The sequence below is a fragment of the Vulpes lagopus genome, chromosome 3, assembly GCF_018345385.1.
Source record: "Vulpes lagopus strain Blue_001 chromosome 3, ASM1834538v1, whole genome shotgun sequence".
In the NCBI taxonomy this organism is placed as follows: Eukaryota; Metazoa; Chordata; class Mammalia; order Carnivora; family Canidae; genus Vulpes; species Vulpes lagopus.
This window is the reverse complement of record NC_054826.1, coordinates 54,051,854-54,196,032: the sequence shown is the minus strand read 5'-3', so window position 1 is coordinate 54,196,032 and position 144,179 is coordinate 54,051,854. Positions and strand designations below refer to the sequence as shown.

The 144,179-nt window shown below is 42.4% G+C and overlaps 1 protein-coding gene across 4 annotated transcripts; it reads right to left on the bottom strand.

Moving 5' to 3' along the window:
- Positions 1-36,430: 36,430 nt before the first annotated feature.
- Positions 36,431-116,731, bottom strand: WAPL (WAPL cohesin release factor). Of its 4 annotated transcripts, none has more exons than XM_041748597.1 (19): positions 116,613-116,731; positions 113,248-113,768; positions 89,401-90,444; positions 87,164-87,282; positions 61,817-61,912; positions 60,632-60,784; positions 60,250-60,386; positions 59,448-59,559; positions 58,624-58,851; positions 55,252-55,363; positions 54,789-54,886; positions 53,720-53,796; positions 50,825-51,000; positions 50,366-50,481; positions 49,828-49,992; positions 46,480-46,687; positions 44,141-44,229; positions 39,273-39,368; positions 36,431-38,787 (listed from the first exon to the last, which is right to left on the bottom strand). In XM_041748597.1, exons 2-19 carry the CDS (start codon positions 113,744-113,746, stop codon positions 38,722-38,724), a joined length of 3,591 nt encoding a protein of 1,196 aa, XP_041604531.1. In that variant the 5' UTR covers positions 113,747-113,768; positions 116,613-116,731; the 3' UTR covers positions 36,431-38,721. The 4 variants fall into 4 exon arrangements, with proteins under 4 accessions (XP_041604531.1, XP_041604532.1, XP_041604530.1 ...); XM_041748598.1 differs by having other exon boundaries at positions 87,164-87,264; positions 116,251-116,644; XM_041748596.1 differs by having other exon boundaries at positions 116,251-116,643.
- Positions 116,732-144,179: the final 27,448 nt, after the last annotated feature.

Genomic DNA, 144,179 nt, shown 5'->3' with positions numbered 1-144,179 from the left:
ATATCCTGCTACTTTTTTCTGGCCTACAAAATTTCTACTGAAAAATCAGCTGATAGCCTTATGGGATTTCCCCTTGTATGTAACTGGTTTCTTTTCTCTTGCTACTTTAAAATTTTTCTCTTTATCAGGAAGCCTGGGTGGCTCAGTGGTTGAGCATCTGCCTCTGGCTCAGGGTGTGATCCTGGGGTCCCAGGATCGAATCCCACATCACAGGTTACTTGCAGGGAGCCTGCCTCTCCCTTTGCCTGTGTCTCTGCCTTTCTATGTGTCTCTCATGAATAAATAAGTAAAACTTGTCAAAAAAATCTTTTTTCTCTCTTTATCACTGCTTTTTGCCATTTTACTTACCATGTGTCTTGGTGGACTTCCTTGGGTTGACTTTGTTGGGGACTCTCACTGCCTTCTGAATCTGGATATCTGTTTCCTTCCTCAGATCCAGGAAGTTTTTGGCTATTATTTCTGTCCCTTTTTTGTTTTTCTCTTTCTGGGATCCCTATAATGCAAATGTTACTATGTTTGATGGTGTCACTGAATTCCCTTAATATATTCTCTTCTTTTTTTTATTTATGATAGTCACAGAGAGAGAGAGAGGCAGAGACACAGGCAGAGGGAGAAGCAGGCTCCATGCACCGGGAGCCCAACGTGGGACTCGATCCCGGGTCTCCAGGATCGCGCCCTGGGCCAAAGGCAGGCGCTAAACCGCTGCGCCACCCAGGGATCCCTATTCTCATTTTTTATTATTTTTTCTTTCTCCTGTTCAGCTTGATTGCTTTCAGTTATTCTGCCCTCTTTAAATAAAAGCTCATAACTCAATTACTCTGACCTCCACATTACTGATTTGTTCTGCTTCCTCTAGTCTATTTACTTCCGCTAGCATATTTTTAATTTCAGTTATTGAGTTCTTCACCTCTGATTGATTCTTTTTTATGTTTTCAATTTCTTTTTTGAGAGTCTCACTGGGGGTTCTCAATTCTTTCTCAGGTTCAGTGATTATCTTTACGATCAATACTTTAAATTCTCTATCAGGCATATTATCTCTGTTTCATTTAGCTCTCTCAGTGTAGTTTTGTCCTGTTCTTTCATTTGAGACATATTCCTCTGTCTCCTCATTTTGTTTACCTGTCGTGTCTGTTTCCATATGTTGTGAAAGTCAGCTGCATGTCTTGCTCTTGAAAGTAGTGGCCCTTTTTTTTTTTTTTTAAAGTAGTGGCCTTTTTTTTTTTATTCATTTATTCATGAGAGACACACAGAGAGAGGCAGAGACATAGGCAGGAGGGAGAAGTGGGCTCCCTGCGGGGAGCCCGATGTGGGACTCTGAGATCACGCCCTGAGCTCAACCACTGAGCTACTCAGGTGTCCCAGTAGTGGCCTTATAGTGCCCCGCAATGTTGCCTGTTCACCAGAATCTGGCACTTCAGGGGCATCTCTCCTATGTTTTGTGTGCATCCTGCTGTTGTGATTAAGCTGTGTTTGCCCTCATCCAGCCATCTGCAATGACTCTCTTTACCTATTATAGGCAGGATTTGGTCCCTATGTTGTTAGTGGGCTGGTCAGGGGCCACTGTGGGCTTGAGTTGGGTCAAACCTGCCATTTGCCCAAGCTGCAACAGCACTGAGCTGCAGGATGCTCTCCCTGTGTTGTCCCCTGAGAAGCTTTCATTGGTGGATGGGGCCTGCGGTCAGAGTAGATATCTGGTTCTAGCCCATGGCTGAAGCCACAGTCTGACTGCTCTGTGTGATTATCTTCCTCTCTTCCTGGGCTAGGAGCAACTTGGAATGGTGCTGACCCCAGTAGGGACTGCTTGCACACTGGCACCACTTTGGAAAACTATAGAGGCCGGGTTGGAGGGGGCAAATCCATCTGAGAGCATGGGAGAGGAACACTCTGTTAGCAAGTTAGGTGGAGAACGTTCGAGCTGAGTTGGTTCTTACAGGTGTCCATGAATCTAAGCTAGAGGGCAGACGAGGGAAATGGCACCCACCAGCCTTTATGCCTGGAGAAGATTCCCAGGTTCTCTGCCCCTCCAGCACATGCTCTGAGATTAGTACACAAATCTCCCTTCTGTATACTACAGGCATTTCTCAAACCGATGCTTCGATGCTGTATCTCAGCAGAGCTGTTTGTTATGCTGTCCCTTTAAGGGCAGAGACTCCCATTTCCTATCACCCTCCAGCTCTCCCAGAGCAGAGCCTGCTGATTTTTAAGATTCATTTTATTTGAGAGCGAGCATGTGCACATGCCCACACCTGCATGAGTGGGGGGAGGGGGAGAGGGAGAGAATCTTCAAGCGGACTCTCTGCTGAGCAGGGAGCCTGACATGGGGCCCAGTCCCACGACCCATGAGACCACGACCTGAGCTGAAACCAAGAGTTGGACATTTAACTGAATGAGCCATCCAGGCCCCCTAAGCCTGCAGATTTTTAAAGTTCCAGGTGATAAGCCCTCTCTATCTGTAGCCATGGTATATATACACTAGTAGGTGGGGCTGGCCCCTTTGTCCCTAAGGCAGAAGTCACATTGGCGGGGTGCCCGTCCCAGCGAGGGCTCCCAACCAGGTGTGGCAAGGTGCTAGTTGCTTTGTGGGGACAGGAGTCCTGATTTAGGCTGTCTACCAGGTGTGGCCATGTGGGAGCCACTTTGGATGGACACCTGATGGGGTGGGCAGGTGGGGGGGCGTAGATTTGAAGCAGCACAGCAGGGCAGAGCAAGCGGTCCTAGCCAGGTGGCGTCAGAACCATCAGCCACCAGCGTCACGCCAGCTAGGCTGAAGGGGTGGCACCTTCCAGCACTTCCATTCTCAGAGACAGTTCCCACAGGTCCTTGCCCCTTCGGCACATGCCTTACAATCAGTTGGCAAATCTCCTTCACGTAGAGTCCAAGTGCTTTTCCAGCTGTGGCTCCGTGCTGAGTCTGGAGTGAGCCATATTGTCCCTCCGCAGTCTAGCGCTCCTGGAGCCAAGTCCCACCGGTTTTCATGCCAGACACTGTGGGGCTTGTCTTCCCAGTGCAGATGCCCGATAGCAGGAGCGCTCAATATGGACCTTAGAGCCCCCACGCCTCACAGAGGATCTCTGCCGTGGAATCTTAAGGGCTAACACACCAGGGATTTCGTTCCTCACCTCATCTCTGCCCCTCCTGGCCTCGATGTCGGGTTTTTTCCCCCTCTACCTTTGGCCATGGAAGAACTATTCTGCTAGTCTTCAGATGATTCTAGAATGAATTGCACTGTATGTAGTTGCAGCCTTGGTGCATCCATGGGAGGAGGTAAGCTCAGCGTCTTCCTCTTCTGCTATCTTCCCCTCTCTAGAAATAAGTTTTGAATTTCCAAATGTATGGGAATTTTTTACAACTTCATATTTTTAATTTTTAAAAAAATATTTATTTATTCATGAGAGAGACACAGAGAGAGGCAGAGACACAGGCAGAGGGAGAAGCAGGCTCCACGCAGGGAGCTGGACGTGGGACTCGATCCCGGGACGCCGGGGTCATGCCCTGGGCTGAAGGCAGATGCTCAACCACTGAGCCACCCAGGATTCCCTTGTGTTTTTAATTTTTATTGGCATTACATAATCTTCATGATCTCAGTCCTTTGGGATTTGTTGAGATTTGCTTGGTCAGGTCATATGTGATGAGTTTTTATGTTTCATGAGGGTTGTACATTATATTCCTATCCTGTAGTGATTGTCCTTAAACTTTAAACACGTGCAGGTAGCAAAGCCTGAAAGTCCACAGCATTTCTAGCTGCCCACACGATTCCACGGCTTGAGGAGAGCTTCAGCCTCAGCACCGCTCACTCTTCCCACGTGCTGTCTGGCTGGCATTCCCCTTCCCACTCGGCTCTGACTGTGCAAAACAACAATAAAAGGAGGAGTAATACAAGAACAGGGACTAATTGAGAAGGTATAGAAATGAAGTAGAACTAAAAATGCTGAACAAAGAAAACATGTGAGTAAGGAGTTATTTTTACGCCTTCTAAGTGAACCGCTATTTATTACTACTGTGGTTGGTGTTTTCGACAGTGACTCTGACCTCGATGGGCCAACGGGGCCGGGCGTTCGCTCATCGCTCATCCACCCCTTGCCTCCGCGTCCTGGCCTCCGCTCCCCCCCCTCCCCCCGGCCTCTCCGGCTCCTTCCCAGCAGGTGCCTTCGGCCTCGCAGTGGCAAACTCGGTCTTTCCTTGTCTAAAAATGTTCTTATTCTGTCCTCCTGAGTGATCTCTTTCTATTTTTCACCACTTTGTCCCTCCACAGCCTGTGGCGTTCCGGTTTCCTGACTCTCTCCTCAGTCGTGGCCAATCTGGTTCTCCCCCATCCCGCCATGGTGTCCTCCTTCCCGGGCTTTTCTGGGGGGCAGAGGAGAGTTTTAGAAATTCTTTTTCTATTGTTTATATTTTTCCATTTTCCTGTTGGCTTCTTGTATTATCTTAATCACTTGTGGTTTCCCGCAATCCTTGAGGTCAGATTTAGAGCAATGTAGTTTATGGTTTTATCAGATTATTCTATTTCTGAAAATTGGGGGGGGGGGGGGCGGATCTAATCCTCCCTCTTGACATTTCCTTAAAGGGGTTTCAATCAGAAAAAGGATATTGAACCTTCTCAAATGCGTGTCTAGGCCCCAGGGAGGCGAACAAGTAGTATTCTTCTTAAATATTTCCTTTATGTTCTTCCTGACACAGAGGCTTCACTTCTCACCCTAGCTGAAATAAAATGTCCCCCACCTCCTTCCTCTGTTTTATTTATATCCATGACACTTCCCAGACACTAGCCGTCCAAATCACAGGCTCTCTCCCTTGGGGCTGCTCTAACAAACCACCAGACTGGGTGGCATATAAACCAAAATAAATGTATTTCTCACAGTTCTGGAGGCTCAGAAATGCGAAATCAAGGTGCCTGCAGACTCGGAGTCTGGAAGGCCCGCCTTCTGTGCGCGGAGAGCCATCGTCCTGCTGGGCTCGCGGGGTGGGGGACAGGGGCACTCACCCCACTCGTGAGGACTCGCCCTCACCGCCTAATCACGCCCCAAAGGCCCCTCATTCTTCCGTCACCACCAGAGGTGTTAGGGCTCCAGCATGTGAATTGGGGGATATTCAGCCCGTGACACAGGCCCAGGAATTTTACCCCCACGAGGGGGGGGTGGGGGGCCTTTTCCTTACCCGGAGCCCAGACAATACACTTCCTCGGGGAGCAGAATGCTGTCTGGCCGACCCCATGTCAGGAGCACGGGGCACCCAGGCACCTGGCAGTGTGTGTCCCTCCGTCCCCAGGCCCTGTCCACCCTCCCATCACAAGGCAATGAAGCCTGGTCACCTGGCTCCGTAGACCGGTGCAGGAGCCCCCCCCGACAGCCGAGATACTGTATCGCACACTGCACCCTGGCTTTTCCCCTTGCTCTTCACTCAAGGGGCCTTTGCTCTTCTCTCATCTGAGCTTAGCCAGGCCGTCCCGTGTCTGCGTGTCTGTGGCGCAAGGGTGCCGGGACTGGGCGGCCCGGCCCAGGACCCTGGACGTCCCTCAGAACTGCTGTGCCCTTCCTAGCAGTGAGACCAGACCTAGGCCTTGAGCAGACGGCAGTCTGGTTTTTTACATAGTTTTTTTTTTTTTTTAATGCTTTCTGTACGTGAAAAGATAATCCTGGCTCTCCATTGTTCTCTTGTAAAGTATCCCCTTAAAAATAGAAGCATTCTCAGGGCGCCTGGGTGGCTCAGTGAGTTGAGCATCCAACTTGTGATTTCAGTTCAAATCATGATTTGGGGGTCGTGAGATGGAGCCCCGAACCAGGCTCAGGGCAGAGTCTGCTTATCCCTCTCCCTGTGCTCCTCCTCCAGCCTGTGCTTTCTGGCTCTCTGTCTCTCCCAAATAAAAAAAATGGACAAATTTTTTAAAAAAATATATAAGAATTGGGGATCCCTGGGTGGCGCAGAGGTTTGGCGCCTGCCTTTGGCCCAGGGTGCAATCCTAGAGACCCGGGATCGAGTCCCGCGTCAGGCTCCCAGTGCATGGAGTCTGCTTCTCCCTCTGCCAATGTCTCTGCCTCTCTCTCTCTCTCTCTCTCTCTCTCTCTCTCTGACAATCATAAATAAATAAATAAAAATTTATAGAGCACAGACCTTTGTATTATAATTTTTAAAAAGGCCCTTTTAAATAATTACAAAGAGTGTTTGCTTTCAGATGCCATGGATTACACTTTTATGGGCATGACTATAACCATTTTTGTAAAGAGTAAGAGTTGTATAAAATAATAAATACAATACTCAATTTCCTTTCATATTAGCATCATCAAATTCTAATCTCACCTTTTTACCCTTCAGATAGTTATGGAGGAGACTCTTGTGGTAGCTGTTTCATCTTTTTTGTTCCTTCATATTTTTCTCTTATAAGTTTATCTGATACTGTGATGTGTTCATGAAATATATTCAGTTATTATACTTTGCTGTAGTAGAACTATTCGTCATGGATATTTCTGCTGCCAATAACTAAATTGTTTGCAAAAAACTAGGTACTTAGTTTATTCTTACTGATCAGCTCTACTCTTTTGGACCAAAGCAACATGAGAGCAAATACTTTCACACCTGTTAGGATGGAGTTGCAACTGTCATACGTTTGGAATGTTATGATCCCAAGCAGTCTTTATATAATTTGAATTACATTGTATGTTAGGTTTTTGATAAAATTTGGCCAATTTTTACAGAAGAAATTATTTCTCTGATCATTTGGTCCTATCTATTTAGGAATATGTAAAACTGGATTTTTTTTTTAAGGTAATATGTGACCAAAGTTAATTTTCTTCCTAAGGCCTAAATAAAGAAAAAGCAGTTTCCCATAAAAAAAAAAAAAATTTAGTAACCAAATTGCTTTGATTTCGTATTAATGTAGTCTTACAGGGCTGTGCTTGCTGGGCATGCTTTTAAGGGCAAAAAATAAAAATATATAAGAATTGTAGGAAGATGGCAGTGGTAGTGGAAATATAGTTTTGTGCCTTCCAGAATTTGCACATAAACACAGAGCAGTAAGATTTTTTTTTTTAATTTGAGAGAGAGAAAGAGACAGGGACTCCTGGGGGGCTCACCGGTTGAGCATCTGCCTTTGGCTCAGGGCGTGACCCCGGGGCCCTGGTATCGAGTCCCACATCGGGCTCCCTGCAGGGAGCCTGCTTCTCCCTCTGCCTGTGTCTCTGCCTCTCTCTGTGTCTCTCATGAATAAATAAAATTTTTAAAAAATAGATCATGAGCAGGTGGGGAAGGGCAGAGGGAGATGCAGACCCCCGCCAGCAGGGACACCTGAGACCACGACCTGAGCCAATGGCACGTGCTCAACTGACCGAGCCACCCACGCACCTGAGTAGTGAAACATTAAAACCGAAACATGTGGACAGTCTTTATGGAACTAGGTGGTAAGGTGACCCTGTCACCACAAAATAGAGGTGGGTAGGCGACAGCCAGGACACCTGTCCTCCCCGTGAGGACTAGGGGAAGCAGCAGGATGCGTCACTGGGAGGGCCCTGTACATGCTCTGCGGGGAGCACAGGGAGCCCCCCCCCCCACGGCAGAGCCCCCTGGACACAGCATGGAAGCCGAGTGGGGACCTGCCACCGCCCCCGGGGGCTCGCCAGCCAGCCAGCAAGGGGAGGCAAGGGGCAGGGTCCGAAGGCCTGGGGATTGTCACCCTGCACCCTGCCCGGCCTGAGCCACCCTGGCAGTGGGCCTCACACGAGACAGCAAGTGGCCAGAGGGAGATGGAAACTAGGACGGGGACGACGGAGACGAGGACAGTGTCCCGCTTGAGGCTGGAACCGGAGTGAGGGGGAAGGCATGAGCCTCGGGCACAGCATTTACGGAGCATCAAACAACTCAGTAATCAAGGTAAGTGAGATTTTACTGCAATAGTTTTTTTTTAAATATTTTATTTTTAATAACACAGGGAGAAGCAGGCTCCCTGCAGGGACCCCGAAGCAGGACTCGATCCCGGGACCCCGGGGTCACGGCCTGAGCTGAAGGCAGACACTCAACCACGGAGCCCCCCAGGTGCCCCTGCAATAATGTTTTAAGAAGCAAATTTAATGCCAAAAATTCTTGATGAGCAAAATATCAAACTTTTACATGAGGAGAGAATCATTCACATCGTGTGCTGGGCCTGGTGGAAGCCTGAGAGCAAGGGGAAAATCAGTAGTACTGACCCTGCCTTTACCGTAGTGTTCTAGAAAAACATGCCCCCCCCCCCCCCCCCGCTGCCCTGCCCGAGGAAGGCACCAAAGAGCCAGCTTGAGAACCAAAATAACGGAAGCGACCCCGCGGTCAGGGCTGGTGGCGAGCAGGAAGTCTGTGCTGTTACTTGTGGGGTCCAGGTCGAACGAGGGGAGGGGAGATGATGGATGAACAGCCGTGCGTGCCGGGCATGGAGACGTGCCACAGACACACACGCAAAAAATGGGTGGAATTTAAATCGTGTGTGAAAAACGTCTTAACTGTTTCCGGGAGTCTAAGTAGTTCTGGTATTTTTTTTTCCTAAGATGTTGCAGTCTGTCTTGTCTTAGTCGAGGTATAAGTGGCCCCTAACCCACGCTAGTCTCCGGGGTGCAGCGTGATGCAAAATGATCGCGACAGGGCGTCCAGTGAACACCCGCTACCTCACAGTTGCCAGAATTCTTGTTATCCTGGGACAGGAACTTTTTTTATTGACATATACTGTTCTGCTAGATTCAGAAATGGGAACTTTGCATATCTACTCTCCTCATGTTTCAGAAACGCCTGACAATATCCGTAACTGTAGTCACTGTGCTGTGTACCGTGCGCCCCGGCTTACCGGTTTATGAATGGGAGTTGGTACTTTTAAAAAAAAAAAATCTTAAAAAAAAAAAAAAAGATCTTATTTATTTATTCATGAGAGACACAGAGAGGCAGAGCCACAGGCAGAGGGAGAAGCAGGCTCCACGCAGGGAGCCCGACGCGGGACTCGATCCCGGGACCCCGGGGTCACGGCCTGGGCCGAAGGCGGCGCTGAACCGCTGAGCCCCCCAGCTGCCCGGGAGTTTGTACTTTGCCCACCTTCACTCATTTTATCGACACCCCACCCTTCCCGCTTCTGGCACCACCAGCCTATGGCCTGTATCTGTGAGCTCGGTGTTCTGTTGTGTTTTATTTACTTGCCGCACACAAGCGAGCTGGTGCGGTGTTTGTCATTCTCCATCTCCCTTGTTCCACTCAGCAGAATGCCCTGAACTTCCACCTCCGTTATAGCGAATGGGAAGATTTCATTCTTTTTTTACAACTGAATAATACGCCATTGCGTGTTGGTATGTTGGGGTGTGTGTGTGTGTGTGTGTGTACACACACCATTTTTGTAAAGCCTTCATCCATCTGTGGACACTCAGTGGCCTCCATATCGTGGCTGTTGTAAATAATGCTGCAGTGGACATGGGGGTGTGGGGATCATTTTGACTTAGCGTTTTTGTTTTCTTCACAATGAATACCCAGAATTAGAATTGTTGGATCATCTAATGCCTCTATTTTTAATTTTTTGAGGAACCTCCGTACTGTTTTCCACTGTGGCTGCACCAATTTACATTCCCACTGACTGCACACAAGGGTCCTCTTTTCTCCACATCCCAACGCTTGTTATTTCTTGTCTGTTTGGTAACAGCCCTTCCAAACAGGTGCGAGGTGACATCTCATTGTGTCTCATTTGCATCTCCCTGATGATGAGTGATGCTGAGCATCTTTTTGTGTGTCCGCTGGCCATCTGTGTGCCTTTTTTGGGGGAAAATATCTATTCAGATCTTCTTCCCACTAGTTGAATGTTTTTCTTTTTGCTATTGAGTTGTTCGTATGGATTCTTTATGTATCACCGATATTAACCACTTATCATTTGCAAGTATTTTCTCCTATTTGTCAGGTTACCTCTTCATTTTGTTGACGGTTTCATTTGCCATTGCAGAAGCTTTTTAGTTTGATGTAGTCTGATTTTTTTTTTTTTTGCTTTTATTTACTTTGCTTTTGGAGTCAGACCCAAAAAAAATCTTCACCAAGGCCAATGTCATGGAGTGTATGGCCTATGTTTTCCTCTCAGAGCTTTATGGTTTCAGGTATTACATCCAATTTTTTCATCTATTTTGAGTTAATTTTTGTGAATAGTGCAAGCTGGTGATCCAGTTTCATTTTTTATGTGCGGCTCTTCAGTTTTCCCAGCACCATTTTATTAAAGAGACTGTCTTTCCCATTGTATGTTCTTGGCACCTGTGTTGTAAATTAAATGACTGTATATGCAGGGGTTTATTTCTGGGCTTTCTATTCTGTTCCACTGATGAAAGGGTCAGTTTTAATGCTGATACCATACTGTTTTGACTACTGCAGCTTTGTGATACAGTTTGAAATTGTGTCTCTTTCTTAAGATTGCTTTGGCTATTCAGGGTGTTTCGTATTCCCATAAAATGTTGAGATTATTCGTTCTATGGAAAAATTCCATTGGAGTTTTGATAGGGATTGTATTGAATCTGTAGATTTCTCTGGGTATAATGAACATTTAAAAAAGATTTTATTTACTCATGAGAGACACAGAGAGAGAGGCAGAGACACAGGCAGAGGGAGAAGCAGACTCCATGCAGGGAGCCCGACTCAGGACTCGATCCCAGGACCCCGGGGTCACGCCCTGGGCCCAAGGCAGATGCTCAACTGCCGAGTGACCCAGGCGTCCCTAAAATGAACATTTTAATAATATTCTTCCATGAAATATCTTTTCTCTTATTTGTGTCTTCTTTAATTTCTTTCATCATCAATGTCTTCTGTGATATTATTGATACTGTTATTCTAAACCCATGTGTGCATAAGATGAGATAAAAACAAATGACTAATTGCATATTCTAATGCAGTTATTCACTGTGTCCTTGAGAACCAGGTATCCCACTGTGGAAGAGAGGAAATCACATTTCACAAAAGAGGTTAAGTAAAAACCCTGCAGTCCTCAGCTGGAATTAGATGGAGCAGCCTAAACTCCCAGAGTATTTTGTCATACATGTCATTTCTAGCTTTTCCCACTGAAAAGACCTAGAAATGATCCACCCAGAAGTGAGGAAGATTTCTAACATCCCAGTCGTGGTCTTCACTATTATTTCTCCACTAAAAGAAATCAAGGCTTCTTGGAGAAATGACTGTTCCTAGCCTTGGGCAGAAAATACACAAGATGAGCTGGGAAAAAATCTTGCCAAACCAAATAGCAAGGAAATACTCAGCCCGTGAAGGTCGTGTCAGAAGGACTTAGAAGTTAACCTGAAGAGGCTCCAATTGGCCAGAGATGGGATATTTTGAACATCAGTAACAATAATAACTGGAATATACTGAAATTCATCAATTATATTTAAATCCTCAAGGTTCTCATGGTGTTTATATATTTGAGATAGCCTGAGCAAGGGGAGGGTTGAGGGAGAGAATCTTCAAGGGGACTCCCCTCCCATATGGGGCTCCATCTCCCCACCCACAAGGTCATGACCTGAGCCAAACCGAGAGTTGGAAGCTTAACAGATGGAGCCACGCAGGCACCCCCTCATGGTACTGTTAAAAACTAATTTATCATCTTTGGAGGATGAGACTGTGGCAATTGATTATCTTGAAAATGGGTAAATAAATGAAAAGAAACCTCTGTCCTGCCTCTCCTCTATGAACTGCTTCACTGGGTAACCAAGTAGCAGATGAAAGGAGGTGTCGTCCTTATAAAATCAATCCAGCTTCTAGATGAAAAGGAAATGATGTAATTAGAATTTGACTGTTTTTCACAACGAGTTAATGAATATAAGCATCGAACAGTTGAATATCCTCTCTGCTAGCATCTTAGAAAAAGAGAGACAAGCAGGCGCTTTGTGCCCCTGATGAAAGCACATCAACACCTAGAACATCATCAAAAAATCTTGATCCTGAGTCCCATGAAGCCTCTGGTTCCAGGGGTCAATCGACAGGAACTGTAGGGAACACAGGGCTGTGCTAAACCGCACGGGGAATGCAGTCTGCAAAATTTGGCCTGGAAAACTCTGCAGGGGGAATGGCTCACTGTCTCCCCGGGGATATGTTGTAAAGAAAAGAGATGCATAAGGAACCTGCAGGTTCAAAGGCCTGAAAGACATCTGAGCAAGACTAACCTGTAGCACCTAGAGAGGCACACGGGAATGAATTTTAGGAAGGTGGGGGGCACCTGGGGGGCTCAGCCTTTGAGCGTCTACCTTCAGCTCAAGCCGTGACACCCCGGAGTCCCGGGATCGAGTCCCACATGGGGCTCCCCACAGGGAGCCTACTTCTCCCTCTGCCTGTGTCTCTGCCTCTCTCTCTGTCTCTCATGAATAATAATAATAAATGGAGACCCTCTAAAGAAACTCAAGGAGAGTGACTACTATAGGTCAGGCCAGTGGGTACCTTCGGAGGAAGGGAGGTGATTGAGGCCAGGAGGGGGCCTAGGGTGGCGGCTCCGGAGAGGCTGGAGAAGTCCTATCGCCTGGCCCGGATGGGGACGGCGAGGTTGTTCATTTTATCACAACTTCTAGGCTTCACCTTGGTCTTGGTGTTGTTCCCTATATATTGGGGGTTGGAGGTCGGATCCACAGTGAGAGCCGGGAGCTGCGGGTAGGATGCGGGGTGAGGTAGGGGAAGGCCCTGCGGCTGCCTCCCCGCGGCTGGGACTGTGTTGGGCCTTGCCTCGCGCGGGGGACGCTGCAGACACCGTGGGCAGAAGGACCAGGCGGGAGGATGGCGGTGGGAGGATGGTGATGGGAGGACCGGGTGGGGGGACTGGGAGGGGGGACCGGGTAGGGGGATGGCGGCTAGAGGACCGAGTGGAAGGACCGGGTGGGAGGACGGCGGCGGGAGGATCGGGTGGGAAGACGGAGTGGGGGGATGGAGGCTGGAGGACTGGGCGGGAGGACCAGGTGGGAGGACGAGGGCGGGGGGACAGGAATCATTAAGATCAGACAGAGCAGGCAACTTTTTTTGTTTTTTTTTAGATTTTATTTATTTATCAGAGCACAGGCAGGATCACCGGGGGCGGGGTGGGGGGTGGGGCAGGAGGGGCAGAGGGAAAGGGAAAAGCAACCTTCCTGCTGAGCAGGACCCGGACCTGGCACTCAATCCCAAGACCCGAGATCACGACCTGATCCCAAGACAGATGCTTAACAGACTAAGCCCCCGGGCGCCCCCAGAGGAGGCAGCTCTTTGCATGTGTGTGGGGTCCCCGTATCTCCTCTCTGTGGCTCCACCCCATGTCCCACGGTTCCAGGTTTCTGCTCCCTGTGACTTCATCCTGCAACGATCCAGGGTTGCCGTGACCAATTCTGACTCCTCATCTCTGTGCTTTGGAAGCTCCCACGCTCCCTACTTTTGAACACGGGCTGGGGGCTTGACATTGGAATACCTGGCCGGCACTGAGCCACGGGTACATAGGGTCGTAGGTCTACTCTTGGCTGAGGTCACCCAGGGCTGCCCCTTCCTGAGCTTTGGCAAAGCAGATGAGGTCAGAAGTTGAACAGCGTGTCTCATAGAGATGACAGGGAGAGCCATCAAAGACAACAGCAGGGACAGTCCGTTCTTACTGGAAAACGTTGCTATATTTCACTGAAAAGGAAAGCATGTGGAGGACGATTTGATGATGTTCAACAGCAGGCCGTAGTTTAAAAAGAATCCACATCAGATGTTATTGTCATGAGAAAATGGTGAAATTCTTTTAAAGCTAGAAATACAGGGGCGCCTGGGTGGCTCAGTTGGTTAAGCATCTGCCTTCGGCTCAGGTCATGATCCCGGGGTCCTGGGATCGAGCCCCTGCTCAGTGGGGAGCCCACTTGTCCCTCTCCCTCTGTCTGCCACTCCCACTGCTTGTCCTCACTTGCTTGCTCTCTGTCAAATATTTTTTTTTAAAGAATATATCATATTCTTAGGAAAACTCAATATTTAAAGAGATCCATTTCCCCAGATTGACTGTAGAGCTAATGTTATTCTGAACAGAACCCCAGTAGGGTCTTTTAAGGGACCTTGACAAGCAGATTCTGAAATTTATCTGGAAATGCGGAGGCCTAAGAGAGTCAAGTGGCCCAGACATACGAAAGCGGCAAAGGAAGAATCTGCTTTACCAGGCATCAGTATCTATTATAAAGCTGCTGCTGACTAGAACGGTGGGTTGTGAGCAGGAGGAACAGTTAACGGCTAACGGGGCAGATTAAGAGCCCACAACGGCCTCCGAGGAGTGTGAACCCTTAGCATAGGACAGAAGGGGACACTGAACACTGCATAGTTCCCGTTACCGCTGCAACAAATCGCCACCCACTGAGCGGTTAAAGCAACACTGAGTCAGATGGTTCTGGAAGGCAGGGCTCTCCGTGTGTCCACAGGGCTGTGTTCCTTTTGGAGGCTCTCGGGCAGAATGTGGTCTTACGGCTTTTCTAGCTTCCAGAGGCTGCCCCCGCCCTTGGCCTGTGACCTCTTCCTTGTTCTCCAGAGCACAGCATTGTGCTAACTCCTCCCTCCTTGGCCGGCCCTCCTGGCTGCATGGGCCTCACCCACATAATCCAAGATCATCTCCCATCCTCGCCACCCCCTTTTTTTTTAAGATTTTATTTATTTATTCATGAGAGACACAGAGAGAGAGGCAGAGACACAGGCAGAGGGAGAAGCAGGCTCCCTGCAGGGAGCCTGACGTGGGACTCGATCCTGGGACCCCAGGACCATGCCCTGGGCCGAAGGCTGGCACTCAACCACTGAGCCACCCGGGGGTCCCAACTACCCGTAATTATACCTGCCAATTCCCTTCTGCAGTATCAGGTAACATGCTCGCAGGTCTCAAGGATTAGGAAGCGGACATCTCTGGGGACCCATTACTCAGCCGATCACAGAGACGGACAGAGCGAGGGCAGAAATGGAGCCGAGGTCGTCGGTTATTCGTACAGAAAAATGAAACTGATCTTCGTGACACAAAATCAATCCCAAAGAGATCACATCCTTAAATGTGAAAAAGGGGGCACCTGGCTGGCTCAGTTGGTCGTGCGAGATGGACTCTTAGTTTTGGCTCAAGTCATGATTTCATGGGTCATGGGATCAAGCCCCACGTGAGGCTGTGGACTTAGTAGGGAGTCTGTCCTTCCCCCTACATGGGCTGGCGTACTCTAAAATCTTTTTTTTTTTTTAATGTGGAAAGGAAAGCTTAATATTTTTAGAAGATAATATAGAAGAATGTCTATCAACTTAGGCCGAGAAGGATTTACAGGCATATTCCATCATATCCTGTGCCTTGCTTTATTGTGCTTTGCAGAAATTGTGTTTTTTAGAAATTAAAATTTTGTGGCAACCTTGCATCCAGCAAGTCTATTGGTGCAATTTTCCCAAGAGCATTTGCTCACTTTTGTGTCTGTGTCACGTTTTGGTAATTCTTACAATAGTTCAGATTTTTTCATTATTGTGATGATCTGTGATTGGTGATCTTTGATGTTACTGTAATTGTTTTGGGATGCCACAACCACGTCTATCTAAGGCCGTAAACTCAATTGACAGATGTTGTGTATCTTCTGACTGCTCCCCTTACTGACCACTCCCCGATCTGTCTCCCTCTCCCTCGGCTTCCCTATTCCTAGAGACCCAGCGATATTGAAATTAGGCCCGTTAATAACCCTACAATGGCCTCTAAGTGTCAAGGGAAAGAAAGAGTCGCGTGTCTCTTACTTTAAATCAAAAGCTGGAAATGACATAGCTTAGTGAGGAAGGCATGTCGAAAGCTAAGACAGGCCAAGGTTCAGCCTCTTGCACCAAACAGCCAGGTTGTAACTGCAAAGGCAAAGTCTGTGAAGGAAATTAAAAGTGCACTCCAGCGACATGTACATGATAAGAGAGTGAAACGGAGAAAGTTAGAGCGGTCAAACCAGCCACAACATTGGGCTGGAGAGATCAAACCAGCCACAACATTGGGCTGGAGAGATCAAACCAGCCACAACATTCCTTCATGGATTAGGCCAAGGAGAGGCCTTCGCTTTCTCCCGTTGCATGAAGGCTGGGAGAGGTGAGGAAGCTGCAGAGGCTGATTCTGAGGCATAAGGAAAGAGGCCACCTGCAGAACGTGCAAGTGCAGGTGAAGCACCCATAATCCGGAAGATCTAGCCAAGATAATAGACAAAGTAGCTACCCTCAGCAACAGATTTTCGATATGGAGAAAAGAGCCTTAAATTGGAAGAAGATCCCTTCTAGGACTTTCAGAGCTAGAGAGAAGTCCACGCTTGGCTTCAAAGGACAGGCCGGGTCCCTCTGTAGGTACTGGTGCAGCTGTTGCCTTTGAGCTGAAGGCAGCACTCATTGGCCACCTGCGGGCCCTCAGGCTCTAGAAGAATCCCATTACACCCACTCTGTGCCGTGTGAACAGAAGCACAAGCCTGGTGATGGCACATCTGTTTGCAACATGGTTTACTGAGTGTTTTAAGCCCATTGTTGAGACATGGGGCTCAGAAAAAAAGATTCCTTTCAAAATACTACTGCTCACTGACAAGGCGCCCGGTCACCCAAGAGCTCTGGCGATGTACAGTGAGGCTAATGTTTTCATGCCTGCTAACAGCACCAATTCTGCACCCTGGGGACAACGGAGCAACTTCAACTTTCAGGTCTTATTATTTAAGAAATACATTTCGTACGGCTGCAGCTGCCATGGGTAGTGATTCCTCTAAGGGCTTGGGGAGAAGTACATCGAAAACCTTCTGCAGAGGATTCGCCATTCTAGAAGCCATTAAAAATATTCACGATCCTTGGGAAGAGGCCAAAGTATCAACATTCACAAAACTTAGAAGTGGATTCCAACCCTCCTGGATGACTTTGAGGGAGCCGAGACTTCAGTGGAGGAAGTACCTGCAGATGAGCTGGAAACAGCCCGAGACCTAGAATGAGAAGCGGAGGCTGAAGGTGCAACTGAACGGCTCCAGCCTCATAGAGCACATGGTCTCTTGAGGGGGAATCCACTCCTCGGGAAGATGCTGTGAAGATCGTTGAAATTATGACAAAAAACTTAGAATATGACAGAAACTTATTTGACAAAGCAGTGGCAAGGTTTGAGGGAACTGACTCCAGTTCTGAAAGGAGCCCTACGGTGGGTAAAATACTGTCAAACAGCACCGCTTGCTGCACAGAAATTGTGAAAGAGCCAACTGGTGCAGCACCTTTCACTGTTGTCCTATTGTAAGAGATGCCCCAGCTGCCCCCGCCCTCAGCAGCCACCACCTGGGGACTCAGCAGCCATCAACATGGGGGTGGGACCCTCTACAAGCAAAAAGATTACGATTTGCTGAAAGCAAGTGTGAAGTATTTAATTCAGGTAGGCACATTTTTTAGACCCAACGCTGTCACACACAAAATAGACTACAGTATAGCATAAGCATATCTTTTATGTGCCCTGGGAACCCCAAACATTCATTTGACTCACTTTATTGTGGTGGTCTGGAACTGAACCCCCAATATATCCTAAACATGCCTGCATTAAATAATATTAAAAAGTCATAATCATGAAAGAAAAGATTAGCAAACACAACTACATTAAAATTAAGAACTTCTGTTTGTTGGAAGATACTATAAAGAAAGTGGAAGGTCCAGCCCCAAACTGGGAGGAGATATTCACCACGTACATAACCAACAAAGGAACAGTACTGAGGACAGGTAACTATAATGCCAGCAAGGAAAAGATAACCCAACAGAAATACAGACATGAGACCAGTGGTCCATAAACATGCTCCACCTCGTTAGTCATGAGGAAAATGGAGGTTCAGATGACGAGAGGGCAGGGCACTTGGTGGGCTCAGTTGGTAGAGCGTAGGACTCTTGATGGGGCCATGAGTTCAAGTCTCATGTTGGGTGTAGAGCTTACGTAGGACAGTTTTTTTAAAAAATAAAAACGGGTGTCTTGGTGTCTCTGTTGGTTAAGCAGCTGACTCTTGATCTCAGCTCAAGCCTTGATCTCAGAGTTGTGGGTTCGTGTCCTGCATTGGGCTCCATGCTTAGCCCAATAAAAGATAAATTATCCCAAATAAAATAAATAAAAGCAGATAATATGGGATCCCTGGGTGGCGCAGCGGTTTGGCGCCTGCCTTTGGCCCGGGGCGCGATCCTGGAGACCCGGGATCGAATCCCACGTCGGGCTCCCGGTGCATGGAGCCTGCTTCTCCCTCTGCCTATGTCTCTGCTTCTCTCTCTCTCACTGTGTGCCTATCATAAATAAATAAAATTAAAAAAAAAAAAAAAAAAAAAAAAAAAAAGCAGATAATATTTCTTTAAAAGATGATGAGATGGCATTCTATACCCACAAAATCAGAAAAAAAATTTTAAATCTGATAGTTCACAGTGTTGGGGGAAACATGGGGCCGTGGGAGCAACTGTTAAGTGCAGGTGGAAGTATAAAGGATTTTGGAAAACATTCAGAGACATTTGGAAAGCCGCTCTGGAAAATTCACTATTTTGTAAGACCCAATATGTACGTATCCCATGAGCAGGATTTTCCATTCAGGGATGTACTTTAGAGGAAGTCTTGCACAGGTGAATGAGGAGATATTTGCAAGATGGATCACAACAGCATTCTTTGAAATTAAAAAAAAAAAAATACTGAGAACAACTGCTGTTTCCAAGGATGCGCTAATGTACAAATGCAAAAAATCTGTGTAATAGAATATTTTTCAGCTGTGGGAATGGACCTACTCCTGTCTGCAGCAATAAAGATGGATCCTAGAAAGCAAAAAGTAAGTGGAAAAAAAGAAGGCCTCAGAAGGCAAAAAAAACAAAAAACACTGTAAGGCACTATTTTTATAAATCCCAAAAAGAAGCAAGACTGAGCAACAGATTGTCTAGAGACGGATTCATACCTAACACTGTTTTTAAAGCATGAAGGCGGAAGCAGGAGATCTCTGAGGGAGCCCGCCCATGTTCTACTTGGGGGCAGTGTGTAGGTGTTCGTTTTATTATCATTATAATGTACATATACGTGGTCTGGTTTCTGAGGTCCTGGATTGTTAAAGTTAAGGGCTTCCTTGAAGCCAGAGACCCCCTTCCCGGCCAGCCCGCCTGCAACTGCACCGGGGGGTTCACGAGGCGCTTATGGGACTAGGACAGCTACAGGCCCCCAGGAGGGCCGACAACTCCACTGGAAATGGGCGAAGGACCAGAGGCACTTGGGCAGGGGCCCCAGGGGGCATGAGCGAGGGGTCCCCCCGCTTCCGAAGACCGGTGGATGCTACCTCTGGAGGCGAGGGCAGCGGTGGAGCTCACGGGCCCGCAACCCGGCCCCTGGACATGCAGCCGAGGGCCTGGGCCGCACCTCTGCTGACAACCCACGTGTTGCCATCGGGCTGGATCCGGGCACGCGTGTCCCGGGAAAGAGCTGGTGCAGCCGTGCGATGGGCCTCTGGCCTCACTTGAGCAGAAGTCAGACGCGTACTGTGGGAGCCCGTGTATATGCAGTCCAAGGCTGTGGTCAGCCGGTGAGAATGGAGGTGAGGATGGAGGTGAGGGCGGGCCATGTGGTGCCCAGGGCAGGGCACTGCACGCAGGGCGCTGCTGGCTGTGGAAATGTTCCAGATTGGGTCTGAGTGGTGGTCACCCGGTATAGTCATCGGCAGACGCTTAAATTCAGTCTGTGTCCAGGTAAAACCTTTTTTTTCAAAAATCATCCAGGGTCTCCTTCCAGCCGGATTCTCCAGCCCGCATGCCCCGTGCCCCGTGCCCCCCACCAGCACAGCAACGCGAGTGGGTGTCATTGGAGGCCCGACGGTGCGGCCCGTGGAGAGGCATGGGGACATGCGGAGGGGAGAGCCCGTTGCCCATGGAGTCACTGGTCCAGGCGCCAGACTCCCTGAACCTGGGCCCGGGCCGTGCGCACCTGCACCTGCCCTTTCAGCCTCACGCGCACCCTGCGGGGTCAGGCTGGGCACCCGAGCCACCTCCCAGCTGAAGCGGAGGGCCCTGGCCGCCCTGGGCAGCACCTAAGGCAGCAGCTGGGCTCGGGGCCCACCAGCTCCAGTACACCTGCCAGTGGCTGCAGGGGCCCACGGGCACGCGGACGCACCCCAGGGCTCCGGGCTGGCCCCGCGCCGATGTGTGTGCTGAGCCACCCACCTGGGACGCCCGAGACCCTGCCCGTCCCACGGTGAGGACACTCAGAAGGGCCTAAAAAGATTTCCTTTTCTCTCTTTTAAGAAAGAGCCGAGACTGTCTTGGGCAAACCCCAGTCAGGCCCCCCTCGAGGCTCTTGCCCTGGACCCAGCCGCTTCCTCGGCTGCTCTGCCCGTTGGATCCTCATAAAATAAAGCTTCGGTGCAAACGTGGGTGGAGCAAGACAGCGGCGTGTGTGGCAGCCGCGCAGAGCAGGGGGCCCGGGCCTTCTGATGCAGCCGCTTATTTCAGGAAACACCCGCGGAGCCGAGCCGAAGCTCGCAGCCCCGGGAGCGGCCGCTGTTACAGGACAGGCCTGGGAACCGGGTCACGGCCGGACTGGGCCCCTACGCCGTGGCCCCCACGGCGCCCACCAAGCCCCGAGCACCCTCCCGAGCACCTCACAGGTGCCCAGAAAACGCTGGCTTCCAGGGGCCACGTGGAGCGGCCCGGTCCCGCCGCCCCCACCCTGTACCTGGGGCTCCCAACCCCTCCACACCCTGGCCAGCGTGCGCGGCTCCGTCCAGCCGTCTGACCAGCTCCAAGACTTGGTTAAACTATTGCATGAATGTGATGTGTGGACGAGATGTGCACCCTGCATCATAAATACCTCATCAGCTTCCAGGCCAGGCTCAAAATAGAGCTTTTTTTCTTTTTTTCTTTTTTTTTTAATTTTCCTTTCTTCTTCTTTTTTTTTAATGTAAGCTCTATGCCCAACGTGGGGCTTGACCTCACAGCCCCAAGGTGGAGAGTTACATGCTCTACTGACCGAGCCAGCCAGGTGCCTCCTCCTTCCTTTTTTCTCTTTACATTGCCTTGAAAATTCGTTAAAAGATAGCTTGTCCACGCTTTATGAATTCCTCGGGCACAGACCCGGAGCGCCAGCACTGGCTCGTCAGCTCTTCTGAAAGCCTCTAAAAATTGAAAAGCCGCGCCAGACCCCTCCTAGATGCTGGGCAGACATTAGCAGTCCCTATTAAAAATGCTCCTCCAGGGGCGCCCCAGGGGCGCTCAGCTGGCCGACCCTCCGGCTCTTAGTTTCGCCTCAGATCACGGTGTCAGGGTCCTGAGATCGAGTCCCGCACGGAGCTGTGAGTTCAATGCGGAGTCTGCTTGAGACCTTCCCTCCCTCTCCCCCTCCCCCAAAATAAATAAATAAATCCTTTTAAAAATAAAATATCCTCCAAAATAGCATCCCCGGTTGGAAGGGAAGAGGAGGTAGTGCTTGCAAAAAAAAATAACAGGTGCTTTAAATAGATGGTTTACTTTATGCTATTTTAGTTTCTCTTGTATGTGATTTTGCTATGTCACTCACTCCTAAAACCCTAAAAATAAATGTTGTGTTTGATATTAGTCCACCGAAACTATTTCTGGCTGGCCACGGTAGACCGTGCAGCAACTCACGCTCACGACTTCAGAAACTGTTGAGGGATCCCAAGGTTTTGGGCAGGATGTGGTGGGGCGGGGTCTGGCACGTACATAGTGAGCGCTCCGTGCAGGTGGGCTGTTTTTACGAAGACACGCCTGTGTTTCCCCCTCGGATGGCAGCGGCAGAAAACAGAGTCGGAGCCGCGATATATGCCTAAGGGCTGTGTGCTCTACGTGACTTTATTCCGTGATGCGCTGTACAGCTGGAGTGCAGGCGCTACAGTACGGAGACCCTGACCCTTTTATTTTTTCCCTGTGGCCCATCATGCAAGAATTCATGCTCAAGTACTTTAGAAACTGTTCCATGGTCTAAAGGGTCGACTCAGGATGTGGTTTCCACGCGGAAGCCAGGCTCGGCTGCCACTCGCTTTCACAATTTAGATTTCCTCCCTCCCAGAGCAATATGTGCAGGTACTTTAAAAAGTCAAAGGTTTCACAGTGACGGGTGCCCGGTGGGCTCGGTTGGGGGAGCAAACAACTCTCCATCGCGGGGTTGTGAGTTCAAGCCCCATGGTGGGTGAAGAGGTTGCTTAAAAATAAAATCTTTAAAAAATTTATATATTTTTTAATATTTTATTTATTTATTCATGAGAGAGAGAGAGAGAGGCAGAGGGAGAAGCAGGCTCCATGCAGGGAGCCCGATGCAGGACTCAATCCCAGGACCCTGGGGTCACGTCCTGGGCCGAAGGCAGGTGTTCAACCGCTGAGCCACCCAGGAATCCCCTTAAAAAATTTTTTAAAGTGAGAAAGCTTACTATGAGAAACACCAGCTCCCTTCATCCTCCTCCATACACCCTGAGCCTGTTCCCCCGAAGCACCACAAGGCCGCCCCGTGGGACTCGGTCCCTTACTGCTTAGGGTTTCCCCACATCGGCCGGCCTCCTCCCCAAGGTCACCGCGACGTTGTTGTGCACTTTTACAGCTTTGTGGCTGGGGGAGAGATGAGCTGAATTTTGCTGGAAGGTGATGATTCATTTCAGTTTGTGCCCAGGTCAGAGCTCAACCCAAATTTTGTACGTCAGGAACTCCTCGCAGTGGCTGGGAAAACCGGCCCCAGTTAAAAAAAAAAAAAAAAAAAATCCTGGTGTTTCATGTTCTAAGGGAAGAATACACTTCTTTTTAAAGATTTTTTGGGGGGCGCTTGATGGTTGAGCATCTGCCTTCAGCTCAGGCCGTGACCCTGGGTCCTGGGATCGAGTCCCGCATGGGGCTCCCTGCAGGGATCCTGCTTCTCCCTCTGCCTGGCTCTCTGCCTCTCTCTGTGTGTCTCTCATGGATAAATAAATAAATAAAATCTTTAAAAATAAAGACTTTTTAAAGATTTTTAAGTCACCTCTACACTCAGTGCGGGGCTGGAGCCCACAACCTTGAGGTCAAGGGTAGCACGCTCTACTGACCAAGCCAGCCCGGTTCCCTGGGAAGGAGACACTTTCAACTAGAATCGCTCTAAACTGAAGGAGCAGTTCTGAAGGTGTGAGGCCCCTCTGGCTCCTCCCTGGGCTGGGCTCTCCTCCTGCCCCTGCTTTCCTCCTGCAGGTGTGGGCCTGTCCTCCCACCCGCGGCGAGTGGCTTTGGGTCACATCCCTGCTCCTCATGCTTTCCGACATTCTAAATACTAAATACTAAACTTTAATTCAAAGTTCCATTGAAATACCTTGTCCATTTGTAATTGAGTTCTTTGTTTCCTTATTGAGTTTTAAGAGTTCTTTATATATTATGGACTCAAATCTTTTATCTGATGGGAGATTTGCTAATATTTTCTCAGTCGGTGGGTTTTGTATGCCGGTTCTCCGAGCACGGTCCCTGTGAGAACGGAAGTTCTTGGGGCAACTGGCTGACTTGGTCAAAGGACTGTGAGGCTCTCAATCTCGGGGTTGTGAGTTTGAACCCCACGTTGGGTGTAGAGATAATGTAAAAAGAATAAATATGCTTTAAGAATAGAAGTCCTTAATTTTGATAAAGTCTAGCTTATCAATTTATCATTAGAATTATGGAAATCAGTACTTATATTTTGAGGTCATATTAGGTAAAAAACCAATTTTTAAATTTTTGTATCTTGTCAATTGACCATTTTTATCATTAGGAAGTGACAATCTAATGCTTATGATTTGTGGTGTTTTTTTTTTTGTTTTTTTTTTTGCTTTGACGTTTCACTGTTATTCCTTCTGGACTAGCAAATCCCTCAGGGCAAAAGTGATCGTGAGTGCTGGTGGCAGCCTCCTCCCCACCTCTCAGGCCCATGACCTCTCATCCTGTCGCCTCTTCAATGCTTTTGTATAAGATTTTTTTGAGAGAGAAAGAGCATGTGCATGACCGGTGCGGAGCAGGGTAGAGGGAGGGGGGCAGAGAGGGTCTTAAGCAGGTTTCATGGCAAGCAAGGAGACTAACCGGGGGGGCTTGATCCTGAGATCACGACCCTGAGATGGTGACCTGAGCCAAAATGAAGAGTTTCTGACACTCAACTGACTGAGTCACCCAGGCGCCACTCTTTTTATTTCTAAAACAATCATCTATAGATATTTGGATGTTCTTTGTAGGTAACCATATCATCTACAAATAGTTTTTAGGCTTTATTTATTCCTTTCAAACTTTTGCATCTATAACAATTTCTCTTGTCCTTTCACACTAGTTAGGACCTCTAATGTAATATTGAAAAGAAGTATTAACATTAAAAAAATCCTTGTTTGGTCCCTACATTTAAAGCAAATGCCTCTAGGATCTTACTATTAACGTCAATTTCTGTAGGTTTTTACTAAATACCTTCAAATGTTTCAAAGAAATCCCATTCCTGTTTTGTTAAAAGATTTTTTTTCTTTAAAAATCTTTGCTTTTGGGGGGGTAGAGGGGATAGGTTAAATAAAATAGGTGATGGAGATTAAGGAGTGCGCGTATGTGACGAGGACCAAGTGATATATGAAGTGTTAAGTTATGGGATCCCCAGGTGGCTCAGGGTTTTAGCCCCGCCTTCGGCCCAGGGCATGATCCTGGAGTCCTGGGATCAAGTCCCATGTAGGGCCCCCTGCATGGAGCCTGCTTCTCCCTCGGCCTGTGTCTCTGCCTCTCTCTGTGTGTGTCTCATGAATCAATAAATAAAATCTTTAAAAAAAAAAAGTTACTATGTTGTACGCCTGCAACTGAGAGAACACTGTATGTTAACTGGAATTAAAACCTTAAATATAGATCTATATATAATAGAAATATATATACATATATCCTTGCATTTGATTTATTGATATCAAATCTTAAAAGATTTCTTTTAGCTGCTCTTTTGGTTTATTCTGAATATTGATCTTTGACTATTACTTGAATTCAATTGAATGCCTTTTGTACATCCACTGAGAAGAACCCATGAGTGTCCTTCCTTTACTCTGTTAATGTGGTGAGTTAGAGTTACTGGTTTTTCTGATGCTAATTTATCATTGCATTCCTGTGACAACTCCTACGTGGACATGTTGTATTTTTTCATACATTTTATAAAATTGCTGTACTCAATTTGCTAGCATATTTTAAAGAATTTAGTGCCTGTGGTTGTGAGTGGGATAACCTTACCATTTTTTTCCCTATCGTCCTTGTCTTGTTTTGTTATCCACCTTACGTAGGCTTCATTGAGTATGTAGAGGATTTCTCTCTTTTTCGGTGCTCCAGAATAATTTGCATAAATTTGAGATTACCCACATCTTGAAAATTGGTAACAACTTTCAAAACCATGAACTTTCCATTATATGCATTATGGAATTTTTTTAATGCTAATTAAATTTCTTTAGAAGTCAAAGAACTCTTCTTTCCATTTCTTTTTGTGTCAATTTTTGTTCACTTTATTGTTCTAGAAATTTATTCACCTCATGTAAGTTATTGAATTCATTAGCATATATTTACTTGGAGTAATCGGTTAATTTTTTTTTTTTCTCCTCCCACCCAGTAAGAGCTTTCAGTAGAGAGCTACCAAATTACTTTGCTGCAGTTTCTGGCAATATCTGAACAATAAATAGCTCCAGAAAGTACTTCAAATACATTTGCATAATTCTGCTGTTGCGAAGGAAGTATTGGTTTCGTTTTAATTGAAAGAGATGACTGCAGGGATGCCTGGGTGGCTCAGGGATTGAGCCACTGCCTTCAGCTCAGGCTCAGGTCCTGACCCCGGGGTCCTGGAATCGAGTCCCGCATTGAGTTACCCACAGGGAGCCTGCTTCTCCCTCTGCCTGTGTCTCTCCCTCTCTCTGTGTCTCTCATGAATAAATAAATACAATCTTAAAAAAAAAAAAAAGAAAGAAAGAAAAGGAATGACTGCAGTTTAAACAGTCTTACCAGGAAACCAGTATTGCCAGTGAAAGTTGGAAAAGACTTAGTATAAGCTGGACCCCCTATAATTTCTTTATTATCCCTTTATTTCCAGAGTCCACCTATGGTGGAAATATGACTCAGTCAGTGATTTTATATGACTCAGTGCTTTTATATTATTGATATATTTTACTGAAGTATAATTAACCTACAATGTCATAGGTTGATCACTGCTCGGCCATAACCAACAACATCTATATTCAGATGTACAATATAATGATTCAACAATTCTATATATTATTCATTACTCACCGTAAATTCAGTCTCCATGTGTCACCGAGAAACATTACAAATTATCGACTCTATTCCCTGTGCTGTATTTTTTATCTCCACTGCTTATTTTGTAACCTGAAGCTTACACCTCCTAATCCCCGTTATTTTATTCATCCCCTCCCCCCACCCACCCACCATCCCTCTGGCAACCGTCAGTTTGCTCCTTGTATTTAAGGGTCTGGTTTTTATTTGTTTTGTTTTTTAGATTCTGCACATGAGATCCTGTGGCAATTGACCGTTTCTCTTTAATTTAGCATAATGCCCTCCGGGTCCATCCGTGTTGCCGCAAATGGCAAGATCCCATTCTTTTTCATGGCCACAGAACAGCCCACTGTGTGACTTACCCCCATTAGACAGTCCTCTCTCAGCGGACCTCGGCGGCTTCCACGTCTTGGCTATTGTAAATAATGCGCAATCAGCATAGGGGTACACGGATCTTTTTGAATTCGTGTTTTCATTCTCTTTGGGTAAATACCCAGTAGTAGAATTACTGGATCCTGTGGTATTTCAATTTTTAATATTTTTGAGGAACCTCCACACTGTTTTCTGCAGGGGCTACACCAGTTTGCACTCCCACCAGCAGTGCAAAGGTGGGCTTTTTTTTTTTTCCTCCATATCTTCACCAACACTTGTTATTCCTTGTCTTTTTGATTGTGGCCATTCTGACAGGTGCTATCTCATTGTAATTTTGATTTACATTTCTCTGATGATAAGTGATTTTGAGAATATTGTCACGTGTCTGTTGGCCATCTGTATGTCTTCTCTGGAAAACGACTATTCTGGGCCTTTGCCCATTTTTATTTATTTTTATTTTTAAAGATAGATAGATGGATTGATTGATTGATGAGAGAGAGAGAGAGAGAGGCAGAGACACAGGCAGAGGGAGAAACAGGCTCCGTGCCAGTAGCCTGATGTGGGACTCGATCCCGGGACTCCAGGATCGTGCTCTGGGCCAAAGGCAGGCGCTAAACCGCTGAGCCACTCAGGGATCCCCTTTTGCCCATTTTTAAGTCAGATTCTTTGTTTCTTTGGTGTCGGTTTGTGTAAGCTCTTTAAATATTTTGGATATTAACCCCTTATTGGATATATCAATTGCAAATATCTTTACCATTCAGGATGGAAAAGGTTGCCTTTTCATTATGCCAATGGTTTCCTTTGCAGTGCAAAAGCTTTTTTTGTTTAACTGTAGTCTCAATAGTTTATTTTTGCTTTTGTCTCCCTTGCCCAAGGAGATGTATCTAGAAAAGTGTTGCTATGGCCAATGTCAGAGAAATTACTGCCTGTGTTTTCTTCTAGGAATTTCATGATTTCAGGTCTCAAGTTTATGTGTATAATCCATTTTGAGATTATTTTTGGGTATAGTGTATACGTTTTCTATATAGTGTAAGAAAGTGGTCCAGGGGATCCCTGGGTGGCGCAGCGGTTTGGCACCTGCCTTTGGCCCAGGGCGCGATCCTGGAGACCCGGGATCGAATCCCACATCGGGCTCCCGGTGCATGGAGTTTGCTTCTCCCTCTGCCTATGTCTCTGCCTCTCTCTCTCTCTCTCTCTCTCTCTCTCTCTGTGACTATCATAAATAAATAAAAATTAAAAAAAAAAAAAAAAAAGAAAGTGGTCCAGTTTCCTTCTTTTACACGTAGTTTTCCCAGCACCATTTAGGAAGAGACCGTCTTTGCCCTGTTGTATGTTTTTGCCTTCTCTGTTGTACATTAAGTGACCATATAAGTGTGCCTTTATTTCTGAGCTCTCTGTTCTGTTCCATTGATCTATGTGTCTGTTTGTGTGCTTTGATGACTACATCTGTGCAGTAGATCTCAAATAAACTTGTACACTCGATCTCAGCCAAAAGGCCGAGCAGTGATCAAAATCTGGGATTGTGATACCTCCACCTTTGTTATTTTTTTCTCAAGATTGCTTTGGCTGTGGGGCACCTGGATGGCTCCGTCAGTTAAGCATCTGCCTTTGGATGAGGTCATGGTCCCAGGATTCTGGGATCAAGCCCCACATCCGGCTCCCTGCTCAGTGGGGAGCCTACTTCTCCTTCTCCCACTCCCTCTGCTTGTGCGCGCTTGCTCTCGCTCTCTGTCAAACAAATCAATAAATAACTTTAAAACTGGCTATCTAGGGTCTTTTGTGGTTCCATACAAATTTTAGTATTTTTGTTCTAGTTAAGTGAAAAATGCTATTGGTATTTTGATGGCAATTACATTGAATCTGTAGATTGGTTTGAGTAGTACAGACTTTTTAACAATATTAATTCTTCCAATCCATAATCATGGATTTGGATTTGTTAGTGCCATCTTCAATTTCCATCATTGGGACCTTTTAGCTTTCAGAGTACAGGTCTTTCACCACCTTGGTTAACTTTATTCCTAGGTATTTTATTATTCTTGGCACAATTGTAAATGGGATTGCTTTCTTAATTTCCCTTTCTGCTACTTTGTTATTAGTGTGTACAAATGCAACAGATTTCTATGTATTAATTCTGCATCCCACAAGTTTACTGAATTCATTCATCAGTTCTGATAGTTTTTTTGGTGGAGTCTTTAGGGTTTTCTTTTTTTATATATATATTTTATTTATTTATTCATGAGAGACACAGAGAGGCAGAGAGGCAGAGACACAGGCAGAGCGAGAAGCAGGCTCCATGCAGGGAGCCCGATGTGAGACTTGATCCCAGGTCTCCAGGATTAGGCCCTAGGCCGAAGGCGGTGCTAAACCGCTGAGCCACCCAGGCTGCCCTTAGGGTTTCCTATATAAAGGGTCATGTCTTCTGCAAATAGTGACAGTTTCACCTATTTCTGAAAAAAAAAAAAAAAGAGTGCCTTTTCTTTTCCTTGTCTTATTGCTGCAGCTTAGACTTCCAGTATTTTGTTAAATAAAAGTGGTGACAGTGTACATCCCTGTCTTGTTCCTGATCACTATTAAGTATGTTATCTGTGGGTTTTTTATAAATGGCCTTTATTATGTTGAGATACGTTCCCTCTAAGCCTATTTTGCTGAGAGTTTTTAATCACAAATGGGTGTTGTATTTTGTCACATGCTTCCTTTGCGTCTATTGGGATGATCATATGTTTTTTATCCTTTCTATTTCTAACGCAGTGTATCATGTTGATTGTAAATATTGAAGTACCCTCGCATCTCTGGAATAAATCATACTTGATCATGGTGAACAATTTTTTTAATGTATTATTGGATTTGGTTTGCCAATATGTTGTTGAGGATTTTTGCATTTATGTTCAAAGATATTAATCTATAGTTTTCTTTTTTTGTAGTTTCCTTGACTGGTTTTGTATCAGGGTAATGCTAGTCTTGAAGAATGAATTTGGAAGGTCTCCTTCCTCTTCCATTTTTTTTGGAATAGTTTAAGAATAGATATTAACTCAGGGCACCTGGGTGGCTCAGTCAGTTAAGCATCCAACTCTTGATTTCAGCTCAGGTCATGATCTCATGGGTCATGAGATTGAGGCCTGCATTGGGCTCCATGCTCAGCAAAGAGTCTGCTTGAGATTCTCTCTCTCCCACAGCCCCTCCCTCCTTGTGTGCATGCATGCTCTCTCTCAAATAAATAAATCTTAAAAAAAAAAAAAAAAAAGTAGGTATTAACTCTTCTTTAAATGTTTGGTAGGAGTCACCTGTGAAGCCATCTATCTGGTCCTGGTCTTGATTACTGATTCAATTTCAATGCTGATAATCAGTCTCTTCCAATTTTCTATTTCTTCCTGATTACTCTTGGTAGTTTATAGGTTTCTAGGAATTTATGCATTTCTTCTATGTTCAATTTGTTGGCATATAATTTTTCAGAGTATTCTTTTATAATAATTTACATTTCTGTGGTGTTGGTACTTATTCCTCCTCCATAGTTGATTTTATTTATTCAAGTCCTTTTTTTTATTTGTTTGTTTATCCTTTCAGAGAACAAACTCCTAGATTCATTGATCTTTTCTATTTTTTTTAAAGTCTCTACTTCAGGGGCGCCTGAGTAGCTCAGTCCGTTTAGCATCTGACTCTGGATTTTGGCTTGGGCAGTGAGCTTGGGGCTGTGGGATTGAGCACCATGGCAAACACGGTGTCAGGCTCTGTACTCAGGGAGTCTACCATAGATTCTCTCCCTCTCCCTCTGCCGCTTCCCTTCACTCATTCTCTCTTTCTCTCTAAAATAAATAAATCTTCTTAGTTAATGAATTAAAACAAAAGTCTCTGTTTCAGGGGCACCTGGCTGGCTCAGCTAGTAGAGCATGTAACTCTTAATCTCAGAGTCCTGAGTTCAAGCCCCATGTTGGGCATGGAGCCTACTTACAATGAAAGAGAAAACCCTAAGCAAAGTCTCTGTTTCATTTATTTCTCCTCTAATCTTTGTTATTTCAGTTAATATCTTTTATAAAAATTGATTTATTTATTAGAAAGAGAATAGGTGGGAGGGGCAGAGGGAAAGGGAGAGAGAATCTGAAGCAGATGCCACGCTGAGCCTGGAGCCTGATGTGGGTCATGACCCTGAGATCACAACCTGAGTTGAAACCATGAATCAGTCACTTAACTATACCACTCGGATGTCCCTCTTCTTCTTCTTTTTTTTTTAATTTTAATTTTAATTTTAATTTTAATTTTAAGTAGGCCCCACACCCAATGTGGAGCTTGAAATGAGGACACTGAGATCAAGAGTCACATACTCCACCAACTGAGCCAGCCAGGTACCATTTAGTTAATGTCTTTTTAATTTGTCCCTGCACTTATGCATTTTTATATTTAATTTTTAAATTATACTTGATTTCTTTCTTGGTCAGTGTCTTCAAAGTTAGGTTATCCTTTTCAAATAATCAATTTGAGGCTAAATTTTAAAATATTTCTATTACCTTCTTTCTACTCATCAATGGTTTATTCTCTCTTTAAAATGGAGCGTTTGTATTTTAGACTTTTTCAGCTCCTCTGTTTTTCAAATATAGATGTTAACATCTATTGTTAGGTCCTGTTTTGCTGTATCCTGTAATTTTTTATCCTTTTTATTTGTGCGATTATTGAGTTCTACATCTTTAAAAAATTTCATTTTAACCTATGAATTATTAAGATGGGTTTTAAAATTTCTAAACATGTAATATTTTCCACCAAACTTTTTATCTACTAAATAAACTTGTGAATGTTTTCCCCTTAGACTAGTTTTGGCTACGCTACAACTTTGCCTCAATTGATTCAGACTGTAAGCATATTCACTTTCTTACTTATCTTCCCTTCAGCATTATATTTATCCATGCTGCTGATTGAAAGAGGAGTTTATTCCTTTTTATTGCTAAGTAGTATTCAATTGCTTGAATATATCACAATTTGTTTATACATTGCCTGTCGACGGATATTTGGGTTTTTTTCCTCCAGTGTTAGCCATATGCTTTTAAGCGATCTCTACACCTGACATGGTGCTCGAACTCATGACCCTGAGATGAAGAGTCACCTGTTCTACTGAGGGCCAGCCAGGTGCCCCTCTAGTGGTAGGTATTGTTAATATGGTAGATATCAATATTTTTTCACAAGTTTTTCCACTGAATGTTTTCATTTCTTCAGGACAAAACGGAAATGCTGGATTGAGGGACAGTTGCATCTTTAATTTTACAAGGAATTGCCAAATTTTTTCCAAAATGGTGTTATTTTACGTTCCCACCAAAGTTTCAATTGCTGGTTCGTGCCAACATTCAGTATTAATATTTTTTGAAATCTGTTCTTATAAGTAGCATCTTCTAATTTAAATTTGCATTCCAATGATGACAAAAGATGTTTTGCCCTTTTACACGTACTTATTGGTCATTCATATATCATCCTTGGTGAGGCACCTCCTCAGGATTTTTGCCCATTTTAAAATTGGATTGTTTGGTTTTTATTATTGAGTTGTGGTTCTTTCTCCTGGGCGCAGGTCCTTTGTCAAACATACAATCAATCTGTGAGTATTTTCTCCCAGTCTGAGGTTTGCCCTTTCATTTCTTAATGGTGTATTTTGAAAAGCAGAAGTTTTTGATTTGGATGAAGTCTAACCCATTGTTTCCTTTATTGGTTATCTGAAAAAAATCTTTGCCGATCCCCGAATCATGAATAAATATGTCCTTCATCCTTTCTTCCAGAACCTTCATGGTTTTAGCTTTTACATTTAGGTTTGTATGATCCATCTGCTATTAACGTTTGTGTTTGGCACAAGGTGTAGGCGGTCAGGGTTTTGTTTCGTTTTTGTTTTAATTGACATCCAGTTCCTTCAGAACCATGTATTAGAATAGTTTCTACATTAAAGTGCTTTGGTGCCTCTGCCAAAAATCAGTATGTGTGTATGAATGAGAGACAGAGAGAGAGGCAGAGACACAGGCGGAGGGAGAAGCAGGCTCCCTGCGGAGCGGGCCTCATGGGGAACTCTTCTGATCCTGGGTTCACCCAGGTGCCCCACAGCTTTGTTATTCTTAAAGATTATTTTGATTACTTTAGGCCCTTTGCATTTCCATGTGAATTTTAGGTCAGTTTTTCAATTCTAGTCTAAGAAAACCAAAGAATAGAAATGTTGAGATTGAATATCTCTGCCTTGATCTTAGGAGTAAAATGTTATACATTATATAATAGCACTTTTTATATATGTTCTTTATCTGATTAGTAGTTCTCCTATAATCCCAGTTTGGTCTTTAGATTTTTTTAAATGGTTTTTAGATTTTTATCTTAATTTCAATATACTAGTTTGCTGAGGTTTTAGGATCATAAGTGGGTACTGCATTGTCATACCTTTTCTCTATGTAAACATGATCACGTAGATTTTAGTAATTTGTTGATATAATTTATTACATTGATTCTGTTAAACCAACTTTGTACTCCTTTGATAAATCTCACTTGGTTGTGATGTTTTGTATATACACTAAAGGATTTTATTTTTAAATATTTTTAATATTTTTAAATATTTTTTAAAAATATTTTGTTAAAGTCATGGAATGTTGGTCTGTATGTTTTTCCCCTTTTCCTTTAATATTAGGGGTTTTATGGGTAAGCCTTATACCATGATTTGGTATCCTTTGTACGCTTTCTCAATAAGTCTATGTAAGATTCATAATAATTTTTTTTCATAATTTTTCTTAAATGTTTTACAATGTGTCACTGATCTGACAACTTCTATTTGTATGTTTTAAAATTTATTTTGTTTTTGCTTTTTTTGTTTTAAAATTTAAATTGTTTTTTTTTTTTTTTTTTAGATATTGGGCAAGTCAGGTTTCCCTTTTTTTAAAAAAAATATTTTTTTTATTTATGAGAGAGAGAGAAAGAGAGAGAGGCAGAAACACAGGCAGAGGGAGAAGCAGGCTCCAGGCAGCCAGATGTGGGACTCGATCCGGGGTCTCCAGGACCACACCCTGGGCTGAAGGCAGCGCTAAATCCCGAGCCCCCCGGGGCTGCTAATCCTTTCTTTTTTTTTTTTTTTAAGGTTTATTCACTCAAGGAGTGAGTACATTGCAAGTGGGGGTGGAGCGGAGGGAGAGAACATCAAGCAGACACCCCACTGAGTACAGAGCCCCAGGTGGGCTTGATCCCAGGACCCATGAGTTGAAACCCAGTCAGTTCAACCAACTGAGCTACCCTGGCGCCCCAGGTTCTTTAAGTCAGTCTTAGTAAATTTTGTTTTTCAAGGAGTTTGCTCATTTTGTCTAAGTTGTAAAACTTGATTGCTTAACTCAGAATATTATCCTTTTAAATGTCTGTAGATCAGGGCACCCGGAAGGCTCAGTGGAGCTTCCGACTCGTGATTTCGGCTCAGGCTGGTGAGATCCAACCCAGCAGCCCGATGGGTTCAGCCCTCGGCAGCAGGAGTTGGCTTGAGATCCCATCCCTTGTCCTTTGCCCCTCCCCCATTGCTCTGCTCTAAAATATATATTTTTTAAATAATAAATGTCTCTATAGAGTTTATACTGATATTGCATCTTTCATTCCTGACGCTGGCAATTTGGGACTTCTCTTTCTTGATTGGTCCTGCTAAGTGTTTATCCATTTAATTTTTCAAAGAACTGAATATTGGCTTTGGTAAAATTTGGTTTTTTTTAAAAGACTTTTATTTATTTGAGAGACACAGTGATAGAGCATAAGCAGGGTGGAGAGCCAGAGGGAGGAGCAGACTCCTTGTCGCGCAGGGAGCCAACAGAGGGCCCCCAGGACCCCGGGATCATGATCTCAGCCGAAGGCAGATGTTTAACTGACTGAGCCACCCAAGGCGCCCAAAATTTCTGGGTTTTCTTTTAACTTTTTTTATTGCTTTCCACTTATATATTTTCCCTTCAGCTTACTTGGGTGTAATTGCTTTTTTTTCCTCCCCCTAGTTTCCTCAGGTATTTAGATTTTAAGCCTTCTTCCTAAGCATTAAAGCTAATTTTCTTCTAAGCAGTTTCACCTGCATCCCATAGATTTAATTTGTATTTTGTCATTCGACTCAAACTACTAATTTCCTTTGTGATCGAGTCATAGGTTATTTAGACGTATACTTGATTTTCAAATGTTATTTTCTACATATTGTACTACACGTTGACATGTCTCCTATAAGTCCTTGTGGTCAAGGCTCCAGTCATCTGAAATACATACATCAAGATTTGCTTTAGGACTCACCATGCAGTTTGTGTTGCTGAAAGCTTCAGGTACATCCCAAGAACTGTGGAATAGTGTCCCATAAATTTCAGTTATATCAAGGTAGGTGATCATTCAGATCACTGTTTCCTACAGACTTAAAAAAATATATATCCTAGCAATTCCCAGGGGCCGTGGGGGGTGGGGTGGAGAGTTAAAATATCTGATTGTGACCTTGTCTAGTTCTTTTAGTTTTTGCTGTATTTTTAAAATTCCACTAGGTGCATAATTATTACGAAATGCTTTTTAGGCCTAATATTCATCTTTTGTCTTAGTCACTCCAACTTGTGATTAGTGTTTGTATGGTCTTTTTCTCCCCATCCTTTTTCTTTCAAACTACTTGTATGCAGCAGGTCTCTTTTTCAGTTTGATTATCTCTGCCTTGTAATTGGAGTATTTGGTATACCTACATTTAATATAATTATTGGTATTGTTCGATTTAGTGGATATTGTTTGTGTCTTGCAGAAAAGTTTTTTTTCTTTTAAAATCTATTTGCTCTTGCTACTTTTGTTTTATATTTTTCTCATTGTTACTCTTGCCCCATCTTCCTTTTGTGAATGAAATATTTGTCACTGTCCCATTTTTATTTTAAGTAACTCTACCTATACATCTTTGCATTTTTTTAAACTGGCTCTAGGGATTATGTTTATCTCTGAATTATTAGTCTACCAACTATAGACTACTTAGAGTCCAAACAATTGTTTGGTGAAAGCTAACATTTACCAAGACCTGCATTTGGAACACGATGCTACTGCTTCTCACGCATAGTTTCACTGAGTCTTCACAACCCTGAAGCAAGCAGGAGCCCCATCTTCTAGCTGAGTAGGCAGGTTAAAAGTTAGTTTGGGAAATTGCTCTAACACATCGGCACGTGCTTTCCAAATGTATGTGTGGTTTAGGTCTTTGTAAATCCACAGCCTGCACTCTTAAACACGGTGATACACTGTGTTTACGTCTGGAAGAAGGGAGAGTGGAGGGGAACTCACAGGAGACGCCCTTCAATCTAGTTTTATGATTAAAAGCAGTGAGGAGGGATCCCTGGGTGGCGCAGCGGTTTGGCGCCTGCCTTTGGCCCAGGGCGCGATCCTGGAGATCCGGGATCGAGTCCCACGTCGGGCTCCCGGTGCATGGAGCCTGCTTCTCCCTCTGCCTGTGTCTCTGCCTCTCTCTCTCTCTCTCTATGTCTATCATAAATAAATAAATAAATCTTTAAAAAAAAAAATAAATAAAATAAAAGCAGTGAGGAGAGGTCGAGGAATGTACTTGTATTCCGTGCGGGAAACTTAAGAGTCTGACAAGAAAAGTGAAAAACTAAAAAGCAGCTGTAAAAAAAAATAAAAAACAAAGAAGTCTTGGGTCATATTCAGAGGGGCAAAAAGACTAAGGCAACTAACTTAACACATCAAGGGGATAACTATACAAGCAGAAAATCACCATCCTTAATAAACCTGAGTTTCTGAGAGTTAACATATTCAGAGAAGTATTAAAAACATGGAGAAGTACATAACATTTAACAAAAATTGGTTTTTATGTATATGTTGAAGGGAAATTCACATACACATCACGTTTCCCCTCATTTATATCAAGTTCGTGAGATTTCTTCATCAAAAACAGTTCAATAGATTATGTTAAAGACAACATGTGTATTGAAAGTAGCAATTTTATTTGAGTTAAAATTATTTACAAAAACCCAAAGACATACTTCATGAAACTGGTACAAACTATTTTTTTTTCCTGCCGTTGGCTTTTGCTCCAAAGATCACAGCTGAGAAATACTGTATAAAATAAAAATAGGATTGGATTCAGAAAAGTACTCTACTGTTCTAATTTCCAATTGGTAGTATTTACAGAAATATTTACAATGGAAAAAAAGGTTACTTTAAACTTTAATTTGCAAGTCAGCCTCAAGTACCCTAAAATGCAGAGTTCTCTGAGGGTTAAAAACACACAAATGCACTGCAGCTGGTGAGGTGATTTCTCCCCCCACCACCCCCCACCAAAGTCTGCATCTCTATCAGTGCTTGACAATTAGTTATTATTTAAAAAACAAAACAAAACAAAAAACTGTTAAACACTGAGGTAAATCAATTCTCAAATGATTACCAGTGTAACAGAAAAATGTAGTTCGCCCTGATTGTTCTCATCCAAACATTTTATAATATTCTTTACCATCTGCCGCATGTCAGTTTTACCAGAAATCTGTTCCTTTTCCTAAATCCAATGATTAATAAATATCAATGCACTTTAAATTTTTTAAACAAAATATATCTAATTCAACTTTATGAATATCATTTACTGATATACTTTTAAAATAGTTTGCTAAGCTAGCTTTTATACTCAGGGCAAATAAGACCTCAATCTTTCCCAAGTTACACTGGCATAACTATGCTGTTAGAAGGTGATGGGTGGGGGTTGGGTGGGTAGGAGGAAGAAAACAATTTGCCTGGAATCAGTTACTTCCTTATAGATTTCCCAACAATCTGCATTATCAAAAATAGGAAGACAATAGAAGGCAGCCACTGCATTTAAAAAACATTACAGCTGGCACTGATACAAGAGCCCCGATTTGTCACTTTATACAAGGAAATAACAAAGTCTAAATGAGTAACAATTAGACTTTTAGCTATTTTCCTCAATACACACCAAACTAATATTTTTATGGCTTCAAGTTTTACAAATCCAATGAAGAAACATGACATAACTACCCGAAAGCTATTTAAAAGTATTAATGAAAGAGATCTCTGGAAAGCCTGTATTCAGGCCCAATCAACAAAAAAAGAAAAGTTTTACCAGTGGTCTGAACAATAATTAACACAAGAAACATTTGCAATGTTGTGAAATTAAATATATAAAATGTGTTTTGTGTGTTCCATGACTGTTTTCCAAACACAGTGTTCTATGAACTAAGAATCTGAATGGGGGAAAAAAAAAAGGATTTTCTCTGAACCAGCAATTTAAGGCTTTGCGTTTTTGCATTTGATCCTGTCACTCTATAGAAGAATATACACATTTTCTGGAAACATGAATTCCACATTGGTGTTTTAGCTTCCTTATATTTACTGTACTGAACATTAGAAAATATATCTAGAGGGTCCTCCCTCAACACAATGTTTCAAGAGCCTCCTCTAGCATTAAGCTGAAACTACCCTGGGTTTGTCTATTTTGCTTCATCCTTTAACAGGGCACATCATCTTATGTAATATTCCTTCAAACTGTTGTTGGTTTTCTTGTGTCGCTATGACTCATCATGGCATGATAATATGGTCATGGTCTCAAAAGTGAAAAATAGTTCAACAACCCAAACCAAATCAAAAATAAAAAAATATACTATTAATCCCTTGTGTCTTTGGATTCCATCTAATTTTAAATATAGACAGTAGTTCAGGGAACAACAACGAAAAAAAATTCACAAAATTATTAAAAGCTTTATTTACGATTGGAATCATTCAACAAAAAGCAAAAGCAAATGAGCCTGAAAAAGGAACTAAGCTGTTGTCTAGAATGTCCTCAAAACATTCGATACCTCAGTAGCTAAGCTGCCTCTGCACCTGGCTGGCATGACAACAGTGGCTCAACATACACAGCAGTTGCACTAACAGCAGCACAAATTTTCCCCTTACAACTTGCCCAGAATAAAGCAAGAGAACAAGGGGAGAGTATAAACTCTGCCAAAGTAAGTGTATTTAAATACTGCATGGAATTGTTAACAGCCTGAACCTTTTCCCTCATTTTTGATAGTTGCAGATTGATGTAGTAACTGTCATTTAGCAAATGCAGAATGCATGACGAAGAAATCAGGTGGCCTTAAAAATCCAAACATGAATGATACTGATGAATGTTCTTGGTATATCTTCAAGGACTTCTTTCATGACTTTTCTTTGTCTAAGAATAGCTCCAGCATTACCGAGCACCTGAAGCAAAGGTAAAGCAAGCAGCTAGCAATGTTCCAAGTATTCAATCACTCTAGAGATAGATTTCTGGCCTGTGGTTCCAACAGCACACTGAAGGGGGGGGAGGGGGTAGAGAGGAAGTAACAGTTAATATTTAACAAATTTTAACAAGCATCAAATCAAAGCTTAAATTCTTTAGCTTCACTAAACTGAACACTATGAATCAAAACACACTAAGATTAAATTGTGGCTTTGATAATTACTATGGTCATATATAGTGATATTGTATTAAAAAATATCTTAAAAAGAGGGCAGCCCGGGTGGCTCAGTGGTTTAGCGCCGCCTTCAGCCCAGGGCATGCTCTTAGAGACCCAGGATCAAGTCCTGTGTCAGGCTCCCTGCATGGAGCCTGCTTCTCCCTCTGCCTGTGTCTCTCATGAATAAATAAATAAAATCTTAAACAAAAATTATCTTAAAAAGAACACATCAAAAGAGAATCCTGTTTTTGCTTCTAGTCACGAAGGCCACACAGTATTTTAATTTCTACGGTCACTAATGTTTTTATGACCACAGAAACTGCAATAGAAGTTACTTACAGTAAGATTCATGAAGCTCAGGAATTTTTTGAGCATCTCTGTCATTATTGAAAAGTCGCCTTCTGGCAGATATTCTCGCACAGTGGTCACATTGATCTGAGGAAATAGATGAAAGAAATATTGGTCAGGAGGCAGAAAACAGGAGTTTGCACCCTGCACAATGTGGCTGGTTTGGGCACATACCCTGTTTCAAACTTCTATGAGGTCCTTGAACTCCTTGGTTAACATGTCATTTCCCTTTCCACCCTCCCAAACTCTACAAGTGTGTGTGTCCATTCTCTGTCCCATCCCATCCTCAGAAAGGTAAAACCGGCAAAAGGTACACTTGTGTCCATATTTATTTTTGTAAATATACAGAAAAATGCCTGAGATCAGAAAATGCACTGTTAAGTGCATGTGTTTTGGAAACTGAGATGTACTCAGGTGCTTATGGACTTCTCATGTTCCTATGTAGGCTAGGAATTAACTAGGTATTTTCAAAGATACACTAGTTTCATGAGAGAAAGTCAGCAATGCCAATAAAGGACATTAGGTGTTGCCCTTCATGGTTAAGGAGGAGCAGCCAAACTACATCTATAACCAATCTGCTAAAGGAAAATATAGAACTTGCTTTAAAAAACCTCTTCTATTTCTGTATATTTTTTCAATGTTTTAAAGGTTCATAAACAATAAAATGAAAGGCTCTTTTAAGCATGTTCACCTACAACAAAAAGCACAAAAGAAAATTTATCCCGAGTTTCAGGCCACAAGGTGGGAGGAGTTTTGGATTGTTGTTGATAGGGGCATGGAAGAAGATAACATATTATGCTTTTAAGAAATTTGCCACCAGTCCCCTCTCTCCCTTTTTACTTATTTATTTATGACAGGGGGTGGGGTGGGGTGGGGTGGGGTGGGGTGGGAGGAGGGTAAGAGAGAAAATCTTAATCAGGCTCCATACACAGAGCAGATCAAGCCCCAACAAGGGGCTTGATCTACACCTGAGATCATGACCTGAGACAAAATCAAGAGTCAGGATGCTCAAATGACTAAGCCACCCAGGCACCTCTCCCTGCCTCACTTTTTCTTTTTTTTTTTAGGATTTTATTATTTTAGGACCTTGGGATCATAATCTGAGAGCTGAAGGCAGATGCTTAACCAACTGAGCTACCCAAGCGCCCATTCTATACCTTTAAAAAAAAAAAATTGTCAGGTAACTTTTGAAATTATAAAGAAACAAAATAATAGTAAGAATACAGTTTCAGAAAAGACCTAATCAACGTTACTAAAGTAACCATACACTACATTATGCAATATGAATCACCCATATTCTAAGTGACCCACTTAGCCACTACCAGTCCCTAGCTGTGAGCTGGAGAGCAAATTTATTCCTACAGAGTTAATCTTGCAGCTAAAACAGAGTGTATATATATATAAGATTTATTTATTTGACAGAAAACGAGCAGAGGGAGCATCAGGCAGAGAGAGAGAGGGAGAGAGGCAGGCTTCCCACTGAGCAGGGAGCCAGACAGGGGGCTCGATCCCCGGACCCTGAGATCATGACCTGAGCCAAAGGGAGATATACTCAACTGACTGAGCCACCTAGGTGCCCCAAGCACACAGATTTTACAAAGTGCTTTAAAAATTATGCCAAAGAGGTGAATGTAATAAGGGCAGTCCCAATGAAAACTACAGAGCTCAAGGAAAGTTGGGCTTAAGAATGTCTTTAACCAATTTCCAGGAAGGCAGCATGACAGCAGAGCAGTAGCTATGGTGACCATGGAGGCTGCTCAGTAGAAAAGTATATTGCTATGATACAGAATAAATTAGACCCTAGGTTTTGAGTGAAATCCTCAATAAGCAAACCCTTTTCCTATCAATACTCTACAGAATGCAGCATATAGTGGCTGGCATGGGAAAGGCAGTCATAGCACGTGTTTTTAAACAGCAGCAGGTTAAAAAAAAAAAAGAGAGGCTCTTTCAGAAAAGCATGCAACTCAATCTCAGAATTGTGAGTTTGAGCCCCATGTTGGGTATAGAGATTACTTAAATAAATAAACTTAGGAAAAAGAAAAATGAGAAATGGCATGGCCTATTTGGGAAGTTTTACTTGTAGTACTAAAACAAGGTTCATGATTCCCTAAATGATGGTCAGCTAAGAAAGACTGGGAAGAGTAGTGGTCAGATGTGCTCTTAAGGAAGTTATCTATGGTGGCAGTGTCCCCAAGATTTTAGGAACGGAGTCAAGAAAGCAAAAAAGACAAAGATCAGTGAAGAGACTGACCAATGCAATGCACCAGATCCATGATGTGCAATGGAAGATGACACAGGGAATCCTGGGCGTAAGCATGCAGCCCTTTACAATAAAGCATCATTTACTATAGTACAACCACCTGCTTTTTTTTTTTTTTTTAAGATTTATTTATTTATTTATGATAGACAGAGAGAGAGAGAGAGAGGCAGAGACACAGGCAGAGGGAGAAGCAGGCTCCATTCTGGGAGCCCGACGTGGGACTTGATCCCGGGACTCCGGGACTGCGCCCTGGGACGAAGGCAGGCGCTAAACTGCTGAGCCACCCAGGGATCCCCAACCACCTGCTTTCTTGTCTCATCTCTCTTCCACTTATACATTCGGCAAATCAATTTCCTTTCCATTTTGTGTATCAGCTAGTTTTTCTGGGGTTAATCATAATGATTCCCCCCCAAGGCAATAAAGACATTAGAGTTCTATGAATTCACATTGCCCAGAACTTAGACAATTTATCATCTCTTTAAAGAGATACAGACGAATAGGAATTTATTAACATTAGAAAAATGACCAAAAATAAATCACATGTGCTAGAATCACAAGTTAATGTCTAGACCCAATATTTAAGAAAGAACAGAACTGAAACTAGGGTGTGTGCAAAACAGAGTATCTAAAAATCATTAAATTTAAATAGTATGCCTATTGTTTTTTTTTGGACACCTGCCTCTTCCTCTTTCCCCTTTGCTTGATGTGTGCTTCTCATTTGCCCTTAAAATCTCTGAATTTAGGCCACCTGGGTGGCTCAGCAGTTGAGCATCTTCCTTCGGCTTAGGGCATGATTCCAGGTCCTGGGATGAGTCCTGCATTGGGCTCCCCACAGGGAGCCTACTTCTCCACCTCTTTCTGTCTCTCTCATGACTAAATAAATAAAACCTTAAAAAAAAAAAAAAAGAAAAAAAAAGGTCTCTGAATTTAAGGAAAAGGACTGAACTGAAAAGATTCCAGGAAAGGGGATAAAGATCCTGCAGGGCCCTCCATAATCATGATGAGAAATTTGGTCTTGTTCTTGAAGGCGATGGTGTCAGCAAGGGCCACAATGGAGCAGGCTACTATGCATTTGATCAGAGCTTGACTATAATATAAATATGGAAGAGACAAAAAGAAAAAAAAACTTAACACAGAAGAGAAGCTAACCCTTTCACTATAGAATAGAGTTCCATTCTTGCCTCCTGAATACTCTTGGCTCCTAAGGAAAAGAACCTCCTTTACATTTTAAATTTTGGCTCTTCCATTAGACCTTTCCCATAAAAAGTCCTCCTAGGGGATCCCTGGGTGGCTCAGTGGTTTAGCGCCTGCCTTAGGCCCAGGGTGTGATCCTGGAGAACCAGGATCAAGTTCCACAACGGGCTCCCTGCACGGAGCCTGCTTCTCTCTCTGCCTGTGTCTCTTCCCCTCTCTGTGTGTCTCTCATGAATAAATAAATAAAATCTTTAAAAAAAAAAAAAAAAAAAAGCCTTCCCAATGACTGTCCCAGTAGCCAGAGCTATCCACTTTCATGCTGACTCAGCCTCACCATCTGGACACTAATACATCTGGTTAAATCATCATAATCTAAATCTCACATAGTAATCCCATTTTCCTTGCCAGTAAGTGGTTTAAACAAAAGCCAGGTGAGCAAATGCTGGCCAAGATAAGGGGAAAGTCTACTTGGCACAGTGGGTGTGGAGGGATTCTAGGGAGAAAAAAAAGCACTGCTCTTAAAAAGAAAGACAAGAGGAGGCCACTTTCATCTGTTGGACATTATTTAACTAGATGAGACATGTAGCCAGAGCCAGCATGGGGCCAGAAGGAGACCTAGCACAAGACAACAATCAGAGAATGTTTTTGTTTTGTTTTTTACAGATTTTATTTATTTATTTAGGACAGAGAATGTGGGCACAAGGAAGGGGCAGGGGGAAGGGAGAAGCAGACTCCCTGAGCAGGGAGTCTGATGTGGGGCTAGATCCTAGGACCCTGAGATCATGACCTGAGCCGAAGGCAGACACTTAACAACTAAGCCCCCAGGCGCCCCCAGAGTAGGGTTTAAAGACCAATTTTCTGACTCCTTGACAGTATCACTGAGACTGCTAGACTTTTTCATCTTAAGCCAGATGAGCACAGGTTTTATATTATGTTTTTACTTCAACTGAAGCCATGTAAATGGATTCATCCATCAATCAAAAATTTTCTCATTAAACCGGGATCCCTGGGTGGCGCAGTGGTTTGGCACCTGTATTTGGCCCAGGCACCTGTCTTTGGCCCAGGGTGCGATCCTGGAGACCCGGGATCGAGTCCCACATCGGGCTCCCGGTGCATGTGCATGGAGCCTGCTTCTCCCTCTGCCTGTGTCTCTGCCTCTCTCTCTCTCTCATGAATGAACAAATAAAATCTTTAAAAAATATATATAAATAAACCAAATTATTATTTTGGAATGTACTTCTAAAATTTACCAAATAATTAAATACATTTTTAAAAATTCACCAAATATGTGAAAGTTTTAACATGAGGGCGGAAAATACATAAAATGTAAGTTAATTAGGTAATGGTATGAAGTCACAATGGAATCTTATTAAGACACATAAAACAACATGGAACTATTACTTACTGGACTCTCCTGGCAGAGACACCCGAGAAGTAGTGCTGTATATGAGGCCACAATGCAATCCTCCATGTGTTTGCCAGCATGCTGAAGGGCTGAGAATATTTAAACAAAAAACTATAACAGTATACCACCTAAACAAATAAAAAACCAATTCCACCCCATACACCAAAAATTCTGTTAGCTATCTTTTCTTCAGAACTGCTTAAACACTGATAGATGGTACTAAGAAAATGGGATTTCCAAACAAATTAACAAAAAATTACTGAAATGGGAAGAAAGATCTTAATATAAGCACAAAAACCATAAAACTCTTAGACAAAAATACAGGACTCACTTTTTATGACCTTAGGTTAGGAAATGGCTGTTTAGATACCATACCAAAACCAAAAGTGACAAAATAAGATAAACTGAACTTCATCGAACTTAAAATTTTTGTGTTTCAAAAGACACCATCAAGAAAATGAAGAGACAACGTAGATAGACATGTAAATGACCAATAAGCACGTGAAAACATGCTTGATATTGATACCATTTATTCAACAGGGAACTGCAAATCAAGTGACATATACCTTCACACCCACTAAGATGGCTAAAATAAAAAAGACAAATAACTATTTGTAAGGATTTGGAGAAACCAGAACCCTTATACGTGGCCAGCAGGAATGTTAAATGAAGCAGTCATTTTGGAAAAGTGTTTGGTAGTTCCTTAAAACGCTAAATCCTGAGTTAAGAAATAATCCAACACTTCCACTCTTAAGTATATACCCAAGAGAAGTGAAAATATGTTTACACAAAAATTTGTACATGCATGCCATGTCACAGCAGCATCCTAAGTGCCACAGGTGGACACAACCCAAACATCCATCAACTGATGACTAAACAAAGTGTGGTACGTACCAACAATGGACCATTATTTGGCTATAAAAAGGAATTAAGTACTAATAACATGTTATAACATGAATGAACCTTGAAAAACATTAGGCTAAGTGAAAGAAGCCAGTCACAAAGGGCTACAGATTATTCCACTTACATGAAATGTCCAGTATAGGCAAATCCAGAGACAGAATTAGTGGTTGCCACTGGCTGGGGAAGGGAGAACAGGGGGTGATGGCCGCTGAACAGGTAGGGGTTTTCTCTGGCGGGGGGGTGGGGGTAGGGGGTGGGGTGGATAAAATGTTCTGAAACTAGACAGTGTTTTTGGTTGCACAATCTTGTGAATGTACTGAAAACTACTCAATTGTTCACTTTAAAAGGGTGAATCTGACCTTGTTATGGGCTGAACAATGGCCCCACCCCCTGCATATGTTGAGCTCCTAACCCCTAGTACCTCAGGGTATGACCACATTTGGCTAGGGTGTTTAATTCAAGAGGTAGTTTAAATGAGGTCACTGGGGTGGGTCCTAATCTGTCTGCTATCCTCATAACTGGAGATTAGAACAAAGATATACACAGAGGGAAGGCCATCTAAAAAGGCCAAAGATATCCATCTACACTCCAAGGAGAGACAAGCCTGAGACCAACCCTGACACTGTGAGGAAATCCATTTGTGTTGTTTAAGCCACTCAGTCTACAGTACTTTGTTATAGCAGTCCTCACAAGCTAACACCCCAATAAAACTGTTAGTATAAAAGACTGCTAAGCAACCAAAAATATTATGCCAAAGAAAACATGAACACTTGATAAGAAAATAGAATGGCAATTTCTTACAATATTAGAACTAATGGCATTAGTGGAACAGTGGGCATAAGAGAAAGAGACTAGGCTCAGAAAAAGACATTTGCTGGGACTTGCTTCCTAATTTGGTGAGGCTAAACATATTATTTAATTTCATAACTTGAGTGACAAGGTTACAAATGGCTATCCTGCAGTACTTGCATAAACAGAAATCCAATACCAGTTGCTGACAACAGATAATAAATGTAATGTCTCCGTCAGTGTTTTCCTTACTGTGCTTGCAAGCTTCTACATATCATTTGAGAACTATTACTGTAATTTATGATAACAGATCTCAATTTATAAAGTGAGGCTCATAAAAGAATCTCAAAATGTCAAAACCGTGAAAACCTTTAGGAATCCTATTGTTCCACCACTCTCTTTTCAGGTGAGTAAAGAAAGGCCAGAGCAAGAAGGAAAGGCAGACCTTTCCTGCACTACAGTGTGCCTTCCTCACTGCAAGGGAGCTGGCGAAGAATTCCTATGTGCACTGAGATACTAAAGCTTGTCTGCACTGAGCTAGAGAGACCAGAAAATAATTTCAAGATTAGGACAACACACGAATTAAAAATATGTTGAAGAGGGAGAAAACATTTTCAATTCGAATACACTACTTAAAATAAATGTACCTTTATTGAGGTCAAGTTCTTCATCGTCCTCTTCCTTCTTATGTTTCTCTTCTGTACCATCAGTCTTTTCAGTTGATACCCACTGTATTTCTCCACTTGTCTCTTGCCACTCTCCACTCTTATCATGCTGAGTGGTGGGAGCATCTTTGATCAATTCATCTGTTTTACTTTCTGCCAACTGGGCTGCTCGTTCTCGCTCAAGGAATAGCTGATAAAAATTATTTTTGAAGATCATTAAAAGAATACCAACTAACATGGATGTACTCAAATACAAAGTCTGTTTGCTTTTACAATCACTAACCCTAAGAAGCATGCTATCTGGTTAAAAGGGGTAAGTTACAATAAAAAGTTTTACTCTACATCCAACTGAAGGCAAAAAGGAAGTATAAATGATACTGGGGGGCAGCCCGGGTGGCTCAGCAGTTTAGCACCGCCTTTCGCCCAGGGCCTGATCCTGGAGACCCGGGATCAAGTCCCACGTCAGGCTCCCTGCATGGAGCCTGCTTCTCCCTCTGCCTGTGTCTCTGCCTCTCTCTGTGTGTCTCTCATGAATAAATAAATAAAATCTTTAAAAAAAAATGCTACTGGGAGTCAATCAAGTAAATTAAATGTATCTAATAATACAGACATTCTGTTTTAAAGAATGCAAATCTTGACACTTGCCTTTAAATTGGATAATAATGACCGGATATACCAAGCAAAAAATACGAATGATGTAAAACAATGTTTTTAAAGCCTAAGCAGACTGAATAAATTAAGAAAGGACACTAAATAAAACTACATAATATTGGGGAAAAGCAACATAACTTCCTTAAAAAGAAAGAAGATAAGAGATAAACAAGGGATGCCTGGGTGGCTCAGTTGGTTAAGTGTTGGACTCTTGATTTTGGCTCAGATCATGACCTCAGGGTTATGATATCAAGCTCCGTGTCAGGCTCTGCACTAGGTGTGGGGCCTGCTTAAGATTCTCTCTCTCCCCCTACCCCTCCCCACCATCACTACCCCCGCCCAGCCTGCTTGCTCTTTCTCTAACGGAAATAGATAAAAATTTAAAAATTAAATAAAAACAGAGACAAATAAGCATCAGTAAATTAAAAAGCAAAAGGTCTCAGACTCAGAACTGGACCCCAACTAATATTATTAACATTAAAGTACACAGTGAAAGCTTTTAAGTCAAAAGGTAACACACTGAATTCCTTGCTTTCATGTGCTTTATCTTCCTTGTGCTGGTACAGTGCTCTGAGTGAATATAAAGCATTTACTATTACGATTTGAGAAAAACTCCAAGTTACTAAAAACAACTACCAAAAATCAAATGCCAAGTAGATCTCAAAAATTTGCTGAGTATATGGAAGAGTGGATTTTAACCTATTAACCCCCTAAGAAAATAAAATCTGAGCTTATATGAAAGTAGTTTTTAAATTTCTTTAAAAATTTAGTGGTCCCCAAAACCCCTCTGGAAAAACTATGAGGTCAAAATCATATTCATAATAATACTGAGAGGTCAACTGACCTCTTTCATTCTCTCATGAATGTACAGTGTTTTCCAGGATCTACATACTGTGTAATTGATATTGCTCTGATGGCTAATGGAACAAGTGCCTTTGTTTTGTAATTTTGTTTTGATTTCAAATTCAGTAAATATCAATTGATCGAACACACATAAACTAAAATTCTCTGGAGTCCTCAATAATTTTCAAGAGTGTAAAAGGACTCCTGAGATTAAAATATTTGAGAAGAGAATGAGGAGTCCTAGTTACGACTCTGGGAAAGATCAAACTGTTGTGGATTACCTTCTTTCAAGTATTACTAGTTTGAAAAAAGGCCAAAAGGATTAACAAGATGGCAAAGGTTTCAGAAACAATGAAATAGTTTATTATCAGTTCTGAACATGAGCCAATTGTTATTTAAGGAAAGAAATAACAAAGGTAGTTAGGAACCTATTAGGTTGGAAAAGAAGTAAAAACTGCAATGACCACCATTGTTAAGAAACAAAAACTGACATGTAAATTGAGGAGAGGGAGTATGTTTAGTGGCTGGGATCAGGTGAATTGGGGACATTAATTTTATTTTTTTTTACGTTTATTTATTAATCTCTGTACTCAACGTGGGGCCCGAGCTCATGACTCTGCAATCAAGTGCCACATGCTCTTCCAACCGAGGCATCCAAACACCCAACAGAGACATCAATTTTTAAATATACATATTCTTTCTAACTAAAAAAAAAAAAAAAAAAAAAAAAAAAAAAAAAAACATATTCTGACAATTCTTTTTTTTTTTTTTTTTTTACACAATTCTTTTTTAAAGAGATTTTATTCAGGGTGCCTGGGTAGCTTAGCGGTTTGACACCTGCCTTCCGCCCAGGACCTGATCCTGGAGACCTCGGATCAAGTCCTGCGTCGGGCTCCCTGCATGGAGCCTGCTTCTCCCTCTGCCTGTGTCTCTGCCTCTATCTCTCATGAATAAATAAATAAAATCTTTCAAAAATAAAAATAAATAAAAAGATTTTATTTATGTATTTGGGGTGGGGGAGAGTGCATGTATGCACAAGGGGGTGGTGAGCAGGATGAGGACAGGGGGAGGAAGAAGGAGGCTCTCCAATGAGCAGAGAGCCCATTCCTGGGCTTGATCCCAGGACTCTGGAATCATGACCTGAACTAAAGGCAGACACTTAACTGACTGGGCCACCCAGGTGCCCTCTGACATAATTCTTAAGCCAGGATATTACTCCACAGACATACTTTGAAAAGTAACTCCCCTCTCACTGCCCAAAGAAGCAGAAAGGTATGGCCCGATATTCAGGAACACAAAGTACTAGACCTAGATCAGACCAGGAAATAAATGCTGAAGGACTTGAAACTGGATGGGATCAGGGCTGAGACTTGATTCACAATTTGTCATTAATGATCTTTTTTCAGGGGACCTGCATGGCTCAGTGAGTTAATCATTAATCCCAGGGTCCTAGGATTGAGCTCCCATAGGGAGCCTGCTTCTCTCTCTGCCTATGTATGTCTCTGCCTCTCTGTGTCTCTCATGAGTAAATAAAATCTGAAAAAAATAAACTTTTGATTCATCAACAAATATACCTTGTTTCTACTTTTCACTAACAATGCCTAAGGAGTGATTATTACAGTTGAACTGTCAGTGGAATAAAGTAAGGAAGGGTATACACTTTAACCCAGTGTACCTCTCAGTGAACTGGTAATGGTGAGAGACACACACACACACACACACACACAAAAAAAACAAGGAGGGGGAGAGGACAAAGGAGGAGAGGTGCAGCTGATGAACAAGTTGGACAATACAACAACCTGAAGATGTTAGCTTTTTTTTGAAGTTGCTGCTTACCTGCACTAAGGCCTGAACGGCATGAATTTGTCCAGCTATCCTTAAACTATCATCTCCTTCTCCACTACAGAGGGAAGAATCAAAAGAACATGATGTTTCCATGTTGACAAGACAGTGCCGATTCCGAGCACTATACTCCACTAGATTTATCAGTAGACCTAAGCCCTACAAAAATCAAAACATGCACATTACTACAGGTGAGAATTAAAAGCATAGCAACACAACACACATAATTTTTGTTCAGCTAAAAAACTAATCAGTACTCTACCATCCACTAAAGGTTAAAAACCAGTATGTAAGAGAATGGTGCTCCCGACGATTTTACCACTTTTTAAAAATTGCCACTTTTAGTTCTTACAGTTTTACTTTTTACAGAGCTCCTCATGGCTCCCTTTTGTACGATATGAGTTATGTTCACAAGGAACCAGTGAAATCCACAATATATCAAACAGCTGGTTCTTAAACCCAAAACTAAGATGATGTTTTTATCATTTTAATAGATCAAATGTTCCTTTCTGGAACAGTCCCTCTAACTCACCAGCACTCGAATATCAAATCTCTGCTCCTGAGGTAGGTACTTTGGAACCTGAAGCACACAGTTCATTGCTGTGCCAATCAAGCCATCCTGTTCTCCCGTTTTGGTGCTGCCCCATTCTGCAATAAAGATGGTTACAACGTAAAAATTATACAACGTGATTCTTCTATATGACACTACTAAAAATATTCATTAACATCGATATTAAAAGTTAGAAATGTATAGCTATTTCTTTATTGAAATATATTTTTGGCTGTACTATTTCCAAACCAAGCTACTGGGCCAGTCCTGACAGTATCACCCCTATAAGTAGCTCTACCGATATACATAAGTGAATTACATGATGGAGATTTAAAAAAAAAAAAAAATCACTACATTAAAAAAAGAAACAAGGGTAATAACCTGTTTTTACATGTAATATACAATATTCCAGTGAGAATATGTGTAGAAAATATTACTTACCATTATCATTAGTTAAATTGAGCAATACCCCAATGATGGCCCTCATGCAGTCTTCTACGGCTTTGCCCACATGGTTGGTTACATTCTGGTGAGGCAGAGGCTTACTGTCAGGTAAGCATATACTGTTCTCAGCGCGGTTATACTGCTGAATCAATCCTTCACAATGCTGTAATGCTCTTAAGAGAAAACAAATTTAGTTATACGCTAAGAACTACTACTTGTACCTTAAATATTTTAAATGTCATAAATGCTGCCAAATTAATTTCTCTTTCTACTCCAGAAGTTATAATGTATTAACTATTTAGTCATATATTAATACCATACTAAGCATTAAATTTTAAGAAAACTCAATTAATTTAAATTTTTCTAAGTAAAGCTAAAATTATAAAGTCAAAAAAAAAATAATAATAAAATAAAATTATAAAGTCAATGCAGAAGTTTACATTTGTACTAAAGTCCCCATTTTACCAATCTCTCCAACACAATAAACAATGCCTCCCCAAACAAGGTAAAACCTCTAAAAGCTAACACTGGACATTTCTGAATTTCATTCAGATGTTCTTTATTTAGGATGCAAGCTCTTAGCAGGTAAATAATACATAATAAATAATCCTGCATAGATGGTATTAAATAGTTCATAAACATTAGAGCAAATCATATTTTTTAACATGAAGTCATTTAACTGACATGTCTCCTGCCAGCCATATAAGGGTATCAGCTGCATCCCAAAGATTCTCAAGATGCTATCCAAAATAACAAGGAAATGTAATCCTTAAGTGAGTGTAGTATTTCTGAAGCCTCTCTTTAAATCATCAAGTCCATTAATTTAAAAAAGTCTCTGAGAGATGAAGTAAGCTGTCAGTTGATTCCTCATGTGCTATATATACTATACAAAACCCTTAAAGAAAATTGTGGTGTTATCTAATCCCTCTCTAAGAGGCTTCTCCTTAAAACAGACCATACGGTTAGGAAGGTGTTCCTCACATCTAATCTAAAATAATTTGTTGTTCAGATGTTTGAAGATATTAACCGGAACTACCATGTTGTTATTGTCACAGTTTGGGTTGGTAAATGAGAGGAGAACAGTGGGGGTGTATATTAATCTTTCAATATGCTATCCCTGCATTTATCAGGTTCCTACTGAAAAGTTAAAAAGCCAGAGAGAGGAGTGTTAGGGTACTACGTGTGATACAAAATTTATAAATATATGGCCAAAAAAGAGAGGGGAAACCTATAGATCTAATGAAAACTAAAGACTACCAGAAATTTGAGACTATTGGAAATCTGGATACTGACTAAACATATGATCATATTAAGCAATCAGTCATTTATAGGGTATGAAAATAGTGCTGTGGTTACATCTTTTAAAGAGTCATCTTTTAAGAAATTATACTCAAGTTTTTAATGGATTAAATTATATGAAATCTGTAATTTGCTTCAAAATAATATAGAAATAGGGTTTACAAGAAATAGGGAAACAAGACTGCCCATAGGTGATGATTATTCAAGCTGAATAGCATGTGCATCAGGATTTATCATACTATTTTGTCTATTTTTGTCTATGTTTGAAATGCACCAAAATAAGAGATTAAAAAACAGACGAACTTGAGTCAGGCAACACTGGGCCTCTGATATTATTCCAAGGACTATGGACACACACTGAAAGACAATAAGGAATCAGAGATTTGGAATTTGGGATTATTTTTAAAAAGTGGAGCCCCTGTGGTATCATGTCGGACATGCTGGAGGCCAGAGAACTAGGGCAGAGATACCAAGAACTAGGACGGAGATATTAGGAAGAGACTGTTGTAGTAAGCCTGAACCAAGGCTGGAGAAAAACTGGCAATTTTACGTGAACTGAGGTGGATAGCATTAGCCTGATGTCATATAAACTGGACAGAGAGTGTGAAAGAGGGGGAGCTGCAATAGAGATCTGCAAGAACAAGTACGAAGGATGAAGAGGGTTAGAAAAAGACCATATACATTAAAAATAAGGATTAATATGTAGTTTTTACCATATGCTAAGAATTGTTTAGGCCTTTACATATACTTTAACACCTTAATACATATTGTACACAGTATATGAGACATTTAAAAATCACTTAAAATATTTTACATATACACATATTTAATACACATATTTTTGAAAATGTATATAGTTTAACACATATTAAGCATATATATAAAATTTCTTTTTATTGTTACAACCAAGTAGGTAGGGATGCCTAGGTGGCTTAGTGGTTGAGTGGTTGAGCCAACCACTCAAGTGGTTGAGCCTTTGGCTCAGGGTGTGACCCTGGGGTCCCAGGATCGAGTCCCACATCAGGTTCCCTGCAGGGAGCCTGCTTCACCCTCTGCCTGTGTCTCTGCCTCTCTGTGTCTTTCATCAATAAATACATAAAATCTTAAAAAAAAACAACAACCAGGTAGGTAGATGCAATTATTACCCCCACTTCTGGAGAACGTGTGTAGCCCAGTAAATGACTTGCCCAAAGTGACAGGGCTGAAGTCATGAAGCTGGGAACTACGTTTAGTCATTCTGGCTCCAGAATGTGTATTCCTAACTTTTGTGTTACACTATACTACTTCTGGTTCACAGAACTTGACAGAAGTATTTTACGAAGTAGAAACCTTTATGGTCAACTCAAATGCCTTAAATAAACAGCAAGATTTATTATTTTTTAAAATGTATTTATTTTAGAGAGTGAGAGAATGAGCACACAACAGAAGGGACAGAGGGAGAGATAATCTCAAGCAGACTCCCTGCTGAACACAGAGCCAGACAGGGGCTTGGTCCCAGGACCCTGAGATCATGACCTGAGCCGAACTGGACACTTAACCAGCTGCACCACTCAGGCATCAAAGTAAATAGCATGATATTTAAGAAAAACTTACTTAGCTGAAGAAACAATGAGTTGTGAATCTTTATATGCTATCAAGTAGCTTTGATTCTCTGGATTATGCACTGTTACCTAAAAGGGGAAAATGTGAAATAACTGTGGCAATCCATAGCTATCATTCATTCACATACAATATACTATCCCCTATACTGTAAAAGACAAAGATAGGAAAGAATCAGCCCTTGTCATCTAAGGAAATAACCAGCATGTTCCAAATTTAAAGTAGAGAGCTATTCCTTTATTACAAAATTAAAACACTGTTATAATTGCTTCCTCGTTATGTAACAAATTTTGCACTACACATTCATTGTAATGAATTACCAATCACTCCGAACGTCAGAAAAGAGCAGTCTCTAATTTATAACTAATAAACTCCTAAGTGGATTCATTTAGAATAAAAAAAATACTACCGGTTTAATTCACCTGAAGCACTCTAAAAGTGAGAAGAACAATTTCTAGTTTGCCCACACCAGGAACTTTTAATGTACACTAGGTTATTTTCCCAGAGGTTTAAAAAGTACCTAGCTAATCCAATCTATTCATTCTGAAATGTACTGGCAGCATGAACTGTAACCTACACTGAACTAGGTTAAATCACTCATAAAAGCCAAAGGACAAATATCCTTACAGCACACACGGTTTAAAAGTATCATTCTCCAAAGCCAAATATAAGCTGTGATTACAATGTGACCCAAATAGCTAAGTTAAGGAAATCCTTATTAATTAAAAAACAAAAACCTGACACCTCTTAACTATCATTTTCCACAAACAAGTTAATATATGTAAGCAGAATTCCACATTAAGGAAGAACAGTAACATTCTGAAGTAAAAAAACGAAACCTGAATATGCAAGGCTTCCCAAAGAGTGACAATATACATGTTCTTAAACTAAACTGGTTGTTTAACTTGTTCATTAACATTGGCTGCTCAAAGAATGCATAATAATTTCAATTTGGATTACAGAAGTAAAACTAACTCTGGGTACATTTAATATAAAATATTTGACAGTGTCCCACACACAGTTAAAATTAAATAATTTTCCCAACACAGTTGTCCATACTTACACTTTCTAAAACTCGTAAACATCTCTCTGCTCCCCATAATGAGGCTACCAGTTTCTCTTCATCTTCATCTCTACTTAAATGATCCACACATTCTTTCACTAGGAGAAATGAAATGGATATAAAATTAGTATGTCTCATCACAATATTTGCCCCCTTAACATTAAAAGATATCTGTATACATGTGAGTATGCAAGAACCTCTCTGAACATTATTTATTCTAACTTTCATAAAACTCTAACATGTTGAAATATATGAGCCTTTTATTGTAATTATTTCCATAATTCCCCAATATCACAGTGCTAATCTAATGGCTTTTCCTTTAAAAGTTCGAATTTTACAAGATGCTACTAAAAAGAACAGATCTTTTAAAACTAATGCAGTAATTTTTTTGAAGTATGTACATAGAATATTTTCTTCAGGCTTTAAATAACATATAAAAATGTTGTATGTGTTTATGTCATACCTTTATCTACAATATGATCCAGACCACCCAAAAGCCGGAGTTCTTCTTTAAACCAGTCTCCTGCTCGTTTAGAAGTAAGGGACAGCAAGGTCTCCATAGCTAAATGCCCAGTCTAAAATGAGAGGCACCATTAATGAATATTGACTTTTAGCAATAATTCTGAGGCAACACTTCTGGAGATTGTTTTTAGACAAGTTCACTGCACGCGACCAGCCCATAGTATTCTTTATAATACAGTAAGTACTTTTATAAGCAAAATGGAACTAATTTTTATCAGAATAGTCTAAGTTGAAGAAACATTTTTAACCACTGGCTTGTTTTCACAGAGAAAACCCCTTATTTAAAGTAGACTATCATTTGTCAATCCAATAAAATAATTGGTGCTGTTATTTTTTTGGTATAGAGGCACAAAAATAGGACTGTTGAATCAAAGTGCAAATGTATATTGACTATAAATCACTATATTGGATTAATTCACCACAAAAGCTGTAACACTTAAATCCAGGAGCAAACTGTAGGTATGTCAGTGGCTCCAAATCCTCAAAAGCACTCATCATCACTACATTTTTGCCAAAGGCTAAACAATGATCTCTTCTTGCTTTGGTTTGAATTTTTCTAACTACAGTAAACTTGTATATTTTTCCACATATTTATAAACTAACTGTATTTCTCCTACTACAAGTGAGTCCCCTATCAATCATTATTTTCCTTGTAAAGCTACTTGTTTTGTTCTTATTTTTCTGTAGATTTTCTTATCTATTCTAAATAAAAACCCTGTTACTTTTAGGGTTTCAGATTCACCAATCGTTAACTTTATATGCAGGCTTAGCAGCTTGTAGTTATTATGACAAAAGTATATGTAAATAATGATTGTGAACTACTACTAGAGGAAACACAGAACAGTAAGTTACAACTGGACTAGAGGTTTTCTTCCTCTTGATTTGCCTTTAATTATTATTTTTCTTTCTCATTGTGTTTCCTTTTAAAAGCATATGGCCACCCTCCAACAAAGAACAATCTGGTTCCTGTTGCAATAAGGAACAACAGCATAACAAAATTAGCAAAGCTGATAAGACCTGGTTTTCTTTCCAAACCTTCTTTCCTTTCAAAGATACAAGTTTACATTAAGTCCTCCTGGCTTATTTAGAAGATAGATTAGATAAAGAGAAATGTAAAAACCAGAGCTTACCAGCAAAAATCTTAGTATTATAGACTTAGAAGAGAGCTAGACTATTTTAGTCTATTCCTTAAAAAAAAAAAAAAAAAAAAAAAGTTGATGCTGTCCAAGGTGACAAAGAATTAGAAAACGTCACTATAAAAAGATTCTATTTTGCCCAATTCTTATTCTAAGTCCCGGAAAAAGTAATTTAATGAGATCAATTCAGGTATACTAACTCACAGTAATAATAAAGCTGAAGCCTAATGAGGCTTTCTTTGTTATAGAAAGGGGACAGTAATTTGATGTTAAAATAGCAAAAAATCATAAAGTTTGTATGTTAAAAAGGGATTTCAGTTTGTCTCCTATAGACATAAAAAGAATTGTCTGATGTTTTAGGCTATATTGATATAGCCTACTCGTAAGGTAGCAATTAAAAATAACCTACAATTCAATTTATATGAAAACTGGACTAGTCCTCAGAGAGTTAAAGCACAGTCAAATCATTAATCAGAATACTAATCAGCAATTGTTAGCTCTCAGTTACATGAATTCTATATGAGAAAACTATTTTAAATTATCTTCCATGGCACATCAAAAATAGCATATATCAAGGAAAAATTAATAAAAACAAACCCCTAATGAGTAGAGGGATAATCACTATAGAAAATAACATCTGTTGTAAGATTTAAAACAAATACAATATTCAAGAAAACCGAAATTGGGAGGAAAAAGAGGCAATTAGCAACTGTGTTCTCATTTTAATCAAGTGAGTAAATTACTTAACATGATATTAGAAAGTTATTATATCACTATTTACCATCCTAATAAATTCAACAAACCATGGAGAAAACTCAAGTGAACAAGTTTATCATCATGTTATTTTAACAGCAAATGCCTGGGAAGAATCTAAAATGTTGAACAACATGGGAAACCTCTGCAAAAAAGGTACATTTATTCAATGATGCAGCAAATAAAAATTATCTCAAACTTATTCTTTCATATCATTAAACAAAAATCTGTATAGGTAGCAAAAGTGTTAAAAATTAGAAATATATATTTTTAAAGATTTTATTTATTTATTCATGAGAGGCACACACAGAGAAAGGCAGAGACACAGGCAGAGGGAGAAGCGGGCTCCCTGCAGGGAGCCTGACGTGGGACTCATCCCAGGTCTCCAGGATCACACCCTGGGCTGAAGGCGGCGCTAAACCACTGAGCCACACAGGCTGCTCTAGAAATATATTTTAAACAGAGTATACAAATAGTCTAGTGAGATAGAGGCATCTTTATACACCACCTGAGCTTAGCAGGTATTTTTTCAACTTTAATAAGTACTGAGTACATTCAATTCGGTATCTTGCCTTTTAATGTTAACCTGCTCTTCTCTCCCTCAAGCCTGTTTTATACAAATATCTTACTCTACCTTAATTAAACAGACCAATATCCCTAAGTCATAGTTGGCTAGCACAAAGCATTCTATAAATTTTGAAGCAAATGCTGCAATCTTCAGTTTACGAGGCAGTAGAAAAAACAATGCTTATACAGTTTTGATGTTGGAAATATCTGAAAGTCAGGTTATATATAAAGAAATAATCTTATCTTTTCAAAATGACAAGGCAAATCATCTTCTACTGGCTAGTAACCTGTGGGGATATTACTGATTCTATAAGTAAAAAAAGCCAGAGGAAAGGAGAATTGGAATCAACCAGAAGCAAGACAGCCAGATTAAACTTCAGGAAGTGGGCTGAGCCTAAGAGACCCCAGTATTATGACAAACACTGTTCCAGGGAAGGCAGGTGCCTACAAAACTTCCTTCTGGGTCTTGGACCCTGGAGGAGTTAACCAGACACCTTGAGATACTCTGGAGTGATTACTCATTTAAATGGCCCTTGCAAATCCTCTGAATCTTTATTCCCGAAACCCAGAGACTGAGAATTAAAATCCCTAATAGCCTAAATATAGTTAATATATACACACACACAAGAGAAAGGATAGACAAAATGTAAGAAAATTTACTAGCAAACCATCTAAATATACATGGGATAGTTTAGGAATTTAGGAACAGAATTATGCTCAGAGCTAAACTTTAGAAGAGCTTCCCAATTTTGACCAAGATGATTGGTCAATGATTTCTCAAAGTCACACACCTACTGTGACTAATATAAAATTTCTGAAAGTAATTTTAGATTTTACAGTGGAAGGAAGGAACCCACCGTTATATTTTCTAGATCAAGATGCTTGTTGTGTACGGTTTCACAGAGCCTTCGAATTTTTTCTTTGATTTTGTTCATGTCTTTTTCATTCAGTAGCTTAGCTGAAGAAGCATCTTGTTCCAGTTCTAGAAGTCGAATCATTAGATCTAGGCTAGCTCTGTCAAGATCCATGTTCAGACGATCTCTACTCAGTATGTACATGAGGGCAGCTGTACAAAGGGACAGATTCTTCAAAAGATAAAAATAAAAGTTAATGTGAGTAATTGGTGACATTTCAGTTAATGACACTGTTTTGACATTTGTTCACATGTTGGAAGCCTTGAAAATGTTTTATTCAATGAAAATGCCCCCCCTCCTTTAGAATACTCTAGGAAAATATGAATTTAATAAAGCTGTTACTTAAAATTTTCCTTTCTAGACATCTTCCCCATATCAAAACTCCCAAACTAGAAGAATGTGAGTGCAATACATTTTTCTTTAGCCATTCTATGCTGAATTTATAGACCATTGTTCCAGCTTTGCATATACACACAAAATTTTTTATACTCTACCTCATGATATAGTTAATAAAGTTGAATTTTAATCTTAAATCAATAATGTCTTAAAGTCTGCATCAGACACTTAGCTATTTTTTCTATAAAATAAACACAGCTAAATTTGTGTCAAAAATATAAAGCTAGGATGGCTCAATCCCACAACCAAGAAGAGATCATGACCCAAGCAAAATCAAGAGTCAAGCACGTAACTGACTGAGCCACCAGGTGCCGCCAAATAGACTAAAAATTTTTAAATAATGCTTCCTAAAACCAGAAACTTAAAAATACCTGATGGTGCTGGGAATCATCCAAGGTTTTAAAGACCATTGCTACCATTCCATGTGCTCTCAGGTGCATTCGAAAACTGGGCATGGCACATTTAGTAGCCAAGCTAATAACACTAGGAGAAAACAGACCAGGTTAGGAGGTATTGAAAATAGCTAGTCATTAGTTTTTTGTTAGCACAATACCAAGAGAAGCAAATGGGGAAGGGAAGGGGTGTCAAGCCACTTGCAAATAGATAGCAATATAAAACACACGGGCAAACCTAATTATTAAAAATCATACATAGTTAAGTGATTAGTATAAATAACACATGATCATCATTGTATTCCTTACACTACTACTACCATTAAAAGCAAAAAGTCTCAACTACCTTTCATAATGCTTCTGATACATGAAGACTATAGGTAATACTTGAAAGGATATATTCCAACTGACTGGATAATTCAATCAAATTAAGATATTCAATCCATTATAGTATGTGAAGGATGATCCAAATCAAAACATGCTTAAATCAAACATATTTATCATTTGTCTAAAATTTGGGACTGAAAAAGATTTTTTTAGCCTAACACTTCTTTTAAGCATCTCTAAATTAAAGCCTGTACTATGCTAATAGGGTACAATCATTCAACTTTCCTCTGTCCATGCAGAATCAAGTCCCTTATAAAAAATCAGCCACTTTTAACTTACTACCATGGGCTATAAACTATATTCATGATAACAAAATCACAAATGTTTGGCTCTTTGGTTGGAAAATTTTAGTGAGAGCATGCATACTTAATCAAATATAAAAATAAGACCTCACCTAAGGCAACGTGTGTTTAGAGGCTGAGTGCTCTTTAAGCCACTTAACAGGTACTCAATGTCATCAGTGAATTCTTGATTCTCACCAAATTCCACCACATCATTGAAGTGCTTCACATGCTGAACAACAGTATACAACTGCGAAGAAAAAATAAGTCCACTTCTTTGGTAACCATGAACCAGCACATTAAAATCTATGAGCTGTATTTCATTTAGAAGTGTATAGAAGAGTTCATTATATGGCAACTAAAAGAAATGTTTTAAAAACACTGGTAGTACTAGGAAAGGTAAGTTCGTGGATATCTGTTCAAGACATTTTTAAAGGCTAAATGTTACATACAAAAATCTATCCACGTGCAGTAAAACTGTATATAGCTGCTTACTTCTTTGTCTTCTTTTCTGCATTTCAGTGCAGTAACTATATCTTGGTAGGGCTGAGTAGGTATTGTCACAGTTTTTATCACTTTGGGTGGTGGTGCAGGAGCCTTAAAAACTCCATCATCTTTTTGATTTGGTTCCTTTGAAGACAGCCTCACCTATTAATAAAGGTATTAAATTATTGTTCTAAATATATAAAAATAGTAACATCTCATCTACCTAGCAAATTTGGCTTAAAAATTTAAAAAAAGGAGGCCTCTGAAAGGTCATAAGGGCTACTTTAAAATTCTGTGCACTGCTAGGTAAGACTCATAAAAGAACCACTCAGGAATTCCTTTTGGTCTTTTTGAACCTCATGACATGATTTGTTACTTGTCTCCAAGACCATTAGAAGGAATAAAGAACCACAATTACACAAATAGCATTGATAAAAGGCTAGGAATGGGACAAGAAAATCACAACAGATAGACAAGAGAACTTTTAAAATAAAGAATCTGTAATGTAGGGTAAAAATAATCATAATAAAAGCCTGGTATATAATTACTAATATACACAAGGATGATTTTATACTAGTATACAGAGTTTAATATATTCAAATTTAAGAAGACAGGGAACTGTATATTATTGTATTTTAGAAAGAGCTCTATCCCTAATTCTTTTGTCATTATAAAGATTCATTCCTTGACATACTGTGACTGAGGTATTACCAATAATTTAAAAGTATTAATCTATGGTCCTTCCAGTTATTCTAAAGAAAATAACTTGATAAGAATTTTTCATATGTGCTTTGAATTGAAAACTATTACTGGAATGCAGGAAAAAGTTCTCCTCCAAAAAGTAAATTAACCACTCAAAGCTACATAGGATATAATTTATAATAGTCTTAATAGCTAACATAAACTTCAAATATGGAATAATTTACCCTTAAAACACTAAGTATAGTAATTCCATAAGATCTGGGTCAGGAGAAAAATGTGGTCCAATGTTTTTAAGGCTTTTATCTATAAACTAGTAGCATCAGAACTTCAGTAATCATGTCCACAACCCTCACTTTTCCCATGAATTAAACTGAAGCTGCTCAATTTTAATGAGGAGTCCAAAATGAACTGTTAAAGTCAAAGATTTTCAAACTGTAAATAAAACAGCAACAGTTTAAAAAAAAATGAAATTAAAAATTTTAGTTCACTTACTGTGGCACTCTGAGGTTTTACTATTGGTGGCCCAGGCAGCTCTTCAGAGTCTGGATGGTTCCAATGTCTGGCATTATATACAGCTTTTGTAGGAGACTAGAGAAATGAGAAAAAGATTAACTGTTTCCTTCTCATTTTGCATCCTTATATAAGTGTCTCATCTAAACAAAATAAAATCACAAAGAATAACTTAAATACTTAAACACGTATCCTAGACAGAGCAGGATAGACAATAGCTGGCTTGTATTCGCATGTGCCCCCACGCCTATGGAATCACTGTTCTATCACATCAACAATTGGTGCTGTGGGCAACTATTACCAGCCTGTACTAACTTACTAATCAAGATAGTTAATTCGGGATCCCTGGGTGGCTCAGTGGTTGAGATCTGCCTTTGGCTCAGGGCGTGATCCCAGGGTCTTGGGATTGAGTCCTATATCAGGCTCCCCACAGGAAGCCTGCTTCTCCCTCTACCTGTGTCTCTGCCTCATTCTCTCTCATGAATAAAATCTTAAAAAAAAAAAAAAAAGATAGTTAATTCAACATATACTTTATTCCACATACTACTGATTCATGCTGTTTATTCTTCCAATAATGTTAAGGCAGCTTATGAAAAGTAACAAAGATCCATATTATTCATTTTTCAGTGAAACTGTTGGGGCCAGATGAGTAACATTACTAAGAAGTTTTCAAAGTTTTAAAAAGTAGTTATGGTATATATACAGCATATATTACATAACACAGGGGAATCTAAAGCAGTACTATGTAATAACATATATGATTCCTGCAGCAAAATGTATGTATATTCCCATGAAGTGGGATAAAGATGTAAACTGCTCCACCTCAGTTCAGGTCAGTGTACTAGCAAATCAATTTAATGCAAACTTAATGAAAATAATTTTCAGTTTTAACACTCTGAATTTCAGAATTGAGAATAAAGAACCATGAACCTTTATAACCAAATCCAAAGAATTAAATCTGTATAAAAACCACAAAAAATCCTCACTTTCCAAAGAGGACTGATTAAACAACAATGGAGAACATTTTTTTTTTCTATCCTTTACAAAAGTAATGTTAAATTTTGTCCTTTAAGAGGCGCCTGAGTGGCTCAGACAGTGAAGCACCTGCCTTAGGCTCAGGTCATGATCCCAGGGTCCTGGAATCAAGCCCCAAGTCAGGCTCTCAGGCTCAGCCAAGGAGCCTGCTTCTCCCTCTCACGATGCTTGTGCTCGCTCTCCCCCCCCCCCCCCAAATAAATAAAATCTTTAAACAAAAATTTTATCCTTCAAGCTTCAAAGAAATGGTGCCCCTAGAGATTTTCTGATTATAAGACTATAATAATCTTCACATTTTCAGTACTACAAAAAATAAGAGTACAAGTGGGGAAACATACTTTAAGATAGGCCAAAAGTCTACATCAAGGGGATCCCTGGGTGGCTCAGCAGTTTTGCACCTGCCTTTGGCCCAGGGCGCTATCCTGGAGTCCCGGGATCAAGTCCCACATCAGGCTCCCGGCATGGAGCCTGCTTCTCTCTCCTCCTGTGTCTCTGCCTCTCTCCCTCTCTCTATGTCGATAATAAATAAATAAATAAATAAATAAATAAACAAACAAACTAACTTTAAAAAAAAGGTCTGCGTCAAAAATGTAACCATCTTCCCTTACCAGCTGCAGTTAACAAACTAGAATTAAGCATCAAAGTTATCTTTTTTCAAATATTATCTTTAAATAACCACCTTGTGACATGAAGATAACAGCATAAGCTCCATAAGAACTGGTTTATTAAAAGCTAAAAGTTTAAATTGATTTGCATATTAAATGTTAGAAGATGCTTAATACTAAAAGGAATCCTACTATGAAAGTAGGAGCATAAAGTCTCTCACCTGTATTACGTATATAAACCCATTTTTCTTACATACCACGTTTACATAAAGTGAGGATACAATAGTAATCTAACGTAATTTATATATCCAGGCAATGACTTGATCAGGCCTCTTAAGACACAACCACATAGAACAGACTCAACATAAATTTTTAAACCCAGCTCTTTATTCCTTACTGTTTTTCTCTCAAACATCAGCTATATATGCCTACTAGTTGTTAGATCCCTCATTTAAGCAACTTTAATACCTAAATAAAGCACAGTCATGAGCCCAGAAAGATAAAGGACATTTGGAAAGAACAGATGCCTCAGAGTGCAAGTGCTTTACTTCTTTTTAAAAAGGATTGATGGAGGGGATCCCTTGGTGGCTCAGCAGTTTAGCGCCTGCCTTTGGCCCAGTGCATGATCCTGGAGTCCCGGGACCAAAACCCATGTCGGGCTCCCAGAATGGAGCCTGCTTCTCCCTCTGCCTGTGTCTCTGCCAGCAAAACAGTGAGGTACTGGCATAAACAGATATAAAGACCAATGGAACAAAACAGAGAGCTCAGAAATAAATATACATAGTCTAATGATCTTCACCAAGGGTGCCAAACCTACACACACAATGGGGATAGTCTCTTCAACAGATGATGCTGGGAAAACTAGGTCTCATACACAAAAGAATGAAACTGGACCATTATCTTACACTATACACAAAAATCAACTCAAAATGTATTTAGCCTAACAGTACATAGAATAACCAAATAACTTATGTTAAAAGGACATATTCAATGAACTTCGTTTACTCTGTTGAGTAAAGCAATTTAGTAATACTGTTATTTTAAAAGGTTTTGATGTTTTTTCATATTAATGCTCATCCAAAAGAAAGTGGATCCAATTAGAACTGTTCCTTGACTATTACTTCAAAGTTCTACATGGTTAATATAGGGTTTATTATAAGGAGAGGGAGGAGATGAAGATACATACTACTAATTAAAAATTAAAATAAAAAATAACATTTGGATGTAGTATGCACTCGCATACACAAGAGATGGGGGTGGATAAGAAGGATATTAATTCTTGAGCTCTTTACATCACTCCAAATTCCACATACACCTAAGTGATTTGTATATGGAGACTCCACAAAAATACTATGTCACATGCTATGGTCACTTAGTAAAAATCACTGTACGGTATCTGTAAATACACAATATAGCAATCAACTTTTCAAGGGAGATGAAAATCATCCTTGTCATTCAGCAACCTAGCTAAGTTTTAACCAGGTCATCCAGATTGCACTAGGCTTACCTTTTTAATCTGGTTAATTCTGTTCTGGTTTAAAAAGCATACATATCACATTAAACAAATTCCTGAACTTTTCTCAGTTTTAAAATATTTGTGGATTCTGTTTGTTCTAATCTAACCTAATGAGAAGAATATTTAGAACAAAATAAGAAAGCTCCTGAATAACAGTCTAAAAAATGATTTTGAATCATTTTAGCATATTTCAGTCCTAGTAATCTTAAACATACTATTCTCTTCTATTTAATTCTCCAGGGGCCTAACAAAAAAGAAAAAAACCTAAGTACAACACTCTATTACAGTGAAAGGAAAAACATGCCAGTAACAAACCTATGGAGCATTTATCCATGACAGAGAACCCAGTTTCTAAGAGAATAATGAATAAAATTGGGTTTTACAATTTTAATGCCAAGACCATGCTTAACAGATTGGCTTATTGAATCACAATTATAAAGCAGAGGAAAGAACTCCTTCATCAAAAGCTAAGAAGAAATTATAATATTATGCTATCTTTCATTGAGCTGGCTCCTAAAAGGAAAAAAAAAATGGAAATAACTGCTTTTAAGCCATATGAATTTTTTTAACAGTACCAAATCTATTTCTGAGTTTTAAAGAAGACTATGTACTAAATGAAGACAAATATAGTAAGTTGATTAGAATTCATCTAGCCTTACCCACACAAGGATATCATAACAGAATTGCACTCTCACAAGTAATTCAATCAGCATGCTCTACAACTAAATGAGTTCCAAAAAATCAAAGTGCATATGCAGGGCTTTAGTGGCAATTCAAAAAGGCAGAAAATTAATTTAAATTTGGCTTTAAAAAAAAATTAAAGTGTCCAGAAATTGCTCTTTGTTGTTTTTTATTATATTTTATTTATTTATTCATGAGAGACACAGAGAGAGAGGCAGAGTCTGAAGCAGAAGAAGCAGGCTCACTGTTGGGAGCCTGATCCGGAACTCGATCCCAGGACCCCAGGATCACAACCTGAGCTCAAGGCAGGTGTTCAACCACTGAGCCACCCAGGCGTCCCAGTGTCCAGAAATTGTTAATGTGGCTACACTGAGACACAAGTTACTGCAGTAATGACAATGAGACCTGTAGCATTTACTGTTAGGCTCATGGAGTAGAGCAGAAATGACAAGACTTTTCAATATTAGAAACAATTAAGGACTAATAATTTTAGATCACTTGCCAAAATAGCAATCCATGTACTTCTACAGTTTGATTTCTAGGGCGCTAAAGTAAAGCAATTGGATCCCGAAGATCACAGGTGGAGAATGTTTAAAGTCTGTCCATATTCAAGTGGAGATCAAAGAAGCCTAACCAGAAGAACTCTGGACTGACAGTGACAACTGGACTGAATTAAAGTTCTTTTTAAAAGGGCTATTTTGAAGATTATGATTCTAATTTGGAGGAACTATGGTGATCAGTGATGAGTAGTGAAAGGAATCATATGTAAAATTCCTTAAATAAAAATTTATTGACTTGGGATGCCTGAGTGACTTAGTAGTTGAGTGTATCCTTCAGCTCATGGCATGATCCCGGGGGTCCTGGGATCAAATTCCGTATCAGGCTCCCTATGGGGAGCCTACTTCTCCTCTACCTATGTCTCTGCCTCTCTGTGTCTCTCATGAATAAATAAATAAATAAATCTTTAAAATAACTTTATTGACTTAAAAAAAAGTTACAAAGAATTTTTTAAAAGATGGATGGCAGAAGGAGGAGGAGTTCAAGGGAGAAAGTTTTGCCAAGATTAGAAGAACTTTTAGTTCTTTAAGAAATTTCTTTGAAACATAATTATATAATCTCAAATTGCCCCACCCTATGACCAAATAAAATCCTTAAGTAAATCTTCATAATTTGTTAAATATTCAAATTATTAAATTACTTAAAGGGGAAAGTGCAAGCATGCCCCTAAACTAAAATCAAGAATGAACTAAGAACAAGACATTTAGAATAGGTTAATACAGAGCACTATGCAGAGAATGTAATCCACAGATACAAGGGGGAAAGAGCTCAAGATCTTTTCTGCCTCATTCAATTAAACTCCACAAATAAACCTTTTAAAGAAATAGGCTATTTTTATAAAAAATTGTGTTAACTCCTATCTACATGAAGAACAATACATACTACTAATCGGTTGTTGTGAGTGTAACTTCAAAAGTATGATTGGTAGCAATGATTTTATAGAAGCAAGCCATTATTACATCAGAATTCAAAATGAAAATTTGAGCATAAACTATAAAACATCCAGATAAAAGATAAATTCAATATTTGGCACTTTATGAAAACTAATATATCTTAGCCTGCAATTCAGCAACTATTAAAAATGCTAGAATGAGCCACAGTGAAAATATCAGCTAAAATAGGTATCAGGTTTTACAACTAAAAATGCCATTAAGTATGTAATGGACCAGTTGCAAAGAGAAGCTGTAAATATCTTGAAATACCCATGGTTAGAGAATATTCATTCTCCTCTTCTTTTTCTTAAAAATATTAAGCTGGACACACCACAAGCTTGTCCCGATTTTCCAACATCTCTTGCTGCTTATGTGGGCACATGACTAAGTCCTAGTCAATGATGTGTGAACAGAAGTACAGTACACCTTATGGGTCCTGGCCTCCTAGAGATGGATCGCTGCCTCATCTCCCCACTCCTTCTATACTCTTTAATAGTGTAGAGATGATAGACCACCACCATAGAGGAAGCTGGACTCTTAACAACTGAGCAACTTGAAATCAGTCTGGAGATAAATAGCCAAGGATTGGTAAGCCTGAGAAAAAGAAGCTACCTGTTTAAAAACTTATTTAGGATTTCTTTTATAGTAGCTAAGCCCAATGCTAAGAAAGCAACATGTAAATAAAATCTGCAACTGAAATTAGAACCATATCATTAAAAAAAAAAAAAACATATAATTTTAAGAATGTGAATATACAAAATTTTCCCAACATTGTATTTGTTTATTTACATAACCCATACATATATAACTACAATTTAAAGGACATATACAACATGTAAGAAAATGGAGGAAGAAAGAAACTAAGGAAAAAATATAATCCAAATCCAATTTTCAAAAAAATTATAAATATATATATGATAAACCTATAGAGTGATTTCCAAGAGTTATTATATTACTAAATTTAAAAAAGCAAAGTACAGAAGAGCACATATAGATACTACTTTTTATATAAAAAGGAACAAAAATAAGAAAATTCATGTTTATTTTTAAAAAGGAAACACAAGCACTTGGCTTGCTCAGTTGATAAAGCATGCGACTCTTGATCTCAGAGTTGTGAGTTCAAGCTCCACACTGGGTGTGGAGCCTACTTTTAAGAAATACACACACACACACACACACACACATACCTAAAATAAGAAAGGAAACACAAAAAGGATAAAGGAGATAACAATGCAATTGGTTCCCTACAAGGGGTGGGTGATGGGCTGGAACATACTTCAATGAAGTGACTCTTCACTGAACTTTTTGTGTATTTGTGATTTTTAGAAGCATATTAATGCTGTAAATATTCAAAAAACAAATTAGGGATCCCTGGGTGGCGCAGCGGTTTGGCGCCTGTCTTTGGCCCGGGGCGCGATCCTGGAGACCCGGGATCGAATCCCACATCGGGCTCCCGGTGCATGGAGCCTGCTTCTCCCTCTGCCTATGTCTCTGCTTCTCTCTCTCTCACTGTGTGCCTATCATAAATAAATAAAATTAAAAAAAACAAAAATTTAAAAAAAAAAAAATTAGAAAGAACGAAAGGGGGAAAAACCCTAAAACTGAAAGCAAGCCAGAACAAATAAACTTATTCATAATTCAAATGAATAGCAAACACTGAAGAAAAGACAGAAAGACAAAGAGGCAGGCAGACAGAACTAATCTAAGCAACTTATGAACACAGTATTACACTTCATACCCTTAGTCGGTAGGTAGCAACATAGGGTGGGGCAAGTACAGGATTACAAAAACAAAAAAGTAAAACAAAATCCTGAACACATGAGATTTATTGTAACAGAATGAACAAAGCAATTCTGAACTATTTTAGGTTATTATAGGTTTGAGTGAATGTGTTGATGTTGCTGGGAGTCAAGGTTAGAGAGAAAGCAAGAAAGAACCCTGTGGAGATAGTTCAGTTTCGAGATACTGTGAACTCATGATTTCTAGAACAGGTATGTGCACATGCAGAAACCTATACATGTATGTGAACGTATATGCATATACATTCATGCTTCCTACTGCCATCTGCTAAAAGGGTCAAGAAGCAATGAGAGCACATTTAGTGCCCAGATCTTGGCCTCTAATACCATTCCCCAGAGGGAATGGAGAGACTCATCAGAGAATGGGCCTGATTCCAGGGATGGAGCAGAGGTACAAGATGAACCTGGAACATTGTGTTCTGCCAGAAAATAAGGAAGTGCTCACAGAAGATGGCATGTCACAGATACAAGAGTTCCAGCTTTTAACCGGCCAAATCGAGATAAATTAGCTCCAAAATAAGTAATGAATTATGAGCCATTAAAAAAGAGAGAGAGGGATACCTGGGTGGCTCAGTCAGTTAAGGATCTGACTCCTGATTGTGGCCTAGGTCAACATCTTGGGAGCTGTGAGATCAAGTCCCACACTGGGCTCCGCACTCACTGCAGTCAGCTTGAGATTCTCTCCCTCTCCTCTACCCCTCCCCCAACTTTTTTTTTTTTTAAAGATTTTATTTATTTATTCATGAGAATACACGGGGGGGCGGGGGGGGGGAGCAGAGACACAGCAGAGGGAGAAGCAGGCTCCATGCAGGGACCCCCACGTGGGACTCAATCCAGGGTCTCCAGGATCAGGCCCTGGGCTGAAGGTGGCACTAAACTGCTGAGCCACCTGGGCTGCCCACCCTCCCCCAACTTGTGCATGCACTTTATCTCTCTCAAATAAATACAACCTTTAAAAAGAGGGACAGAGATTCATGAGTCCATACTGATAAAAGAAAAAGTAGGGAGAAGGGTTGGCTCAGGCTTATAGCAGTACTAAGAACTGACTGGTGAATGTGGAGGGAGTATGAGAGATGAAAAATGATTATTTTGCAACCAGCACAGTAAACACTGGATCATGAAAGAATCCTCACATACACTAAATCTAAAAGTATAGTCTAATGAAAAATAGGGTATTTCAATAGTTTTAAAGTATCTCTTCAAAGACTGCTTTTGAGTTGCAAGGGAAAAAAAAAGTTTATATATATATATAAAGAGACAACCCCTTGACTGGATGATCATAATGAATATCCTCCAGATGTGATACACTGAAAAAAAAAAAGAACACATCATCACTTATACAGTAACCGGGCCTAGAATGAATAACTTGAATCTAATCAAGAGAAACTTGAGACTAAACCAAAATGAGATGCTTTTTTTAATGGGATCAGGGGATGCCAATGTTATAAAAGACAGAGATTATAGAAATATTCCAGGTTAGAGGAGACTAAAGAGATTTAGCAGTTAAATAAAATACCACACCCTAGACTGGACCCTGTACCAGGAGGGAAGAAAATGTTATAAAGGACGTTACTGTGTCAAATGACCAAACTGAAACAGCAGATTAGGTAAAAATATTGGAACGATGTTAAATTTACTACTGCAGTTTGATTACTACAGATGGAGACCTATACCTGACTAGGAAATACACACTATATTTAAGGGTTAAAAACTATGATATATGTAATTTACCTTTAAATATTCAGGGGAAAAAATCAAGTATGCACGTATGAATATACATACACACAAGAAGAGACAGAAAAAATAAATGAAAAACCCAATACTAAGATAATCAGGATAAGGACTGTGCTTTGTATTAGTTTATTTTTGCAATTCTCCTGTAATTTTCAAAGTATTTCCAGATAAAAGCAGTTTTTAAAAATTTAAGTTCTCTTAGAAAACTTAAAAAATTGAAAAGATAGAAGTCTTTTATCATTCTATCAGTTAATATTTTAATTTCCATGAAGCAACTGTATCAAATGCAGACAAGATAAGACAACTAAAAAGGACAAAGTTGTTTAGATAAGACAACTAAAAACCAAAGAGTAATAAAAAGATGATTAAAACATAACCCACATATTTGACCCAAGGATGGTAAGGGTTTTCTATTTTTAATGGTTCTTCCTAAAAAGTAAAGGGGCCACTGACAACCATCTCTGCCCCAGCTTCTAAGACTCTCAAGGTTTTATTCGTGGTAGGCCTTGAGAAATCCATCAAGACAAAAAGGCTTGAATTCAGACTTCACCTCATTCTATTCCTTACTATTTCTTAACAGTTTCCTCATTTATTTTCAACCTGGTTCTACCAAATTTCTATCTGTATACTTTCTCAAATGTTTTTTATATGGGCAACACAGAAATCATAGCTAAGCATAAATAGATACAACTGTATTTCAACTTAATACAAAATTCCAGATCAAGTCCAGTTAAAAGGATAAAAGAGAAAAAAAAAAAAACATAAGAGAAAGAAACAAGAATGGACCATTAGTTTTGGAGGTAATCCTTATATTCTTAAATCCTCATGAAGAAAAAAAAATGATTAGACTACAAGGGTACAAAAATGTAATGATTATCATTAACACATACATGAATCTAGGGTTTCCATTTCTGGATTTGATGCTGAAACAGGGACCAAATTCACTTTTTCATCTGAAAATAACAAACTGGGCAAAATTTATGAAACCGTTTTTGGAAAATGGACATCAGACAGCACAGCACAATGATCCCTGAGAAGGCAAAAATATGAACTAAATCCTATAATTGCCTGAGTTTCCAGGCAATGCCCCAAGAAGGGAGTACAGTTCAACCAGTAGCATTCTCTCTTACTGAGACAGAACCAGAAAGACGAAGGTGGCTAGTTTGTAGAGCACAGTACCAGAGGAGAGAGCTGCTCAAAGTACTTTGGACATACAGAGGGTCCCCATCAAATACGTAGCTGAGTAATGATGAGCGAATGCGTGAAAAAAGGACCTGAAGCAGGGAATGAACTTCCTCCAGAAGAGCAAGGAAATAATCCCCAGACTGTTCTTTCCCAGAGCTAGAAAAAGTTCACGGTCCCACTAGCCATAGTGGAAAACCTTGTAATTCAGGGGAATCAGGTGATCTATTTTGGGGGGAGGAGGGGTGATCCCTAAAGGCTCTCACTCACCTAAAATTTAAAACCTTCTTAAGGATCAAATATAACTTAGATGCATCTCAGAATAAGTCAAATCTTATATGGAAACATCCAACACCCAACAAAGTAAAAGCCTAAATGACTAGGATTCAATTAAAAATTAACCGGCATGAAAAGTAGGAAAATACAATCCATAAGAAAAACCAATCCACAGAAACAGACCCAGAAACAATACAGATGACAGAATGAGCAGACAAGAACATTAAAAATAACTAACTATATTCCACATTTTTAAGGTAGAGGAAACACTGAAACAATGAAGACATAAAACAGACCTAAATTTACAGAGATGAAACTTCTTTTTTATAAATTTTTGTGGTCTGTATTTTATTTATTTTTATTTCATTTTATTTTGTTTTGTTTTTCTTTTCTATTTTATTTTATTTTACTTTATTTTATTTATTTTATTACTTTATTCTTTTATTTTATTTTATTATTTTATTTTATTTTAATTTTATGAGAGAGAGAAAGAGAGACATAGGCAGAAGGAGAAGCAGGCTCCATGCAGGGAGCCTGATGTGGGACTCGATCTCAGGACTCCAGTATCAAGCCCTGGGCTGAAGGCAGGTACTAAACCACTGAGCCACCCAGGGATCCCCAAAATGAAAATTTTAATGGTTGAGATTAATAGTTGACTATATACTGCCGAACAACTTCAAAATGTAATAAGAGAAACCATCCAAAATAAAACAGAAAAAAACAAAACAAAACAAAAAACAAAACCCCAAAACCAAAACAAACCAAAAAACAATGGACAAAAGACTACAGAGAAATTATGGCTACCAGAAGAGAAGTGGTGGGGAGTGGGTAAAATAGGCAAGGGGGATAAGTGCTCACTTCTCACGATGAGCACTGAGTAACATACAGGATTGTTAAATCACTATACTATACACCCAAAACTGATAAAACACTGTATGTTAGCTATAAGGAAATTAAAACTAAAAAGGCAATAGACTGTTGATTCACTAAGAAAAAAAAAGATGGGGGCATCTGGGTGGCTCAATCAATTAAGCATATGACATAGGCTCATGTCATGATCCCAGGGTCCTGGAATTGAGCCCCACTTGAGGCTCCTAGCCCAGGGGGAAGTCAGCTTCTCCCTCTGCCCCTCCCCCGTTCATGCTCTTTCTCAAATAAATAAAATCTTTAAAAAAATTTTTAAAAAGGGACGCTTGGGTGGCTCAGTGGTTGGGCATCTCCCTTTGGCACAGGGCGTGATCCTGGAGTCCTGGGATTGAGTCCCACATTGGGCTCCTGCGTGGAGCCTGCTTCTCCCTCTGCCTGTGTCTCTGCCTCTCTCTCTCTCTCTCTCTCTGAGTAAATAAATATTAACATTTTTAAAAAATTTTTAAAAATATCCCATTTTCACTTGGAGAATTAAGCTACTTTGAAGAGAGACACAGCTTCAAACAGAGTTTCTGGACACAACATCCCTAATTACTTTAACTTCATAGTTTCTTTTTTTAATATTTTATTTATTTATTTATTTATTCGTGAGAGACAGACAGACAGAGAGAGAGAGGCAGAGACACAGGCAGAGGGAGAAGCAGGAGAAGCAGGCCCCATGCAGGGAGCCTGACGTGGGACTCGATCCCAGGTCTCCAGGATCAGGCCCTGGACTGAGGGCAGCGCTAAACCACTGAGCCACCCGGGCTGCCCAACTTCATAGTTTCAAGTAAACCGGACCCTAGTCCATTTTGCAGCCCAGACCTGATACCAATCCCTCTGTAGATAACACCGCTTTGCCCTGAGCCTCTCAGTGTTTCATTTAAATTTCACTCAAGCTCCCCTGTCCTACAAAAACTTTTACTTGGTAAGAGGTCTCATCATTCCTCTGTTACGCAGGATGCTTTACTGCAGTTAAGTCAATAAGCCTGTTTCTGTCAGACGACAGGTTTTACCAGTTGATTTTTGGCTGACTGAGGTAGGACAAGAGTCACTGCAGTACCAAAAGATTAACAGAGAGACAAAAGTATCTGAAGAATACTGGTTGAAATTTTTCCAAATTTGATAGGGTTGGCAACCATTAAATATTATATATATATTTAGTACTAAATACATATTCTTTGCTGAAAGATACTTCTAAGAATCCCAGAAATAAACATTTATGAACTCCTCCTTATCTCAGAGAATATGAAGGTAAAAATAATATATATAGGGTCACCATCCTCAAAAAAGTACACACCTTATGTTTATTTGAAGTAATCATTAGCATGAAGTCATCAAAGTATCAAGAGAAGAAAGTCTAAGGGCACTTGGGTAGCTCAGTTACACATCTGACTCTTAATAATGATCATATCATGATCTTTGGGTTTTGGGATACAGCTCTGTGTTGGGCTCAGCAGGGAATCTGCTTGAGATATTCATTCTCTCTCTCTCTCTCTCTCTCTCTCTCTGTTCCTCCCCACCCAACATGTGCATGCTCTCACTCTCGCAAATAAATAAGGGCAGACCAGGTGGCTCAGCGGTTTAGCGCCACCTTCAGCCCAGGGCCTGATCCTGGAGACCAGGGATTGAGTCCCACGTCGGGCTCCCTGCATGGAGCCTGCTTCTCCCTCTGCCTGTGTCTCTGCCTCTGTCTCTCATGAATAAATAAATCTTTAAAACAAAACAAATAAATAAATCTTTAAAAAAAAAAAAAAGAAAAAGGAAAGAAAGCCTAGTGAGTTTTCTGTACTTCTGAATAAACTCTAACTAAAATATATCATGAAATGGAAAAACAAAATCCAAAATCTAAGCACCCTAATATACTCAGGTACACATGCTTTAGCAGAGTTTCAAATATATGCCAAAGTTCTCAGTTTTTTCTTTTTTAAAGATTTTATTTATTTATTCATGAGACACACAGAGAGAGAGAGAGAGAGAAAGAGAGAGAGAGAGAGAGAGAGAGAGAGAGAGAGAGGCAGAGACACAGGCAGAGGGAGAAGCAGGCTCCATGCAGTGAGCCGGACACTTGATCCCGAGTCTCCAGGATCACACCCTGGGCTGCAGGCGGCACTAAACCGCTGAACCACCCGGGCTGCCCAAGTTCTCAGGTTTGATTGAGAGTCAGGTTTGACTGACCTATGGTTTCATTTCCTCATTTCAAACTTCATTTTCTGGGAAGTAAGTTATGGAAAAATATTTTGAACTTTCAAACTTTAAAGGTACTCCAAGTACCCTAATAAATCTTTTTAAAAATCCCATAGGGTACCTAAGGAGCTCAGTTGGTTAAGCATTTGCCTTCCGACTCAGGTCATGATCTCGGATCTCGGAGTCCTGGGATCAAGCCCCATGTTGGGCTCCCTGCTCAGTGGGGAGTCTGCTTCTCCCTCCCCCTCTGCTACTCCCCCCTCCCCCCGCTTGTACTCTCTCACTCTCTCTTGCTTGCATGCTCTCCCTCTCAAATAACTAAAATCATTTTTAAAAATCTTTTAAAAATATTACAAGAAAAAGTCTCTCAAGAATTAATCAAGAAAAGAATTCACACTTCCCTAAACCTTTATGTATATCAGATCAACAATTTAAGTACCTGATTTACTATTTAAGTTAAATTCTATCTACATAAAAAGATAACAGGGGCACCGGGGTGGCTCAGCTGAGCGATAGACTTCGGCTGTCATAATCTTGTGATTCTGGCTCCCATGCTCAGCAGGGAGTCTGCTTGTCCCTCTCCCTCTGCCCCTCCGCTCGCTGGTTCGGGCCCACGCTCTCAAATAAATAATGTTTAAAAAACAAAACAAAAAATATGACAGATGCTTCTGCTTTGAAATAACGCATTTGAGGAAATATTAAGACTACCAAAAAGCTTCCATAGGGAGAAAAATATTCTTCCTCACTGGACAGCCTCTTAAAGATGCTTAGTCTCTTAAATTCTCAGCACCTAGCCCTGGGAAAGCCAAGTAGTATATACTGAATAAAACCAATCCTAAAGAAAGCCAGCTACAACTGACCCTCTACCACAGCCTGGCTCAGCCAGAATATGCTCAGCTTCAACAACTCTTTGGATCAGCACCTTAGGAACTATAAATGGGCAGCTATGGCTTTTTACTCCTATACTTTGGCCAGTATCCCAGATTTGCAAATCAATGGCCAGTCTCTTGTTTTTTTTGTTTGTTTTTTTTTAAGGCTGCACATCCATCTGTTATCTCAGGTTTCTAGTCCATGAGAATACAGTAAATTTCACACTGCCATCTTGATGACTGGGTCCCAGGATGGTCAGTGAATTTCCAAACAACAAAGGTAATCGTGGGTAAAATAATCTGACAAAAAAATAAGCTGCTTCATGAGTTAACTGCTAATGATGGATACTGTTAAGGAACATCTGCTCTTGGGTAGGAGGTGGGACTACTTGTCCTTTAAAATCTCTTCAATTGTAAGATTCTGTTTTTGACAACCCATTTAAATTCATTTTATGGAACAAAATAATGAGTTTATAAAACTATAAAATTATACAGAACTGTGAAACTGCAGCTTCATGTAATCTTAATATAATAAATATGTAATAACAAGTAATTTACAATGATACGCAAATTTTAATTCAATTATCCAGAAGCCTGCAATCCAGTGTCGTATTTAATGATAGGTAGAAAAAACTAAAGTCCAGAATGTTCCTATGAGAGTCAGACAAAAGATAATGTCAGATGGGCCCAACACTGAACTACAGGAAAATGATAAAAATGAAGATACAAGTATTTGGGAATTGAAACAGAGATTGACAAATACGGTTATTAGTTTCATCAGTGACCCAGCAGCAGTCTTAATTAGCAAAGTAAGTTGACCCAAGTCTCTGGTAAAATATAACCCTCCAAGCAGTGAGGGTCACACAGATAATCCCTTAAGAAAGAGAGGAGAAAGGCAGCAGCTGAATGGAAGCTAGAAATAAAGCAAAAAGCAGGGAAGGCAAAAGAAATGATTTAAGTATTTCAGCACATATATGACAACTGCAAATAACAGAATTGAGGGAAACTATACCCAACTATCAAAAATAGGATGGCACTTTTTTAAAAAGACATCAAATGACCAATAAAACCATAAGGAGAAACAGGCACTTAAATACCGATATGTTCCAACCTAATCCCTCAAATTCTAATTTTCTCCCTAGCGAGTTAAAATTTTTCTGAGTAATCATCTCAACGTTCTTTAAAATCATCTTTACATTCCTTAAAAAAAAAAAAAAAAATTATGGATGCCCGGGTGGCTAAGCAGTTGAGCATCTGCCTTTGGCTCAGGGTGGAGTCCCACATTGGGCTCCCTGCATGGAGCCTGCTTCTCCCTCTGCCTAGGTCTCTGCCTTCTCTCTGTGTCTCTCATGAATAAATAAATAAAATCTTAAAAAAATTTTCATTCATTCATTCATGAGAATGAGAGAGAGTTAGCGCAGGGGGAGAAGCAGAGGGAGAGGGACGAGCAGACTCTGTGCTTAGCACAGAGCCTGATGTAGGGCTCAAACTCACGACCCTGAGAGATCATGACCTGAGCTGAAATCAAGAGTTGGGATGCTTAACCAACTGAGCCAGCCAGGTGTCTTCAACTACATTCTTACCAGAAGTTTTCCTCACCCTTCTCATCTTTCTGCCACATGTGTTCCCCTAGCCTGTTACAAACAACCCTTTTTGGCATCCCTGGTTAAGTGCTAGGGAAGATTACCAGAGTAGCATCCTTAAAAAAGGTAATGTTCTCTAACATGGGGAGGCAGGGAGAGGCAAGAGGGACCTCTTGGCTAGTTGCACTAAAGCCGAGGAAATGGCCTGTGTGGTCAGGAAACGGGTTATATACATGAGACTGAAAAAATACATAAATATGTTGAAGATAATGGAAACCAGATTTCTCAGCAAAGTGAAACAAAATGTGGAAAGCCTAGAATAAAACATGGCACTGAACCTGAATTAGGTATCTGTGTGAACTCATGGTTCTAAATATAGATACAAAGTAAGTGGAGGGTGGGGGGGGTGGGAGATGCATATATTTATGTTTCCTACCTTTTAATTCAAAGTCCTCCTCAAAGCAATGACAATGCAAAAGAAATGACCATACCTAATCACCAGACTTTCTTTGTTTTTAACTTTTTTTGTTTTATTTATTCAAGTCATCTCTATGCCCAACGTGGGGCTCAAATTCAGGACCCTACGATCAAGACCTAAGCTGAGAACAAGAGTTAGACACCTAACCAACTAAACCACCCAGGCACCCCTACCAAGTCTTTATTTCTAAATACCATTTTCCACTAAAAGAAAACAAGGGGGCAGCCTGGGTGGCTCAGCAGTTTAGTGCCGCCTTCAGCCCAGGGCATGATCCTGGAGACCCCGGATTGAGTCCCACGTGGTCAGGCTCCCTGCATGGGGCCTGCTTCTCCCTCTGCCTGTGTCTCTGCCTCTCTCGCTCTGTCTCTCATGAATAAATAAATAAAATATTAAAAAAGAAGAAGAAAACAGGGGTCCTAGGGTAAATGGTTGATTCCAGGGCTGAGAAAGTAATATGATGAGTCTTTTTTTTTTAAGATTTTATTTATTTATTCATGAGAGACACAGAGAGAGGGACAGAGACACAGACAGAGGGAGAAGCAGGCTCCATGCAAGGAGCCAGATGTGGGACTTGATCCCAGGACCCTGGGATCACAACCTGAGCCAAAGGCAAACACTGAACCACCTAGCCACCCAGGTGCCCCACTATGAGTCTTGAACATCTCAGTATGTCATTAAGTAAAGAAATAAACAAGACTTAGACGCATTAAAAAGAAGTTTGAAGGAACATCCACATGCCAAATCTAATCTGGGCACTGAGGTATCAATAGTATTATTATTTAAATAACAACAATAAATGATTAAATAAAACAGGAATCCTTGTTCATACCAACACAAAGAAATGAATATATAAATACACATAGTCTTACAGGAAGGTAAGAAAAATTTCCCTTAAAATAGAAGGGCCAACTGCTAATAACCGTAGAAGGAATGATGCAAATTAGAAAAAAACATTCAACAACCACCATAGTAAACAACTGACATGGGTAAGAATGAATGCTAAAATTAGTGGGTGAAAAGTTTGATGAGGAAAGCTGAAGAACCTGACAGATATCAAGGGATCAGTTAACATCAATAGTAATGGTACAAAGCGACAACTGTGTGCCACCTGATATGAAGCAATGAGAACATAGTACCTCTTCTGTGGTATTTCCACCAAATACAAATAACTAAGTCACAACACAACAAATAACTGATCTTAACTCTTCAAAGATGTCAAAGCAATGGAAAGACCAGGAAAGACACAGATGTTCCACACTGAAGGAGTAGCAACTTGTCACAACTAAACACAACATGTGATTCTGGACTGGATCATGAGCTCTTTCTTTGGGAGGGAGGAGTGTATTTGTTTTGCCATAAAGCCATTACTGAGACAATTAGTAAAATCTGAATGGGATCTCTATTACTTTATTAATTTCAAAACAAACCCCTGGTTTTGATGGGAATGCTGCAGCTATAGAGTGCTCTTGTGTTTAGAAAGTACAGACTAAGTGTAGGGCATGATCCCGGAGTCCCAGGATTGAGTCTCACACATCAGGCTCCCAGCAAGGAGCCTGCTCCTCCCTCTGCCTGTGTCTCTGCCCCTCTCATGAATAAATAAAATCTTTAAAAAAAAAAAAAAAAAAGAAAAGAAAAGAAAAAAAGAAAGTACAAACTAAAGGATTTAGGAGTAATGAACATCAGGTCTGCAACTTATTCTCAAGACACACACACCCCCAATGGGAGGGACGTCCACTTTGACCCTCACAAGCCATTTGACAACATCTGCAGACATTTTTGGTTGAAATAACTGGGGGTGGGGGTGGGGGGACAGGTTCTACCAGCATCTAATGGGTAGAGGCCAGATGTGTTGCTAAATAGCCTCCAATTTACTAGGGCCAACCCCAAAATAAAGATTTATTCAGTCCAAAATATCTACAGTATTCTCTCCCAAAAGGTAGGGAGGGAAACTCTTGCCACCACAAGCCATGGGCTACTACCTCTTTGCTCCGAAATGAGGTCATTAGAGTCTTTAATCAGATTAGAGAAGACCCAGATACTCCCACTTGACCTATCAGTTCCAGGAGAACTGGAACAACTGCTGAGAACATTTCTTACACCTACCTACTTATCCCCCCCCTTCTTTTCTCTCTGGAGATTTGGGGGTAACCTACATAAAAATTCCTTTGAGACTTGAGTTTCTCTATTTTTTTTTTTTTTTGGCAAAGACAACATGAATCCTAATTTCTTATATATAAAAATCTATCATTATCATTGTATTACTTTATACATATAATCTAAAATGCTTAAAATTTTGATCCATTTATTTCCTCTATTCCTTTACACTCATCAAAACTTGACAGGTAAAATATCCCTTATTTCTATTTCTCAATGGCTTTCTCCTTTTTAACAACTCTGAAGTAGTCTTTTAGTGTCTTGAAGGCAAATGGATGACCTATTTCCTATGAGCTATTTTATACTGCTTAACTTCTTGTTGCTCTCCTCCTGAAGTAGACTTCTAAATTCTTTACCTAGATACCTCTGAAAGGATACATATCTTCCACTGGATCTAAAGCATTTTTTATTATTTTTAAAAGTACAAAAGTACAATAACACATGGATAAGTTTCATTTTTGAAAATTACTGATCCAACTAAATAGTACTAATATATGTAAAAAGATTCTGACACAATCCCACTTTAAAAAAGGGCTTTGGCAAATATTTCAGTAGGAGGTTAAAAAGGAAGTTAAAACAACACTTACTGAAGTTGAGCCTCTTCAGGGAATAAATGTTATCTAGGACTATTGTTTTAAGGCAGGGCTCTACCCATATTACATTTTTCAAGTAAGTTCAATTTCATAGCTCTCTTGGTTTTATAAATTAGCAATCACTTTCTCAATTTTTCTCAGACACTATCCATCAACAGTAAGTAGGTCTTCTGCATACTAGGTTGGTATGACCTATTTACTTTAGGCCAGAGAGACTGCTTCATAATCGGGTCAAGTACATGTACACTGCTGTCTTCTAAGCCACATTAGTAGCAAAGAAATGACTCCAATGTTAAGTTTAAAAACTAAGTTTAAAAACTGAACACTAAGGAATATAAATGAATGTAAATGAGTATCAAGTAACATAAGCACATAGGATAAAATGAGTTCAGAATTTATGAACACGTTACTTCATGACTTCATCATCAGTGAAATAATTTTTTTTAAGATTTTATTTTATTTATTTGAGAGAGAGCACACATGTGTAAGCACAAGCAGAGGGAGGGGCAGAGGGAGAAGCAGATTCTCCACTGAGCAGGGTGCCCAATGCGGGACTAGATCCTAGGACCTGAGCCCAAAGGCACCCACTCAACCAACTGAGCCAACCAGGCACCCACTCAGTGAAATAATCTAAAGACAAAAAAGAACTGGAAAAATCTTAAACTTCACTCGGTATATTTACTGTTCATAGTAATATTGGTATTATAATTTTAAAAGTAATATGCACTGTAGGATAAAGCAAGTAAACTAGTACAAAATTCTGTAATCTTAAATTTGAAATGAAGCTATCACAATATGAACTCAGTTTATTTTTCAACATGTTTCATAGCTCTGTCCAACGACAGAACCTAGAAGCAACAAAGACACCCAGCACCCAGATCTGGGTTTCTAAGTACTATCCCCACCAAAAGAACCAAGGAGCCTTGCATAAATGAATGGTTCCACGACTGAAAGAGGTAAAATACAAGGTGAGTCCCAGTCATCTTTTGTGCAGAATACAAGGGAAACACTCAAAGATGATGGGGTTGGGGCACCTGGCTGGCTCAGCTGATGGAGCAAGCAACTCTTGATCTCAGGATTGTGAGTTTGAGCCTCATGCCAGGTGCAGAAATTACTTAAAAAAACATGATAAAATCCTAAGGGGAAAAAAAAGATGATGCAGTAACAGCAATAGGACACAAGTGATATGCTGAAATGGTTCACAATGGCCCAATCTATTGTAAATACTTTTTTTTTTGAGAGAGAGAGAGGGAGCGAAAGAGAGAACACTTGTGTGTGTGTGTGTGTGTGTGTGCGCGCGTGTGAGCACGCGCGCGCGCGCGCGCGCCATTCTAGGTTGAGGAGAGCAGCAGAGGGAGAGAGAGAATCCTAAGCAGGCTCTATGCCTAGCATGGAAGTTGAAATGGGGTTTGAGCTCTTGACCCTGAGATCATGACTGGAGCCATAATTAAGAGTTGGACCCCCAAACAACTGAGCCAACCAGGTGCCCCTGTAAATATATTTAAAAAATAAAAATTATTGAGTCTGTAGTGTAGGAGAGAGAAAAAGCAATGAGTGGGGAAAGGAGGAAGACAACTTTTTACAGAATTCCAGTTATTAAATGCGGAAGCAACAGCAATTAGAAAACTCACCATTCTGCAACTGTCAATGTAATAAATGATGCAAAGATCAACAATGGATGCTAAAATGATGAAGTGAAACAATAACGGGGAACAGGATATTCACATGGTGCCACAGTAGTACCTAGAAGTTCACTTCCAATTTAGATAACTAAATTACAAAAGGAAAAATATGCCCTTATTGGAGAGTTGGTGATCACAACCTTCATTTGGTAGTCAAACAATATTGAGCAGAATAACCAGGTACTACGTAGCTTCTAATGCAAAGCAACATACACAATTATCACTTAGACTTATTCTTGCCAAAATATGTTTAACCTGAACCTAATCAGCCTTATAGACTTAATTTCCAGTGTTTTATGCCACTATACTACTTTAATATAGTAAAGGACACCATCAGGAAAAAAAAAATCAGATATATTCTGAATGTGGAATATTCTACAAGACAAATATCATGAGTTCTTCAAAATAAATCAGTGCCACGAGAATTTTTAAAAGACAAGGGGACTGTTCAAGACTTAAAAGATGTAACTAAATGATTATGGTTTGGAAGAAAAACAAAAACACTAAAAGACAATTCAGAGATATTTGGGGGAAACAGAATATGGACTAGACATCACACCATATAAAAGAATGGCTAGTGTTTTTAAGCACTGTAGTCATATAACTGCAATTGGTTATGTATGCTTAAAAGACATATGCTATCTTGGGGCACCTGGCTGGTGGAGCATGAGACTCTTGATCTTGGGGTCATGAGTTTAACCCCACACTGGGTGTAGAGATTGCTTAAAAATAATTTAAAAAAAAAAAGACTTTTCTAAGGAGTTTGGCAGTGATACTAATGTGATTTTTTGATACCATATAATGAGATGTGTCACCATTTGAAAGATATGCACATAAATCAGTGTAACCAATATTTTCCAAATGACCCAATGTATGATGTCACAAAGCATGTATGTGTAAAAAATCCACTCAACATCAAAGACCAAAAAAGAAGAAAGCAACAACAGGGATGCCTGGGTGGCTCAGGTCATGATCCCAGGATCCTGGGATCAAACCCTGCATCCGGTTCCCCACAGGGAGCCTGCTTCTCTCTCTGCCTCACTCTGTATCTCTCAGGAATAAATAATAATAATAATAAAAGTAAAAGACCAAAAAATAAAAAAATAAAAAAAATAAAAGTAAAAGACCAACAGATTTTAATATAACAGAATGAAAGGTTCATTGGCATGGTTTTAGATTCCAACTGCAACTAATCTTTAAAAAATGCCCATTTGTTGAGTTTTGGTGTAGTACCAAAGAACATTCACAATTACCTGAAAAGGCTATTTAAAATATGTCCACATATCTGTGTGAAGCTGAATTTTCTTCATATATTTTAATTAAAACATCATAATGAAATATACTGAATGCAGGAGGCTGAGAATCCAGCTGTCTTTCATTAAGCCAAACTTTTAAAAGATTTGCAAAAAATGTAAAGCGATGTTATTTTTCTTACTACTTTCTTAAGATTTTATTTATTTATTCATGAGACAAACACAGACACAGAGGGAGAAGCAGGCTCCTCACAGGGATCCCGATGCGAGACTCGATCCCCGGACCCTGGATCATGCCCTGAGCCAAAGGCAGATGCTCAACCGCTGAGCCACCCAACAGTCCCTATTTTTCTCACTTTTTCTCAGTTTTTTTCTAGTTTTTATCTCTAACTTGATATTGTCTCTGCACATATAATCAAAAGTTTTTAGACAATTCCTTTTTTTTAAGAGATTTTGTTTATTTAAAAATAGGTAAATTGGGACACCTGGGTGGCTCAGCGGTTGAGCGCTTGCCTTGGACCCAGGGCGTGATCCTGAAGTCTAAGGATCGAGTCCCACATCGGGCTCCCTGCATGGGGCCTGCTTCTCCCTCTGCCTGTGTCTCTGCCTCTCTCTGTCTCATTAATAAATAAATTCTCAAAAAAAAGCAAAAAACAAAAAACAAAAAAGCTTGTACTTTAAAAAAATAAAAATAAATAAAAATTTTAAAAAATTAAAATAGTTAAATAGGCCAGGCTTACACCCCGGGCTGAATGCGGCACTAAACCGCTAAGCCACCGGGGCTGCCCAACAAGTTCTTTAGAGATGTCTGGGTGGCTCGATGGTTAAGCTTCTGCCTTCTGCTCAGGCCGAGACCCCAGGGTCCTGGGATCAAGTCCTGCGTCGAGCCTGCTTTTCCCTCTGCCCATGTCTCTGCCTCTCTCTGTGTCTCTTATGAATAAACAAATAAAATCTTTAAAAAAAAAAAGTTATTTGGGGGGCATCTGGGTGGCTTAGTTAAGCATCTGCCTTTGGCCCAGGTCATGATCCCAGGATCCTGGGATGGAGCCCCATACTGGGCTCCCTGTTCAGTGGGGAGCCTGCTTTTCCCTCTCCTGCTCTCCCTGCTTGTGCTGTCAAATAAATAAAATCTTAAAAATAAATAAGTTCTTTGTGATTCTCAGTAAATTTTTAAAGATTGTAAAGTGGTCCCGAGACCAAAGAAATTGGTAACTATTGCTCTGCAAACCAATATATGCCATACACAATCTCATATAAGTCAAAAACATCATCTCAGCATTAATGACTAAAGTCTATACAGGCCATACACACTATGTTCCACACTGCCCTGGCCCCAGAACAACTTGAGCTTATTAAAATTAGCATTAAGCACTTTTTTTTTTTTTGGTGAGGAGGTGGCCATATAGGGGTACAAAAGTATAGCACAATTATTCTGAAATGATTCCCAATTAGCTCTTTACAGAGATAAAAGAATAAAAATAAAATGAGGCTGTATGACTTAGCCTTACTCATTCTTAGACACGCTTATCCTTTTGCTGTTTATAAACATTCAATCTGGGATGCCTGGGTGGCTCAGCAGTTGAGCATCTGCCTTTGGCTCAGGGTGTGATCCCGGATTTCCAGGATCGAGTCCCGCATCAGGCTCCTTGCATGGAGCCTGCTTTTCCCTCTGCCTGTGTCTCTGCCTCTCTCTGTGTCTCTCATGAATAAATAAATAAAATGTTTTTAAAAAAAAAAAAAAAAAAGAGAGAGAGAGAGAGAGAATGAAGAGACAAGTCACAGAATGAGGTATCAATGTGCAAATTATTTCTCTAATACGGGATTAATATGTAAAGAATCCCTATAACTCAACAACAAAAAGATAAATGACTTGATTCAAATATGCACAAAGGACTCGAATAGCTGTTTATCCAAAAAAAGATATATGAATAACCAATAAGTACAAAAAAAGATGCTAAATATCTCTAGCTAGGGAAATAAAATACCATTTCATACCCATTAGAATAGCTATTATTAAAAAAATAAACAAAAAACCCCACAGGGGCTCCTCAATGGCTCAACTGGTTAGGCTCCAACTTGATGCCAACTCAGGTCTTGCTCTCAGGGTCATGAGTTCAACCCCTATGTTGGCAGGGAGTCTGCTTATCCCCCTCTTTCTGCCCCTTCCCCTATGTTCTCTCAAATAGATAAATCTTTAAAAACAAAACAAAAACAGAAAATAAGTGTTGGTGAAGATAGAGAAAATGGAACCCTTGAGCACTGCTGGTGGAAATGTAAAATGGTTCAGTCACGGTGGAAAAGAGTTTGACACTTAAAACAGAAATTCTACTCTTAGGTATACATATCCAAAAGTATTGAAGGCAGGGACTCAAATAGCCAAAAGGTGAAAACAACTCTAATGATGAATAAACAAAATGTGGTATATACAAAATGTTCTTCTAAAAGACGACACAGGGAAAAAGACGAGAAGGCCATGTGACAGAGGGATACACTGCAGTTATGCAGCACAAACCAAATACCCAGAGTCACTAGAAGCTGGAAGAGGTAAGGAAGGATTTCCCCCTATAGTCTTTGAAAAAGCATAGCCCTCCCAGCATCTTGATTTTGGACCTCTGGCATGTTGAACTGTAAGAGAATAAATACGTTTTTAAATCAGCCAGTTTAGGGCTTAAACTAATACAAACAGTATTTTTTGAAGTATCAGCTAATAGAGGAGTTGTACCAGTGGATGGCAGAGCAGGGTCTTCTCATCAACAGAATACCCTTGAACAACAATAAATATAGTATATACCAACAATACAATGTTTTTCAGCCATAAAAAAAGGAATGAAATTTTGATATGTGCTATGATATAGATGGACCCTGACCACGCTATGCTTAGTGAAATAAAGACACAGATAGGTAAGTATTGTATGATTCCACTTACAGGAGTTAACCAGAAGAGGCAAATTCATAGAGACAAAAAGTAAAACAGTGTTTACCAGGAGCTGGGGCTGGAAGGACAAAGGGTGAGTTATTATTGTTTAATGGGTACAGAGTTTTTGCTGGTGATGATGAAATGTTTTGGATATAGATAATGGGATGGTTACAAAACACTGTGAATGTATTTAATGTTACTGAACTATATATATACTAAAAATTTTAATAGGTATATCTTTCACACTTAAAAAATGGTTTAAAATGTTTGAAAAATTGACTTACATCCTCGAAAGATGAAATTTGTTAGTAATTTTCAAATAGAAAAAGTAAAAACTGTGCCCTAGTGTAATAATAAATAACACACATCACTGATAATGCTTTACTTACCCGTTTGGGACCACTAAAAATCTTTCTGGTGTTTTCTTTTGATTTATCTCCTTGTTTATTTGGGGGCTTCTTCACACTTTCAGGCACACCAGGCAAGTCCTCTGTAAAATCCAAGTTTTCTGAAATGGTAATCAAAACTAGCTAGCTTTCTAATACTTCAAATTAACTACCAAACAAACTATGAACATTTGGGGGAGTGATTTATTGGGAGGGAAAAGAATAAAAGGAATAAAAGCACCACTCAGTTGACAAAATATTCCTAACAATATTAAGTCCCATTTTGCCATTCTCACCCTCCTGTTTGCTCCCTACTCTAGGAGAAAAATCAGATCCCTACTCTAGGAGAAAATCAGAAATCTAGTTACAGTGTACGTGCTTCAGTTTTATGTTATGTAAATGGAAAAATTAATTCTTCTGTAAAATAACTGAATATCTATGGACAATGACATTAGGATGGTCTAATTTAAACACATACACACTATATCAGGTGGTATCTACCTTTAACATTTTCCTAGAACTTAAGTAAAACTGAATATGCTGGCCTTCAAAGTATGTCTGCTTACATCTACAAAAACAGAAAAAAGAAAAAAAAAGAAAAGAAAAGAAAAGAAAAGAAAAGGAAAGAAAAAAGAAGCTATCCTTAGCAAAAGATAGAAAATGACCTAGTACAATGTAGCTCAATGATTTGTTGGTCTTCATACAAAAAATAAGCAAAGAATTAGATTAATTCCTAAATGACTTTTTTTCTAGCCTAAACACAAAAAAGAAAAACAGGAAGACTTTTGCTAGCCCAATCCCTAAAAATGTTTGCTATTTTATATATCAGATGAAGACCCAAATTCCAACTTTGGCTATATCTATCAAATGGTGTCTAATTTTTAAATTTTATTTGGTATCACCATGAAGTTTCTGAACCTGATGATTTCACATTTCAAAGCTTAAAAGTTATATTACCCCAAAGTGTAAATTTCAGCCAGAGATTTTCAATTGCTGATTAAGATAACTTGCTATCAAAGTTAATAAATGATAAGAGCTAAGTAAACTGCGGGAAGACAGAAACTCAGGTTTCATACATCATTATTTTATCATCCTCCCAAGAAACCAACTGTAAAACTGTCTGCCCAGTCAGATCTCATGTGACTAGCAAGGTTGCTGCAAACTTCAGTGCTCCAGAAGAGATTCAAGACAACACTGGATGAATTCTGACAATACCCTTTATTTATTGCTTCTATTTATTTTGGGAATAAGGAGTGAGCCCTTAGGCACTATTCCTATATAATTCTAGTTTTGAAGAGCGACTCTAACAAAACTATTTTTAGGCCAAATATAACAAAATGGTAGAGTAGTCTCAAGTATGATGATGTACAAGAGAATCTATACGTAAGAATACTATCAGAATTCTAATTCACCATAATGACTTCACAGTACAAAAACTGTATGTAGCAAGTAAACCAATACAAAGAAACTATGTACTTGGTTAAATATATATAAGTATAGCCCCTATATCCCAGAGGCTTTCACTTACTCTTCCTCACAAAGCCCGTGTCAGGTAATGACTTAATTCCAGCAAAGCTAACCTACTTCTTTTGTTTGTCTCTCACAGTAGATTATCAACTCTTTGAGAGCCTCTAGTCATTACTGGCCGTCCTATTTTAAGAGACAAACTTCACTGTTAAGAGTGAATAAATACTTAACTAGCACTTTTCAATTTTATTAAATCAACTCAAGAGGATGATTTTTAAGATTAAGACTTAAGATTTGAGAATGTTTTAAACATTTATTAGTTCATTAGTTTTGAGCCAAATACAAAGCCTTTTATCAATTTTAATTTTCCAATTTTTCCATTATTACATTCTACTATCAGTGTAGTTCTAAACTGCCAAAATCTACCTTTAAGTCTCCACTGCATTTGGATTTTCAAAGTGGAAACATCAAGTTCTCTAATACTCCTATACACACACACACTCTTAAAATTCTCTAATGGGAATTAAAACACAAATACGAAATTAAAACACAATTATATAAGGATCAGTTATAAATCTATAAATTGATCCTTACAATGTGGAATTAACATTTAAAATGCTGTAAATCTGGATAAGGTAATCTGTAGTCCTAAAGAGTACTTCTACTAAAATTGAACATAAGTTAAAATTAAGTGTCTAAGTAGAAACTAAGCAGCTGCTGATTTAAACCTAAAAGGCATTTACTTAAATTTTTTTTTTTTTTTAAAGTCTTACCTGCATTGTTAGCACTAGACTGACTGTCCTGGGAATTATCAATGCTTTCAGGAGGAGGCTGCAAGGAGGGGGATGGAGCTGTTTTAGTTCTTTTTTTGCTTGTCTTTCTTTCCACTGGACAGTCATCTTCATCATCATCTTCACTTTCACTGAGATCATCAAAACCAAAATACTTAATTTTGTAATTAGAACTTCCAGAACCTCCTTCATCACCTCCTGTCTCATCATGATCTTCAAAACCAAAAAATTCAAGTTTAACATCCTTTTTAGATTTAGTATTACTAGGTCGAAATCTAGTAGTGGTCTTAGAAGTCGCAATATCTGCCTTTTTTCTTAGGCGGCCAGCTTCGCCCAAATCTGCAGGGGTTGATGCAGTGAATTCATCCATGCTCCGTTCCATAGTATCCTGTATGGTAACATTACAAACTGACAAGCAAGATGGATGTAAAACAGTGTAATCTCTAGTCCGTCCAACTGTCCCTCTAAAACTGGTCCCAGAACTTACACTGCCTTTCTTTGCCTGATTCAGGCCATCCTTACTTGATTCACTGTTTGCTTTGGCTAAGGCCTGACTGGTTCCGTCCATTAGCTTATCAAAATTTGAAGCTCCTTGTGAGGATTTTGCTTTATTGGCCCTACAGTACGTCCTACAGTTGCTTGGCCTAAGAACACTTTGCATGATGTCTTCCTCAATGGCTTCATTTAGATTTTCCAACCGGTTTTTAAAATCCTCATCCTTCATCTCCAAAAGAGGATCACTATCCAAACTTAAAATACAATCTTCTGATCTGATATCTTCAAAATCATTATCCCATTCATACAAACCAGTTCTTACAGATCCCTTAATGGGAGATGTTTCTGATGGAGATTCTGACCTTTTTCCAAGTTGAGAGTTCCAAGTGTCATTTGTTTCCTTGATTTCATCAGCTTTGTATACAGAAGCTACTGTTGTTTCTGCACTGGGTTTCTTAGTACTGTCTTCAGCATTTTTGTAAATATGGTGACTATTCTTTTCATATTCTTCACTAAAATTCTCCACTTTATCTATAAAAATTAAAAATAAGTCAAGGGTAAAAACATAAGTGACACCAATGTCAAAGTTAACAAATAGGAATATCTGGCTACTTCACAGTACAGAATCAATCTTGAAATAACGGCAGTTACATTAAATTATGAAGAAATTAATGGATATTTACATATCTGACATTTCCCCTTCCACCTTTTTTATTTTTAAGGGGGGGGAGGGGCGCGAGGAAGAGGGAAAGAATCCTAAGCAGGCTCCACGCCTAGCACGGGAGGCCTACACAGGGCTCCATCTCCAGGACCTTGAGATCAAGACCTGAGCTGAAATCAAGAGTTGGGACGCTTAACTGACTGAGCCACCCAGGCTTTTTTTTTTTTTTTTTAAAAAAGCACAGAGCTCTCCTTTTAGTGAACTCTCCCTAGACATTCAAGTCCCTTAAAATTGTTACCCTTAACTCAAGAGATTTCAACATTGTTAAGCAACTAGATCAATTCAGAAATGACTAAGCCAAATCTTCTGAGGTTTTGCAAATAATAATGCTTAAATTGAAATTTACTTAGTAGAATCTAAAGAGTATAACACAGGGGTGCCTGGGTAGCTCAGTCAGTTAAGCATCTGCCTTCGGCTCTGGTCGTGATCCCAGGAGCCCTGCATTGGGCTCCCTGCTCAGCGGAGAGGTCTGCTTCTTTCTCCCTCTCCCTTTGCCTTTCCCTCTGCTTGTGCTCTCTCTCAAATAAAATATATAAAATTTAAAAAATAATAATAATAATAAACAGTATAACACAATAAATTATAATATTCTGGCAATGTATCTCTCTGGAGTAAGAACTCCCATAAGGCATGCCACTCTGTCAAGAAACCCATCTCTGGGTCAGATTTCTTTCACTATTTCTGCTTTCCAGTCTTTCTCCTAATCCTATATGCCATGTAACTTCAAAGATTTTTTTTTTTCTTTTTTTAACAGTGGCTCTGGTGGATAACTGGCTACCCCAGCAATTTAGTAAACCTTAAACTTCCTATTCATTTTGAACTTGAGGAATTCATTTCTGCTATCTTTAATTTTTATCAGAAACATTTTCGTTAACCTTTCTAAATGAGAGATGAAAATAGGATTTGAATTGGTATTATGATTAATTCTCCCAGCATTGAGTGGTAGAAAAACACTAGCAAAACGTTTATGCCAAGCAGTAAAAGTACTTAAAAAGTGCACTTATATTTAAGAAAAGCCAATTACAGATCTCAATTAACAAGCCATCAAGTATAGGCAAAGGAATGATAACATAAATTCAATGCACAGCTGTTAATGCTACCCAATGGGTTTAAACATAATTTAACTTGTTAGACTTATATTTACTTACCTTTAGAGAAGGCATCTAATACCTGACCTGTTTTATTCTTAAACAGTCCCCAGCAGAAGGCAAAGATCTATAGTTTTCATGATCTCAGAAGTACCATTTGCTAAGCCTAAAATACTGAAAAGCTAAAAATTAAAAGCTAACTCTGACATCTGATATCTTAAAAGGGATAGAAACAAAACCAAGGCTAAAACCAAACCAGAAAAAATATCACCACTGCTTTTACTAACAAGTGGAGAGAGAGCATGGTAGCTGAGTCTGGAGACTTATGTTGCCCTGGCTCTTCAGAGCTCATCAGAGCTCAGGCAAGACCCCTAACTTTGGGAGTTTTCCTGAGGGCTTCAACTTCCTTATCTGTTCAAAAGGGAAGCCACTGACCTAGACTACTTTACAGCATTACTGAAGGAATTATTTCCTAATAAATAGCTTGTGGGAGTACTTAGTATGCTTAGCTACACGAAGGTCTCTGGGAGGTCATTAAACATTGTATTACCCCCCTCCTTTTTTTTAAGAGACAGAGGAGGAACAGAGGGAGAGGGAGAGAGAGAATACTAAGCAGGCTCCATTACCAGCCAGAGCGCTGGCTCAGTCTCACAGTCCTGAGATCACAACCTGAGTGGAAATCAAGAGTTGGATTTGGATGCTTCACCGACTGAGTCACCCTGTCACCCCTACACATCACTTTTATAATTGTAGAGCATTCTATTGTCTTAATGTTACAAAACTAATTTAGGCTGTTTCTAATTGTTTTATGTAATAAATATCCTTTTTTTTTTTAAGATTTTATTTATTTATTCATGAGAGACCCAAAGAGAGAGAGGCAGAGACACAGGCAGAGGGAGAAGCAGGCTCCATGCAGGGAGCCCGAAGTGGGACTCAATCCCAGGACTCCAGGATCACGCCCTGAGCTGAAGGCAGGTGCTTAACCGTTGAGCCCCCAGGCGTCCCTCCTAACTTAAAAAGTTTATGGGATACCTGGGAGGCTCAGCAGTGGTTGAGTATCTGTCTTCGGCTCAGGGTGTGATCCCGGGGTTCCGGGATCGAGTCCCACATCAGGCTCCCTGCGAGGAGTCTGTTTCCCTCTCCTAGGTCTCTGGCTCTCTCTGTGTCTCTCATGAATAAATAAATAACATCTTTTAAAATTACAAAAAAATAACCTTGTTCTTTGCTACTTGATGTTTTAAGAAGCTAAATGGATTTATGTGACAGAGAGGCTAGGGTATTTGAGGGAGGAGGACAGCTGAAAGTAGTTCTGCATTTCAGGGTAAGGTATTGTTTTCTCTTCTGAAGGTATAGTTATAAATATTTGTTTCAAAAAAAAAAAAACAAAAAAAAAAAAAATAAATAAATAAATAAATAAATAAATATTTGTTTCAGAGCTAAATGATGAAGGACTATGGAAAGTGTTTATTTTGTGTATTAGAATATGGTTATAAAGAACTTGGACATCATAGGCAGAACTGTTGGTTACGTTGGCTTTTATCTATGTAATGTATTTCAGAAACTTAAAAATACATAATGTACTTTAATAATTCATCTGTAAGACCGTTTTTGCCATATAATTGAATAGATGAGTAAATTATATCCGCTAAAGAAACTTATAGATATAACTTTATTTTAAAAAATGTTTTGAGGGCAGCCCCAGTGGCTCAGTGGTTTAGCGCCTGCCTTCGGCTCAGGGCGTGATCCTGGAGACCCAGGATCGAGTCCCACATCAGGCTCCCTGCATGGAGCCTGTTTCTCCCACTGCCTGTGTATCTGCCTCTCTCTCTCTCTCTCTCACATGAATAAATAAATAAAATCTTTTTTATTTTAAAGGAAGGTAAGTTTGTGAGCAGAGATTTATTAATGGGTTTCACAGGTTCTTCATATTTTGTGAAACTGTATGAAAATGTGCACACATTTTTCAGGGATAGTATGTATAGTTTCAGCAAGTTTTCAAACTAAAATATACTTTTATTGGTTTAAAGGAAAAAGAGAAGGAGGAAAATATATGTCGGATATCAGTGTATATTGACTAGAATTTCAAATGTCTATGGGAAAAATGGATTATTCAATCAAGGGTAGTGAAACATCTGAGGGAAATAAACCGAATATTAAAATATATTCTAGGACGGCCTGGGTGGCTCAGCGGTTTAGCGCTGCCTTCAGCTCAGGGCGTGATCCTGAGGACCCGGAATCAAGTCCCACATCAGGCTCCCTGCATGGAGCCTGCTTCTCCCTCTGCCTGGGTCTCTGCCTGTCTCTCATGAATAAATAAATTTAAAATAAAATAAAATATATTCTAGATTAAACAAAGACTTGCATATGGAAAATGAAACTATATACATATTATAAAATAAAAGAGAATTTTAAAAACTACATTAGGGGGATCCCTGGGAGGCTCAGTGGTTTGGTGCCTGCCTTCGGCCCAGGGCATGATCCTGGAGTCCCAGGATCAAGTCCCATATTAGGTTCCCTGCACGGAGCCTGCTTCTCCCTCTGCCTGTGTGTCTGCCTCTCTCTCTCTCTCCCTGTGTCTCTCATGAATAAATAAATAAAATCTTAAAAAAAAATACATTACTCTGGAATGGGGAAGTTCTCTAATACAAAGCCCATAATCCATGTTAATTTATTTTTTTAATTAATTAATTTATTTATTTATTATTTATTTTTATGATAGTCACAGAGAGAGAGAGAGAGAGAGAGAGCCAGAGACATAGGCAGAGGGAGAAGTAGGCTCCATGCACCGGGAGCCTGATGTGGGATTCAATCCCGGGTCTCCAGGATCGCGCCCTGGGCCAAAGGCAGTCGCCAAACCACTGCGCCACCCAGGGATCCCCAATCCATATTAATTTACATAAAATCTAAAATTTCAGCAAGTTAAAGGAACAATAAAATGTAAAAAACATAATTGCAATTAATATTACCAAAAAAGAGGTCAATTCCCTTCATTAAAAGAACTCCTACACATCCAGATGAGTTAAGAGAACCTAAGTATGGAAAAAATATAACATTTTTAGAATATCTGAGTATATCTTTATGACCTCAGGGAGGGAAAGTTTACTTCAAAGAGATACAAAAACCATTAACCATAAACGAAAAGAAATTTCATCAAAAATTAAGTCTGTCCATAAAACACTAAGTACTGACACTACATAAATAATGCATATAACTCACTAGTAAAAAGATGCCCAATAAAAAAATGATCAAGAGACTTGACCATTCACTTAATAAGAAAGGATATTCAATAAGGGTACCTGGCAGGCTCTTGATATCAGTTCAGATCTTGAGGTCAGGGTCATGAGTTCAAGCATAGTACACTGGGCTCTGCACTGGGTGTGGGGTCTGCTTAAGATTCTCTCTCTCCCTCTCCCTTACCCCCAATCATGCATTTGGTAGATAGATATAGATAGATAGACAGACAGACAGACAGACAGAGGTGCCTGGGTGGCTCAGTCAGTTCAGTGTCCAACTTTTGGTTTCAGCTCAGGTCATCATTTCATGGTCATGGATTCGAGCCCTAAGTCAGGCTCCACACTCAGCACAGAATCTGCTTGGGATTCTCTCTCCCTCTCCCCCTCCCACTTGTGTGTGTTCTCTCTCTCTAAAATAAATAAATATTTCAAGTAAATAAAAATAAAAATAATTGAATATTAGCAATTCCAAATGGTTCAGCATGAGAAGTATGCTCATAGCAACATCATTCCAAACCAATGAAATCTAAATATTCATTAATGGGACAGTCAATAAAGTGGTCTGGTCAAAGAAATACTTCAGAGCAATAAAAATAAAACTACAGGGGAGCCCGGAGGGCTTAGCGGTTTAGCGCCGCCTTCAGCCCAAGGCGTGATCCTGGGGACCTGGGATCGATTTCCACGTCAGGCTCCCTGCATGGAGCCTGATTTTTCCTCTACCTGTGTCTCTGCCTCTCTCTCTCTCTAATAAATAAAATCTTTAAAAATAAATAAATAAAATAAATTTTAAAAACTACCTTTCTATAGGAGCATATCTTATAACCACTAACAAAGAGCGTTTGGGTAGTATCTTCCACAATTAAAAATGTCCATGTCAAAGAAATGAACTTACCTTTTTGAAGCAAGCAGCTTTATATGTACTTACTCTACAAACAATAAATGTGAAATAACGTAAGAAACAAGAAAACTCACTATAATTTCCTGGGTTTTGCCTTTATAAACAATAAAACACCTATCAGTAAAGAACTACTTAGGGCAGCCCGGTGGCTCAGCAGTTTAGTGCTGCCTTCAGCCCAGGGCCTGATCCTGGAGACCCGGGATCGAGTCCCACGTCAGGGTCCCTTCATGGAGCCTGCTTCTCCCTCTGCTTGTGTCTCTGCCTCTCTATCTCATAAATAAATAAAATCTTAAAAAAAAAAAAAAAACTACTTAGTGATGCCTGGGTGGCTTAGTCGGTTAAGTATCTGCCTTTGGCTCAGGTCATCATCCCAGAGTCTTGGGATTGAGCCCCGCACTGGGGTCCCTGCTGTGCAGGGAGCCTACTTCTACTTCTCCCTCTCCCTCCCTGGCCCCCCCCTGCTTGTTGCTCTGTAGCTCTGTCAAATAAAAAGTAAAATCTTAAAAAAACAAAAAACTACTTAAATTATCATACAGCTACATATGTAAATACTATGTAGCTATTCAAGAATGAGGCAGGTCTATATTATGTACAGAGGGATGGAGTTGATGAAAAAGACTTTCCTATCTCTTGGATTAAATACTGTTTAAAAAATAGTCTGTTCAAAAGCTTATAAAATCTGACAAGGATACATATTAAGTACCTTAAAGAGTAACAACAATGGTACAGGGTGCCTGGGTGGCTCAATTGGTTAAGTGCCAGAGTCCTGATTTCTGCTTAGGTCATGATCTCAGGAGAGTTAAAGAACTATATTTACATATGAAATACAATGTGTGGAATCTGCTTTAAAATAATACATTATAAAAAAAGAAGGTAGGGATAGACATGAAACAAGATTATGAATTATTGTTTACTCAAGCTAGAGACATACAGATATACCAATCTATGCAATTGCATGCTAGTCTGTATATACTAACATATATACTTCCTTCATCCTTCTTGTAAAAAAAAAAAAGTGAAGATATTTTTACTTTCACCAAGCCTACTGTTACAACAGATGTGGAAAAACAGGCCCAGAGAGGCCAATGACAGCAACAGTTACCAATTAAATCAATGTCCAAAAGACCTCATAAAAAGGCCCATACTGAGCTCTATTACATTATACTACCTATAGTAATAGCTGCTAAAAACTGAAATATTAAAAGCAGGTAAATCATCTTAATACACATTAATAGAAAAGGTCCAGATGAAGAGGTTAAATAGTGAATATTTTGAACAAATTTATCACGTGATGTGCTGAGGCCTTAATTTAAACAAAACCTTTGCGCAGCCCGGGTGGCTCAGCAGTTTAGCACCGCCTTCAGTCCAGGGCCTGATCCTGGAGACCTGGGATCGAGTCCCACGACAGGCTCCCTGCATGAAGCCTGCTTCTCCCTCTGCCTCTCTTTCTCTCTCTCCCTCTCTCTCTCTGTTTCTCATGAACAAATAAATCTTTTAAATAAATAAATAAACAAACAAAACCTTTGACTTCTGACTAAGGAGACTGACTGTACAGATACAGAAGCAGCTTTTGGAGATCATTACTCATTAAATAACAGGGAGGTAACTAAAAAAATTAATTTATAGGGTAAGGAGGAACTTCCATTACATGCAAGCTGCCTTTAAATATTGGAGTGGTTGTCATGAGGAGAGGGAACAAACTTACTCGATATGTAGAAATCATTCAATTTATACAAACTGTAAGGGCTAAGAGCAAGAATATTAAAGTTAAATTAGAACTGTCCAACAAAAAGAATGCCTAGGGAAGAGTGTGTATTCCTTTGTTATAAAAGAAATATTTGATAAAATGGTACTTCATTAAAATTAGTTAACTTATGGGATGCCTGGGTGGCTCAGTGGTTGAGTGTCTGCCTTCAGCTCAGGGCATGATCCCAGAGTTCTGGGATCAAGTCCCACATCAGACTCCCTGCATGGGTCTCTGCCTCTCTCTCTCTCTCTCTCTCATGAAAAATAAATAAAATTTTTAATTAAAAAAAAATCCTACACATCAGTAAGTCCATCATCTCAGTAAAAAAAAAAAAAAAAAAAAAAAAGCTAGAGACATAAAGACATAGAGGCAATTTATAGAAAAAGAAATATAAATAAATAACTTATGAAAAGAAACTTTATTTCATTCACAATTAAATATCAAAAGTAAAAAAAAAAAGAAAAAAAGTCAAGTACAGGGCATCTGGCTGGCTCAGTCAGTCAAGCAACGAGCATGCAACTCTTGATCTTGGGGTTGTGAGTTCAATTCCCACGTTGGATGTAGAGATTACTTAAAAATGAAATCTTTAAAAAAATATCAAAAACTAATAAAGTACATGGGACACCTGGGTAGCTCAGTCAGTTAAGAGCCGGGCTCCTGATTTTGGCCCAGGTCATGATTTCATGGTCCTGAGATCAGACCAGTCCAATGTGTGGCTCCATGCTGGGTGTGGAGTCCGCTTGCAATTCTCTCTCCCTCTTCTTTTGCCCTCCCCTCCCACACCCCTGCCCTGCAGCATCTTAAAACAAAAAAAGCACACAATGTTATAGTTTAACTACATCTCAATAAAGTTGAGAAAAAAAAGTAAAACAAAGCTGAACAATATTTATACTTACTAAGCCCTCAGTATGTGCCCCAATGGCTTCTAAATACTTTCCACATATTAATTCATTTGATCTCATAGCAACCATGTGAAGTAGGTACTATTAGAAGTTCATAAGCCTTTATCTACAATTCCAACACCCAAGAAGCTCTGAAAACTAAATTTTTTTCATAATACATTCTGAAGCAAAACCTGACCTCACCTAAATGAAGCTATTTAGAATATTTATCCTACTTAGGAATGTATTTTCTTTTTCTAAACACTGTCTTTGAGTAGAGTGCCACCTCAGACTTTGATGGGTTATTAATGTAAAATATATATTTTCTCTATTCCAAAATAATCCTAAATTCCAAGACAAATCTGGCCCCTAAGGTTTCAGATAAGGAAATGTGAAACTGTACCTCATTTTGCAGATGAAACGTAGTAGATATGTTACGGGTTGACAGTCACAGAGTGGTATTTGAAAAATAAGGCAACTTAGATGACAAAAAGCAAACCAAAGTCTCACATCAACGAGGAACCATTTAAGGAATTTAGAGCACACAGATACTGACATAACCATGCAGCAGTACTTTTTTTTTCTTAAGTAGGCTCCATGCCCAGTGCCAAGCCCAGAGCAGGGCCCAAACTCATGACCCTGAGATCAAGAGCTGAGCTGAGATCAAGAGCCGGACAGGCGGACACTCAAACAACTGAGCCAACCAGGCACCCCTCCATGCAGCAGTATTTTAAATAAAAAAGGTAGAGAGGCCAGAAAGAATCCTTTAATGTATTACAATAGAATTATCCCAGGGATCCCTGGGTGGCGCAGCGGTTTGGCGCCTGCCTTTGGCCCAGGGCGCGATCCTGGAGACCCGGGATCGAGTCCCACGTCGGGCTCCTGGTGCATGGAGCCTGCTTCTCCCTCTGCCTGTGTCTCTGCCTCTCTCTCTCTCTGTGTGTGTGACTATCATAAATAAATAAAAATTAAAAAAAAAAAAAGAATTATCCCCACATCACGACCACCCAAGATACATTAAGAGAAAGAGCAAGGTACAAAACAGCATGTTAACATTTGTGGATTTAAATACACGTCACTACTTGTGTTGACTGTATGTGTACAGTATATGTCAGAAAGGCTGAAACAAACAAAAAATGGCCACTCCAAGGAGAACTGGGGTGACTGGGAAAAAGAGCTAGGAAGCTTTCAACCATTTCTATTATAAAATGAAAAAAATTTAACACGCCCCGCCCCCCTGCAAAATAAACAGTATTCTTTCAGTTAGGCCAAGTCCAAAGTTTGATAGGAAGAGGAGGAAAAAAAAAAGCCGCCACACTGGTAATGGGAAATTTGGCAAGATCAACTGAAAACTGAAATGTATACGCCCTTTCATTCTACTTCTAGAAACATCTTTGACCACTATACTGAGACATGATCAAAAACACAAGTGGAGATGTTCAATATAGCCATTATTTGTAACAACAAAGGACTAAAAACAGTCAAAATAATCCTAACAGACTAGTTTTAAAGTATGGTATGTTCATACAATGGAAAACCATGAACTGCTACAAAAAAACAAGTAGATCTATAAATACTAGTAAGTGTGCATCTTAAAAGATTTAAGTTTTTTAAGGCACAATATGCCATACATACATTCATACATATATCTATATCTATATCGCATTATCATTTGTATGTGCCTGTGTGTTTAAGAATATATAGATTTTTGGGATGCCTGGGGGGCTCAGTGTTTGAGCATCTGCCTTCAGCTCAGGGCATGATCCTGGTCCAGGGATCGAGTCCCATATCAGACTCCCCGCAAGGAGCCTGCTTCCCCCTCTGTGTCTCTGCCTCTCTGTGTGTGTCTCTCATGAATAAATTAAATATATATAGATAGATAGATTTATATGCTATGCATACTGAAGACTGTGAAAAGCTATATAAGAAATTGTCAACAGGGGCGCCTGGGTGGCTCAGTGGTTGAGCATCTGCCTTCAGCTCAGGTCATGATCCCAGGCTCCTGGGATCAAGTCCCACATCAGGCTCCCAGCATGGAGCCTGCTTCTCCCTCTGCCTACATCTCTGCTTCTGTCTCTCATGAATAAATAAATAAAATCAAGAGAGAGAGAGAGAGAGAGAGAGAGAGAGGAAGAAATGAACTGTCAACAGCATTTGCTTCTGTGGAAGGGAGTGGATTTTTTTCACTGTAACAAGAATATGTGGCTATTTATCAGAGGCACCCAAAAAGCCAAAGGAAAAAGATGCCACATCTTCAGTGGTTCAATTCTACTCAAAGATTTGAACGGTAAAAGGTACTTTAAAAAAAAGGAAAAAAGAAAAACTTTTCTTAATAATTTAAAACATTTTTATATATTTTGCATACCTATCAAATACCAAATTTATATATAATTTAAACAGTAAAAAACAAACAAATCAGTAAACATAAAATAACTTCAAAAGTGCTATTCTGGGCAGCCCCGGTGGCACAGCGGTTTAGTGCCGACTACAGCCCAGGGTGTGATCCTGGAGACCAGGGACCAAGTCCCGCGTCGGGCTCCCTGCATGGAGCCTGCTTCTTCTCCCTCTGCCTGTGTCTCTGCCTCTCTCTCTGTCTCTATGAATAAACAAAAATCTTAAAAAAAAAAAAAAAAAAAAAAAGTCCTATTCTGCTGGGCCCACTACACAGTCTAAATCACAGAGCAGTCCACATCAACTCAACCTCCCACATCCCCAAATCAACAGCCTGTGTTAACTGTGACAACCCACCAGCAAGTCAAGGAGCTTATTTCCTACCATGGCTCCTGCTCAAGCTGGCCATCTTGACCACCAGGAAACTGGAAATGTACTATATACTCCAGTCACTCCTCAAGCAGTGGTCCTCCCTTCCAGATGACAATTAACTCTTCAAATTAAATATACAGACCCCTAGAGTTACACTAAAAACTTCCAAAACATACATAGGCACAACTGAGGTTTAAGGAAATTCATTTCTAAATCAGGCTCCCTACATGGAGCCTAATTCTCCCTCTGCCTGTATCTCTGCCTCTCTGTGTCTCTCATGAATAAATAAATAAAATATTTTTAAAGAGAGAGAGAAAAAAAAACCTAGAACAGACTGATGCCAAAGCTTTTTCTTAGCCTAGCAATGACAGTCATACACATGAACTGGAAAAAGCCCCACCCATCATCATTCAAACCTACATTTCCAATAAATTTGCCTTTAAAATGTATAGCATTCATATTTGATCAAATACACACTAATAACTGTGTTCATAATAATCTAGAAGAATTTTTAAATACTCAGGGTATTACAATCACAGAAAGTTCGTAGAAGCTTAAGCTTAAATAAATATATATATATATACACGCACACATTTTTGAACAAAGAATTATGAAAAGGATGATCATTAAAAAACTAAGCATAAATATGTTCATTAGGATAAAATTCTGAAAGGGGAGTGGAATAGAAATACAAATTCAGGACAGCCCGGTGGCTCAGTGGTTTAGTGCCACCTTCAGCCCAGGGTGTGGTCCTGGAGACCTGGAATCCAGTCCCACGTCCAGCTCCCTGCATGGAATGGAGCCTGCTTCTCCTTCTGCCTGTGTCTGTGCCTCTGCGTCTCTCATGAATAAATAAATAAAAATCTTTAAAAAGAAAAAGAAAAAAGAAACACAAACTCAAAAAGAAAAAGGGAGAGGCAACTGGGTGGCTCAGTGGTTGAGCATCTGCTTTTGGCTCAGGTCGTGATCTTGGGATCAAGTCCCACATCGGGCTCCCCACAGGAAGCCTACTCCGCCTATGTCTCTGCCTCTCTCTCTGTGTCTCTCATTAATAAATAAATCTTAAAAAAAAAGGTATTGTAAATCTTCTGTTAAAGAACAATTTGTTCTTTTATTAATTTTTTTAATATATGAAGGTGAACACTAATTACAGCACTTGCACGTAAGAAGGGGATTATGATAAAAGATAGGAAACCAGTTATTCTTGGGGTGAAGGAAGGGACAGATGGAAAGATTCTAGAGTGGTTGCCAAAATGCTATTTCTTAATGTGGGTGTTAGTTATATAAATAATTCATTAAACATATTTTTATACATTATATTCCATGGTTTTCTATATCTGTGTTTTATTTTACAATAAAACAGTTAAAAATGTTAGTTTTATTTTAAAATTATATTATTTTATGGGAAATTATATCCTTTGCAAGCATATAAACTTAAGATCAATGTTATCATGACCAGCAATCCCACACCTAAGTACTTAAAAGAAATAAGGACATATGTCTAACAAAAACCTAAATGTGAATGTTGATAGCAGCTTCATTCATAATTGCCCCAAACTGCAAACAATCCAAATGTCCTTCAACTAATAAATGAATTATGGTACATGTATAATAGAATACTACTCAGCAATCAAAAAGGAATTAACTACTATTACATGGAATACTCTTTAAAAGCATTATGCTATAGGGCACCTGCGTGGCTCAGTGGTTGAGCATCTGTCCTTGGCTCAGGTCGTGACCCCGGGGGTCCTGGGATCAAGTTCTGCATCCAGCTCCTTGTACGGAGCCTGCTTCTCCCTCTGCCTATGTCTCAGCCTCTCTGTCTCTCATGAATAAGTAATATCTTTTTAAAAAATAAAAATAAAAATAAAAATAAAAATAAAAATAAAATAAAGCCACCATGGAGGGCACCTGGGTGGTTCAGTAGTTGGATGTCTGCCCTAGGCTCGGGCTGTGATCTTGGGGTCCTGGGATCAAGTTCCGCATTGTGTTCCCCATGGAGAGCCTGCTTCTCCCTCTGCCTATGTGTCTGCTTCTCTCTCTCTCTCTCTCTCTCTGTGTCTCTCATGAATAAATAAAATCTTTAAAAATAAATTAAAAATAAATAAAGCCACCATGCTTCTCATCTGTTCCTCTGGGTCATGATCCAAAATGTAAACACATCTTGCCATTTACCTTCTCCTGAACTCTAATACTCAAAATGTATCTGTACTTCTTTCCAACCTCATAATCCAACAACTGAGTGCCGCCACCACCACCCAAACCCTTAAATCCAAAGTACACAGACTTCAGTGATCAAGACACTCACATATACCTGGGGGTTCATTCCCTCTACCACTTCCATGCCCTAGCTGGACCCTGACTACATGTGCCTATTCTCCTACAGCCCCTTTTAGTATCTGAGAGAAGGATGCTTTGGGGTCACTGGTATGCTGGCTCTCCAGAGCCTGTTTATAAAACTATTATTATTCCATCCTCTTATAAAAGCCCATTCTTTTGAGGTTTGTGCCACTTAGCTAGTTACCTTCTAATCTTCCCCATACCTGTCTCTTAACAACCTTATTCTTCATTTAAGGGTTTTTACACAGGACTTACAATCTACCCTTCATGCCAGTCTTCCTATCATGCTGAATTCCACCAAATCCCAATCCCCTGACCTCACGATTCTTTAACCTTCTCTCATCCATAGTCTTCTACATTCCAGCTCAGACACCAAATCTGTTTCATGCAGAAGCCTGTCATGTCCTAGAAGGCTTCACCTCTTGAATATTAAAATGAGATAACCCATTTCTCAATCACAACCTACCAAATATCCCATCTGTGCCCCCACTCTTAACCTATTTAATAAGACTCAGTAAACTGACCCTTCTCTTTTTCCTATCCACCAGCCTTGTCCAGTTCCTAAACATTTTAAATTCCATAGTCCATCATTTCAATCATTCTCTAGACAATACCCTAAATTCTTTCTTTTCTATCTGTTCACTCTACATCTTGTCAGACAAAAATGACAATCCAAGATAATCCAATTTTACTATCCAATTATTCTATATTCTGTGCAGGTTCTGGCTAACAGGACCTACTAAGGGGAGGGGAGGCCACTCACACAATGAAGTAAATAACCATGAGTTTTTACGATAAATAACTTTACTAAGGTCTCATTAATGTTCAGAAAATCTCTCTACATGGCTCCTTCCTAACATTTCCTGCATCAGTTTGAATCCCTTGTTCCTTCATTCCAGCCCTTGCATTTCCTTACCCTTCTTTCTCCCTTTCCGAGATAACCTCTTCTATCACTTCATGGGGGGAAATAATGCTTTCCTCCATAAACCACCTTATCTTCCACCTCTCAGTAAGCTCACATTCTCATCCACCTTTCCTCTGTCCAGAAAATGTGGCATCCCTTCTCCCAAGACCACTTTCCCTCTGTGATTTGAAGCCTATGCTCCAAAGCTCTCCCATGCAATCAAACCTTCCAAAACTCCTCATCACCTCGTAACTTTTCAGAACCTCTCCTCTCCTTCAAACATCTTTAAAGAGTTGTGTATACTTGCCACCCTCACATCCTCACTATGTACTATTTAGACTGTTACAACCCAAGCTGCACACTCCAATACCAGCTTTGCAATCCTCATTCTGATGAACTTTGTAATAGCATTACAGTTCAGTTGATCCTTCATGAGCTCCTTTCTGCTGGCTTCTATAACACAGCACTGGCTCAATGTTCCTACTTAGTGCTCTAGCTGCTCTTATTCAATTTCCTCATCTAGTTTTTCTTCCTCTTCTCTCTGTCAACTAAGTAATGCAAGTTCTTCATAGCTCAGTGCTTTTTCCTATAACATTCTCCTTAATGACTTCATCTAATCCTGTAATTTCAAATAGCATTTACTTATTCATTCATTCATTCACTCGCTCATTCATTCATTTATTTTAGGTAGGCTCCACACCCAGCACGGAGCCCAACACGGGGCTTGAACTCGTGACCCTGAAATCAAGACCTGAGCTAAGATCAAGAGTTGGACACTCAACTGACTAAGCCAGCCAGGCACCCCTCAAATAACACTTACATGCTGAATCTCAAAAGTATTATCTTCAACCAAGGTTTCTTATCTAAGTTCCATACTAGTATATCCTACCCCTCACAAACACCTCAAATCCAATGTGCCCAAACCTGAACTGATGAAGCTGCCCACAAAATATCCCTTTATCTCAATGAGTAATACTACCCATTTGCTCAGGTGCTCACATTAAATACCTGAGAATCATTTTTAATGTATCCTTTTTCCTCACTACCTACGCCACTAAGCTCTGCCACTTTCATCCCTGATCAGTACGGCAGAAGGCCCCAAGTTAAATGTTAGCCTTGCCCTTACCCCTCACTCAGACCAGGCAAACAGCCCACTATACACTATCATAGGACTCTATTTTCTTTTTAAAAAAGTTTATTTACTTAAGTAATTTCTACACCCAACATGGAGCTTCAACTCACAACCCCGAAATCAAGAGTCACATGGCTCTTTCAACCGTGCCAGCCAGGGACCTCAGAACCCATATACTTCTTATTCTCTATTCAATCACTGTCTTGCCTACTAAAATGTGAATCATGGGCAGCCCGAGTAGCTCAGCGGTTTAGCGCCACCTTCAGTATGGGACGTGGTCTTGGGGACCCGGGATGGAGTCCCACATCAGGCTCCCTGCATGGAGCCTGCTTCTCCCTCTGCCTGTGTCTCTGCCTTTGTGTGTGTGTGTCTCTCTCATGAGTAAATAAATATAATATTTTTTAAAAAAATGTGAATCAGACAAGATCTTGTTCACTGACATACATGAGCACTCAGCATACAGAGGCATTAAAATAACTGCTGAATGGTTGAAAAGAAGGCATCCCCTAGGTCCTTTTATGAACAAATCCATTCTCCTCTCCATCAGGGATCTGGAAAAGTTGTAGACCGCTTCCTGGAGTCAGATATTGGACCAAAACAATGGATGTATCGGCTGGCTTTAAATTTTAAAAATATGGCATATGGAAAAATCTCTAAAAAGTATCAAGTATTATACAAATGTACTGTAACTGTTTTTAAAAACAGTTATTTATTATTACCAGGAGAAATCAACAGCTCCATTCCTAAAGGGCAGAGACTATGCTTATAGTTTCTATGTACTACCTACCCTCTCCTGGCTGATATTCAACCTGGATCCAAAAGAAATTTGTTAGTGGCCAACTGCACTTTTGTTATTACTTAGACCTTGAAACTAACTCTCTTTTTTACTAAAAAACATTTTACAAGAAATTAAAGTTCTGGGGCACCTAACTGATTAAGGTGGAAGAGCATGCAACTCTTGATCTCAGGGTTATGAGTTCAAGCCCCATGTTGGGTACAGAAATTACTAGAAAAAAAAAATAAATAAATCTGGTTTTGGTTTTTTTTTTTTTTAGTATTTTATTTATTTAGTCATGAGAGACACAGAGAGAGAGAGGGGGGCAGAGACACAGGCAGAGGGAGAACCAGGCTCCCTGCGGGGAGCCCAATGTGGGACTTGATCCCGGGACTCCAGGATCACGCCCCGAGCAGAAGGCAGGCCCTGAGCAGAAGGCAGACGCTCAACCGCTGAACCACACCCAGGCATCCCTAAATAAATAAAGTTTTAAAAAAAAAAATTCTACTTTAAAACAAACGAAACTTAAAATTACAGTCTTTCAGAATTTGCATATTGAATTTCCATTTGTACACAACACAAAAAATAAAAAAAAACTTATTACTTATAAAAATAAGGTCAGTTTTATTCACTGTTATAATTACTTAGGATACAATTCCTATTAAAAAGAAAACTATTTAAATAACGGCAAGAGGGAATCCATTCCCATCAGTCATTTCCAACATCAAGATAAAACTGATTACACAGTGACACTGATATTTTTTTAAAGATTTCTTTATCGAGGCGCCTGGATGGCTCAGTCACTTAAGCATCTGCCTTCAGGTCAGGTCATGATCAGGTCCTGGGATTAAGCCTGCACCAGGCCCTGCTCAGAGGGGAGTCTGTTTCTCTGCCTCTGCCTCTGCTTGCGCTCTCTTGCTCACTCACTCTGTCAAATAAATAAAATCTAAAAAAAAAAAAAAAAAAAACTTTAAGAGGATTTGAGAGAGCACACACACAAGGCGTGGGGGGCGGGGAATCTCCAGCAGACTCCCCACTGAGCATAGAGTCTGACTCAGGCTTGCTCTGAGACTCTGAGATCATGACCTGAGCGAGCCTAAGCTAAAATCAAGAGTCGCTTAAGCAACTCTGCCACCCAGGTGCCCCAGTAACATTGTTATTTTAAATAGAAGTCTTTTAATATGACAAAATTATGTTCATTCATGAAAAGAACACTTTGGATGTTTCTCAGACCTTCTATTAGTAATTCAAATTATTCACTGAAATGTGCTCTACCTCTATAAAATGGAAATAAAGCCTGACTTACATAGTTGTGATTAAGAATCAATTGATATATACAGGGTTCGACATAAAGTAGGAGCTAAATAAGTAATAGGTCTCTTATCTATTTCTCTTAAAAGGATTTCAGTTATGACTCGATTATATTCTAAACAAATGCATTCAATACCTAAATGAAGGCTAGGAATTATTGGTGATACTATACTTTCAGAATTAATAATCCTAATTAATCACCTACACTTTATCCAATAAGCAGATGACAATCTCATCTCACATCACAAGTTCCTGGCCTACTTTAAGCTTTCAGGAATAGAACAATGCATCCCTTGCTAAAAATCATCTTCAGTTCCAAATCAAAGTTCTTAAATTCCTGACAATAACAGCCCTCTAACATACAAACACTCAGTACAGCTTTAAGCAAATGGAAAAAATGTATTGGCTACAAAACCAGTCATGCAAATTAAGAGCCTATGCAGTAGTTATCTCAATATTTGGCAGGATGTGTAGACTGAATCCCAGCTGGCTGGCAAGGAAAGTGTGCCAAGTAGAAATATAAGTCTTTGCATACTTTATTCTAGAGTCCAGATTAAAAACGTATAGCAGAAAGCACAAACATGGAAAATGGAAGTAGCCTCATACAAAAGGCAAGAGAAGCCGCCTTTTGCCCCTAATGCACACAGCCCTGGATTCCACACTTTAAAGAATATTCCAAGACCTCTTAAAAAGGCAATCCTTTAGGTCCTGCTAACAGTCAGTTTTAAGTGGCACACCTGTTTTGAGAACTCACTTCAACAGCAATTACAACTAAAGTACTTGCAGATAAAAATATAAGTCCTGAATCTGCAGTAAGATAATTCAGGGAGCAGGGACGCCTGAGTGGCTCAGCAGCTTGGCGCATGCCTTCGGCCCAGGGCGTGGTCCTGGGGTCCCGGGATCAAGTCCCACATCGGGCTCCCTGCATGGAGCCTGCTTCTCCCTCTGCCTGTGTCTCTGCCTGTGTCCTTGCCTCTCTCTGTGTGTGTGTGTCTCATGAATAAATAAATAAAATCTTTTAAAAAAAGATAATTCAGGGAGGGGTGCCTGGATAGCTCAGTTAGTTAACCATCTACCTTTGGCTCGGGTCATGATCTCAGGGTCCTGAGATCAAGCCCTACATCAGGCTCAGCAGTGAGTCTCCTTCTCTCTCTTGCTCCTTCCCTCTGTTGCATGTTGTGCTCTCTCAGATAAAGAAATAAAATCTCTAATAATAATAATAATAATCACCATCATCATCATCCAGGGAGGAATGCCCAGGTAGTTTAGTAGGCTGAGTATCTGACTCTTGATTTTGGCTTGAATTTTGACCTCAAGGTCAGGAGATCAGCCCCAAGCCCTGTATTGGGCTTCATTCTCAGAGGGAAGCCTGCTTCTCTCCCTCTACCTATACACACATTTTCTCTCCCTCCCTTTCCAAATCTCTTTCTCAAATAAATAAATAAATAAATAAATAAATAAATAAATAAATCTTTAAAATAATCCAGGGAGTAGAGGATGGGAAGTAGAGTATAGAGCAAATGAAACAAGATTTCTCATATACTGACAACTGCTGAAGCTGGTATAAGTTTTTTTTAATACTTTATTTATCAGAGAGAGAGAAAGTGCGTATGTGCACACACAAGGGGAGGGGGCGCCGAGGGAGAGAGAGAAGCAGACTCCCCACTGAGCAGGGAGTCCCACACAGGGCTCCATTCCAGGACTCTGAGATCATGACCTGAGCCAAAGGCAGATGCTTAATTGACTGAGCCACCTAGGTGCCCCTAAGTTTTCTGTTTTTTAAAAATCAAAGTTAGGGCAGCCCCAGTGGCTCAGTGGTTTAGCACCGCCTTCAGCCTGGGGCGTGATCCTGGAGACCCGGGATCAAGTCCCAGAGTCCCACGTCGGGCTCCCTGCGTGGAGCCTGCTTCTCCCTCTGCCTGTGGCTGTGCCTCTGCCTCTTTCCCTCTCTCTGTGTCTCTCATGAATAAATAAATAAAATCATTAAGAAATAAATAAAATAAAAATGTAGATGATAATAGCACCTATCTTGTGAGGTTGTTTTAAGAATCAAGTGAGTTGGGATCCCTGGGTGGCGCAGCGGTTTGGCGCCTGCCTTTGGCCCAGGGCGCGATCCTGGAGACCCGGGATCGAATCCCACATCGGGCTCCCGGTGCATGGAGCCTGCTTCTCCCTCCGCCTGTGTCTCTGCCTCTCTCTCTCTCTCTGTGACTATCATAAATAAATAAAAAAATAAAATAAAATAAAATAAATAAAAAATAAAAAAAGAATCAAGTGAGTTGATGGGCACCTGGGTGGCTCAGTTGGTTGAGCATCTATCTGACTCTTGATTCTGGGGTCGTGGAATTGAGTCCCGGGATTGGGCTCGATCTTAAAAAATAAATAAATAAAAAAGTACTACCAGGTATAAAACATAATACATATATATGAAAAAAATCTTAATAGTAGTTAAAAATTAACCACATATTCCCGCACAGAGAAAGAGATGCACTTTAAACTTAATACCAGGAGAAATAATACAGCAAATTTGAATTTGGATAAGCCCTTCTCACTGATGTGATATAATTCTACAGTGAAAATGATCTGAATGAGCAGGAACATTCCACTGAAAGGATATTACAGAATTTAGCTTGTGCACTTTGAACAAACGTTAACATAAAATTTCTCAAAGGCTCTTGAATAAAGTGTGCAAAAATGACCTGCAAAAGATTTGAAACATTACACATACAAGCGTTTTTTTTTCTAAGTCCAAAATTTTATCACTCTCAAAGGATCTTTAACTCAAAAAAGGTTAGGAACCACTTTAGATTTATGAAAACCGCCTTTATCAGAAATTTAAATTTGGATTTCTAAACTTCAACTAAAACCAGAAGGCTTTCTGAATGAGAGTAAAGGCAATGACAAGCTGACAGTCGTATTCAAGAAGAGTCTAGATACAGGGAAATGCCCAGATGTTAGAGAGTAGGGGCAAAAAAAAGGAAAGCCATAACATACAGAAATATTTCCAAAACTATAACCAACTTATAAACACACAAATCTATAAATGTGTGTTGTTTTTTGTTTTGTTTTGTTTGTTTGTTTTTAGAGACAGAGACAGGCAGGCAGACAGGCAGGCAGGCAGAGGGAGAAGCAGGCTCCATGCAGGGAACCCGACGTGGGACTCAATCTCAGGTCCCCAGATCACGCCCTGGGCCGAAGGCAGCACTAAACCGCTGAGCCACCCGGGGCTGCCCATATAAATGGTTTTTAAGAACTTAGAATAAGACTACCAGGGGGATCCCTGGGTGGCGCAGCGATTTGGCACCTGCCTTTGGCCCAGGGGGCGATCCTAGAGACCCGGGATCGAATCCCACGTCGGGCTTCCGGTCCATGGAGCCTGCTTCTCCCTCTACCTGTGTCTCTTCCTCTCTCTCTCTCTCTCTCTCTGTGTGTGACTATCATAAATAAATAAATAAAAAATTAAAAAAAAAAGAATAAGACTACCATGAGAACTAAAAGCATTCCTTCAAAGTTCCCTCTTATGCTACAAGTGGGTTGCTGCAGCTCTAGGTGGTCAAGGGAAAAGAGAGGGCAAAAAAATATTCATAGTGCTGCTCCACGCCCTTTCCACTACATATACCTCATGAAGGAGGAAGAGGGACAAGATGTTCTTAAATATCTATTTATCTGTACTCTAGCACACATTTTCTCCTCACAAAACTATTATAACGGGAGTTTGGGCTCCCCTTCAGTCCACAGTATCAGCAGCAAAACTACAAGGTAGCTATATCAGACTGGGAATCTAATAATTCATTTCTACAGAAAACTGTTTCCAGTTCCCACCAAACAACTTCAAACGGCGGTGGGGACACAGTACAGATGTAACATCGGCAAAACTGCATAAGCAACTGCTGTCTAGGTATTTTTAATTTCTAAGTTCGTATTGTCCCTCTACCCAAATGTTCATCCTGCTGTTGTGACCCCCTGCCTGCCAGGGATACCCTGTTCTCAAAAACGCACTTGAGGAAGCTGGGTCTGCCTTCCTTGACCAGTTTCACCACTATCTCACCCTCACCTTCCTTCCTCCAGGTTACGTGCCCCGCACTGTGGATTAACTATCAGAGGACAAGGTACAGCAAGCAGTAGGAACGCTGGATAACTGAAGTGCAACGGCACTCCCACAGCCTATCACAGTGGAGGGTACGCAGTATGCGCTTAACACGTTAAAAATCGATAAATGAACCTCATTCCAATTCTGCCACTAGCCAATCTTGGAGAGTCACTCGACCTCTTTGAGCCTCATCTATAAAGTAAGGAGACCTGCGTTAGTTTATTTAGGTTCAACAGTCCTACGATTGTGATACGTTTTTAGGAGCTGATCTGGGAAACAGTTTTTAATCTGTTTTTTCAATAAAGTTTATTCTAACCTTAAGTTTTGAACAATGTTTCAGAAGAACTGTGACAAAGCATAAGGACAGCCAAATCGAAATTAACCGGGAGGATCAAGGGAATGACAATAACAGCTGGCTCATCCTCTCATCCAAGGGTGAGAAAAAGAGTGAAAAACATTCAGCATTTTTCGTAAAACTATGCAAGGCAACGTCTTTTATTATACTGTTTGAAGCACTTACATTAAGCCTCAGGGGAGCAAACTCCTGAGAATTCAGTACTAGGAAAGTTTTGTTCTTCCTTCCTTTCAAAATAGGAGATCTACATAACTTTTTTGTATCACCAAACTTTGCCAGGAAGTCAAAAACTAAGGTCTGTTTGCAACTACAGTGCCATCCTTGTCCTGTTGCTAATAAACCAAGCAGGCTATCTCTCCTGCTATCTCTGATCTTAGCTCTTCGGTCTTTTAATTAATTGCACTTTTACCATTTACTCTAAGTCTCAAATCTTTTACAAAAGGAGTAGAGGTACAACAGACAAAACATACTGTTTTTTGTTGTTTTTTTTTTTTGAATGAACGCTAGATGCCGGATTTACAAATTAACACTTTAAAACTACAACTGATCTTGTGGATTAAAATCTATTAATACAAGTTGCTACCAGCACCAGACTCCAAATAAATCTCAAATTGCAATGAAGTTCAATTCTTCAATGTTTCCACAATACCCCCTTAATCTTTCCAAACTAGGTTTGAAGGAAAGCCTAACACTCCTAAACTTAATCCTCATTGTAAATGCTCATCTTATTTCCATTATCAGTAACAATACAAACCCTCCACAGTAGCAGAAACGAGATACTGTGTCACGCTAACACAACAAAAAGAGATGCTTCTTAATGGAAATAGAGTTGGAGACATAGGAAAAACTGTTCCCAAAATGTGGTGAGTAAACAGTCTGGATTCATATTCATATCCAAGTTGCTTAAGTAAAATTTCAACCCCCAATTGGTTTCTTTAAAGTTCTTAGGTCTCTTCTACAAGAGTGTCTATAGTCCCCATTAATCATAAATGCAAAAAGAGAACCCAAGAAGCACGGTATTTTAGAATTTAAAGCATTTACCAAAACAGCTTACACAAAGCTCTTCTGGCTCAGGATAAAAAAATTCAAAACTTACCTGAAGTCGCTAATTTAGCACAGCTACTTCTGCTTGCATCATCTTCTAAGATTCGGTTTGTGCTCCTTTCTTTCCCAACCAAAGTTTCTTCCAAAAGTAAGCATTTATCAGATACAACACTGTCTTCGCCCACTGCATGACTAATTTTGCTATTAGCTTCAAGTACAGAAGTGACCTCTTCCAGCTGAGCAGCTTCACTAGATTCTGAGTAAGAGGAACCCTTACCCTGGGCTAAATTCTTTGAAGAAACTGGTAGAGACTCATCATCACTATCAAATCCAAAAGGATCTCCAGTATTTTCTTCTTCCACCTTAGGTTTCTTCGGAATTTCTTGGATATCTGGTTTGAAATTGGGCCTCTTCTGCCCTAATTTAGCCATAAATGTGGTCTCTCCCCATTTTGTGCTAAGGGTGGTCCGTTTATTGGAAAAGACTTCATCGAATTTTGAACTGCCATTTCCTCCTTTCCTACTGTATGTTTTCCCAAATCTGGATGTCATTTTGACACCTGTTTCATATTCTCTGTGGGGGGGAAAAAAAAGTAAGAATATATATAATCACCAAATACTTAACAAATGTTAACACTGAATGTAAAAATAAGAACCCAGGGATTCTCCCCATGGGGCTTTTCAACATGCAAGATACAAACATTTAAAAATGCTTGAATAAATATGGAAGGGCATATAAAGAAAGGGACTCATTTTTTTTATCCTATAGATTTCCAGATCTTAATCTCCTTATCTCAAAGAGTACACATTCATATGCTATTGACAAAGTAAGCAAGTATAATGACTAACCAACTTATCCCCAGTACCAACTTAGTAACAGAACATCAATTTTTTTAAGTATAAAATTAATCTATGCACAATTCTCATAAATATCACTGTTACCTTAAAAAAATAATAATATGACTAGGGTTATTACTCATAAAATCTTAAGCACGAAATGTAAATTTTTTTCCAGGATCTCAGAAACATCAAATAACTGACTAAATCAGGTCTTTGAAACTTTAGAGCATTTATTCATATAAAGGAAAAAAAGGGGGGGGGGGCAGAAAAATGTATTATTTTTCATTTATTAGAACCTGAAGTTTTTTAACACAATCGTAAAGATTCTGATTCTTTGTCTCATGTGGTCTGAACTGTGACTTGAAAAATATTCCCCAGCTGGTCCTCTCCCTGTGCGTAACAACCCCTACTTGTTCTGTCTCCCTTGTCCCTCTAGTGCTGTGCTCACTTGCTGAGTTACTGAAGCTGGTGAACTGCAGCATAATTACACTGGCCTGCCGACTATTAAAGGAAGCAACAGAAACGCAGAGGTTTATTTCCCTCTCGGCTTTATAAAAGATAAATTGTACTCATCTGATGCGTCTACAGAACAGTAACCCATCTATGACAAACTTCAGGACAGTAAATTAAGAGCAAAACATTTTCAAAGCAAGTTGCAGTACATTTTAAACACTCCATTCTTGTCTATCTCCTACACTGCAACCTTCTGAAGTTTAAATATCCATATATTAAATATCATCTAGGAAGAAAAATAAACCATTGTGTAGGTCTTGAAAAGCCAACCTTCTTCATACTCTGAAATCTAAAACACAGCACTAGGAATGACACGGAATACATTTCGGTCTGTAAACCCATTTTTCCTTTGCTAACTTAAATTCTTACAACATCCATCGCTGGTGAACTGAGTTTCCTACGCGTGCAGCGGAGGACTTTCCCTCTCCTTTTTTGAGAGACCAACTAACTTGACAAAGTGACCGTTGAGTCGTCCTACAGACCTGCGCGGAGCAAGAACAGTGGTGCAGGCCTTTCAGGCAGGTGGCAAACCCTTTTCCTGAGAGAAGGCAGACTCAGGCTGGGGGATGCCTGCATGGCCTGTTGGGTGCGGCCCCCACCCGCCCGGGGACCCGGGGTCATGTGGGGGCCACGCAGTCGGGTCGTCTCGGTCCTGCGGGAGCGCGGGGCCCCGGCGCGCACACCGCGCGCAGACACCACGGGAGCCGGAACCTTTCGCAGACGCTCACACAGCAGCCATCGCCTAAAAACGTCGACTAGAGGCCAGACCAAAAACCTAGACTGAAGCTCCTTCGGGCCCCGGGAGGGGGGCAGGGGGGAGGTCCAGGAGCCACGGGACCGGCCCTGCTGCGAGTTCAGAGCCTGCAAACCAGCCCTGGGCATACGGGAGGTCGCTGCGTGGGGCGGCGGTGGAAGGTGGCAGCAACCGCGCGTCCGTCCCCCTAAGACACCACGTCCTGTGCGCGCCCTGGATGCTCGGAGGCGGACAGAGCAGCGCCTGCGGTGCTTCGGCTTGGAAAGGCAGGGGGGCGGAGGGGGGGGACACGGGCAGGGCGCGCAGGGGCGACGCTCGGTGAGCACCCGGCGGCCGCCGAGCTGAGCGTGAGCCACGGGCGCCCGTTACATAACACCCCGTCCTCCCGGGTCCCCCTCCAGGGCTCCCCGTCTTTCCGGGGACGGCGCTGATGGCATGTGCGGGAGCCCGGCGGGCCGCGCGCGTGCAAGCCCGGGGGGGGGGGGGTGTGGAGCGAGCCCGCACCCGAGCCCGCACCCGAGCACGGCGCCCAAGGCTCCGCCGCCCCGGGGAGGGGCGCAGGACTCGCGGCCAAGTCTTCCCAGGTCGCTGGGCCCTTGCTTCCGACCCAGGCCGGGTCCGAGGTGCAGGCAAGTGCGGCGGCGGCGGCGGCCGCAGGGCGGGGGGGGGGGGGGGGCAGCCGAGGCCCGCCCGCAGCGCAGGGCCGCGTCGGCAGCGGCCCCCACGGGCTCCGGGTTGCCGCGGAGGGGCCGGCGCCCCGGGCCGTAACTTTCCTCCCCGCCCCCCGCGCCCCCCCCGCCGCGCCCCGCCGGGACCTGGATGCGGCCCCCGGCGCCCCGGAAGCCCCCGCCGCCGGGCCCCGCGGGCAGCGCCGGCCCGGAAGCAACTCGGAACGCGGGCACCCGAGCGACGGCCGCCCCCGCCCGCCCCGCCGCGCCCCCCCACTTACCCCGGCGCCGGGCGGGTGCTCGGGCCTCGGGCCGCCGCCGCCTCTCCCGCTCCCCGCGGCCCCGCGCGGCAGAGCAGCCCGGCCCGCGCGCCGCTCGGCCGCCGTCGGAGCCCGCGCCGCGGCTCGGGGTAAATAGGAAGCCCGGCGGGGGGGGGAGCGGCGGCCCCGCAACTTCCCTCCCCGCCTCGAGCGCCGCCGGCCGCGCCGGGCCTAGGCCTCCCTGGCCGCCGCCGCGCCGGCTACGGGCCCCCGCGAGGCCGCCGCCGCCTCCCGCGCCGCCGCTTCCGCCGGGGGGTGGTCAGCGCTGGAGTTTGAACGCGGCCCTGGACCATCTCAACGCCATTTGCGCTCCCGGCCCCCACCTCCTTCCTCCAACAGCCGCTCGCTCCGTCACTCCGCTTCCCACAGGCCCCGCGCGGCCGGCGCGCCGCGCAGCCAATCACGCGGCCGCTTACTCAACCCGCCGCGCAGGCGCCGCTCCCCGCATGCGCCGGCGCCCGCCATTGGCCCGGCCGCGGGACCCGACGGGAGTTGTAGTCCGCGTTCGCGAGGCCGCCGCGCGCGCGCGCGCTGGGCGCGGGAGCGGGCGACGGGAGGCGCGGGCGGCGGTGGCGGCGGGAGGCGCGGGCGGCGGCGGCTCCGGAGGCGGCTCGCAGCCCGCTCGCAGCGCCCGGCCCCCCGCGGGCAGACGCAGGTGCTGCGGGAGAGGCCCCGGGGGCGCGGCGCAGGCAGCTGTGTCAATCGCTTCCCCCCCAGGGACCCGCCGGAGCCTGGGGACGGCGGGCGGTGCAGCTGCGCCAGGCCTGCCCGGGAGCAGGGAGCTCGGGAGCCGGGCGGGCGGCGGCCCGACGGCGGGGACCGCGGGTGACGTCACCCCGGCCGGGAGATGCTCCCGCTGCGGCCCGGGCCGCCCCGGCTCTGACCCCGGCGACACGAACCACCGTTGACCTTGCGCGGTGTGATAACGGTGATGTGGTTACGTAAGAACTAAAAAAAAAAAAAAAGGGGGGGGGGAAAGTTTTGCCAGCTTTGTAAGATCGTTTGGAGTCCGAGATGCACTTGCAAAGGGCTCCTGCAGGTGCGGGGCGAGGGGGCAAGGCAGGCCAGCGGCGCGCCTCCCATCCCTGCGCGGCCCGCGGCCCCAGCCCCTCGGATGTCCCTTACACCGGGCGCTCCTCCGTGCTCTTGGGGCTCTTTTTTTTTTTTTTTTCCGTGTCAGTGTATCCCCGATGCAGAAATTGGAAATTTGGGGAGGATTTCTGTCTTTTTTTTTTTTCTTTTAAGACTGCAGTGGGGAAAACAGCGTTCTAGAAAGTAGTACAGGCAGTTCGTGCTGAGAGAGGCGCATGATTCATCGGGCCTGGACGGCCCTGCTGTTGGGTGGGTGGTGAATGGAAGAGTGCACCTGGGAAATTAGAAAACTAATTGCTTCTAGTGAAAACCCCGCCCCTTCTCCCTCCAATGTGGGTAATCTGCTTTGAGTTAACCGGATTCCTCCAATAGATTCGGGGAAACTCCGAATAAAGAAAAAAAAGTAATTTCTGAGATCCTGCGGCCCTTCCCACTAGGAATTTAAGGTGGATTTTATCATGCCTGAATTGTTTTTGCTTTTGCACTGCTGCTGCTGCTGCTGCAGCTGGCAAAATTTGTATTCTGACATCTACAGTTTTCCAAAATATCATGACCATACTTTCTCCTGGTTGTTTTAAAATAAACCAACTCTCGATGGCTTACAGGATTATAGCGGGTCTGTGTTGGGCAGTGTGTGCAGGAACTTGTATTTGGGTCAGTTTGGGCCTTTTTAAAAAACATCAGCATACAGGATCTTATTTTATCATTTTTTCGTTTAGAGATTGCCAGCAGAGGTGCAAGCTGCACTTACTATAATTACTCAGATGACAGAGTGGTGGGTGCTAATTAAGGGGTAATTATCATCAGAGAAAAAGGCTAAGATCAAAAAGCCAGAAGCGGTGGAGAGACCATTGCAAGATCTTCCCGCAGAAGTAGTGCTGTGAACCCTCCTGCGCCAAAAGATGTGTTCTTTATGACCTGGCCTGGTTACTTGGTTGGGGAAGTGATTCCACATGAGGCATTCAGTAGAAGAGTTAATTTTTTTATAGAAAGAGACAAACCATGGAGCCCACTGAGGGGCTTTTTGTGCAGTAACTGTTTTTGGAATTTGCATTGTGTTAAATTCTTGCTACTCAAAGAGTGATCCCAGCTCAGCAGCATGTCATTACCCTGGAAGCTTGTCGGGAATACAGAACCCCGGGCCCCAACTCCACTGAAGCAGAATCTGCACTTTTGGGGATCCCTGGGTGGCTCAGCGGTATAGCGCCTGTCTTTGGCCCAGGGTATGATTCTGGAGCCCCAGGGTCAAGTCCCACGTCAGGTTCCCAGCATGGAGCCTGCTTCTCGCTCCCCCCGCCCCCACGCTTTGTGTCTATTATAACTGAATAAATAAAATCTTAAAAAAAAAAAAAAAAAAAAAAAAAGAATCTGCACTTTCAACAGGATGCCCCAGGGAACTGTTCTACGCATTAAGGATCGAGAAGCCCTAGTTTTTAAAGGATGCCTATAGATATGCCTAATCTCTGATCTTTGTTAAGATGGGGGAAGGGAGAGAGAGAACCTATTATACAACAGGTATGATGCCAGGCTTTTCATTTGCATCCCTGCCTGTTATCCCTGTTTTACAAGTGAGGAAATTGAGAGGTTGGCATTTGCTACTCCCTTGATAGCTAATGAGGAAATCAAATCTTTTCGTACCGGTCGTGGGATACCCATTACTACTTACAGACACTGTTGAATCTAATACAAAATGATACGTGTGTGTTTAGTCTGTGGAAGCTTAGTCTATTCTGAACGGAGCTGTGCTAGGGCTCTCTGCTCTCCTGCATCTCACACTGAAGACTGCCTATTTGGGAAGCCCAGGGGGCTCAGCGGTGGAGCGTCTGCCTTCAGCCCAGGGCGTGATCCTGGAGACCCGGGATGGAGTCCCACGTCGGGCTCCCTGCATGGAGCCTGCTTCTCCCTCCGCCTGTGTCTCTGCCTCCCTCTCTCTGTGTGTCTCATGAATAAAGAAATAAAATATTTAAAATAAAAAAATAAAGACTGCATATTCTAAGGCCCCTCCTGGAGGAAATTCAAACCCTGGGCCTTCTTCAGGCAGGGCCACGCAGGTGGACTCATACTTTGTTTCGGCTGAAAAAATAAAATCCTGCAAAGAAAACTAATAGAACAATCTGTTCTGCCATTTTTGGGTCTCTGTTCTAGCCCAGGCATGGGAACTGTCAGAACCGGAGTTGCTAAATAGAGCCCTATAAACTTTTTCTGATAGTGCGTAGTAAAATGTATCACAATTTACACGATTCACTTCAGAGAACCAGAAGTCAGAGATGATCACACTGGTTACAGGAAATGTTTCCTTGTCTTAGGACGGGGAATAAAATTATAAATTACAAATCCCACCCTTGCATGTTATAGTGGTTGTGTAAGGGCCAGGCCCTACCCCTACCTCCCTGACACTCCCCAACCCTACTCTTTGTTCTGCCCATAGGAGGTAGAAAGGACTTTTCAAGTAGTCTCCCCTCCCAAGCAGGCCATTTTGAATTGTAACACCCCAGTCTTAATGCTCACTACTTTATATTTTCATCTCATCTAACATATCACATATTTTTGTGTTTATGTTACATGTTTATCTTCCCAATGAGAGGAAGGATCTTTGTCCTGCTAAATCAGCACATAGTAGGTGCTCAGTAAGTATTTGCTTAAATGCTCCCCCATTTACTTCTGTCTTTGTTGTAAGATTGTATCTTGAAAGTGACTTGGAACTGACAATAGTTTCACATAACCTGTAGCTCCATAAATAGTTGACTAGGTTTTCCCAAGGGGAAGAGGAGTGCTACCTGCAGCTACCCTTTGTTCTCACCTTGGATCGGTTTTCATTCTGAGAATTGAGAAAATGAACACTACTGTAGTCACAATTACCTTGTTTTCCAGAATAATTGGAATATGTTTCTCCTGAGATGGTGACATCCTTTGGGGAATAAACTGCTGTCTAAGTAGTTGAAAGGCAAAGCAAGGAAAGGTCCCTGGTCGTTACCTGACGAGGATTGGTACCCAGCAACCTCTGAAGGTCTGGCGACCTGACCATTGTCTTCAAACAGCCATCTTCTCACCCCAATGCTCCCGATGTCCTTCCTCCCCACCCCACTCCCAACAAAAGCCCTCCTGGAGCTTCCCATCACCAAGACTAAAATCCAAAATAGTCTTGTGAACTATGAAGCCATGGGTGATTGGGCCCCTGAGCACTCCTGGCAGGGCACACACCTTACCAGGCCTGCCTCTGCCTACTGCTAGAACCTGCCAAACCAGCTCCTCCTCAGGGCCTCTGTGCTGCTGTTCCCTCCTCTAGTCCTGGAGATAAGCACCTACCTGACTCACTGCTTTTAGGCCTCAGGTGTCTCCTCGGTAGTATCTACCCTGACTGTGCCGTTTAAATTAAGTCCCTCTCCCTGCCAGCCTGGCATTCATCTCCCCTTCCCCCTTTGTTTTTCTTGATGGTAGTCTTCACAGTTGTCTTACCTATTAACTGGCTTATAATTTGTTTGCTTCCACCAGCCTATAAACTCTAGGAGGACAGGGATTGTTGACTTGTTCACTGCCAGATGCCCAGCACACCTAGAATGGAGCCTCACACACAACGTCTGCTGTATGTGTCCGATGGATTCCTCGGGAATGTGCTCAGCCCTTCTATGTCCTCACTAACTGTCTGTGTGTGCTGGACCTGTCAATAATGGCGAAAGGTCCCCTGAAACCAGCCACCGTCAGGAGCGAGCGTGTACATTTCTTCCTGTAGTTCTATTTTCGTGTTTATATATTTTGAGGACATTTTATTGGTCACATACAAATTTAGAATATTCTTTTTTACATATAACTTCCTGGTGGAATTGAAAGCCTTTTAAGTAATACAGAGGATGGAAGACAGAAATCGCCTAAGTTTTCCATCCCCCCCCGAATGCACACCGTTTGTAATGGGACTTCGCAGCTCCTCGCGGGATCCGGGCTGGCCTGGTAGCTTGGCGCGGCCCGAGGAACGTGCCCAAGTGACACAGTTCTGAGCTGGAGTCTCGGGAAACCTTGAACGCTTGCACATTCTCTCTTGGGTCCCCGCCTCTACCGTAAGAACAGGCCTGGGCTAGCCTGCTGGAGCCTGAGAAGCCACATGGAAAAGAGCTGAGGTCATCCTACGCCAGTCCAGCCAGCAGGCCTCAAACACTCAAGCCAAGCCAGGATTGGCATCGCTACCTACCTGACCCGCTGCTGCCCACAGATGCGTGTGCGAGCCCACCCGGGGCCAGATGAGCTGCCCAGGTGACTTTAGACTCGGGAGTGATGATGAATAGTTATTACACTAAGCCTGTGCATTTTGGAGTGGTTCGTTATACTACATTATTGTGGCAATAGATAATTGATGGTTAATGCCTCCTCCTCGGTTCCCAGCCTGGGAAAAGCCTCCCTGACTGCCCCGGCAAACTAAGTCAGCTTCCCAGCCTATGATACCACAGACGGACACCTCGCTCTCCAAAATGGTGTGTTTACTTCTCTGTCATTGACTAGACTGTCAACTATGTGAGGACAGAGACGTTGTCCTTTTGTCCCCTGCTCTGTCTTCAGTACCCAGCACAGTGCTGCTGTGTCCTGCTGCGTGTGTCTGCTAAGCGCTGGAAATGTGGCCCGTCCAAGTGGGGACGTGCTGAAAATAGAACACACTGAATTTTATACTAAAAGGCTGAGCAGGGGATCCCTGGATGGCACCTGCCTTTGGCCCAGGGCGCGATCCTGGAGCCCCGGGATCGAGTCCTATGTCGGGCTCCCTGCATGGAGCCTGCTTCTCCTTCTGCCTGTGTCTCTGCTCCTCTCTCTCTCTCTTTCTATCATAAATAAATAAATAAAATCTTTAAAAAAATAAAAGGCTGAGTACAAAAGATATATGTATAAAATATCTCAATACTTTTACACTGATTAAATGCTGAAATGACAGTATTTTGAATATAGTAAGTAGAATGTGTTATTAAAATTAATTTCATCTGCTCTGCTCTTTAGGCTTTTTAAGATTTTATTTATTCATGAGAGACACAGAAACAGAGACACAGGCAGAGGGAGACGTAGACTCCCTGCAGGAGCCCGATGCAGGACTCGATCCCAGGACCCGGGGATTACGACCTGAGCCAAAGGCAGATGCTCAACCACTGAGCCACCCAGGGATCCCTCTTTTTAGCCTTTTTAAAGTGGCTACTAGAAAAAGCAAGTTTGTGACCCGTATTATATTTCTATCAGTACTGATACAGAAGTACAGTAAATATTTATCAAAGGAAAAGACTTTTTAAAGGCATACTGAAAGAACTGCTCTATCAAGGCACATAAAGACACAGAAGAACCTTAAATACATATGACTAAGAGAAAGGAGCCAGTCTGGAAAGTCCATGTACCATATGGTGTTCTGGAAAAGGCAACAGTGTCGCAGTAGGTGGTTGCCAAGGGCTTACAGGGCGCAACTGGGAATAACAGGAGTGGAATGCGGGGGAACTTTTAGGGGGTTTGAAATGATTCTAATACTATAATTGTGGGTACATGATATTACATATTTGTCAAAACCCATAGAAGTGTACAAGACAGGGGCCCCCAGGGGGGCTCAGCGGTTTAGCGTCTACCTTTGGCTCAGGGCGTGGTCCTAGGGTCCTGGGATGGAGTCCCACATCGAGCCCCCTGCAGGGAGCCTGCCTCTCCCTCTGCCTGTGTCTCTGCCTCTCTCTCTGTGTCTCTCATGAATAAATAAAATCTTAAAAAAAAAAAGTGTACAAGAGTGAAGCCTAATATAAACTATGGACTTGAGTTAATGCATAGTCTTGCTTCTTTGACTGTAGCAAATATACCACACTAATTCAAGACAAAAATAATAAACTATGGGAAGGGGAGGGAAGTATATAGGAATTCTCTGTATTATATGCTCAATTTTTCTGTGAACCTCAAACTATTATTAAAAAATCTATTTTAAAAAATTACTTCACCCTTGCACAGCTACCAAAATGATTTAAAGCATAAATTCAGCAAACCAGTTTCCTCTTTTAAAACAAGTTTGGTGACTCCCCACTATCTGTGAGATACTTCACATCCACTGGGATGGGCTTTGGTGTTTGTAGTTGTTACCACTTCCCCTCCACCCTATAGGCAATGCCATCTCCCCTCCAGCTGTACCAGACTAGCCAATGGGCTTAGGCCTCCACTGCTGGACTCATGCAGCCCCCTCAACCTGGAAAGTCCTTCTCCCTCTCCACTTTGTGGAACCCAGTGAGTCATACACCCCCTCCCACGTAAGTCAATCATTCTCCTTTCCTTGTTTCTATAAATTCTAAATTAAGGGGCACCTGGGTGGCTCTGCCAGTGAACTGTCGGCTCAGGTCATGATCTCAGGGTCTTGGGATAGAGCCCCACATTGGGCTTGCTCAGCAGGAGTCTTCCTCTCCCTCCTCACCTGCCTCTTCCCCTGCTTATGCTCTCTCTCACAGACTCTATCTCAAATAAATAAAATCTTTAAAAAAAAATCTAAAAAGTAGATACAGGGGCACTGGGTGGCTCAGTTGGTTAAGCATCTGACTTCAGCTCAGGTCATGATCCCAGGGTCCTGGGATCGAGCCCCACGTTGGGCTCCCTACTTTGCCCAGCTCCTGCTTCTCCCTCTCCTTCTCCCTCTGCCCCTCCTCCCAGCTTGTAGCCATACACGCACTCCCTCTCTCTGTCAGTTAAATAAATAAAAGTAGTCGTCTTGGAGCTTTGTGCCTCTTTCTAAGTTTGGAAAATGGATACGGAAATGTTGAAAAAGAAGTCTGATAGCCACGGGCAGGCTAGGGATTGATATCCTTGAGATGGAAACAGTGGGAGCAGAACAAGGCTATTTAATGTCAGTGAAGATCGGCTTGGGTTCATCTCCCAGGCAGACGGCCGTGGGGTGCCACGCTGGGAGTAGGATCCATCCCAGCAGTGAGGCAGTGTTAGCTGACTGCCTGCCTCCAGTGATAGGAGAAAGGCCCCTGGGCTGTCACCTGCTCTGAAAGCCAATCTGCCTGTGACTGCAGCTCACCCAAGTCAGGATGCCAAGGTGATTTAGTTTCAGGCATTTCACTTCCAGGGCAGATGACAGTGTGGTGGTGACAGTTCCCTCTCTACCATCATATATTGGAGCCTCAGGAGAATGTGTGAGAAGGCTTCCAGATGCTGAGCTTACAATGCAGGTTTCCCCACATCTCCTTCTTTCCAGGACTCTTCTATTTCTTTCTCTCTTTTTAAGATTTTATTTACTCATGAGAGACAGAGAGAGAGAGAGAGGCAGAGGGAGAAGCAGGCTCTCTGTGGGGAACCCGATGCAGGACTCCATTCCTGGACCCCGGGATCATGACTTGAGCCAAAGGCAGATGCTCAACCACTGAGCCACCCAGGTGCTCCTATTTCTTTCCTTTCCTTTTATTTTATTATTATCATTTTTTAAGTAGGTTCCAAGACCAGTGTGGAGCCCAACATAGGCTTCAACTCATGACCCTGAGATCAAGAGTCAGACACTTAACCAACTGGGCCACCCAGACATCCCAGGAATGTTCTATTTCTGGCCACTTTGCCAATGGGAAACTCAAGGAATACTGAACAAAGATCAATGACTTGCCCATGATCACTCAGCTACTTAATAGGTGACTGGTTTCCTCCACAGGTCACAGGCATGAAGCAGAAGCTCCCCTGGGTGCTTACCACCACCCTGTTCTTTTGCTGTCCTTTCCAGCCAGAGGTCCTGGAGGAGTAAGGATCTGGTTGAGCCTCCAGGGGTGTTTAGTGGAAGAGACCGGGTTGGAGTTAGAATGGTCTAGTGCCTGCAGGAAGGTCTAACTAGCCTGGGAGACCATGTATCTGTGAGCACTGAGGGCAGAGGGGCAGAGGGGTGTGTACGAGGCCAGGCTTATTTACCAGTCTGAGGCCAAAGGGGTTGACCTCTTCCCACCCTGTCCACTAGGTCCTCTGACGGCATCCAGGTGTTATCCAGAGGGGTGGTCCTCTAAGCTGTTCTTTGCCCCTTCTTTGTGTCACTCAGCTGGCCCAGGGAATCCGAAACTGGCACTTGGGGCAGAGAAAATGCAGGAATCGGGATTTGTAAAAAATGTTCATGAATAACCTGGGCTGGCATTTCTTCAGGTGACAACTCCGTCTTGGGGGCAGGGGGTAAGAGGGCTCCTCCTTGAACCTCCACCCCCCTCTAGCCCCCGGGGCTGGCCCATAGTTTGGGTGATTGGGCAGCTCCGAAGATTCCCTGGGCTGAGGGGCCTCTCCCAGGAGAATGGGAAAGAATTCTTTCCGTTGTGTGACTTGCTTCATTATGTATGAGCGAGGCTGGCTCCCCTGGCTGAAAAATGATCATTCCTTTATTGGGTTTTCCCAGCTTGGGGCAAAAGCTTTTGGAAGACCAGGCTGTGCCTGGGAGGAGGATTTAGTGGATTAAATACGGAAGTTGGGGAATTGTGCAGACACCGGCCGCGTTCCAGGACCACGGTGGTGCCCAGGTCACCTCCGCGCCCCCGGCCGCCCAGCAGAGCCGTACAACCGGGACCCCAAATCCCGTCTGCTTGCACTCTGCGAGGACAGGGGGAGAGCGCGCGATGCCCCCGTTCTGGAGAGCAGCACGTCGCTGACTTGGGCATCACGGGTTGCTCCTGGTGGGCTGCGGACGCTGCGCGCGGGTGCGGGCGCCCCACGGGGCCCGGGACTGTGGCCACCGCCAGCGCGGGCTGGGCAGCCGATCCGACTGCACGGTATTCGGGCAAGAACCCCGACAAACTATCGCCTGTGGACACGGAAACGCACGCCTAGACTTTTGGGAAGCACCTGCTTGGACAGCCCTGCGTGTCCAAGACATCCAGCCTCGCGGTGGCCGGGGTCGGGGTCCGCGGGAGGCCGGAACCCTGGCGGCCGCGGGCGGTGGGGCTGCGGGGCTGCGGGGCTGCGGGGCTGCGGGGCTGCGGGCGGGGTGGGGGGAGCGGGAGGGGAGGGGACACCTGGGCGGGGCGGGGGGAACTTGGGGCGGGGGGACACCTGGGCGGGGCGGGGGGGTCATCGGGGCGGGGGGACATCGGGGCGGGGCCTGGGGGACACCTGGGCGGGACGGTGGGGGGTCATCGGGGCGGGGGACACCTGGGCGGGGCGGGGGACACCTGGGCGGGCCGGCCTTGGCTCCCCCCGAGCGCCGCGCGTCCACCTGCCACGCGGGTCCTCTGCGCCGGCGCGAGCGGAGGGCGGCGCCCCCAGGCCCTGGGCTGGAGGGTGCAAATGCGGGCCTTCGCGTGGGGAGAACTTCACCAAGCCCTGGGGTCGGTGCACAAAGCGGCTTTTTTTTTTTTTAAGATTCTTATTTACTCATGAGAGACCCAGAGAGAGGCGGAGACCCGGGCAGAGGGAGCAGCAGGCTCCCTGCGGGGACCCGACGCGGGACTCCATCCCGGACCCGGGGTCACGCCCTGGGCCGAGGGCGGCGCTAACCGCTGAGCCGCCCGGGCGCCCCCAAAGCCGCCTTTCTAAAGCGCGTGGCCGGGGCTGTGTAATCATTTACCCGCGTCTGTCTCCGCGCACCTGCCCCTCTTGGACCCACGATGTTTACCCTGTTCCCGCCCAGGCCAAAAGCCGGTTTGTTCATTAATCCCGGAGGCTTCCGCGGCCTTTCCGCGACTCGGAAACATTTCAGATGCGGGCGCTCGCGGGCGGGGCGGGCCGGTGCTCCCCGCAGCCCCCCCGCAGCCCCCCCGCACCCCCCTCGCCCGGGGGCCGGGCTGGCATTTACCAGACGGGGGCGCCGCTCGGGGCGGCCTGGGTGGTGCGGACGGCCCGCTGGCTGGGGGGGGTCAGATGCGGGAGTAGGGGTGCGGGGCGGCGGGGCGGAGCGGGGCGGCGGGGCGGAGCGGGGCGGCGGGGCTGAGCGGGGCGGCGGGGCTGAGCGGGGCGGCGGGGCTGAGCCGGGCGGCGGGGCTGAGCGGGGCGGCGCGGGGCGCAGGCGGGAGGCGGACGGAGGCGGCCCGAGCTGCGCGCCCGAGGAGGCGCGGCCCCGCCTGGGAGCCCGGTGGCGGCCACGGCGGCGGCGGCGGCCTGGGCTTTGGCCGCTTTCCCGGGTTCGCGGGCCCGAGGGCTCGGCCGGCCCCCCGCGTGCACACCCCGCGCCTCTCCCGGGCCGCCAGAGCGCCGTCGGGGCGCGGCCTGGGCGGCCCCAGGGCGGCAGCGAGCGCGCCCCCGCGCCCCCCCGCGGCCCCGCGCCCCCTCGCCCCCTCGCCCCCCGCGCCCCCCGCCCCGCGCCCCCCGCGCCCCCTCGCCCCCCGCGGCCCCCGCGGCCCCCGCGCCCCCCCGCCCCCTCGCCCCCGCGGCCCCCGCGCCCCCCCGCCCCGCGCCCCGCAGGCCCGGCCGCCGGGTGCAGGTCCACGGCCGCCCGCACCCCCGCTGCGGGGCCTCCCCCGGCGCGGGCGACCTGCCCGTGGGCCCCGAGCCTTCTCCGCCCGGTCCCGCCGCCCAGGTGGAGCCGCGCCCGGTCCGGTCCGCGCCCGGTCCCTGCCCCCGAAGACCCAGGGCCTGCGTGCGGACTGTCCGCGCCCGCCCCGGCCGTGCCCCTTCCCTGGAATCACAGAGGCCCCTCCGCGAGGGCCCCGGGGGTCGTGCGCGGGGATGACTTGTCAGTTTGGGTAAAACGAGGGCAATTCCGCGCCCCCCCCCAGGGTTTTAGGAGGCGCGGTGAGCCCGGCGGCGGGCGGCCCAGGCCCTGGCGCTGTTGGTAAACCGCAGGGTCGGCTCCCAGGCAGCTTCTCGCTTTATCTCGCTCTGCCCAGAAGCTGCAGGAGGTCTCGGACGGTGCAGAGGCTCCGCAGGCGTGTCAAGGTTTGGGAAAAGGAAACGCTCTGTTAACTCTGCGCCCTGGAAAATGCACGCGCAATTTTGCACCCGGTTTCGGGCTCCAGGCCGTGAAATGTGTCCAGGTTTAAGAAACCTGTTCCAGGGATCCCTGGGTGGCGCAGCGGTTTGGCGCCTGCCTTTGGCCCGGGGCGCGATCCTGGAGACCCGGGATCGAATCCCACATCGGGCTCCCAGTGCATGGAGCCTGCTTCTGTCTCTGCCTCTCTCTCTCTCTCTCTCTCTCTCTCTCTCTCTCTCTCTCTGTGACTATCATAAATAAATAAAAATTAAAAAAAAAAAAAAAAACCTGTTCCAGGACCTTCCCAGGCTCCTGTTACCTGCTTGTCCTCCTTTCTCTTGCCAACCTGCCTTATTATCCCCCCGCAGGTATCCGGGCTGTGCGGCTTCAGTGCTTTTGCTCCCATCGGCTGCCCTACAGGAGAGCCCCCGCGTGGAGCTCCTTCCCCTCACCCTCCACCTTCCACCACCGCAGCCACGGGTCATCACCTCCCAACTGCGACAGCACCTGGTTGAACCTTCTGACCTGGAGCCTGCTGCTCCACATTAAGTCTTGGTTGGCTTTGTCTCAGTCCCCACAACAGACACAGCCTGGGACAGGGCCTTGACTTCCCTCTTCTCTGTACCTTCTCCATCCTTTAATCTCCATCCAGTTTATCAGGTTGCATAGGTGACTTTAGGACTCACTCAGTACCTTCACCTCCAAAATAATTTCTCAAATGCTGCTTTGGTGCCACCAAGGGTGCTATGAAATCACCCTCCCCTCCTCCCATCCGCCTTCAGAAAGCACACAGAATAAATTCTTTTTAAAAATTATTTAAATTTAAATTTTTAAAAAGAATTTATTTATTTATTTGACAGAGAGAGCACAGGCAGAGGGAGCTGGAGAAGCAGATTCCCTGCTGAGCAGAGAACCCAACGTGGGGCTCAATCCCAGGACCCCAGAATCGTGACCTGAGCCAAAGGCAGTCACTTAACCAGCTGAGCCGTGCAGGCATCCCAAAGTTTATTATTATATTTTTTAGTAATCTCTACACCCACTGTGGGGATTGAACTCACCACCCTGAGGTCAAGAGTCTCATGGTCTTCCAACTGAACCAGTCAGGCTCCCTGGCACCTAGAATAAATTTTTAAGCATCAGAAATTTTGCGGAATTCTTTTGCCTAGAACGAGCAGCAGGGCTGGAGCATTATTTCGGGCATCCCAGACTGAGGGCTCTGCAAGTATCCTGTGGGCTGCTCTGAGCTCAGTGGAGTGGAACCACCAGCAGGTGCTCGTGTAGGACGGGGGTGGGCCAGGCAGCAGGTTGAGTGTTCCGGGTACCAAGGCCCTGTCAGCCGTGGCGTCTGCTCTCAAGCAGCACTTCCTGAGCTGCCCTCAAGCCTCAAAAATTGTTCCAGCTCCTCCCCACGACATTAGTTTCTCCTTGCTCTGTGAACCTTTACTTTCCTCTCTTTGGGTACTTCCTACACTATTATTTATCAGTGCCCACCGGAGCCAGGCTGGTGCCCCCCTGAAGGAAGGCCACCAAACAAGTAATGGTCAGGAGAGCCTGCAACTCTGACTCCCAAAGGACAGCCAGGAAAGGGAAAGGATTCCTAGGCTGGGTATGCCAATCTGGGGAGCTTGGCCCTGGGAACTCCAACAGTTTTTTTTATTTGAGTCTTTTTTTGTTTTGTTTTGCTTTTTACTTGTAGAATAGCAGGGTATAAAAATTACACCTGGCTCTCAGATTTTGGTTTCAAATACCATTCTGCAACAAAAGGAACCAGGGACCCTGGAGAAAGAGCTGACTCTAAGACTGGGACAAGAAATGTGCAAGATAATGTAACCCAACCAACACGAGTTTGCTCCTTGGTGAGTCAGAAACTGAACCAGGCTGAGTTGTCATGCACAATAAGACTTTTATTTGCAGCAAATAAGGAGATCACAGGGAATGACTTCCAAAGCTGTAACTCTTGAGCAAGGGTGAATAAAAAGATTCCTTTTATTTAGGGTTAGATGAATATTTAGCTAGATAGCCTTGTCACCTCACGTAGGCACAGGCATAAGGTTGCACGTGTGTCTTAAGGAAACATGCTTCTATACACACTGTTTGTTACACAAATGAGGCTTGTGCTCCTTCTTGAGTGGAGATTTTAGTGCTATAATGGGGTAAAGGTAGTTGTGGGTCATTCTATAGGTCACTCCATGTGACTCTGCACAGGCATGAGTCAAGGATTAAGTTCAAATTGGTCTGGGTGCTCTGGGCTGGCCAGAGGTCTTGTCAAGGCAGTTGCTTTGGCTTGAGGGGTTGTTTCAGTTTCCATCTGCCTGAGTTAAGAGGTAAGCTAGAAAGAAGAGTTTAAGGGAAAAAGGTGAGACACGTCCATGAGTACAAGAAGGTGGACAGTGAAGGTCAGGTCTCAAGGTGTAGCTGGTGACAAATAAACCTGGAGCACCTCAGAGTGCCAGAAAGTAAGGAAGGACTGAAAAACAAGACCCCACAATGCTGTGGGGTGCCAAAGGGACAGACACAGAAGCCAACCCAAAGAGCTCCTAATGGCTAAGACTGGAGCGATCTGAGCCATCTGAGTAGCATTATATTATAACCCAAAATATAAACATCCATGAGTCATACTGGTATAAACAATTGAAAAAAAAATTTTAAATGGGAAAAAAAAAGACAAACCTCCCATTTGGAAGAAAAATTCCAACTAATATATGTTGCTGGCATAAATTAGCCGAATATTGCAATTCCTTTTGTGTATGAGGCTGTTCCTGGGTTTTATGTTGTCATCTGAGCTTTGGGCATGCTGGGTCTTATCTCTAGTTCAGCAGGCAGTCCTCAGCCTTGGCTGCAAGTTAGGATCTCCTTGGGAGCTGCTAAGACCCAAATTAGGTTGGACCCCAGACCAGTTCAATAATCAAAATTTCTGGGCGTGCAATCCAGAGATCTGATGAGTTTGAAGATTTTCTAGGTGATGACTCCAGCGGCCAACAGCAGGTGTAGGGCCAGCACTGTGGGATTGGCTTCCTTTCGTAGGCCCTGGCTCTCGATTCTCTAGGGGGTCTTCAGGCTCAAGGTGACCCGCAGACACGGGAGGCGGGGTGTGGCTGAGGTACTGTAACCCTCTCTGAACTGTGAGAAGCCTGCTCTTCCGCTGCCTTAACTTTAACCTAAGAAATGGTGAGGCAGGCGGCCCTGCACGGCCCAGTTGGTTGGTTCAGTGACGGGCTGTTGGTGTCGGCTCCAGTCACGATCTTGTGGGGAGTGAGGTCGAGCTTTGTACTGTGCTCACACCCAGAGTGAGTCCACGTGAAGATTCCTTCCCTCTGCCCTTCCCCCCAATTCGTGTGTGTGCATGCACATACGCCGCTCTCTTTCTCACTCTCTCTCTCAAATAAATAAATCTTTTTTTTTAAATGGTGAGGCTATGAATCCAACTGATACTGTAATTTATTAAATTACTGCTCAAACTTTGGATCTGATTTTTAGCTCCCTCAGCCCTGTGATTACAAGAGGTTTAGTGATTCTTTCAGCAGAATTATAGAGAGTCCCTGGGCTGTGCCTTGGATTAAGAATCTGTAGCATTTTCCTCCTTTTCTCTTTCTTTCTTTTTGACCTTGAAACAACCTCAGACTTCCTTCTTTCCCTTCCCCAGACAGGATCATCCTACAAGACTAAAGTGCAGGCTTTCTCAACCAGGGTTCCTCAATGGAATATGGCAAGAGAAGAAAAGGATTTGAGGGACTATTTATTCCAATTCTCCCACAGATGGTACATAATTAGCATCCTGCGAAGGAGAGAATTATGCATATTGTATCTGGGGTGCCCCCAGGTATCAGGGCTCCTTGTTCTTCTCTGATAGAACACTAAGCATGTCCATCCTACAAAGAATCAAGCCACATCACAATCAGGAAATTGGCGTTGCTGCCATCTAACCCTCAGATCCCATTCAAGTTTTGCCACAGGTCCCTTAAAACATCAGGATCCATCTCACACTGGCAACTCGCTTTGAGTTTTCATGTCTGTTTAGTGCCCTTGACTCCGAAACAATTCTTCGATGTTTCCTTAACTTTCATGTCCTTGATACTCTGGAAGGTTGTTCTCCAGTTATTCTGGAGCCCCCAGTTTTGGTTTGTCTGCTGTTTCCTCATGACCAGATTCAGGTTGTCACAGAAGTGATACCACAATGCTTCTGTCTGCATCCAGTCAGGTGTCCTGTGATTTTGATTTGTCACATTACCGGTGGTGTTCATTTTGGCCACTCATGAAGATGGCACCTGCTTCTCCACTGTAAACCACCGTTTCCCCTTTGAAATGAATAAGTACCTAGTAGACGCTTTGAAACTCTGTAAATACCGCATTCCTCATCAATTTACTCATTTATTAGTACATATAGATTCATGCTTTCCTATTTTATGTCAATGGGATATATTTTCTTAATGGCATTTTTTTATTTTGGCTGGCTCACACTGTCCCAGATTTGGCCAGTGGGAGCCCCTTGATGCTGGCTCGTAGCCCTGTTTGACGTGCCCCCAACATTCCTGAGCAAGTCCTTGCTTTCTAGTTTAAAATGGGGTTCTGGGCTCATCTTGTATGTTCCCTGCTCTAAGTCTGGAATCGGCCATTTCTCTAAAGAATGCTGGTTCCTTTTAGGGGAAATGGTATTCCTGGGTGCTCTGGGTACTCATTGCTATTAGGATTCTGCTCTTCCAGGCCCTCTGGATAGCAACAGGAAATGCACGCCCACACACACACACACACACACACACACACACACACACACACCTCCTGTCTGTCTATCCATCTTTCCGCCTTGAAAGCCATGAGTTCACACTCATACCTACAGTCCCCAATCCAAGATCACAGGATTTATGTTATTTTCTCTCTTTCCATATTTGTAACTCACTCTTCTGACAGTGAGAAGCCTGAAACCTGGCTCTAATTATCCTTAATATATTTACTTATGTGATCAATCGCCTGTATGCAAACCATCTTCCAGCACTACTCCCACCCCCACACTAGCACAGATGCCTTCTTCAAATACATTTGGGCTTCAGCTTTCCAGCCAGTCTGTTTCTCCCACGTGGATGCCTTCTCCATCCTGCTCAGGCTCTGAAAACCCATGCCATGCTTCCCCTCTGTGCATACACGCCCTCCCCCCTGTGCTCCAGGTCTGAGAACCCCCAGCCCCAACCAGGCTGCCCCTCCATGTCTTCTGTAGTGGTTTAAAAGCATATCTGCAAATTCTCTGATACTCTTCCCTTCGAAAGGTCTAACCTAATTCTCCTCTCCTTGACTATGGGTTGGATTTCGTGACTCACTTTTAATGAATAAAATATGAAAGAAATGATGCCATATGACTTCCTGTGTTACTTCATTAAGAAAAGATAACTTCTTCCTGGCTCACTCTCTGGCATCACCAGCTCTCAGGGAAGCCGGTTGCCATGTTATAAGGACACTCAACAGTCCTGCGGAGGGGGTCATGTGTGGATACGTCCACATAGAAAGAAATCAACTTGTAAGCTGACTTTTCAGGCATGAAGTGAGCCGCTGTAGAAGCAGATCCTGCAGCCTCAGCCAAGACTTCAGATTATTTCAGCTCTCAGCCATCAAGTCCACCAGGCTAGGCCTCAGACAACACACAGCAGACAAGCCATTCCTGCTATGCCCTGTCTGAATTCTCAACTCCCAGAAACCCTGAGATAGTGAAAGACTATTGTCCTACCCTACTAGGTTTGGGGGTAATTTCTAATGCAACGAGAGGTAACTAATGCACTTTCATTACCCTGCTCAGGTTGCGACACCCTCACCGAGCTACCCCCTGGCAGTGCTGTCCTTTTGACCTTTCTCCAGCTCTGACACCTATGCTAAGCCACCGTCCTATGTAAACGCCCTGCTCCTCCTCAGGCAGCTCGGGTTCCCACTTTCTGTCGCAGGTCTCTCTCCTACACAGGTGCTCTCCTGACCCAGTGTACCTTCCTCGCTCTGTCCTGCCTAGTGCCTTTAGGACTGAACTTTCCAGGAACATAAGGGAAGAGAAGAGAAGAGTAAAAATAAACAGAAGTGGAAGAGGAATACGAAGGTGTGAACTTGTGCTTCTCGAGCTTCTTTTTTACACTGTCCAGTGTTCAAAGCAATGGCCTCACCCAACTGTAGTCCTTGAATTTCTTGTTTCCTCTATGATGCTTTCTGATGGCAGCCACTAGGACCCCCAGAGCCTTGCCTCAGTGTATATTGCATCCCAAGCAACCCTTAGCAATAGTTAAATCACTTCTTCTGAAACCACATGCCATAATCTGAAAGGTCCCATCCCTAAACAATTACTGTTAGTTATCTATTGGTGCATAACAAATTATTCTACAATTTAGGATATTGAAACAACATGTTTGGTATTTCAGTATCTGCAGGTTAGGATCCAGGCACAGCTTATCTTTTTTTTTTTTTTTTTTAAGATTTTATTGATTTATTCATGAGAGACACACAGAGAGGCAGAGACACAGGCAGAGGGAGAAGTTGGCTCCTCACAGGGAGCCCGATGTGGGACTCGATCCCGGGACCCAGGGTCACGCCCTGAGCCGAAGGCCAAAGCTCAACCACTGAACCACCCGGGTGTCCCTTACCTACATCTTCTATGTCAAGGTCTCTCTCCAGATGGCAATCCAGCTATCAGTCAAGGTTGTGGTTTTATCTGAAGATAAGGACTGAGGAAGGATCCGTGTTCAGGCTCACTCATGTGGCTGTTTAGTTCCTTGCCATTTGGACCTCTCTAACGTGTCAGCCAGCGTCATTAAAGCTTGCAAATGCAGAGGGCCATAGGGCAAGACAGAGGTCCGGGCCTTTTGTAACTTAATCACCCCAGTACTTTTTGCATATTTGTTAGAAGCAGGTCACTAGATCCAGATAAACAGCAGGAGGGGAGGAGCTGTGGGAACCATCTTTTTTTTTTTTTTTTTTTTATGATAGTCACACACACACACACACACAGAGAGGCAGAGGGAGAAGCAGGCTCCATGCACCATGAGCCAGACGTGGGACTCGATCCTGGGTCTCCAGGATCGCGCCCCGGGCCAAAGGCAGGCACCAAACCGCTGCGCCACCCAGGGATCCCTGTGGGAACCATCTTAAAGGTTGCCCATCACAATAATCAACCCTGTTTAGAGAAGATGACCATTTCCCCTAACTTAAGCAAAAATTATCTTTAGAAAATTAGGCTTACAGCTCTAAAAACTTCTTGATGCTCTCAAAACCACCACTAGGCATTTAGTGAACATTTCATGTGGTTTTGAATGAGTGAGTGAGAGAACGAATGAACCAACAAGCTATCCGGCTATAGATGAGTGTTACTTGGTGGCATATTCAGCTTGGGAAAACTCGTAAAAGCTGTGGCTTAATATTATGAAGCCACCATTTAAAATGCAGAATAGCTATATTTACTCATTTGGAAAGTTGTTAACAATATATCACTAAGTGAAAAGAACAAGTTCTTGGAGCACCTGGGGGCTCAGTTGGTTGAGCCTCTGCCTTCGGGTCAGGTCGTGATCCTGGGGTCCTGGGATGGAGCCCCATGGTGCTCCTGGCTCAGAGGGGAGTCTGCTTCACCTTCACCCTCTGCCCCTTATGCATGCTCTCCCTCTCACCAATAAATAAATAAAATCTTAAAAAAATAGGAAGAGTACATTCAATTTTTTTAAAAATATTTATTTATTTATTCATGAGAGACACACAGAGAGAGGGGCAGAGACACAGGCAGGGGGAGAAGCAGGCTCCCTGCGAGGAGTCCGATGCGGGACTTGATCCCAGGATCCCGGGGTCACGGCCTGGGCCGAAGGCAAACGCTCAACCGCTGAGCCACCCAGGCGTTCCTTTTTTTAAAATTTATTATTTACTCTCTCCTTTTAAAGTGGGCTCTATGCCCAAGTGGGACTTGACCTCGAGACCCTGAGATCAAAAGTAACATACTCTATCAACTGAGCCAGCCAGGCGCCCTGAGTCCTTCCTTTTGTTGCTGTTGTTGTTATTGAAAATACAAAGTAAGGACACGAGTGACATTTTTTAAAAAGAAAATCACCCCTAATCCTACACCCTAAGACAGAAACGTTGTCTTTGGGAATGTGTTTTCTGGTCTTTGCTCGTATGACTTCATATTACTATAGAGCTATATAGACCACTTTCTTCACTGATGGGGTTTTCAGTGGTTCCGTGGCTCAACAAGGCTTCGTAGGGATCGTCCTGTAACCACTGCGTGAGAGCCATGAAGAGCATACGCTGCCATTTATTTGGCCTTCCTCTAGTGTACATTTATGTTATTTTAGATTTTTTTTCTTTTCCTTTATAAGAAAATGTTGTGGTGGATGTTTTTATGCACCAGCACGGGTCTTCCTTGAGGCTGTTTCCCAAAGTTCCTGAGGCAAGGCTCCAGCGTGTGGGCCTGAAGATGAGGTACCCGGCATCAACACCGAAGACTGCGTATCTAAGTTAAGTCTTGCAAAGTTTGAGGATGTTCTGCTTCATTAAAACAAATGTGCTTGGGCCTCAAAAGGACCAGGATATGGAGTAAGAAAGCTCAGGTCCAACAGGCGTGGATGTATGTCCCTGGCTTAGTGAGGCTGTGCATCAAGAAGTAACGACACCTCAGTGAGGTACCGCTTCATGCTCTCTTGGAGGGCTTTTATTTTTGAGAATGGAAAATAAGTGCTGCTGGGGATGCAGAGAACTTGGAACCCTTGTACGTTGCTGGTGGGGAAACCAAAGACGCTGTTGCTGTAGAAAACAGCACGGCAGGCCCCGGAACGTTGAGCAAAGCATTACCCTGTGACCCAGCAATGCCTCCCGCCATCCCCAGAGACCAGGAAGCAGGAGCTCCAGCAGGTATGTGCGCACCCACGTCGACAGCAGCGTCTTCACAGCAGCTGGGGGGCCCCACCCAAGGGCCCCCCCACAGATGAGCGATAGGCTGTGTGATGCTTTAGACCATGAGTGCCAGCCAGCCTCCGAAAGGAGGTTCTGGTACGTGTTACAACGCAACGAACCTTGAAAACATGCTGCAAGGGAAGTAAGCCAGAGCAAAGCCAAACCCCAGATCCTGTAGGGTCGCGCTTATGTGAGGCGTGCGGAGTGGGCAAAGTCACAGGCATGGAGGTGCTGGGGCCACGGCCGGGGTGTGCAGGGCTGTTGGCTCCCGTCTGCAAAGATGAAGTTCCGGACTTGGGTGATGGCTTGGCTCCACACACGTCGTGAGTGTACTTAGTGCCACTGAAGTGCATACGGGATAATTGGTTAAAATGATAAAAATTTGTATTGTGTATATTTTACCACAATAAAAAAGATATAAAGATCCACAGAAAACAGGAGTTATAAACCCCTTTGTTGAAGTTTTATTGGGGTTTTCAGAGGAGTGAAATTAGATTCCCACTTTTAATTCACTCTGCATCTGCTCAGTGAGCTTGTGTTAAATGAATAAATGAATCAGATCTAATCGCAGTCTTTCTGGATATACACGGAGGAGCAATCGTGCCTTCGCCCCTGCAGCCCTTCGTCCCTCTGGCTTCTAAGGCCAGATGTGCCATATGAACGCAGGATCACGATTTTAAAAAATCATACAATGTGCGGTGCCTGGGCAGCTCAGTTAAGCATCTGCCTTTGGCTCAGGTTATGATCTCATGGTCCTGGGTTCGAACCCCTGCCCCGCAATGTGGAGCGTGCTTCTCTCTCTCTCTCCCTCTACCCCTCCCCACTGCTCAAGCATTCTCTCTCTCTCTAAAATAAATAAATAAACAAATAATCTTTTTTAAAAAATCATATAAATAAATAATCTTTTTTAAAAAATCATACAATTTCAAACTGTAACTATGTGGCAGAAAGCTCGCTCTCACAGATTCCTCATCCTACCTCACTCGCAGGTTTTTACCTGCAATCGTTAATTAGCCTCAGCTGTCACCTGTGTGTAGCTGTCACGGTTTCCCCACACGTTTAGATGCGGCTTAGCCGGGAGCCAGGACCAGTGGCCTCCTCTCAGGAAAGACTCTGTGTTCTCAGTCTGACTCCCACCCCCACTGCTGCCCTGTAACACGCACACACACGCACACGCATGCACACGCACAGTTTTAAGATTGATGGGACTGCTTTACCCTATCTCTTTCTTTCTCTTTTTATTTTTTTAAATATTTTTTTTATTTATTCATGATAGAGAGAGAGAGAGAGGCAGAGACACAGGCAGAGGAAGAAGCAGGCTCCATGCCGGGAGCCCAACGCGGGACTAGATCCTGGGACCCCAGGATCGTGCCCTGGGCCAAAGGCAGGCACTAAACCGCAGAGCCACCCAGGGATCCCTTTCTTTCTCTTTTTAAAGATTTTATTCATTCATCAGAGAGAGAGAGGGAGGGAGAGCATGAGCGGGAGTGGGGGGCGGAGGGAGAAGCAGGCCTGCCGAGCAGAGAGCCTGGGATCCATCCCAGGACTGGATTGTGACCGAGCTGGAGGCTGACCCTCACCCGCCTGCGCCACCCAGGTGCCCCTTCCTCTTCTTTCTTTTCCGCCAGAGGTAAAGGCCTGGAGACCTGGCTATAGGCCGTCGGTTCCCTTATTTCCCCCGATCCGCAGCTAGAGAACCCCTAATGCCATCCGGAGTCAGGTGCCACAGCCGCAGAAGCCAATCTGGGCAGATGGAAGGGCGATCGGGGGAGACCCGCAGAGACGCGGGCTGCACTGCAGGAAGGTCAAGCTGTGCAGCCGCAGATTCGGCGGCCAGGGCCGCTGCACAGTGACAGCAGAGCTGGAGGGGTCACGGGGGTCCCGGCGGGGTCAGCACGGAGTGCAGGTGGGGCCAGAGGGCCGGGGGTCAGCGCCCTCTGCGCCGGGCCGCAGGAGGGCACTGGGCCTGGGTGCGCCGCAGGGCCCAGCGGTGGCCTCGGCCTTCCCCGGGGGGACTGGGCAGGGCTGCGCAGCCTTCCAGGGAAGCCGAGGCTCCCTCTTGCCATCCGCACCCACAGTTCTCCCCGCTTCTGGGGTGTGCGGCCAGTCGTCACCTGATGTCCCGTTTCCTTGCAGTGTACCGCAGAGTTCTAGAAGATTTAAAGAAAAAAAAATTTAAAAACAAGCTGAAAAATGACCTCTGAGGTTGGCAAATGAGTGACGCTGCTTGGGCAGGGGTGACTGTGTGTGTCTGAGTGTAAAACGGCTTCTCTGCACCCTCACTGGATTTGATGATCCGTGTTGCTGGGAGTTTCATAAAGGTAACACCTGTTTCAAATATCAAAACAGTATCACAATGTTCATGCTTAGAAGCCTTGGTTGCACCTGTGCCGCCTTCAGCCCATTGCCTCCCCGCTGCCCTCCGTATACCACCGTTCCTATTCGTTTGTTGCAAATGCGCCCAGTGTTTGTTTATGCAAATGAAAGTAAATATAAGCATAACCTACAGAATGGTGACTGAAGCTAATAACAGTATATCGCCTGCTGGGATGGCTGAGGCAGTCCCCATCATGAGGTGCTGGGTGGCACAGTCAGTTGAGTGTCCGACTCTTGGTCTCGGCTCGAGTGATGATTTCAGGGTCCTGGGATTGAGCCCCACCTCCAGCTCTATGTTCAGTTCAGAGTCTGCCTGAGTTTCCTCTCCCTCTGCTCCTCCCCACCTGTCCGCCTCCCCATGCAAGCCTGCTCTCTCTTTATCAAATTAGTAAATACATCTAAAAAAAAAAAAGTTTCCATCACGAGAAAAATAGTTTTGTAACTATGTGTGGTGATGGATGGTTTTTTTTTTTTTTAAGAATTTGTTTATTCATGAGAGACCCAGAGAGAGAGAGATGCAGAGACACAGGCAGAGGGAGAAGCAGGCCCCCTGCAGGGAGCCCGACGCAGGACTCGATCCCAGGACCCCGGGGTCACGACCTGAGCCAAAGGCAGTTGCTCCACCGCTGAGCCATCCAGGTGTCCCTGGGGTGGTAGATGTTAGCTAGACTTATTAAGGTGATCATTTGACAATATGTATAAATAGTGAGTCATTATGTAGCACACCTGAAACTAATATGTCAATTATAACTCAATCAAAATTAAATATAGATAAGTATCTGTTACTCATGAAGTTGTACGTGTTAAATTTGTACACCTTTTTTTTTGTACACCTTTTTGTATATCAATCATACCTCAATAAAGTGGCTTAAAAACATATTTTTTTCCTTATTTCCCCACCTTTAAAAAAAATTTATTTACTTAGAGAAAGTGAGAATGTGCATGAGCGGGGGGCAGGGGGAGGGGTGAGGGCAGGGGGAAGGGGGACACGCAGACTCCCCAAGTGCAGAGCCCCACTCGGAGCTCAGTCCCAGGACCCTGAGATCGTGACCTGAGCAGAAGTCAGATGCTCAACCAACTGAACCTCCCAGGTGCCCCTTTTACTCTTTTTTACGAAAATAGGTAGCATGTTATTTACACTGTTCTGTTTCTGCCTTTTCTTTTCCACCTTATATTTTTAAATTGAGATATAATTGGCACAGTTGACATCTAGTTCGCTTCAGGTGTACAGCCTAGCGAGTTGATATATGTATACACTGTGAAAGGACCACAACATCTGTCACCACGCATAGTTACACATTTTTTGTGTGATGACGACTTTTAAGATCTACTTTCTTAAAAAAAAAAAAAAAAAAAAAAAAAAAAAAAAAAAAAAAAAAGATCTACTTTCTTAGCAACTTCTAATAAAGCATGGCATTATTAATTTTAGCCACCATGCTATACATTTTATCCCCAGGACTTATTTTAAAACTGGACGTTTGTACCTTTTGACGTCCTTCCTCTATTTCACCTCCCTCCCCAACCCCTACCTTTGGCCGCCACCAATCTGTTCTGAGTTTTGGTTTGCTTTGTTGTTCAGATTCCACATATAAGTGAAATCATAGAGTATTTGTCTTTCTTTATCCCACATTTCACTTAGTATAATACCTTTAAGTTCTACCCATGTTGTTGTAAATGGTGAAGTTTCTTCTTTTTTATGGCTGAATAATATTCCATTATTTGTATCACATTTTGTTTATCTATGCGTCTGTTGATGGATCCTCAGGCGGCTTCCATGTCTTGGTTGTTGGAAGTAATGCTGTGACGAGTGTGAGGGTGCATATATCTTTCAAGTTAGTGGTTTTGTTGCCTTCAGATAAATATACCAAAGTGAAATTGCTAGATCATGTGGTAGTTCTATTTTTAATGTTTGGAGGAACTTCCATACTGTTTTCCCTAGTGGCTATACAAATTTATATTCCCACCAACATTACACAAATGTTCCCTTTTCTCTACCTCCTGGCCAACACTCGTTATTTCTTGTCTTTTTGATAATAGCCATTCTAACAGGTGTAAGGTGATAGCTCATTATGGTTTTGACTTGCCTTCCCTATGGATAAGTGATTTTGAGCATCTTTTTTTTAAAGGTTTCCTTAAGGGGCGCCTGGGGGGCTCCCTCCCCACAGGGAGCCTGCTTCTCCCTCTGCCTGTGTCTCTGCCTCTCATGAATAAATAAAATCTTTAAAATATATATTTTGTTTATTTGAGAGAGAGTATGAGCAGTGGAAGAGGCAGAGGGAGAAGCATTTATATATATAAATATAATATAATATATTATAATATATATAATATATAATATAATTCAAAGTGTGTGTATATATATATATATATATGATTTGGAAATTTTTACCCCCATTTAGCAGGTTGTCTTTTCATTTTGTTGATGGGCTCCTTTGCTGTGCAGAAGCTTTTTTTTTTTTTTTTCGTGCAGAAGCTTTTCAGTTTGATGTAGTCCAATATGTTTTTGTTTTTGTTGCTTTTGCTTTTTTTTTTTTTAAGGTTTTATTTATTTGAGAGAGAGAGAGAGCATAAGCAGGGGGAGCAGCAGAGGGAGAAGGAGAAGCAGGCTATCTCCTGAGCACAGAGCCTAATGCGGGGCTTGATCCCAGAGTCAAGGCACCTGAGCCAAAGGCAGGCGTTTAGCTGACTGAGCCACCCAGGCGCCCCTTGTTGCTTTTGCTTTTGGTGTCAAATCCAAAAAATGATCACCAAGACCAATGTCAAACTGCTTACTTACCTCCTATGTTTTTTTCCCTAGGAGTTCTACGGTTTCATGCCTTACATTCAAGTCTTCAATCCATTTTGAGTTAATTTTCGTGTATGGTCTAAGATAGTGGTCCAGCTTCATTCTCTTGCATGTGGCTGTCCAATTTTTCCAAGACTGTTAAGATAAGGATTTCAGTGAAAGTGTTCTGTTTGGGAAGAGACTCCCAGAAATACTAGTAAAAGGGTGTGGGAAAGTGGGAAGGAAGTCAACACAGAATGTGTTACCAAGCAGGTTATCACTGCAGGCATCTGGAGGTCCGTCCCACGACAGAACTCTGGAAGGCAGGGTAAACCACCTGCCTCAGTGTTACCCTGTGAGGTGTAAGGGGAGGGTGCTGGGGTATTTATACACCAGCTACTGCCTATGATTAAGTTCAGTGCTGCTACCTGGAGGGATTAACGCTCTGTCACTTCTGGATTGTTCTGAAGGCAGAGTGGGCTCCAGCAGCCATAAGATGCACTCAGGCAATTACCTGCAGCCGTTGGCCTTCAGAAGTCAGGCCGGCTTGCCATGAAATGATAAAGGTTAAGAGGCTACATGCAGGGCATTGGCAGCATTTGTTACAGGAAACTCTGAGATTCCAGCGTGGCTGTGCCTGAAGATCCTTGGGGCAGAGAGGATGGCTCCCAGAAAGAACAAAACAAAACAAAGTTCACTGTGAAACATCCAGTTGAGGAAGTGAGCATGCGCTTCTGTGTGGTGCTAGCCAAGCTACCTGTTGTTTTGGGGCTTCAAGGTGCCCGTGTGTAAGACTGCGATGATGCAACGGGCTTCTTCCCTGACCTCTAGAAGGCAGAGAGCTCATAAAATGTAACAGGATACAGGAATTAAAGTGTTGGAATATTTGTTTTTTCCCCAATTGGGAATCCTATTGTTTTTACTGATCATAATACTAAGAAATACAGAAGGTTTTTAAAAATCCAGATGTATAGAGAATAGAAAAATTTATTTTTTTAAAAGATTTTATTTATTTATTCCTGAGAGGTACAGAGAGAGGCAGAGACATAGGCAGAGAGAGAAGCAGACTCCCTGCAGGAAGCCCGATGCAGGACTTGACCTGGGACCCAGGATCACGGCCTGGGCTGAAGGCAGACACTTTAACCACTGAGACACTCAGATGTCCCAGAGAATACAAAAATTTAAATTTAAATCCACCCCAAAGGTAGCCAATCGTAAAAGCTTAATGAGGTGCATAACTTTCCAGGTTTTATGTCTATATAAATTTACTTGTTTACATAGAAGAACTCATAGGGAATGTACTGGTTTTTAATCTGATTTTTTTTTTTTTTTTTGCTTGACAATATTTTGAGGACATGTTGGCACACATCAAGAGGTATGGATTTACTTTATCCTTTTTCATAGTCTCGTGGGCCGTGTATAATTTACCAATAGTTTAACCAATCTATTATTTTTGGGAGGGGGCATTGCTTTGACCTTCATTCGAGAAAACCTGAAGGTGAACATATCAAGAGAGCATACAGGAGGCATCCGGGAGGCTCAGTGGTTGAGTGTCTGCCTTCAGCTCAGGGCGTGACCCCGGGGTCCCGGGATCGAGTCCCACGTCAGGCTCCCTGCATGGAGCCTGCTTCTCCCTCTGCCTGTGTCTCTGCCTCTGTGTGTCTCTCATGAATAAATAAAATATTAAAAAAAAAGAGCGTACAGGTTGGCAGGTGGGGATGGTCAGTGAGGGCCATGGTGGTGCAGGTGGACCATGGGGCTAGCTGGCACCGGCTCTGCGCCCCCAGGCCACAGCCCCAGGGTGGCAGGTGACCTGGAGAGTGGGCCTGCTGATGGGACGGGCCTGTCCTGGGGGGACAGAGGGTGGGGGGGTGGCGTGTGGGCGAGGAGCTGGCTCCCCTG

What these genes read in the sequence shown, in the direction of transcription:
- WAPL (XM_041748597.1), bottom strand. Translation starts at nt 113,746, where the DNA reads ATGACATCCAGATTTGGGAAAACATACAGTAGGAAAGGAGGAAATGGC. An exon ending in TGCTAAATTAGCGACTTCAG is followed by an intron (nt 90,445 to 113,247) that starts GTAAGTTTTGAA and finishes TAATTTTTATAG; the next exon opens with ATAAAGTGGAGAATTTTAGT. An exon ending in CCGTTCAGGCCTTAGTGCAG is followed by an intron (nt 46,688 to 49,827) that starts GTAAGCAGCAAC and finishes AATTTTTATCAG; the next exon opens with CTATTCCTTGAGCGAGAACG.